The sequence below is a fragment of the Pholcus phalangioides genome, unplaced genomic scaffold (assembly GCF_987345545.1).
Source record: "Pholcus phalangioides strain wild (caught in Gottingen) unplaced genomic scaffold, Ppha-v1.0 ptg000002l_1, whole genome shotgun sequence".
NCBI lineage: Eukaryota > Metazoa > Arthropoda > Arachnida > Araneae > Pholcidae > Pholcus > Pholcus phalangioides.
Window position 1 is genome coordinate 5,142,255 of NW_028301595.1, and position 104,872 is coordinate 5,247,126.

General features: G+C 35.8%; 5 protein-coding genes across 8 annotated transcripts in view; 4 read left to right on the top strand and 1 right to left on the bottom strand.

Annotated features, from left to right (window-relative positions):
• The first annotated feature begins 2,982 nt into the window (after positions 1-2,982).
• On the top strand, positions 2,983-34,095 carry LOC149089122 (ran-specific GTPase-activating protein-like). Of its 2 annotated transcripts, none has more exons than XM_089237277.1 (6): positions 2,983-3,205; positions 8,849-8,952; positions 16,110-16,267; positions 23,645-23,773; positions 26,720-26,815; positions 31,834-34,095. In XM_089237277.1, the coding sequence occupies exons 1-6, from the start codon at positions 3,191-3,193 to the stop codon at positions 32,046-32,048; spliced, it is 717 nt and encodes a 238-aa protein (XP_089093403.1). In that variant the 5' UTR covers positions 2,983-3,190; the 3' UTR covers positions 32,049-34,095. The 2 variants fall into 2 exon arrangements, with proteins under 2 accessions (XP_089093403.1, XP_089093404.1); XM_089237278.1 differs by having other exon boundaries at positions 3,115-3,326.
• A 2,608-nt stretch (positions 34,096-36,703) lies between these two features.
• Positions 36,704-78,175, top strand: Kat60 (katanin p60). Its single transcript, XM_089237275.1, has 11 exons — positions 36,704-36,734; positions 42,103-42,306; positions 48,249-48,426; positions 58,857-59,068; positions 59,211-59,418; positions 63,929-64,132; positions 67,570-67,728; positions 69,104-69,230; positions 70,673-70,798; positions 72,583-72,709; positions 77,635-78,175. Exons 3-11 carry the CDS (start codon positions 48,259-48,261, stop codon positions 77,831-77,833), a joined length of 1,530 nt encoding a protein of 509 aa, XP_089093401.1. The 5' UTR covers positions 36,704-36,734; positions 42,103-42,306; positions 48,249-48,258; the 3' UTR covers positions 77,834-78,175.
• Positions 78,176-82,676: 4,501 nt separating this feature from the next.
• Positions 82,677-104,872, top strand: part of Polr2F (RNA polymerase II subunit RpII18) — a 23,198-nt gene continuing 1,002 nt past the window's right edge. Inside the window, exons 1-6 of one of the 3 annotated variants that reach the window (XM_089237280.1) lie at positions 85,771-85,882; positions 86,955-87,019; positions 95,457-95,512; positions 98,322-98,391; positions 99,602-99,729; positions 101,924-101,995. In XM_089237280.1, the coding sequence (XP_089093406.1) occupies positions 95,484-95,512; positions 98,322-98,391; positions 99,602-99,729; positions 101,924-101,995 (299 nt within the window). In that variant the 5' untranslated portion in view covers positions 85,771-85,882; positions 86,955-87,019; positions 95,457-95,483. Of the gene's footprint in view, positions 82,793-85,770; positions 85,883-86,954; positions 87,020-88,227; positions 88,465-95,456; positions 95,513-98,321; positions 98,392-99,601; positions 99,730-101,923; positions 101,996-104,872 lie in introns of those variants that run through there. The other 2 variants (XM_089237279.1, XM_089237281.1) reach the window with 2 other exon arrangements.
• On the top strand, positions 84,820-85,260 carry LOC149089125 (uncharacterized). The gene has a single exon (XM_089240072.1). It carries the CDS (start codon positions 84,820-84,822, stop codon positions 85,258-85,260), a length of 441 nt encoding a protein of 146 aa, XP_089096198.1.
• LOC149089126 (uncharacterized) lies at positions 89,382-90,862 on the bottom strand. The gene is made up of 2 exons (XM_089240085.1): positions 90,847-90,862; positions 89,382-89,758 (listed from the first exon to the last, which is right to left on the bottom strand). Exons 1-2 carry the CDS (start codon positions 90,860-90,862, stop codon positions 89,382-89,384), a joined length of 393 nt encoding a protein of 130 aa, XP_089096211.1.

A 104,872-nucleotide genomic window follows, 5' to 3' on the forward strand; every position in this document is an offset into this window, starting at 1 on the left:
CACATGAATCTCGTTCATAGTCCTCTGCAAAACTTGTAAGAAATTGGTACATGTTGGAATATATCTGTGCATGTTGTGAACCTAACGGCAGTTTTGTTTCTGTGTAATGCTGCCATCAGTTTCCTCTAACTATGAGTGAAGTGTAATGACTGAATTATTATACCGTTGTAGGCGTGTTGCTCTCTGTGGTGAGACTTTAACAGGGGAGATCGGCTCGCATTTACACTTTGAAGTTGGGAACCACTTATCATAATGAATGGTACTCGAACATACAGCTCACATAATTCAAGGTTATATAGGGTGAACGTGACCTGTTCTGCTGAATGAAATGGGGCGATAATCGAGCCCAAGTGGAGTATGAAACACAGTACCAACCCTGTCCTATTTCTAACCGTTTTTGAGTCATAGTCGATAGTTGATTATGAAAGAAAACTGTCAAGTTTGCAAAAAACAATTTATGGAGTTTCTACACACAAACTAAGCACATATATTTAGAGAGAACAGAAAAAATGCTATAAGAGATGACACTATTTCCATGAAAATATCTAGATTTGATGGCGAGCTACAAATGCTGAAAGATTGGCGAAGTTCAAAATTGAATCATTGCCGAATTCCATAACTGCCAATTTTCCACAAACACTCATCTAGCTAGAAATTGGTCAAATTTAACAAAAACTTGTCTATTTCAACAACTTTTGAAAGCCTACAATGAACCTAGTTCAGGAGAAAGTTAGCTTTTTCGTTTGCAATATGCATCACTGAAATCTGTCCATCAAAGTAGATATTCAACAAAATTCAGAATTGGTGGTTATAGATTTTGGTGACAATGATTTTACAGAAAAAATTTTATAAGTTGACTTAACCTCTATCGGGATAATGATATCTGGATTTAATGGCGAGATACAAGTGCTGAAAGATTGTCTAAGTGCAAAATCAAATTATCGCAGAAATCTACTGAAATGTTTACTTTGACAAAAACAGATTTCAGTGATGTTTTGCGAACAAAAGGCTGAATTTCTCCAGAATACGAATATGGTTTACTCTTTTGAAAGCTGTTGTAATGGACAAGCTTTTGGTAAATTTCAGAAATAGCAATTAAAAATTTTGAACTTCTCCAATCTTTCAATGCTTGTAGCTTGCCAATAAATCCAGGTATTTTGATGAAAATAGTGTCGCTTTGTAGGATTTCCTTCTACTCTTTCCCAATATGTGCTTAGTTTGCATGTAGGTCTTTCAGAAACTTAAAAAAATTTTTTTAGGCTAGACACATTTCTCTACATATATACCCGATTATCCACCATAACTTAAAACGGTTCAAGACAGGGTTGGTACTGTGTCTCATGCTCCATTTGGGTTCATCTATCACCCCCTTTCATTTGGCAGAACATCCTGTATAATATTATCTATAGCATATTTTCTAATACACTTCAATTTGTGGGGTCAGGCAGAGCAAGCACGCATTTTGCCGACCCCCCCCCCCCCCACACTCGTGATGTTGATGGGTGAAATTTGCGCCCCTGCTTAGCACAATCGTAAATTGTCAATTTGACGGAATCTAAGCCCTCTATTTCGTCACTTTCGATTATTAAATATATGAAGATTCATAAAAAAAATTTTTTTTAAAGAAAGTTGGATCAGATTTTAAATATCCACAGGGTAAACGCAAATCACGTCAAGAACTCGACCAACGAGTCAAATCTTGTCAAATGATCGCACTCACGTCGGATATCCGTTCTCGATCATCATTTCCAACTTGTAAGGCCAGAGTTCTTCATTGCCGAAGCTCGAAACTCCTCGTTTTTTATCATTTCGGAAGCACGTGCTTCACGCTTTTCTTTTTCGATGAAAAGGTGAGCTCTGTTCCGATCAAATAAGATCAAAGTATCAAAATTTAAAAAAAAATTAAAAATATACATTCTCGCATCACACACACATCATGCACACTTCTCACAAGCACGCTGCATTCAACTGAAATATATCGCACCATTGGTGCTTGTGCCGGTATCATAAAAGTATCGTAATATTTAAAGTAATTTGTCGTAAGTTAAGACCAGTGACGTGGAGTTTGCATAGGGTGAAATCGTAAAATACATGGCAGTCCTAGATTGATAACATGACCATACATCATGTATTTTTACGTGACTTCCTTGGTTATAGCAACTTTTTTTTTATAAAAATGTGACATTTTTTTCATATATTTTCAAAAAAAACCGATTCATATTATGATTACGACCGTAATATAATTCATCATGTATATTTGTCACGTTAACTGTTTTATTTCGAAGAATTCATTTTAGTCAATTTCAGAATTGCTTCATTTCCCGCTATTGGCGATTTTTCAAGGGTCTGAACGATTGTTGGCAACTTTGTACCACTTTTGGTGTAATTGGCAATCCCTCACATTTTTACTCACGGAAATATGGGAAATCTTACCAGAAATATATTTTGTATTAATTTTTTTATCGTTTTTGTAACTTCACTTGCATACGCTGTTCCGAAGAATTTTGATTCTTTGCTGAATGCACCATCGAGGAGAAATAAAGTATTTCTCCTCTAAGGAATGCACGTCCTACACAGCTCAGTGACTGAATGTCGCAAATTTGAAAAAGTAGTACTTCCTCTTCACTGAGCTATAGGTAGTAACTTAGTTATAGCTCAGTGTTCCTCTTTTACAGACGGTGGTGAATGACCATATTTCTTTGAGAGAATACTGGTATCAAGGATGAATGCCAAAAATGATGCGAACTGTAAATAAAGTTTCCAATTATGGCTAAAAATTACGAGTCGGAAGTACTGCGAATTGTTGAATTCTATGTTAGAAAACATCCAACATGACAAATATCTGGGATGAATATTGATATTTAGAGTTGAAATTATAATAATATAGCTTCTAACTCATGAAAATAATTTTAATTTTCGATTTGAGTGAATAATAAAAATTCAAGTGGAGTCTCTCTGATGAAAATAACGCGTCTGCGCGTTGTACAATCAGGAAGAATGGAGTATGACAATTGGCGAATCATAACAACGGATACATCATTCTCAACGTCGTTTTTGAAAACTAGAAATTTTCGATCAACGGTTGTTTATTTCTAGAAACGGTTACGGTTTCTCAGTCAAAGGCGCGCTTGTTTTGTTTGCGTTTGTTTTGCCATATCGTAGATTGTATCCTAATAAATCGTTTATTATAATGGGTGACGAACAAGTAATTATAAAATATTTTGTGCTTCGTAGATTATTGCATTACAACGTTACATTATTTATTGTATTACACTAGAAAAAGAAACTATTTTTTTCAAATATTTCCCTTCAAAATTATTTTTGAGGTGAATAGGAGTCCGTTGTTGTTTACATGCAGAGATTTGCTTATAATGTTCTTAAATCATTTTTTTATAATGGATACTAACTGCGGACTGCATCGTGAAGTTCATGTTATCATAACTTTGCGAGCATGTTAGGTTGGGCGCACACCGGCAAGACACTAGACAATCTTGGTCTTTGTTCATGGAGGGATGCACACACCCGTTTAGTGGGACAAATTGAAACGTTGCGTCCTACAAATCAATGTGAACAACAGGAGCCGCTTGAGTGAGGGTGCATCCGGTCGGTGGGTTGTAAGGGGGGTTGGTTAGGCATCAAAATTTCCATTGCTAAAAATTTGACAGTGAAAAATTCACATGACCAGAGGCAGATTTATGGTTTAGGGTATAAAAATTTGGCCACCCCCCCCCCCTCATTCTAATCAAATTTTCTTGATAAATTATTTCTTGAATTTGATGGGCTATAGCCCGTGCCTGTTTCTCTGCCTGGGATTAAGATAAAAGATATTTTACAAAACCTCTCGGTTAATTTTTTTTAGTCATTCCTGACCTGGTAATATGTTTTCTAGGTCACACTATTTATTGTATACCAATAAATAGTGTTCTTCAGGTCACTTTTTCATCACTCGCATACTCGTACACTGTCTTGGTCACTCAGATTTGTGTAAACTCTAGACAAATCTGACACCATCCCAAAAACACTTACCATCCCAATCCCTCGCACTCTGGGCAGAGGTTTTAGAGTTTCGTAAATTTTGGTGTCCTTCTCCCATTATATTAATTTTCTTGATCATTCATTTCTCAAATTTCTTAGGACTTGACTGCCACTACTAATACATAACCATTATATGTACTAGATATAGCATGTACTAACGGGACCCGAACAAGAATTTTTATGACATTCCTGTTACAATGATGTAAATGTGATAACCACAAGTGTCCTTCATGCCGCTATTCTAGCTAGGGTGCTAGGTGGGACGACACAAATGGTTTCATAATATAGCCACATGTAGTTATATTTTATATATATTTATTTTTGTTTATAAATATAATCAGCCAGATTGAGTCAACCAAAACACCAAGACCGAAGCTGATTCTTAGCTAAGGCTCTCTCCAGACAATCCCCCATTTAAACCAAGCCCACATTACTCACCAAAATAGGTTTAGGGCGAGACGACTCGACCTGGTAGTTATATACACTGAAGAGCCAAAAAAACTGGTGCACCTGCCTAATATCGTGTAGGGCCCCTTCGAGCCCGCAAAAGTGCTGCAACATGACGTGGCATGGACTCTATTAATGTCTGAAGTAGTGCTGGAGGTAATTGACACCATGAATCCTGCAGGGCTGTCCATAAATCCATAGGAGTAAGAGGGGGTGGAGATCTCTTCTAAACAGCATGTTGCAAGGCATCCCAGATATGTTCAATAATGTTCATGTCTGGGGATTTAGGTGGCCAGTGGAAGTGTCTAAAGTCAGAAGAGTGTGCCTGGAGCCACTTTGTAGCAATTCTGGACGTGTGGGGTGTCGCATTGTCCTGCTGAAATTGTCCAAGTCCGTCTGAATGCACAATGGACATGAATGGGTGCAGGTGATCAGACAGGATCTTATGTACCTGTCACCTGTCAGAGTCCTATCTAGACGTATCAGGGGTCCCATATCACGCCAACTGCATACGCCCCATACCATCACAGAGCCTCCACCAGCTTGAACAGTCCCCTGTTGACATGTAGGGTCCATGGATTCATGAGGTTGTCTCCCTACCTGTACACGTCCATCAGCTTGAAGCAATTGGAACCGAGACTCGTCAGACCAGGCAACGTGTTTCCAGTCCTCAACAGTCCAATGTCGGTGTTGTCGGGCCCAGGCGAGGTGTAAAGCTTTGTGTCGTGCAGTCATCAAGGATACACGAGTGGGCCTTCGGCTCCGAAAGCCCATATCGATGATGTTTTGTTGAATGGTTCGCACGCTGACACTTGTTGATGGCCCAGCATTGAAATCTGCAGCAATTTACGGAAGGGTTGCATGTCTGTCATGTTTAATGATTCTCATCAGTCGTCGTTGGTCCCGTTCTTGCATGATCTTTTTCCGGCCGCAGCGATGTCGTAGATTAAATTTTTTACAGAATTCCCGATACACTCGTGAAATGGTCGTATGTGAAAATCCAAATTTCATCGCTACCTCAGAGATGCTATGTCCCATCTCTCGTGCGCCGACTATAACACCACGTTAAAATGCACTTAAATCTCGATAACCTGCCATTGTTGCACCAGTAACCGATCTAACAAAGACACTTGTGTTATATAGGCGTTGCTGACCGCAGCGCCGTACTCTGATTGATTCCATATCTCTTTATTTGCATACGCATGCCGTTACCAGTTTTTTTGGCTCTTCAGTTTATATGTATATAAATGTGTGTATATGTGTATTTCTCTTTCCTCTATTAAGTTCTTCATGCATTTCATGTCCCCAACACACTTGCGTACTCATATTGTCGTATTCATGTTGCTCACCGAATAAGATGCTAAGCGAGATGCCGCGGGTGATCCCCAATTGTATATATTCCCCCACACAATACTTCTATTTCGTATATTTTCATTAAATCCACCGGAGCGAGTGAACTCAACCCAATAAGACTGATGCTGGCTTCTTGTCCGGAAGTGTATCAAACCCATTTGCTCACAAATAAAATGTTAAGCAAGATGACTCGCTCTGATATATATATATATATATATATTTTTTTTTTATTTCACAATAAGATTCTCATTTCGATTTCTTTTTCTTTTTGTTTCCTGTGTATATAATATGGCAAGTGTAAGATGAGATGGCATGGGCGGAGGCCTCAATTGCTTTTAAAACATACCTCCATCCTAATATGTGTATATTCATCTTAACTAAACCCTGAAACTTCTCCAACTCCTAATCCCATCTCGTCTGTAATCACCATAAAATTTGTTAATCACGACAGTACCCAATTGTCCGGGGAAAATATGTTGTAAAAGTTTGTATGTTTTTTTTTCTTTCTTTTTTTTGACACAAAATAAAGTGTTCCAGACTCTGCCACGAAGCTGGGCTGTAAGAGATCTTGGCAACATGATAAGTCCAGTGGCAAAGTTCTGGCGTTCATTCATTCAGCCTGCTAAGTAATATGTCTCTGCACATGCTTTTGAGACGTACCTTGACAACAAAGATGTTGAGAAAACTTAAAAGTAGAAGACAGAGCTTGGGCCAGTAATACCAGAAATAAGAATATACTTTATCAGAAGGGGCAAGTGTGAGTTTTTATGCCCTCATTTAATAATTTTTCTGGGATGGTCAAATGAAGGCAAATTGACTTCGGTTTGTTATTGGTCTAATACCTGGCACTACCTGAAACGGCTTTAAAAGTAACTTTTTAAATGGAAGTTGGATCATCTGAACAAGAGCTGTAATGTGAATTGAGTATCGTGGCATAATTTGAGAATAGTAAAATGACTAGACCAAAAAGCGGTATAATCTTTCTAAAAGGGGGAACGCATGGTTATGCTTATGCCACTTGGTAAACATAATTGTGTGGGTTTTTTATCAGGATTCCCTATGGTAAAGCCCCTTTAGCCTCCTATAAGAGTCTTGGGGGCGTCGCACGAGGCTTTGCACCCAGGCGTCAGGTAAGCTCGAGCCACCTCTGATGAACAAAAATGAATAAGGAAGAGATCAACGGAACAGCTGTGTGCAGTATGGGCAACTCTTCATATTTAGGCAGGAGACTCAAAATTTTTCATCTCACCTCCTGCTCTCCACAAGCTTTCACGTTGTAGTGGCGTCAATGACTGCCGTTGTTGTTAGGGAAAACACTCACAGAGGACAGCCGTGGTCATTTCCATACAGCAGCTGTTCCAATACACGAAAACATAATGCCTTATTTATTGGTGTCTCCTTAAAAAAAATGACCAAGCTTGTCTAAAGCTGTCCTGTCGTGTCTAACTGGTCCAGAGTTAGTGTTTCGTTTTTGTGTCTTTCAAATTCATCCAGCGTTCATTAATTTCATGCTCAAAATGCACCTATAACAAATATGTTAATCAACAAACAACCACATCACTGGTTTCTGTCCCACTAAAAGCACCTAAACCAGGAACCAACCAGAAGTTTTGAACCTTTATCCAGTCGAGAGCAGCTGCGTGTACACATTATAAAAGAAAGAGTACCCTTACAGCAAGTTAGACATACAAATGCATGAAATCGAGATGACTTCAATCCTGTAATGCTGTTTGTTCAATTTTTTAACTGGAACGTTGATCAACGAGCACAAAGTTGCACATGAGCACTCTAGGCACTTCCGGGAACATTGTAGTGCTTGAGCTTGCTCTAACCCATGCACGCTCAACACATAGCCTGCTGGCAAAATGTGGCCCTTGATGTCAATTCTTTTTTAAATTTACAAAGTGACACATTTTCAGTTCACTCAAGTTCCGCATCTCATGAGTTTGAGAGTTGTCTGGAGTAAGTTAAAGCTTGGTACAAATTTTGATGAAAGATTTGAAGATGAGAAGGGTCACTGTAAAAGTTTGTGCCTTTGTTCCTGACTGATTATCAAAAATAGTCTTGCATTGAAAAGACGTCTCCAAACCGTCCCAAATGGAGCAATTACTGGTGATATGAGATGTGGTGCAATGGCTACGATTTCGAAACCAAGCAAAAATCACGCCTGCATTCTCTCCTCGCCCAATGAAAGCTTGTCAATTGAAGTCAGATTTCAAGACGATGTTAAAATCTTTTTTTTCAATGTGAGAAGAGTGGTGCATATAAAGAATTATTTCCCCCATGGTCAAGCCAGGCTTTTTACTTGAAGGTGCTGAGAAGATTGTGCTGCAAAAAAGACCTGACTTCTTGGAGATGGGCGACCAGATTTTCTTCAGTCTCGCACAGGCACTGTTATGGTGTGCCAGTTGTAATTCTTAATAGGAAACAGTGTAAACTATAAAACTCCTATGCTGATTCTGGCCTATTCGCCTGATTTTGCTCCATATAACTTTTTTTATTCCCACAGATGAAGAGGGACCTGAAAAGAAAGTGTTTTGTCAACTTGGATACATAGGCAGAGATTGACTTGGAAGTCCGGGGGGGGGGGCAAGGTCATTATTGCTGGGAGGGTATAGTGATGTCATTTCATATCTACATTAGATCAGTTGACTCCACCTTTGACGCTGGGCCCCTCCCCGAATCTCCGCCCATGCTTGGATGAGATGAAAAAAAGGGTGATAGGGTTGTGCTGTCCAGCATGCATCACAACAGATGAATTTAAAAAATCTTTCTATTAATGGAAGAAAAGACTGGGCACTATTGGCTCTAATGGAAAGTACTTTGAAGGGAATTTGAGAAGTTATGCAGAAAAAAACAATGAAATTGTAAAAAAAAGAAAAATTTTGGGTACACCTTTTCGTATAATTGTAAATATGTATTTCAATTACATCTCTACATAATGTTGAGAATGTTTTCTGTTTTCAGATTTTACCTGCCTAAATGTGTTTTCAATTTGTTTACTATTTTATAGGAAGAGGTTGTTGGTGGTCCAGATCCAGTTTTTGAACCAATCATGAAGCTCCCTTTGGTTGAAACAAAGACACTAGAAGAGGAAGAAGAAGTTCTGTTTGTGATGTAATACTCTCTTAATTATTTTTGCTTTTTTTAAAGATCTCAATTATATAGTTTTGTAGCATGTTATAGCCATTAATTTTTGTTAAATTCTGAATGTTTACATCATTATATATCAGGGCTCCCACTCGTCCTACTTTTTTGGTGAAATGTCCTACTTTCTCGGTTTTGTCTTACTTTCTAGTTTTTGTCCTATTTTTCCACCAAAACCTATCAACAAAATTCATATAATTGATTTTATTTGAGGAGGAAATCATCTATGTAATGCCAAATAATACAAATGTAGTAGATTGCAATTAATGATTTTGCCGAAGCAGAAATTGTATTGATTTTACATAGCTGCCAAGTCTTCCGAATTTCAACTTCATCTCTCGACCTCCCGAAAAGTTCTTAAATCTTGGGAATTTTTACGAAAATCACAAAAATCCCTAATTGTACCTGAAAATTCCCTACTTCATTTAAAAAGAATCCCAGCTTCTGAAAACAATCCCTAAGGAATTTCTTATGTGGCAAAAAGTCTTTTGCCTCTGTTTTTTCCCCCTTTCAAAATGACATCACACTGAGTTCGCCCTGACTTTTTATCAATCGTAGCAATTTGGCTAATCAGATGGAAAAAGTTGTAGCCAAATGAGAGAGAACCTTAGCCAAATTAACGCATCATATAAAATGCAGATTCCAAAACAACTTATATCAAGTTCAGATGCAAATCAAAATGCAAATCATATATGAATAAAAATTGTTTAATATAAAATGTAAATTATAGTACAAAAAATATTTTAGTTCTCAAGAGAATTTGCAGAGATTTTTTTTACTGTCCACAATTCAAAAGCTTTTCGAAATTCAATTGTTGCCTGCTGGGACCATTAACAGGAACAGAAATACTGTTATTTATATTTTTTACATTAATTCTGTTCCACAACTGTGTTTTAATGAGGTTCATCATATTGAGGCAGAGATAGCACTCCACTCTAATTTACCTGAGTCCCGGGACCTAGGTTGTTGGCAAATTTTGGGTTCTTTTTGAGTGAAAGTGGGTTCCTCTCAAAAAAAAAAAAGTTGCCCCCCCCCCCCCCCCCCACCATCATTTACAGGTACCCCTATGAATCAAGCAAATAATTGATTTCTGAAAACAAGTTTAATCCAAAGATTTAGGAGAAGTACACGAAATCCGTCCCCTGCCGTAAATTCGTCCCCCTCTCTAATTTACATGTACAGAGCTGCTATCTTGCGAAAGTGCCAGGAAACTCTTCAGACCCATTCAGCTGACTACTTGCAGTGATGTAGTTTTGCTTTGTTCTCTTCATTCACGCTTTAATTTTTCAAAAATAGTTTTTGTTATAACTTGCTACAGTGCGAAATCAACTTTGAACAGTTATATTTATGCCTTACTTAAAGTTTTTTCATCAATTAGTGATTGTGATATTTATAGATCGTTAATTGAATATTGCGTTGCATATTCATCATAGTCGTGTAGTCAGGAACAGTCAAAATTTTTTGCTATACCTGAATTCCTAAGTTCGTCCCCTCCGAGTTTATCAGAGGGGAACTCTTTTTTTCCTGACTACTTAGATTCATTTTGATTGATCTATGATCACTTGTTGACATTTTTATACTGTGTTTAACAATTCGGTCTTATTCATGAAGAAAAGCTAATTATATATATACAGCATATATTAACTAATTATTATACATAATATAAATAATAAATATAAGCAACTAAAATAAATGTGTACATAATAACTGGAGGGGGGGGGAAAGGAATTAGGATACCTTTGATGAAAACAAAAAAATTGCGTTGTTTTGATAATTTTTTTGTTAGGAAAAATTAATTCCGTACAATCACACTTGCAACATGATTAGGTATGGAGTTGAGTTACTTAGATCAGTTTTCAAATTATTTTTAACTGTAAATAAATTTTCAGAATTAACAATTTTGCTTGAGGGGACGACATTTGAGCACTTTCCCTTAAGTTTAATTTAGCAGTATAACTAGGTTTAGTTTTTTTTACATTCATTGTGCTAAATATTCTATTGGTACAGAAAATCCATCAACACTGAGGAATTAACATGTGTAATTAATTTAAAACAAATATAATTAAGTTAAGCACATTATATACAGTATTTACTAATAAATCAGTCCATAATTTCTCTGATTGATTTTTCATTTCAGAAAACCTGAGCTTTAATAATAAATTTAAAGCAAATGATTCTGATGATCATCTGATTCATATAAATCCTTTTTGAGCAATGCCCTGCTGGAATGATTTTACCCCAATGGTCCACAACTGTGGTCTACCACCATTTAACTTCAACATGTTTCCCACCTTAATATGGGAGCTATGTCAGATTTTTATTGGCCCTGCAATTCCTAAAAAATAATATTTTTTCACTTTCATCTCTGATTTTGCGACCCTCCTGGAGCGACACCCCGTGTGAGTCACGTATCCCAAGAGCCGCTTTTGCATAGTGGCAACAAAATTTTTTCTCTCCAAAGGATAGTCAACTGGAAGTTGGAAAACGTTGAAAAAAATCAAATTTAGTCTACCACCACTGCGCATTAGCGGGTCCGAAACCCGGATTTTCGTGACGTGAAACTCACGACCACATAGCTGCTTGATGACTGGATATTTATGATAATTTTTTCAGATTTCGTTTTTTTTCCTCCAACGATCTCGGAAAATTGTATTACGATTCCAACGGGCGATTCTTCAAAAAATCGCATTTGCAATCTTTGGAAAACAAAGTTAATTTACGCGGTAAATACGCTGTCTCTGACGTGGGTGGGTGGGTAGCTGCAAACTTACCGTAATTTCTGATATAATAACCCACAGGAGGAAAACCCTCAGAAATTGGAAAATTCAGTATAATAGCCGCTCTCTCATTCCGGGCCGACTTGATATTTCGTCAGCCTCATTCGTTTTTAAGGTCACGATACCTTATCGCGATCATGATAGACAGTGAGGAGGAGGAAAAGTAAAATAAGTTGGTACCACACAGATTTTCCCCCTCCGTCTTTTTTTTCCTTAAAACTCGGAAAGTACTTGTCCCACGGGAAGCGTGAACAAAATTCTTATGCATCCTTTTTCGAAATTCCGGGTATTTGACGCGCAATAGCGCGTCAGCGGCATTTCCGCTGAGGGAAGGATTATCATCAAGTAAAGGGTTAACCAGTCAACTGTCCAATTAATTTCTCCGAGCGTTACACGCAGTGCCCACTTTTTTTTGAAGATGCGCATGCTTTTCCCCTTTTTTTTCTTTTCTTGGAAGTTTGAAACATTAAAATATTTTTTTATAGCTCGAATGTGTCGAGGCATAATATGACACCCCAAAAGTGGGGAGGGGCGGTCATAATGTCCTGTGACTAAAAGAAATGCTGTTGATGGATTTATGTGGAACCATAGTAGTTGAACCTTTACTAAAAGATATATGAGTAATAAAACAGATGCATCTTCGCAAGGGAGTTGGAAATTGAAACAAAAACGATGGGGATGCAGCTTTGCAAAGCATGACAAAGATAATAGCAATAATAATCTCAGACCTTGAAATATAATTGTCAACTCCATCTAGTGATGAGGTAATAAAGTAGAAGGATGGCTGTACAGAGATGGCAGCACATGTATGACAAATTATTTTGTCATATCTGTGAAAAAGACTGAAAAGTCTTCGTGTCTGCAAATGCAGTCGTAGGCACCAACATTACGTATGGCAGTGACGGCAAACGCCGTCGTAACCACTTGACTGGTTAAACAATAGGTTGTTCTTTGCATGTAGGCTCTTGGGTGTGCGCTCAACTAGTAAGGCTTCTAGATGAGGTTGATCGTCCCTATCAACCCCCCACCCTCCTCTGGAACCGTACCGAAAGTAGCTGAACATTGTTCGCTATTGGCCAACAAAAATTTCACTTCCGAATTTTTGCACATGCATCAAATGGCCGATTTGACCATCAAGAGACCGAATGGACTCGATATTTGATTTATTTGCCAAATGAAATATTTTGTCGTGATTTGGCGCAATGGTGATCGGCAGTGCGAACCCTGATGTCACACGTCATAAACGGGGGAATAGTGGGAAATTCCTTTTTAAGGAAGTTTTACAAATCCTCTCATGGTAACAAGAAAAGTTGTTTATCTTATCGTGAAAATTATATCTTATTATGAAATAGCTTAGCAGCCAATAGTCCTGGATAATAATTGAAGATTATACTGACGCGCATGTGGTCAAAACTTCCTCTTTTGTTGTAGCTATGTACATGCGATAATAAAACATGAATACTGATAAGCAAAAAATATTTAATCAATTTTAAAGATACTTATTCCGATGAATTTTCCTTTTATCAAACGTTCTAGAAAAAGACAGACTTTTTCTTTTTGTACAAGTTGTGTTAAGGTGAAATCAAAAACCATCAAGCAAGTGTCACAAAAAAGTCTGTTTTTCAAAAATTGACGCTTTTTCCCTTCATTTTCCGATGATTTTGGGGTTATTAGCTCAGAATGTTTGTTCACATCGTTTCTGAATACAATATTTTTTTTTAAGATCATCATTGAAGTTTTGGCCTCCAATTTCACTTGTTTTTGCGTGGGGATTTTATTCCCCAGTCTTCAACTTTTATGTGTAGAAAATTCCTATTTCATTTGTAAAAATCGCCTTTGTATTTATTAGGGAGTGGTTTTAGTATAAAATACGGGTCCGCACGAAAATCTCCCTTTTTTCATGCAGGAGGGGCGGGACTTTCTGGAATGTTCTCACCAGTAGCATCTTCCTCCGATGAACCGAAACCGGCATCAACCGATTTCGATATTTCTGAGAGCCATTGAACAAATCGCGCCATCTATCGCCTACAGATCGTAACAGTATTTAAAACTTCATGGTCGTGGACAGTAACATTCATCTTTCAAAATTATGGTGCACATTTTGTGCGTAGTTGAAGCAACAGTTTGCATAACACAACAAAGCAGTTGGGTACATATGCCTATTCTAGGTTTTGTGACTCTGATGATACCCAATAACATTCAGTTGTCTTCTGTATTTTTAGGGCATGCAGAGGCTTAAACTTAAATCTGAGTACTATTTATTTGGATAATTTTTCTTAATTGAAAGTATTCCTGTAGGGTGAACGGTTTGCCAGTAGAATACCATACATCTTGTTATCCATGTACCCTGTACATTACATATAGTTGTGTCTGCTATGTGAAATATTTTGTTGTATTTAAGCCAACTCTCACGTTGCTTTGTTTGCCTATAAGAGAGGCCACATTATGAACTAAAAAAGCCACTTGGAGATAGCTTGTCAATCCGAGACATCAGATTTTCACAATGAACATAAATCTCACCATATCGAAATTATAATCAATAAACCAATAATTTTTTTATTTTAAATCAGATTATTTATAATTTCTGATTAGTGTGAAATTCTCATTTATCCAAATTCATATTTACCCAAGAAAAACTAATTTCTAAATTCAAACTTCATCCTGTACAGTAACTTGACATTATGACGTCTTCAAGCGCAAAGGGGTCGTTCAAGTATTACGCCAGCAAATTTTTAGCCATTTTTGACCCCTTTGTCAGCAAAATTTCATCAGCAGCTTAGAATATTTCATATCTTCAAAAAAAGGTGGTTCATGATGTAAGCAACCTTCAAACCCCCTCCCCCGTCATCAAAAGAAGAAACTCCCCCCTCGATGCTGACGTAATACTTGAATGATTCCCAAAGTTTACATTGATTGAAAATAATTTATTATATTTTTTTTTACTGTTGTATTATGGTTATTTTGCTTTTTCATTATTTTCATAAATTAAAAATTAAATTCAAACACATATTTATACTGTTCCGGATAATTTTCCACAAGACTTCGAGATTGCAAAACAAGAAGCGGTTCGACGGACAAACACAGATTTATTTACAGAACAGCAATTTACACGTATTTACAAGCTAATAGAGAGATAACTTTTCTCGCAAAGTTAAATTGCGACTGACTTTTCATCGAGTCCGTCTCTATTCGAGCCTCCTTGAGCCTGCCATCTTGTGAGCGCCGCACTATTTATAGCCCCGTAGAAACTTCGAGAAAAAGAACATTCCACAAAATTCTATTTTACAGTTTTCTAGTCTGCGGTGCCACCGTACGGAGGTGTTGAACCAATGTCTGGAGGGGCGGGACTTTCTGGAATGTTCTCACCAATAGTATCTTCCTCCAATGGACCGAAACCGGCATCAACCGATTTCTATATTTCTGAGAGCCGTCAAAGAAATCGCACCATCTATCGCCTACAGATCGTAACAATACCTCAAATAATATTTGAATGAGTCTTTTAATGGGAAAATGGAGGGTAGGAAATTAATTATGGTCGCAGGGGGGCCACAGGAATGAGAAATGGTTGATAGGGGACCATGGGCAAAGAAAAGGTTGAGAACCACTGACCTACAAGTGCCGAAACAGGCACTTTTCATGTTGACAACATTATAAAGCATTGCTCATTTGACACTTTAACTTCAACAATGTGTGAATTTATTTTATTTATTTATTTTTTTGGCTTTTACAGTATTTACCATTTTTGCCATTCAATTATGCATAGTAAAAATGCTGCATCATATTCACATTAAAAAATATATATACAGGGTGTTCTGTTAATGGACCGACAAACTCTGGGCTCTTAGTAGGCATCAAGAGGAACAAAAATTGCAATGGAACATGGTGTCGCAAACCACGTTGAGAGGGTGAAAATCGCTTAAAACACACGTGCAGGCGCTTAAAACACGTCCAGAGGAGACGAAAGGTGGATGTCCGTTGATTGCTGAATCAGGGTTTAAACTATGGTTGTATTTTGCGAAAAATGTGAAAGAAAATCTTAGGCACTCTGCATACTGAAACTTCTCCTTGTTGCAGAAATTTTAGAAGAAAACTTTCTTAAATGCATTCCATTGCATGCTCTGTTAAATGTTCTCTAAATGTAGGTTTGGCTGCATGTGTTATAATTCACTAAACAAAGAATATGTGAATTGTTTTTTGTTGAATTTCAATACAAGTGGTATTCATAATTTTTCACTTGAAATAAAAAAAATGAAATGTTATCAAAATTTAATAAAATATCAATAAAAGTATATATCCTTATTCACTACTACAGACTTTGTCCAAGAGTTTGATTAATTTTCTTATTTGTAGGAGAGCAAAGTTGTTCAGGTATGACACAAGTTCAGAGGATCCTGAGTGGAAAGAACGAGGCACTGGAGAAGTGAAAATCCTGAAGCACATAAAAGACAAAAGTGTGAGGATTTTGATGCGAAGAGAGAAAACCTTGAAAATATGTGCAAATCATTACAGTGAGTTTTCCCTGTTTATTGCTTGTTCCACGTGTATTTTTGTTTGTTGCAATACTGTTTGAGAATATTAAGTGGGAATTTAGGCACTTATACTCGTTATATGATATACAGGGCATCCATAATTAAAAGACCCTATTTTAAAGTAGCCTACAGGCGAAACCAGTCATCAGAAAATTATAAAATTTTGTGGTGGACTTCTTCAAGCGATGGAAATTTGTTTCTGGGGGAAAAAAATAGTTGCACATGTCGCCACCAAAGGGCATTTCACTTTAAATACCTGTAGTAAACATGTAAATTTATGTGATTCACGCAGTTAGCTGTTATGAAATTAGAAACATTCACAGAGATTTTGTGTCTCAATGTGTTTGCTGCTCACAATGGCGTTAAGTTTATGAGATCGCGCTTTCTTGATCAAATTGTTTTACCAAAAAACAGCAATTCTGCAGTAACTGCATATGAGAGGCGATAAGAGGATTGGAAAAGGTCCAATGAATGTTAAAACCTTCGGAGTATGATAACGAAATTTAAAACCACAGGATCAATGGCTGTTCGTCCTGGAAGAGAAAGAAAACCTGTATCTATAGATGCAGTACAGGAGGTTTCACTTCAGGTGGAAGCTGACAGAGCTTCAAATTATCATGGTAGCACTAGTTTCAGGCGTTGGGTAGATCATGTTCAACTGTCCATAAGATCATGCGGAATATTTTCCAATATTATCCGTACAAACTTTCACTTGTGCATCGGTTGCTTCCACATGATTATGATGCTCGACTGTGGTTCTCACTGCAGTTTCTAACTCGTGGTGAGGCCGATTCAGAATGGCCTTGGGATATCCGCTGGACAGAGGGAGCACATTTTCACTTGTATGGTGCAGTCAATACTCACAACTGCCGAATTTAGGAATAAGAAAATCTGCACGCTATTAGATTTTCTGTTGCATTCACCAGAAGTGACGGTATGGTGTGGATTTACTTCATCCTTTATTCTCTGCCACCTACTTCTTCGAGGAGTTATGTTCTACATGCCCAGTGACATGTTCGATCCCTGGGAAGCGATATTCATTGCTGTTACAGAATGAAATTGTTCTGGCTCTGCAAGCGTGTCACGCTGCCTTGCAGACACAATCTTTATGCAAGACAGAGTTCTTAAAACATATTTTACAGAAGAACATATCATCATCTGGTACTTCCCTAATCTATGGCCTCCCAATCCCCGGACCTTAATCCATGCTGCTGTGGGGGCATTTGAAACATCTGGTAAGTTGTGACAGTCCAAGAACTTCACCTGTCCTTAAAAGCAGCATTTCATGCCATGTGTTGAACATTTGCCCGCACACACTTCTGTCAGTTATGGAACATGCAATCTTGCGATTTCACATGATATCTGAAAATGATGGCCATCATGTGAAACATGTTTTGTTGCAGTAACAATTGTAAAAGTGTTTAACAATTGTTAAAATTAGAAGTGTTTGCCTAAATGTGTTATTTTTTAATAAAACACCCTTTTGTGGTAACGTGCAACTAATTTTTTCTCCCAAAACAAATTCCCATCACTTAATGAAGTCTTCCGCAAAATTTAACAATTTTCTGATGACTGGTTTCACCTGTAGGCTACTTTAAAATAGGGTCTTTTAATTATGGACGCCCTGTATATTCAATAAAAGGGAGGGGGGGGGGCAGAGATTTGCTGTACTCTAATCTTCCCGAGTCCCTCTCGAAAAAATTTAAGTATGATCTTTCCACCCCCCATCATTCACTTGGCATCCCTGTGAATCAGATAATTAATTTCTAAAAACATGTTCAATAAACCAAATGTTAATTGAAAAAAGGATTAATATACCAGCTTAGAAATAGGTTCTTTTATTAAGCAGGAATTTCTACCCTCTGACTTCTGTGGTACAACTCCCAAGCCTTGGCATGTGTTACTTTTACCACTAAAAGTCACTTTTTTAGAAACTGGTCGCTTTTATTACATATTTTCAGGCCCAGGTCACTTTTTACTTGTTTTTTAGCAATGAGAACTGCGACCTCAGTCTCTTGCGCTTTTCTGCTGTCAGTGTTTCTCTTTTCTTTAAGGAGGAACTTTACCTGTTCGAAGTTGCTAATTTACTCCCTCCCTTCATTGAACTACTATCGTTAGCTCTCTTCCTGGGAGCATACTGTGTCACGTCAGCATAACTTGATTTCAAGGCGCTTGGAATGAAAGCTCCTTGGTTAAAGAGATGCCATTTTATGGAAAAGCCTGTCTGAAACATACTAGCATGAAAGTCATACAACTACAAAGAATTTTTTCCCTTCCTGTACTACAATTCTTTCTTATTTCCTCACGTGCTCACACATTCTTTCATTTTAATCTTATTTTAAAATTCATTCTTTATTTTATTTTAAAAAGGTTTAGTCCTACGGGTCAAATTCCTTTCTTTGAGCATCGCTCAAATTACATTTGTTATTTGTTCTATCGTTACTTTTGTTGATTTTTTAAATCTTATTTGAAATGACAATTTAAGAGGGCCCGTGTAGAAACTAACTTGCGTGCAGCAGTAGAATACTCTTGTAGCTGGCCAAGGTTAAAGAAGCACGCAGGTTTTTGAATTTACTTACAATAAAAAATATTATTTTGAAGAAAAAAAAATCATCCGATAAAAATCACTATCTGTCTAGAAATAAAATTTGTGCTATATTTTCTAACTGGATTTAAATCTCAGCAAGATACCATATCCCCAAATATGATCGAAAAGAGAACTATTTATTAAAAGATCAGAGAATCCTGGATTTCAACATTCACAACACACGTGCGTACTCATATTGTCATATTCATGTTGCTCTCCGAATAAGGTGCTAAGCGAAATGGCACGGGTGATCCCTAATTGTATATATTCCCCAGGGCTCGGCACGGGTCACTTTTTTCCCTAAAAGTCACTTTTTTAGAAGCTGGTCACTTTTATTACCTATTTTCGGGCCCAGGCCACTTTTTCCACTTTTTTTAGCAAAAAAACCTCAGTCTCGCGCGCTTTTCGGCTGTCAGTGTTTTTCTTTTCTTCAAGGAGGAACTTTACCGGTTCAAGGTCACTAATTTTCTCCCTCCCTTCATTGAACTACGATCGTACAAGGAACCCCTATATATATATGGCGTCGTCTTTATCTTCCCGGGAGCATATTGTGTGACGTCAGCATAACTTGATTTCAAGGCGCTTGGAAAGAAAGCTCCTTATACTTGTAGTTAAAGAGTCGTCATTTTATGGAAAAGCCGGTCGGAAAAAAATAGCGTAAAAGGCGTATTTACAACAAAGAATTTTTTCCCCTCCTCTACTACCATTCTTTCTTATTTCCCCACTCGTTCTTTCATTTTCATCTTATTTTAAAATTGATCCTTTATTTTGTTTTAAAAAGTTTTAGTCCTAAGGGCCGAATTCCTTTCTTGGAGCATCGAGCAAGTTACATTTGTTTGTTCTATCGTTACTTTTATTAATTTTTTTTAATATTTGAAATGACGATTTAAAGGCTCATTTACATTGAGCGAGTTTATAAAGAGAGCCCGTGTAGAAACTAACTTACGCGCAGCGGGAGAATACCAAAGCGCGCGTATTAAAGATGCGTACTATTAATACGTATTAAGCGTATTATTAGTACGCTTTGGAGAATACTCTTGTAGCTGGTTACAAAGTAGTTGTTAAAATCCGAATGTTTTAACAACTGGCTGTTGCGAAGATATATTTTGGAAAGAGAAAATTCAACTGCCCCTGCTGGGAATCGAACCCACGTCCATTTCCGGTTGAATTTTCTCTTTCCAAAATATATCTTCGCAACAGCCAGTTGTTAAAAACCTTCGTGTGGTAGCGGAAAGTGACGTCATCCTTCCATAAGTCGCCATCTGGTGGCAGCGTCAGCAGTTGTGAGCTTGGCCTGAGTCTGGTCTGGCCGTCCATGTACGGTCCTTTTCAGTGTACACGAGCTCCAAGGAAAGATTGAGAGATTCGTTGCCTCTGTAGTCTAGTGCGTTCACCCGGAAAGTGAAAGGACGTGGGTTCGATTCCCCGCAGGGGCAGTTGAATTTTCTCTCTTTCCAAAATATATCTTCGCAACAGCCAGTTGTTAAAAACCTTCGGATTCAACGTTTATTTAACCAAATCAGATGAAAATTGGTCATCAGGCTGATGAAAACTCAGTTAACGTGCATGCGAGCCGTACATAGAGGTGGATTTAACGGTGGGCACAGCGACCGCGCCTTTGGCCCCTACTTTATACTTTTTTCCTAATTTAAGGGGCGTAATATTAATTTTTTTTTATGCCCGGGGCCGTCAACAACTGACCTTTATCCGCCTGTGGCAGTAACTTAATTTAGAGCATCTTCACGATGCTGATTGTTGACTTAATATCGACATATTGCGCTCCATTCTCGGTGTTGTGTAAAAAAATCCTTTTTAGACCTCGGAAGTTATTACAACGTTTTTGTCTCGAGTCGCTGTTATGACCGCAATAGGAGAGGGCGGGGTCTGGTTCCACGGGTGTTGAACGAGGAAGGGTGCCGAGTTTACTCTTTTTCCGTTAAAAAAATGGATACCGGCCCCGGGCGATAGTAAATTTTCGTTCGTACTTGCGGCGCGGGTTGCTACATACCGTGATCAAATCCAAAACTGGGGGGGGGGGGCAATGCCTCGAATGGAATTTTTGATGGAATGGTATATTTAAGAAAAGGAAATAAATTCCTTTGCAAAATTATCGAATTTCACAGTCAAGGGGCAGTAAAATTACGTTTCCCCTCCAGAAAAAATATCGTATTACGGCCATGGTAAATCGGGTGGGGGCGAATTCACTGTTTTTGTTCGTTGAAAATTACGGGAGGAGTCAGAGCTAACGTGGCGACTTTTTTTCGCGTTAAAATAGGTAGCCCTGACAGCAGCATCCATAAACTCTATCAACCGCATTTATAAACCCCGTATGTCGTTGATTGGAATTTTGTGTTCATTTTATCCTAATTTTCCGTATTTCCCGATATATTTCTATCGATTTTCGCATATTTGGTTGATTCATGTTATAAATTATATATTTTTTTGTAATTTTATGTGGCCTTTGTCAGCCATCTTGAATTGACCGCCGCAAAACGGCGATTGGTTGGCGCGGAAAAAAGTCGCCACGTTGGTGCTTACAAGGTTCATGGGAAATTTACCGGGGAAGACCGCGGAGTCTTTTTCTGTTAAAAATTACGGGGGGGGGGGCAAAATTATATTGTTTCTGGGTAAAGTAGTAAATGTTTTTTTTTGCTGGGGGTGTATGTTGTGTGTAAAAAAAAAAAGAAAAATATGTATTTACAAATTTTTCTCTCAAAAACCAATTTCAAAACTGATTTTATTTTCTCCCTCACCCAAGGGAGGGTATTATTTTGGAGCCCCCTCCGCCTGTAAAAGAGTAGACCCACCCACCCTTCCCAGTCCAGCCATTGGTGCAGATAGACTTGAAGGTCTTACAGGTGCGGCAGATGACAATTGATATACATCAGTAGGCTCTGCCATTGACGTTGGGGGAGGATGGATTGCCCTCCCTCAACGTATAAGGGGCCGTTCAAGTATTATGTAAGCAAATTTTTAGCCATTTTTGACCCTCCCCCCCCCCCCCCCTTGTCAGCAAAATTTCTTCATCAGCTCTGCCCCTATGAATCCTAACTCATATTTTCATAAAGGGTGGTTGATGACGTAACATTATCGAAACCCCCCCCCCCTCCCCCCTTGTCATCAAAAGTCAGCAAGTCAGAAACCCCCCCCCCCCCATCGATGATGAGGTAATACTTGAACGGCCCCTAACAATTAAAATAATTTAGTTAATTTAATAATTTAAATAATTTATTTAATTCAGTAGTTTAAGTAATATTTTAATTTAATAATTTAAAATATTGTTAAAAATGTAATTTCAGTTTTTTTTTAAATCAATCATTATAGTAAATTTCTTAAAATTTGTTGGAAGATATTATACAAACCTAGGTATGTAAATCAATTTGTACTAGTTAAAAACAGTTTGAGTACATTTTGTATACTGTCATTCATAGCATAACATGAATGAAAAATCCACTAGAATGTAGATGGGACAAATTCTCTCTCATCAAATTTTGTGTTATTTCTTTTTTTTTCTTTTCTTCCTTTGAATGTGAAAATTTTTTCCAGTTTTTGAAGTTTTTCCGGCTTAAATTGATTTTAAGATGGGTTGTGGATAGCAATATGGGGCCATTCAATTTAGCCATTTTTGACCCTCCCCCCCCCCCCCCTTGTCAGCAAAATTTCGTCATCAGCTCTGCCCCCCCCCTGAATCCTAACTCATATTTTCATTAAGGGTGGTTGATGACGTAAGCGTTATTCAACCTCCCCCCTTGTCATCAAAAGTCAGCAAATCGGAAACCCCCCCCATCTATGATGACGTAATACTTGAACGGCCCTATGGGGGGGGGGGGAAGGCATTGCTACTGTTACTTAGAAAGGATGTAATGTTACTCTCTCACACATAGTTGTTGACAAATTTGATAAGTTATTCAAAACTTTTCTGGTTAGCAGAATGCATTCGAGTTTGATTTATTTCACACTACTATATGTAAAAAAAGCAATTTCGATGAGCTCCATTGAAATACAAAGTTTAGTGAAAACTAAATTCAATTTCAATTCATTCAATTTGGTAATAATCAAAATTCATTGTCCATTTGGTCTCTTTCTAAAATTATTTTGGTCACTATTGGGTCACTTTTTAAACATTTTGGTCACTATTTGGTCCCCTTTTTAAATATTTTGGTCACTATTTTCACTAGTTTTGAGGCCATGATCCGTGCTGAGCCCTGATTCCCCCACACAATATTTTTTTTTTTCATCAAATCCACTGGAGTGAGTGAACTCAACCCAATAAAACTAATGCTGGCTTCTAGTCTGCAAGTTATATTTGCTCACCAATATTGTTGGTGTTAAGTGAGATGACCCATGATCAATCTGTTGTTAAAAGTTGGTACATCTCAAAAATCTAGTTTTCTTTTAATTGAAGCATCTCCCATGTGAAATGATATGAATCCCATTGATTTTTTTCCCACCTCCAAAATATTTATACTTATGTAAAAATGAATTTTTGGTACTCGTGATATAGTTGCTTTTACTCAGAGGAAGAGATATATTCATAACAGAGAATAAACTTTTATTTCATACAAAATAAAAGTTTCACTTGCACGATTTATTCTATACACTACATCATGCCCTCGCTCTGGATTGCTTAAAGTGCTCCTTATTCAAATTATTGTTTCCAAGTCAGATTATTGTCAGCATAAGAAACTTGGATTAAGGTACTATTGTAAAATTTTGATCTTGCACTACCTTTGTTGTACATGAATGTTTTTATTTTTATATTTCAATAGTTCAACCTTACATGGAATTGAAACCAAGCAATACTAGTGATCGTGCTTGGATCTGGAACACACTAGCTGACTTTGCAGATGAAGAACCAAAGGCTGAACTTCTTGCAATAAAATTTGCAAGTAAAGAAAGTAAGAGCTTTAAATTTTTTCTTGTGTTTTTCCCCCAGTATGTAGTATTAAATAGTTAAACTACATACTGAAAATTATAAAGTAAGTGATTATTAAGACACTTTTTATCATTGAAGTGGCATGTTATAACTTGACAAATTCCTGAAATTTAAAAAAAAAAAGTGTGTAAGTACTTATGATAAAATATTAGTTGAAGTTCTGGTTTCAATGGGCGGTCACATACATTACTAGTTGTATCAGGATATATATACAGTAGAGCATGGATTATCTGAATATATATATATACACTGATCAACCGAAACATCGGTCAACTCTTTTGGGTCTGAGCTATTTCGACTATGTTTGTCCCTGTGGACTGAATATTTTTGGCACTTTTTATGATTCTTTTAAATACTTAGAATATATATATTCTATCCTAAAAGTTTTTTTTATTTAGAAATTTCACTCTTTCTTTCATAATATAGCAATTTAAAAGTATTAATAATTAATATTTAATGAGAAATAATTAAAGTAGGTTTTAGAGTTTTAAAGGAAGTTCCGCATAAGAAAACGTTTTTTAACATAAATTTTCAGACAATTCTGAATAAAAACTTGACCAAATGTTGTACAAATATCTAAAAATAGTTTTTATTTAAAAAAAAAAATCATCTTGTAAAATTTTGTTCAGCATGGTACACTTCAAAACATGCATTTGCACACAGAGCAACACCACAAGGTTCGTAATAAGTTCAAGTTTCTTTCCGCAATCTTTTTCCAGTTTCTGCCTTTGATTTGCTGCTGCAAACCTTACGTTTTTGTTGGATTCTTTTTTTGGTGTCTGTGGTATTAGTTTTGGAAAATATCTTGCAAAAAGTCTGTCAACTGTTGCTGGTATGCTGTCATCACTGTGCCTCCTTTTCCAACAAATTGCATGAGTTTCTCTTATGTATTTGCTTAGCTGTGGTTTTTCTAATTATAGAATTAGTTTTTCTTCATTGAAGAAAATAGAAAAAAAAATAGCTCTGTAAAATCTTTATCCACTACTGCAGCCACTTTGCATTCTTCTTGGAATACAGGGAGTTGTGATGGGGTATCATTGGTACTCCATTCAGAATCATCCCCCCCTGACTTGTCTCCACTTTTTTCTGTGAATTTGGTGTTACTTGATCATCTGTTGCTAGTTATAGTAAACAGTTCATTTCATCATCTAAAATGAATAATTTTGTAAAATATACGTCCTAAACCATTAAAAAAATAATAATAATATACACAAAATTTTGTTCAAAAGAAAAAAATCAAATATATTTACCGGTGCTATCGTTGTCATCTGAGAACTGCGATTTTGAATCCCTCTTACAAGCAGGCTGGTATTCTGGATCATCTGAATCTGGTGACTCTGACAAAGAATAGTGTGCTAATATATTTGGCTAAGTTCAGCCAAATCATCAGCATTTGATAAGTCTAAAAATCATTTATGAGACATCATGAAACACTACAAACATGGCTACCTTACCTAGGAAGACGAATGTGTTTCAACTGTACTTCTACATCGTTTCATAAAACTGCATCCATTGGCTGCTGCCATCTATACATTTTTTGGAACTATAATACTTATAGATCATGTTTAAAAACACTGGAAACATATATATTCAGCCATTTTATAGCTAGGAGAGTGAAAAGTTGAGCCTTAGTCTGACTCGGGCTTAGTTCCCTTAAACACAAACGGCATCCCGAGTCAGGCTCAGGCTTAGACCTGAAAGTGTTAACCGAAAGCATTCCAGTTAGCAAATTCACTGCCTTGACATGGCTATGAAGTGGTTAAAACAACAACAAGAATGTGATGCTGTCCAATTGCTGTTTTTAAAACGTTTGCAATATTTTAGCTGTAAAAAACGAGTCTCTGCTCTGAAGCAAAAGAAAATTTTGGACTTCTTTTCCTAAACTGTAGGCCTATTTTGATGTCCATTTTGAACTTGTCTAACTAGGCTAGTCAGTTCACAGTTATTTGTAAGACGTGATACAGAGTGCATACAGTTTTGTGTTTAATATCACTTTCTTTGTTTCATATTGTTCCTGGTACAATTTTTTTCTGTGAACGATCGGTTATCAAAAAAATCAGTTATCAGAACAATCCCCAATTGTCTTGGGCAATCGATGCTCTACTGTATAGGCGCCTGTATGCTTCTTTTACAAATATTCTTTGAACTATTTTATATTGTTAGTTGTAGTGCAAACTGAAATTCTTCAGTTGATTCACCAAGATGGAGAATCAATATGGTTATTCATCATTTATTTGTTTACTTAATTTTTATAGTTTCTGTACCAAACTGAAAGTTTACTGCCTAAAAATAAGAACATATACTGAGACAAAGTAATAATATATTGTCAACTTATAATGAAAACCTTGTGCATCAGAAAGCTTATACGATACGAAAAAATAAGCTTATAAACAAACTTATTTAGATATTCAACTTATTTAGATATATAAACTTATTTAGATATATAAACTTATTTAGATATATAAACTTATTTAGATATATAAACTTATTTAGATATATAAACTTATTTAGATATATAAACTTATTTAGATATTTAACAATTTTATCTATCCGATTTACCTGGAAGTTTTCAGATTTTCAGCGTTAATGAAATCAGATTCTTCCAATTTTTTGTATCTTCAAGTAAAAATCTCCGAAAGTCATCAAATTGTGCTTCGTTTGATTGGAAAATTCCTAAAGAAAATATTTCTTCAGTCTAGGAAATCAGGATTTTAAGTACAAATAATCGGTAATTGTCGCTAAATATGATGCCAAAAGCAAGCAAAGTTGCCAATTATTACTAAAAAATCAAGAACGCGAAAATGCATCTCACGAAAATGGGATTTATATATGGTCACCCATTGCAATTCTAAAAAAAATCCCAGAGTTTTCCCTTTTATTTGTGTGACATGTTTTATGTATTTTCCAGATGCACACAAGTTCAAGACAGCTTTCGAAGAAGCTGCCAAGTTTGTTGAGTCTAGAATATCCAATGATGAAGATGACGAGAGTCAATCAGATTCAGGTAATCCTTGTTGCTTTATTCAAATTTTGAATTACCAAATTTATCTCTGAAATTTTGTTTATAAATATTCCTAAAAAGCCTTATACTATATTACTTAGAATTCTGGTCTTTAAGCTTTAGAACAGGGCTTCACAAACAAATACAGTATAAGGACAGTCATCTGCATTGCCCTGCATATGGGCATGCAATTAACGGTTTCTGTAAATCTCTGTGAATTAAAATGATTTCACAGAAATATTATTCAACATGATGGATATGTCCAAGAAGTATCGCAAATTCAAAGAAGCATCGTTGGGAAAAAACATTTCTTTTGATTAGTCGGACAGCAAATGGTGACAAAAAATATGGATCATGTTATGAATAATCAAAAACTGAACTTGAAAATTAATTTCTATCAGGTTTCATCCTCTACCCGAGGCCAATTTGTTGCTGCAATTCAGTCACAAAAGTGAAAAGATGAGGTCACATCAAAATATGCGACAGAAACTTTTATTCACACAACCACATTTTCCTACAAGACTGCTACTACTACTCACAAGAAGAAACAAAAGAGAGCTTTTTCTCCCTTCTCTAACCAAAACTAAAACTAAACTCCCCCACACAGTGGGGGCCCGAAATGGGTTCTGCATTCCAGACAACATACATGTACAGACCTGACAACTCTCCCGATTTAGGCGGGAGACTCCGGATTTTTCATCCTTCCTCCCGCTCTCCGGATTTTGGCAGAAAATTAGATTTTACGTGAGCTTTCACGTTGTCGTGGCGTCAATGATTACCGTCGCTGTTAGGGAAAACCGCCATAGAGAACAGCCGTGGTCATTTCCATCGAGCAGCCGTAAAAAAGGTCTCTGTGACCGCATTTAAGCAACTGGCAAAGACGCGACTTTGTTTTCGTAGCGTTTATCGGCAATCATTTATCAGGGGCATGACTTTGGTTGCCGAAATTCCTGTATAATCGTTATTGTATTCCATTAACGCCCGTGCGGTAAACAAGTTTTTTCGTCCGCAGCTTTGTAATTTGAATTTTTTTAAATATTTTCTTCCGATTAAACATCTTCAGAAGAAAATATAAAACTTTAAGCTATATACAGCTAAATATAAAGCTTTTAAGAATTCATATACCCAAGATTATCAATCACTGATAGCATCCACGAAAGGAAACACTTATACTTTATGAACATTATGTAGATGTGATTTCTCTATTCTGCATGGAAAGACTGTCATGCAATTAAATTCTTCTCTTTGGGGGGGGGGGAGGAAAGAGTGTAACTTTTTCTTAATTTATTAAAAAAAAATTTTTTTTAATGAACTTTTTTTTTGATCGAGACTATGAGTGTCGGGGGGGGAAACTCTGGATTTCTGGATTTCAAAAGTTGGCACGTCTGCATGTACATAAATATATAATATTTCCAATACTGCCGCAATGTTTCATATAAGACATATTTACAATGAAAATAAAATATAAATGTATGTACATAGAATCCAGATTAAAAATAATAAATTACACAAATAATACAAGTTAATTAAAAATGAAATAAAATCACACAGCAGAACCCCTGTTGCCATCTAGCGACATCAAACCCGTCACCAATTCATAGATCCCCTAACATCTCCTCCCCACCTTTTTGAGTCACTGACTCAAAAACATATATATCATTATTAAACAAATCAAGATGAGCTGGTACCTTCTGGCCAGAAGATGTATATTGCTTAGTGTGTTCATTTAACTGTACTTCCAAAGGATATATTCGCTGAACAGGTCTTAGAAACGTCCCTGATTGCGTTTTAATCTTTACAGTGCGGACCTTCCCGTCACGCCCCTTAATCAACTCCACAACTCTTGCCAAAGGCCAATGTAACCATTTCTTCGAGTCATCTCCTAACAAAACGATTTCTCCTAATTTCAGTTCACGTAAATTCTTAGATTGAGCATGTTTTTGGAACAATAAACTCAGGTATTCTTTCTTAAATCGTTGTCTCAAATCATTAAATAATTTTACTCGATATCTTATTCGCCTCTGCAAGTGCTTGGAATCAATCAAGTCTATGTCTGTTACATCAGAATTTCTATTTTCGATCAGAAACATAGAGGGCGTGAGGGGAATCAGATCATCGGAAGTCTCAGATACGTATGTGAGGGGCCATGAATTAATGACAGATTCACAATCACAAAGACACGTAGCGAGTTTTTCATATGAAAGTACTGATTTTTCCAATGTACGTCTAAGTAACTCTTTTACGACACGTACTAATCTTTCCCACCATCCTCCCCACCAAGCGGCTGTTGGTGGATTGAATTTCCAAAATATTCTTCTTGTTTCCTTTAGAATCGTATCCCAATCCAATCATAAGAATTCATTATTGGCACCTCTGAAATTAGTGCTGTTATCCGAATATATGGTTTTTGGTTTTCCGCGTCTTGCAATAAAACGCCTCAAAGCTAATAAGAAAGCTTCAGAGGATAATGAGGTAACAAGTTCAAAGTGAATTGCACGATATACAGCACATGTGAATAATGATATCCACACTTTATCACCGCTTTTCAATTACATTGGTCCTGCTAAATCAACCCCTACAATTTCAAATACAGCAGCGTCAGACACTCGATCTGCCGGTAATGGACAAGGCTCAGGAACCATAGGCCCTGCCTTAAAACGTTTACATTTCATATAATTATTAATAACTCTTTTCACAGTTTTACGTGATCTTATTATCCAGAATTTTTCTCGCAATATACATAACATCATCTGAGTTCCAGCATGACAATTTTTCTTATGCACAGATTCTATCAACAATTTAGTGAACATACAATTTCCAGGTAAGAGAATAGGAGCAAGAAAATATGGATTGTCTTTGAGTTTGGTTACTCAAGATGAGATCATCATCATCATAAAATACATCAACAGATTTAATAGAATTAATATCAGGAAAATACAATCTTTGTACACAACGAATCAACAATTTTTCTGAATTTTCAATTTCTGTGAGTGTAAGATCAGGATCTTTACATTCATTGGAATTTCTCTTGCAGTTATTAACAAAACGTAGAACCCAGCCTGAAACACGGATTATTTTGTCATACACAGCTACTCTCTTTGCATACCATGGTGGAGAGCTTTCTGTCAAGTTGGTATTAACTATTTTGACTTTACGAGTCTCTATATTAACTTCATCTGGTTAATCAAATACCTCACTTAAAGGCCAAAATTCCTTTCCACCATTCCGTTTTTATCAATTGTTTGGGAGAACAACCTCTAGATAATAAATCTGCTGGGTTCATATTTCCTGGAATATGCTTCCAGTTTTGATATTGTGTCAACTGTCAAATTTCCTTCACCCTGTTGGACACAAAAACCGACCATTCCCCATGCTCTTTAATCCACCACAGAGCCACTGTAGCATCAGTCCAATACATGACTTTCACATCAGGAATACATAGCTGCCAAGTCTCCCAAATTTTTCGGGAATCTCCCGAATTTTAGCTTCATCGCTCGACCTCCCGAAAAGTTCTTAAATCTCCCGAATTTTTACGAAAATCACAAAAATCCCTAATTGTCCCTAAAAATTACCTACTTCATTAAAAAAAATCCCCGCTTATGAAAACAGTCCCTAAGGAATTTCTTGTGGGGCATGAAGTCCTTTTTTTTCCCTTTCGAAATGACGTCACACGTCGTAAATGGGGAAATTCCCTTTTTAAGGAAGTTTTACAAACCCTCTGATGGTAACAAGAAAGTTGTTTGTCTTATCGTGCAGGGAAATGGCTTAGCAGCCAATAGTCCTGGATAATAATCGAAGATTATAGTGGCGCGCATATGGTCAAAATTTCTTTTGTTGAAGTTACGTACGTACGATATAACAAAGCATGAATACTGATAAGCAAAAACATATTTATGACATGAATGTCGCTCTCCACTTGTTAATACAAGATATACAGAAGACTGGATGTTGTGAAGATATTTGTTATTTGAGATGTTAATTTTTTAAGGAAGGAAAAACTCATCTCTGCCTCTACCGGGAGTTGAACGCGGGTCCCTCGATTGCCGGACGAGTGCTCTGACCACTAAGCTACAGAGGAGATAGAGATTTTTCCCTTCGCTAGAGCGTATATATGCCGAACGGAACCGTGCAATGGACGGTGAAACCGATCAGCTAATAGCTCAGGAACGACGAGCCACCAGAGGGCTATATATATATGACATGAGTGTCGCTCTCCACTTGTTAATACAAGATATACAGAAGACTGGATGTTGTGAAGATATTTATTATTTGAGATGTTAATTTTTTAAGGAAGGAAAAAACTCATCTCTGCCTCTACCGGGAGTCGAACTCAGGTCCCTCGATTGCTGGACGAGTGCTCTGACCACTAAGCTACAGAGGAGATAGAGATATATACGCTCTAGCGAAGGAAAATCTCTCTCTCCTCTGTAGCTTAGTGGTCAGAGCACTCGTCCGGCAATCGGGGGACCCGGGTTTGACTCCCGGTAGGGAATCAACATGAGATTTCCATTTCATGTTAAAATCAACATAGATACCAAGATATTTTGTATAGTATATATATTTACTATACAAGTTGTGATTAATTAGGTGGCACTACCATTTCAAAACTTTGGTTCTCTCGTCACATTTGTACTATAACTATATTCACTATAACTTAGAAGTTATAGTGAATCTCACTTAGAATGTTTTCCTGCTTAATATGACTTATTTTTGGGTTCCAACTCTTACTCATAACCATAAATTTCCTGCTTACAACTGTTTTCCATGACAGTTTTAACATTATAAGCGGGATGCACTGTATTTTAAAAAGTTCCGTCAGATGAAAAGTTTGCTATTTATGCACTAGTATATTAGAGTTGTGGCACCAAAAAATGTAAATCACGTCACAAAAATACTTATTGAATATTTTTTTTAAATCTATGTTTTCTCTCTCTTTAAACGAATCGGTAAGAAATTTTGTACCCGATAAACTTCTACCTTCTGTTCTTATGTCTTGCACTTTTACAAATATTTTATTGTAGATGAAGAAAACAAGGAGTCCGGTTTGAGTCGTGAATCTGCTGAGAATGAAACTGATGCAGAAAAAGCTCTGAATTCTTCCGAAAACAAAGAGAATCAGAATTCTACGGTTGACCAAGAAATCTCGAAAAAACTCTCTGAACTAGCTGTTGAAGATGATGTCAAGACTTCCAGTGAGAGCTCCGAAAATACAGACAGACACAATATCAGTGCTTAATACATGTATATATTTTTTCTTCTTCTTTTGGCTGTTATATGGATAATGTCCAATATGCTATCCATTGTTTAAAAGAAAAACGTATTGGTGGAAAAAAATGATGGGTATATGCATGACCATTTTTCGCTGCTGACTACAACGAGGAATTCTTTTCTAATTGAACTCTAATTGAACATTGATATCATTTTCGATCAAAAATTGTTCTTTAAGAATTAAAACGCAAAAGCAGCAAAAAATTATTTAAAATTATAACGAACAGAGATAATGGGCTGAATAAATTTCCACATGTATAGTGATGTAAAAACTATTTCGTTAGAATGTATCAAATTGAAACACACAAGTTCACTATCACAGTTTCTCTTAACCCAAGAAGTATTGTGTTGAGCACAATCTTTTTTTTTTTTCTTCTCATGTTTTTGGATTTCATTTTCAACTTATTTTGAGGTCTCTAATCATTTGTTCTAGATTGCATTACTCATGATTTTCCAAAACTTGTGCACTAGAGAATTGTGTGGATTTTTTTTGTGGGAGAGAAATGTGAAATGTGCGCATTGGAGTGTGAAAAAAATGTTAGTTATTAAAAAATACTGTTGTGATATATGCATCAAAGTTGGCGAGTTTTCCACTTTCAAGTTTTTGTATTATAATTTTTTTTCATCTAAAATTGTAAATTCAAGTGAGATTTCAAGTTTCCTATTTTTTGAAGTTATTTCCGCATTATATGTATCAGATAACATTGAATCATCCACACTATCTGATCAAGCATATCTAGGTACAACAAATTTTTTCCGGTATGCAATGCATATGGCAGAAATTGTGAACAGGTGGTTCCTTTCTACCCCCCCCCCCCCCCAAATCAAAGCGCACACCATTTCTGCATAAGAGAGTTGATTAGTATAGACATGAATTAGAGCAGTTGCAATTGCTTATCCAGTTCCTTCCAGAGTTACTTGTTGAGGTCAAGACTTATTTTGCAAATTCAGTTCCTGAACGTTAGATTTCACTAATACCAGTTGATTAAAGCACCTTGATTTATTTTCAAGACATTGAACTAATTGTCCCATTTTATGATCATACTAAGTGCCATAGTCACCGACATGGTTTAAACTGCAGTCACAATTTTTAGCAACATAGATTGGTTAAAAACCTGAATTTAACCAATCCGTGTCGATCTCTTATCAAAAAATTGTGACTATAGTTTAAACTATATCGGTGAATACCGCCCTAAGTAGAATAACAGTTTGATGAAGTGCTGCTTCCATGAGTAAGATGTTGGCCTGCATTTCACATGCCATGCAACTCAAATTGAACGACTGTGGTACACACACATCAGATTTTTTCTAAACATCACTTATACCACGCCACAATACTCTATATTGGCAATCTGTACACACACACTTGTTGGATTGTTAGTTTGAGTAGCATGCATAGGTAGGACACACCATTGATCCAAGTCAAATGCATGGTGTTTTTCATGCCACTTTATTTCTTATGTGAGATTTACGTACTATATCAAAGCCATTCACTTTGTATTTAATGTTTTGTTAACTAAATTTCCTTTATACCTACCTCCATGAAACTGCTTTGTGAATCTGCTTGTTCATCTTACCGAGAACTGTTCAGGTACCTCTGATCTGATAGTGCATGCATATCAGTACTGAACTACTGAGCAACACTGATTGCTTAATTAGTCATCACTACAATTTCTTGCCTTAAAATGTTTCTGTATAATAGTTTTGTTGTTTTTTATTCTTTCTAAAGTGAAATTGTTTTGTTGTGTGTAGTAGAAAATTTTGTATCATGAAATAAATCTCCATTCTTTGATACATTTTTTGTCAAATATGTTATTACAAATGTGATTGAGGAAAAAAATTGTATGTTGAATTCATTTGAAACAGCTTCATCCCATATTAAGATGATATATTAACAACTCATTGTCCATTAAGACTGTAATAATGGGACCAAAGGTTTTATTGTAATATTAGTGACTGTTTTTTTTCCCTCTTCCCCTTGTGCATAATAACTGATAAAGATCAGTATTTATTCAGATTTGTCTGTGATCATTTCAAAAAAAAAAAATTAGTTTCTGAAACAATATTTTTTCATCTCAGAAACATTTAGTCATTTCTTTTTTCTAGAACTTTATAGTTGTAATCTTGGATGCAAATATTATTTATGTGTAAAAATAGTAAAGTAAATCCTCGATTTAAAACTATTAGGATGGAAAGGGTGTCCAACTGTGAATTTTTACCCTACAAATATCAAGAACACTATGCTGGAAATTTATTAGCATTGTAAAAAAAAAAAAATGAAATATCTTGTGTTTTATACTATATATGAATCCCTCATATTAGTTTTCTACTTGAAGATATCGAAGTGGTAATTAATTAGGTTATCCCTACCATCCCCCCAATTCACCCTTGTTAGGGGGGGGGGAAGAAATACATTGTTATATAAATCTGAATTTTGCACCCCTTAAAATTATACTAAACTGTATTCATGTTGGAGTAAATTGAGAAGGTATCCATACTTATATAGAATAAGGCAACCATAAATATTTTTATGGGCATTGTATAATATTCTATCATTGTACATATGGTTTTTAGTTTTTATAATTGCATTTTTAGGTGGGAGTTGGTTGCTGAATTTTAGAAATATGTTATCCATATTTTTACGGGTATCTTTTTCTCAGCCACCTTGGGCATTTTGCCTGTTGTGACCTTGTATTTGTGCTGCATACACATTCCTCTTCAGAATTTCTTATGAATTGGCACATTTCCCAACTTACAAATTATATGATAGAATATTCATATCTCGCATGGCCCCCACCCTGGCCTGGTTATCGGCATACCTCTAGTTCACTTAATTGGGCCCGTGGTATATTAGGAGATTATTCCCAGATCACTCGAGTGATTCGCGGAATGCTTCCAGATTACTTAAGCGGCCCACAGTACATTTACCTTCTCACTTAAGCAGCTTGCGGCATTTCTATAGATAATTTTATTGGCTCTTGGGGAGGAATTGAATGCTGCTTATGTCATCAACCACCCTTTATAAAAATGTAAAATATTCTTAATATCATCTTCCTCCTATTTTGTGGGTACCTGAACTAATATACCCCCATTGATAAGAAGTTGGGGGGAGGGTATTATTTCGAAAATCATTGTGCCCCCAGACTTTCTATCTCCTATGCTCGAAGCGTATTACATCATTTAAATTGCTCGCGGCACATTCCCAGATAATAAGTGGCCCCGCACTCTCCAACAGACCCGTAACCAGAAATTTCGTTCTGGGGGACCGAAGTGACAGAACAATAGATTTGGCTATCTTTTCCCCATTTTTCGGTCATAGAAACATCACCGTGTGTAAAATGTACCTCCTGCTGTTACGTTTGGCAACTTATCGCCAAACACCAGCGTCTATTAACAATTTCGCTATTATTTTGTCATTACGTCTCACTTACTCACACGATACTGTTACAATGATATAACGATCATAATTGTATTGACACGCAATAAATGCAGTGGCTGGCCGAAACATAAGTTCTATGTTTGGTTTCCTAATGAATCTATTATGAACCAATAACAAAGGAATGGGTCGGTACTCTATGAATCAATAAATGATAAAAGCTTCGCTCCGCGAACCGTTATTGCCAACTTGATGCAACTGAACCACATTTGGATTAAATCAGAAAAAAACTGAAAACATTTTTTAGTGATTCAATAAACGATAACTTATTATACGGTGTGGTCCCCTATATCGCCAAGTTCCCTGTTTGGGAACAACCCCCCACCCATTCCCGTGCATCTGACAATTTGTGGTGAATTATAATAAATCATATTTACCCTGTTAAAAGAAATTCAATTTTTCAAACGAAGATGTTAGGGGGAAAAAAATTCTATGACGTCACAGTTGCTTGACTCTGATTGGCTGGTAATGTGGAGATCTCAATTTCTAAAGCCAGGTTTTCCTTCCTGTGCAGCGTGAAAACGCTGATTGGTTAAAACCTTGAAATTCGGGTTTTTTGACCAATCACAGTTTTCACGCTGGACGTACAGCAGAAAGCCTGCTCCTAGGAAAACGGCTTAAGCGCTATACCCAGTGATGGTAACTCGTGGGAAATTTCCCATATTCGTGGGGAAAATTGGTCCATATGGGAAATTTTGAAATTTGGTCAAACAAAAGAATTTCTGTTGAAAAAAATATATAAATGCCAAACAATGCTTTTCTAGTGTAAAATAATTGACTACATATTTCCACCGATAGATGGCAGCAAAAATTTCTGAATGTGTGGGAAAAATTTAGTCAAAAGGGAAATTTTGCTTGACGGGGTTACCATCACTGGCTATACCACGCTACTGGCTCTGAAGATCCACTGCGATTAGCTGTTTAGCTGTAGTGCATCTCTCGCCTCGGCGATTTTATTTTTAATTGGCAACTTTGTTTTCCATTGGCATAATTTCTGGTGATGTCTTTTTACCGAGTTTGGGAATCCTGATTTCCTGTTTTTTTCTCGACAAAATATAGTCAGCTTTATCATTCAAAAAAACATGTCCCTTAAAATACCATTTATATGGTCAACTAAGTAAGACTACATGACTTCTTTTTCGTTCAACCATCTGGCAACACGCACCCTGGTTTCCTAGTAAATAAAAGTGGGGACTATAGGAACGTGGTCGACCTGCGGTTGGTTGTGTTTTGTTCTTGTGTCCAATATTTTCAATTTTTTGTCCTTTTGCATCTCTTTCTTTTGCTGACAAGTTCGTCAGGTTTTTTATTTTTTGTTCCGGAATAGTTTTGTCTGTGGTTTTCTCTTTTTTTTTTCCCCTCTTGCAGTGGCGAGAATTAAATAGCACGCCCCAGGGGTGGCGCGCTTAAGCCTAACCTCGGACATGACAAGTCTTTCTGAAACTGACAGTATGAAGATTATTGCATCGACTTCATCGGATAACATTACACAGTCTCTGTCTCACGAGAAAATGGAAGTAAGTGGTTCTGAGAAAAAATCTGACGAACATAATGTATTCACTTCTACCATGTCAGATGGTCAAAAAGCCATTCAAGCGGCCGCTCTGGGCTGTTCATCATTCCAAGTGATGGTGATTTCCCCGCAAATTATCCCAGCTTCGAAGCCTCGTGCCCTGCAGAAGGAGCTAAACACCTACATCAGGAAAAGCAAAGATATCTCAGAGGTGAAATTTACTCGCTCTGGAAAGTGCCTCATTCTAACAATATCAACAGCGAAGTCAACACTGGAGGCACTCATGATCAACCAACTTTTTGGAACTAAAGTATCTACTAAATTCCTACTGGAAAACTGTTCCACAAGATTCCTCGTCAGAAACATAGAATCAGACATCCCTGTGAATGAATTAGCAGAAGAAATCCAAGGGAATAATATAATCCCTCTTGAGCTCCGGCGTTTTATCAAGCAAGGAGTTCCTACCTCCACTGTGTTAGTAACAAAGCTGGGAACACATTTACCTGAGGACATAAAGCTTTGGTTCCTTCGCCAGAAGATTTCTCTTTTCATTGATAGACCGCGACAATGTAAACTATGCTTCAAATTCACACATATTGCAAAATATTGCCCAGCAAGGGCCCAATTTTGTGACAAATGTGGGGAGCAGCACCATGTATCAGTGTGTACAGCTAGTACACTCACCTGTATCAATTGCAAAGGCTCTCACTCAGCGCTGGATAAATCGTGTGTCCAATACAATACAGAATGTAAAGTTTTACAGATCAAAGCAGAGCGCCACGTCTCTATCGCTGTGGCACGACGATCTATTAACACAGAATCATATGCCACGATTACATCCAAAAGTGCTCCTCCTGAAAACACTCAGATTACTTCCACTCTTCAAAGTGAACTTCGTGCTTTTAGGGAAGCATTGATAAATGAAATCAAAGCATTGTTACAACCCTTTTCTTCACCACCAGCAAAAATTACTCAAGAATCTGGCGGCAAAAGAAAGATCATCGATTCGAGTGAAATTGAGCAAGTTGACCTCATCCCATCACAAAATCAAAGGTCCTCTTCCCGTTCTTCACGTCCGGGAAAGAAAAAGTGAAGAAAAAAAAAGTAATTTTAGTGTATCTTAGGGGATAAGTTCTCTCCTGGCTTTTTGTTTGTCCTTTCACAATTTTTTTTTTTTCATTCAACACTTCAATCAATAGACTTAATAGCCCATCTGGTCTTTCTATCACACAATGGAATGCCAGGGGTATAAAAAACAAAATCTCTTCTGTGAAACAATTTTTGCTTGAACAGTCTGACATCATTCTCATTCAAGAATCGCATTTGAATCCAATGAAAAATTTTTTCCTGCCTGGTTGCCATATTTATCGTCAAGACAATTCTTCAAATAAAAGAGGTCTTCTCACTGCTATCAAGAAACACATTCCTTCAAAACTGGAATTCCAATATTGCAACGACGAGTTTGAAGCTCTCGTCATCTCTGTCTATTTTAATGACAAAATTATATATATTACAAACTGTTACAGACCTCCTTCATCTTCCTTCTCCACTTCTTACCTCAATATCATAAAAGGAAAAATGGGAGGTTCTTTTATTCTGGCAGGTGACTTTAATGCTCACCATCCAGCCTGGATGTCTCGAGAAACTTCCTCCTCTGGCAATAAAATTTATGACTGGCTCAATCTGAATAATATTGCCCTCATTATTCCATCCAGCCCCACTTACTTCTCTGCTGAGAGGAATTCTTTTATTGACCTGTGTCTCTGTAGCCCTAATCTATTTAGCAATATAACCTGGTCTACTGGGTCAGACCTTTATGGTAGTGACCACATTCCCATTAAGATTTTTCTGGGCGGGATTTATTGCCCGCATCAACAGTCTCACTACTTCATCAATTGGAACAAATTCAGCACAGGCATAGCAAACACTAGATTTCCTGTGTTTAACTCTTTTAATCACTTATATAATTTTATCAAAGATCAATTTCACAATGCTCGAGTAATCTGTGACGCTACTAAAAGTCAGCGGTTGCCTTTAAACTCAGAGTGCAGACAACTCCTTGTTAAAAAAAAGAAGTCCTTTAAGAGATATAGGCAGTCACCTACTGTCGGGAATTGGATTGAATACAAAAGAGCTCATGCTACTTTTCGACATAAATTTCGTTGTTTCAAATTTATGTTTTTTGACTCCCAACTCAGACAAAACAACAATTCAGTACATATCTACAAGATTTTGAGAAAATTCAAGTATATTGGTTCCCATACCTATGACTCGGCACATGCAGTCATTCTTTTTCAAGGTGAAACGCTCATTGACCCTCTCGAGCAAACAAAAGCATTCATGTCCAGATTCCAATGCCTACAACCCCAATCTACAAGTTCTCAAGTCTCCAGCTGCTCTAGAGAATTTAACAGCCAGTTGGAAAAGAAGTTTACCTTTAAGGAACTGCAATCAGCAATCAAAAGAGGTAAAGACTCTGCTCCAGGTCCAGACGATATCCCCAACAAAGCCATTCGACAACTTCCTCCAGATATCCTTCAATTCCTCCTCCAAAATCTCAACTCTCTTTGGATTACATCTTCTGTTCCCGAATCTTTTAAAGAAGGAAAAGTCATCTTCATCCTAAAAAAAGGAAAGCCTTCTACTGATATTAATTCATATAGACCCATCACTATGATCAATACCTTTACAAAGCTGTTCGAACGAATCATTCTCTCTCGTCTTCAATGGATCTCTCTTCAGCACAACTTTTTTCCTCATAATATCTATGGATTTCGTCCTAAAACAGGCACTGAAAGCTGTCTTAGAGATATAGTTGCCTGTATTTATACAAGTTTCTCGAAAGGCCACCAGGGTTATCTGATTGGTTTGGATATACAGAGCGCATATGATAATGTTCCTCATGATATTCTGATTCGTAAACTTTACAACATTGGTTTTGGTACTGTATTTTGCAAGTGGCTCCATTCATATCTGTCTAATAGAAATCATCACATTCATTGGAGGGGCCATACGTCGCCCAGGTTTCATATTAGTAAAGGTCTGCTACAGGGCTCTAGCCTTTCGCCTTTCCTGTTTTCGGTTTTCACACTAGACCTGATCCCGTTAATTCCAAATTTTGTGAAACTTTTTGTATATGCAGATGACTTGATTTTATATGCCAGCTCTCCGGAAGGATACCAAGCAGAGGTTTTTCTTCAGAAATCTATTAGCATTCTTAATTCTTGGGCACAAACGAATGGTCTTCAACTTTCACCTAGCAAATCTCAATTCTGTATTTTCTCCCGCAAAAAAACTAATCACCATCCTTCGTTTAAAATTCATAATTCCCAGATTCCTTACCACCCTTTCATCAAAATCCTGGGAATCTATTTCGACAAAACCTTGAACTGGAAGAAACAAATTCTTCATCTCAAATCTACAGGAGCTTTCTCAAATAACATCTGCCACTCTGTTGCACGGTCAGCTAGAGCCATTCCCTACATAATGTTAAAACCAATTTTCTTATCCATTATTTCAAATATCTTGGGATACGGTGCAATTGCTTGGGCAAACTGCTCGAAATCCCTTCTATCTTCTCTGGATCCCATATATCATTCAGCCATTCGCTCTATTCTTGGTCTTCCCAGAAGCACCTCGGTCATTAAGATGAGATCCCTCCTTCAAATTCCATCATTGGAGAACATTATTCTAAACAGAACTTATATGGCTCTCATCACCGCAGTTAGCTCACCATCTCAAAAATTTACTCTTCCTACTATGAATCGTTCTTCTGTCTTTGGAAATACTGCTCTTTGGAAAAATAGATGCGCCAACTCATCTATTTTCTTAAATCTGCACTCATTTATCCCATTCATGTACAAGGTTCCTCCATGGTCTGTCAACAATGTCTTTATTCAAACTGATGTTTGGGAATTCCAAAAAACGCCCAAAAGCAACCTCTCTTCAATTCTTTTCAATGAATATTTTGAATCGGTGAACAACAACATCATTATTGCTACTGATGCCTCAAAAGCCAAATATACAACTCTTGGTGCTTTTTTCCCCCAGGCTAATGTCACGAAAACATGTACTGCACATCCAAATGCATCTGTTTTCTCCGCTGAAGCTCTTGCAATTGCATATGGCCTCAACTGTCTCAACATCCAAGACAACCCAAACATCACAATTTTTTCAGACTCAAAAGCAGTTCTCCTTGCCCTGAATAATATTAGCATCCACTCACATTCTGTCATCTTGTTGCTCTATAACGTTATTGCGCATATTTGTTCTCAGATAAATTCGCTAACTCTTGTATGGGTTCCAGGCCATGTCAACATCTCTCTGAATGAAATTATTGATAAAGCAGTCCATAATTTAGCCACCACTTCTGTTCCTCTGACAACTCCAGCAGGTTTCTTCATTGAAGACTACAAAGTCAGAACCCGAGACATTCTCACATCAACTTGGCGGAATCAACTTCAAGTGGCTTGTCCATCTCAATTTTCTATTTTCCTCAATTTTGTTGAAAAAATCTCCAGAAAGATGTCATCTCGAAAAATTGAAAACCTTCTTTACAAACTCATTTGCGAGCGAGCTCCGCTCAACAAGTACTTACACACTATTAAAAGACATAGAGACCCCTACTGTTTCAACTGTCCAATGGAAGAATCTGCTTATCACTTCCTTTTCCAGTGTCCTTTTTATCAAAATATTCGCAAGTTTATCCTCATTGATCCTGTTTCAAAAAACTACATTTTAGAGTGGTCAGATCTGATTTCTCTTCCTCCCAACATTATTTCTTGTTTGGTCCAAAAATATATTTGGGCATCCCATCGTTTTGATTGATTGTTTTTTTTTTTTTTTTTTTTTTTTTTTTTTTTTTTTTTTTTTTTTTTTTTTTTTTTTTTTTTTTTTTCTTTCTTTCTGTTCTATCATGACTAAAATAGAGGGCCTCTAGCTTTAGAAGTGCTGCATCGTTGCCCTGTGCAGCTGAAGATATCCCACTCTTCCTTTCCCTTTATTTTGTTTTCCTTTGCTCTTAATTTCTGGGAGCAGTCGACAATGATTAATATATTTTTTTCTTTAATGTAGAAAATCTCTACCAGCCGCAGGGAGAGGGCCTTGCTGTAGCCAAAAACCCTGCTAAAACTAAACCATTGATTGATTGAAATAAAAGTGCCTAGACAAAACAAGTCTCAGTGGCGTGATTTTGAGGCTCATTTCTTTTACTCCCCAATCTGTGATATCGCCTAAATAATATTTTACTGAATCAAGATATCGGGTCACTCATTTCATGTATGTTTTTCCCTCCTTCATTTTTTAATAATGTTTGCCATGTGTTCATTAGTGTCACCCACTTTATTGTGTGGGTGAGAAAATGTAACACGAATTTTTTAACGATTTAATTGTTCTTATTCACAAATGGCAGTTTCTCGTGCGAGAGACAAATTTTTTCTAGGTTTTTTTTTTTCGTTTATTAGTTACTTGATTTTGGTGTAATTTTATTGTGAATTTCTAACTGGGTCACATTGATTTCAATGTATGTGGTAACACACACTTTGGGTATCACTGATTTGTATTGATCAGGACATAAACTCACTATATCAGCATTATGAAAAGTACTCATTCAAATTCATGATTTTGGGCCAGAGCAAGATGCATAGTATGTCGCAAAGTCACAGCTATTGGCAACGTATTGAGAGAAACGATGTCTTTCCACTCTTTATAAAAAGCAGGGTTTAAGCTACGGCCCCATTTTTCACCAAATGCCAAAGAAAATCTTAGAATGTGAAAGAAGTAGTGACCACCACTTTTGCAAAAATGCATACAGGAAGTATGAAACGAGTAGGCATCCAACCATCAATCATTACATTAGCATTTTGCTAAAGCTTTTCCCCATTTTTGCTTTTTGCTAAGGAATTTTTTATCTAGCTTAAATCCTGATACAAAATATGGGAACAGCTATAGTATAATCAATTTTTGGCATTTTTTTTTTTTTCCCTTGGTGTGAAAAACGTCAGAAAGCATAACAAGAAATTGTCAAGAGTGAAATGGAATCATGCTCTCGGATGCTTTTCTTGCCAAAAAACGTTAACACATCACTTTAAGGCAGTTTCCCAAACTTTTTGTTTCATCGCCCCCTTCAGAAATTTTTTGATATTGCCCACTTTGGGAAACACTGCTTTAAGGGGATAATATCATGGCTTTTTAAAAACCAAAAAAAATCATCAGGAACAGCTGTAGTATAATCCCATTTTGTCATTGTGTTGGTAATTTAATTGGTTATGTTGGAAAGCATAATGTAAAGTCGCCAAGAGTGAGAGGGAACCTGCTTTTGAATGTCTTTTGCCAGAGAAAAAACTGCTGAAAAGGAATAACAATATGGGTCCTAAAACGATAAAAATGAACAACAAACAAAATATTGTTGGACTGGCGTACGTACACCAGTGGGACAAAAAAATTCATCTATAAAACGGGATGTATTTTAATCAAACCCCTGATTAATGGGCACTCCTACAGATGCATACATTTATGATACAAGGTCCCCAAAGCAGAATGTGCCGAAATCTGTGACGTACGTCGCAGAACAATTACCGCTACTGCAGAACAATTTGGAAGAATTTTAAGAAAAATTGCAAAAAACACTATTACATGTATGGGGATTTTTAGCGCAGAACAATTCCAGTCGGCCGAGGGCTCGTCGCAGAACAGTGCTAAACATTCTGCTTTTGGGTACAAGGGTAAATTATTATTTGGCAGTAGAAGAGAGGTGACCACATCTGAGGGGTGTTCGTTAAGTAGGGTTTTACAATATATCATCTTTAGACCAGATAAAGGAGTTGATTGTGAGGACCTGGTGGATGCTCTTAAGACAACCCTGCACATGGGCAGCCTTCTAGCTCAACTAATAGTCCCTAGATGGCGACATATAGAGAGGAAGCAATGTCTCTCTCAACTGTTCATACAACGTGCAGGTACTCTTCTCTTACAACTATGCCACATATTTTTGACACCAAATTGGCAAATTTTAAATTGTTTGTTTCCTCATGCTTTGTTTTAAAAAAATAACTAATTTATGGACATTAAAGTCCAGGGATCAAGACCTCCTCCTAACTAGAATTACTCTCATTGAGGGGAAAAATGACACAAAATAAAATGTTGGAGTTTTTAAAAATTCCAGCACCTCCAGATTATTTGGAACTTGGAAGTTTCAAGACTCAAATTGTTGAGACTCTACTTGCAGTATTTCCCAAAGTGGACAATATCGCCTTCTGGGGGAGATGGAAGGGTCCGGAGGAGGAGTAGAAGCTCTGGGTTTAGTACAATATCCTCTGGGTTGGCTCTTGAGTTGGGGAGCGATGGAACAAAAAGTTTGGGAAACTATGCTCTACTGCATAGTTTCCCAACCTTTTTTGTCCCATCGCCCTCCAACGCAATCTAACCCATAGGATCCAATGTTATACTCGTAGCTTCTATCGCCCCCTGCAACATAAGCCTACTACTGTACTACCCCCAAAGCAGAATGTTTTGCATTGTTCTGCAACGAGCCCTCGGCTGACTGGAAATGTTCTGCATAGTTCCCATAATAGGCCTATATAGTTTTCTACAGTTTTCTTGAAATCTTCCAGATTGTTCTGCACTAGCAATGATTTTTCTGCGACGTACGTCACAGATTTTGGCATATTCTGCTTTGGGGGTGTACTATTACTTAACCGTATATGCACCTTGTACACATTCCTCTGCAGAGTTTCTAACGAATCGATCCATGCTGGAATATGTGTTCTGAGTGTATGTGTAGTCCCTAAGCAGGGACTGGCTTAATTATTTTGCGACCCTCTAAAATGATGTTCTTGATCCTTCAGTGTCCATAAACACCCTAGTGTTTTACCAAGGGCATCCTAGAATGACTGTCAAACTATTATTCATGGTCATATTCGACAATAAATTAGGGTGATTGTGTCCATTGCCCAGCAAAAAAAAATTGCAAGTATGCCCTAGACCAGTGATTCCCAACATTGGTGCTAACGCCCCCTGGGGGGCGATGGAATGTTCCAGGGGGTGGGGCGATAGAAGCTATGGGTATAGCATAGGATTCTATGGGTTAGATTGCGTTGGGGGCGGTGAGAGGAAAAAATTTCTGAAGAAGGGGGCGATGGGACAAAAAAGGTTGGGAAACTATTCCCTAGACACTTGAAGGGTGAGGTATATCAGAGCCAGAGAACCAATTATCTGCCCAGGTCTGCGAATAGATTTTCTTTCAGCCGGACGATCATTCATTATTCCTCACCCCGTCATAGGTGCCAGAAACTGGGGCTATTTGAGTAAGGCCGGTATTACACTATAAAAGTTTGATAAAAGTCCTTTTATATAAAACTTAAAAAATGCAGCAAATAAGATCACCAATTGCATTTTCTAGAATGTAACCAATAACTTTATTGGTTAGATTTTTCAAGTTTTATAAAAGGGATTTTATCAAACTTTTATAGTGTAATCCCGGCCTAATATATAACGCACCCCTTCCCCCTCTCACGTATGAGCTTAAGTACCATATATACAGGACGACTTGTAACTTCTTCACCCCCCTTTTTTTATCTATGTCTTCGCTTCTGTCCCCATGTAATTTTTTATAATTTTAAAAGACTTCAGCTCACCACCTTCTTTTCTAGTCCAGTCCCAGGGGCACCAGATCCACCTTTAATCTTTTCTTGGCTTGGGAGGAAGGGTTTATATCAAAACCCTAGGCCGCCAGAGGGTTTGATGCCTGAATTTTTGAGGTCTTGGACAGAATTTTATGCTATGGCTTTATTAAGTTAAAGTCAAAATGTAATCAAAGTTTTTTTCCCATTTTGTGGCCCCTGAAATTTAGCAGCCCGGTATGATTGTACCCTTTGCACCTGCCCAAGTCCGGCCCTATCCTTAAGTTACTCATATTATCAGAGTTGAGATTGTTTTGGGTGTTCTGCTAGTACTGTCTTTTTTTTATAAACTTACTGTGGAAGATATGGACAAATAGCTGTTGCCAGAATTTTCAAGTCCCTAATGATTGGAATAATCGGTTAGTCCTTTTGTAGTTCTCTTAGCGTTTACCACCTGTGCACTCTTGTTAAGGAGACAGTCATACTATCTATGTGACGTCGTGAAGTGAATTTGACTAATTGGTTTTTCTTGAAGCATTTCATTAATGCCATCGCAGATGGGTATTTACAGTTCTCATTTAAATTTATTATACAAGATTGGTTTTAATTATTGGTTATCGGGATTATCAACACATCACCGATTGAAAAAACTAACCAAGCCTTATATGGAAGTGTTTTGGTGGGTAAAGAAAAGGTCTCTGCTTAAATCACAAGCATGAATAGGAATGTCGGACTACCTACCATCAAAAGCTCTCTAAATGTACCAATTTAAAAAAGCATGCCAATGGTAATTTAAAGCAGGTGTAATGTTACCTTGGGCCCCGCGGAATAGTCCTAGATCTAGTCATTTTGAAATCTTTATTTATTGTCTGACCTGTAATTCACCTCAGAGAACCGGTCCGTTGTAGATTTCCGCCAATCGGCCGGCATTGTTTACATTCTCTGGAGAATATTTTCGTTCTCCGAGAATATCCGGAGTATCCTCACTTCTCTAATTTCATGTCATAGTTGTATTTTTATTCTGAACAGTTATGCAAATAGCACTTTTCTGTCATTATGTTAGTTTTCCAGAGCAGAAGATCGTGCATCCTGATTCGATGGTGAAACAAGTGATGCTGGGAATGGTCCCTTTTAAATAGCGGCGGTATGCTGGAAACAACGTGTAAATATACCGAATCACAAATGCTCTGAACTTCATCTGCACGAACTGCTCTTCTTACTAAGGCATTTCACCCAGTGAGGTGTGCGCAGAACATCGTCTCTTGCATCATCATGAACCATTGATTGAGTAGCAAACTTGCATGCTCCACCTGGTTGCCAATTGTCTCTACCAACATGATGTGCTAATGACCTGGTGGTTGTCCGATTTCTTCACATGACTGCTACATTACTGATCGAATTTGAATACATCGAGTCTACTAACATTGAAGTTTGTCAGAGATGCCGTTGCCTGCCCACTCCTCCGATGCTAGCTGTGATGCATCATTGAGTGAAGATTGGGACGAACCTCTGTTGTTAAAAGAAAACTTTAACTAAAATCTGATATTGATAACCGAGTTTGGGTGAAATATTTTTGTGTGCGATCTGGTCTCGGAATAATCAAATAAATGTTTTAAAAAGAAAAATGTGTTGTTAATTCATTCTTGTCATCTGTGGTGAAATATTGGAATACATAAACATAAAATAATTGATTGAATCCGTGGCAATGGAACATTCAATCGTTGCACAGGCACGAATCCAAGGTTATATGTTGGAGTAGGGTGCATTAGTGGGAGTACAATGAACATTCATCCTTTATTTTGCAGGACAGAACCATTATAGAGCTGTTCATACAAAGTATGAATGCCTGGATAACCAAGCGGAGATGATGAAGTTCGGAAAGAAAATTCACTTTGCTCTTGTGGGGAATGAAACCACCCAACCTCTCACTGTCTGGGTGCATGCTCTACCATCTAAGAATGTGAATTCACATTCCCCACATAAATTCTCTTTCCCAACTTCATCTTTATCTCTGCTTGGTTATCCAGGCTTCTATATTTCATATGAACAGTAGAGAGTGACATTGTGTTTCCTGTATGTTAGCATCTGGGAGCTAACGTTGTAAGAGCTATTTGCTGTCTGTGCACAGTCCCATTCAGTGTTAATACATATGCTCTAAGGAAAAGAAATATCTGTCCTCTGTATCTCAATGGTAGAACACTTGCCCAGACAGTAAGAGGTTTGTGGTTTGATACCAGCACAGTGGAATGTGAAATTCTCTTTCCAAACTTCATCTCTGCTTGGATATCCAGGCTTTCATACTTCGACAGAACCATTATTTTCTGATTGTATTTCTGGCTATTGGGAGGGCAATCATCTCTTCCCCCTGGATTCCCACCTGGTCTGAATAACCCCCTAGTACCAAGATTTTTGTGCAACTTCTTAAGTTATAAATGTTTGAGATGAGACTATATTAAAATGTTTGAGATGAGACTATATTAAAATGTTTGTGTGAATTGTTTTGTGCTAAATGTGTTGCTTTCTTATAAAACCTGAAAATCCCACTAAGATTGCCTATGTATTGTGGAGTGTAAGAGTTTAAATGTTTCATATTCATTTCAGATATTACAAGATGAGTTTTACAATCAGGGAGATCTGCGAGGACACAAAAATGGCCAGAGAGAATGGTCTTCTGGGTAATTATGAGACAGCTGTTGTTTATTATCAGGGTGTTGTCCAGCATATTCACAGACTCTTGCAATCCATCAATGACCCAATTCGAAAAGAAAGGTGGCAACAGGTAAGCAATTTTCATTTAATTTTTTTAGATTTGTTCACGTCCTGAAAATTACTGGCGTGTTGAATAGTTATAAATTTTTTTCTACATGCCCAGAAGTTCAGGCAAAATGCCATAAATGCCTTTTTTTTGCCTATTTTCAAACTTTTTTGGTAAGAATGCTTTTTTGAAATATTTGTGCCATAAATGCCTATTTTAACATAGGGGTCATTCAAGTATTACTTCAGCATCGAGGGGGGGGTTTTCGGATTTGCTGAATTTTGATGATGGGGGGGGGGAAGTGGGGTTTGAAGGTTGCTTACATCATCAACCACCCCTTTTTGAAGATATGAAATATTCTAAACTGCGCTGATGAAATTTTGCTGACAAGGGGGGGGGGGATCAAAAATGGCTGAAAATCTGCCTACATAATACTTGAATGGCCCCATAGTTTTGAATCTAGTAGTGAATTTCAGAGGCTATAACCGATAAAACTTGGATACTTTGAGCAATGAAAACTTCAAAAGAATTGATTTTTTTTAAAATGTTCCAACTCTCAGTATTAATTATCATCAGAAAGTGCCCCTCCCCCCCCCCCCGCCCCGCTCTTTCAGCCCCATTTAATAGCTAATAAGTGAACTGAGAGATTGGTGTTGTCATGCATGAACTTTGCTTTGACCGGATGGCGTTAAGTTTGAATGATTTTGTTTCCAATGAATGCAGTCTGTGCTAGAAAATCACAGGAAAACTAGGCTGTTTAGAGAGTTACTCTAGCTGTTAGCTCTAGAGTTACTTTATAGAGTTGAAAATAGGCTGTTAGAGAGTTAAACTAGGCAATATGGAAAAAATAGAGGCTGTTTCTGTCCACAAGCTTTACGTAATATATCTCGCTCAGTCATTGAACTGCATTGTATGTGTATAGCTGACTTATGCCTGTTCCGAGAGGTCATGAATTGACGTCATGTTTTGATTTTATTTTTTGTACCATAAATGCACTACTAAACAACCCATGCACCTCATCCATATTCCCCTGCGGAACATCTAACAAATTGGTATATGTTGGAATGTGTGTATGCGTTGTGAACCTGACATAAAGTTTGTTTCTGTGTAATGCTTGTTATGTGTAGTGCTGCCACCTGCCACCAATTTTTCTCACTATGACTGAAGTGTAATGACTGAATAACTTTATTGTTGTAGGCCTGTTGCTCTCTGTGGCAATAATTTTTAACGGGAAGATCAGCTCACATTCACACACCATAAATGCACTGCAAACCGCCGTGGCTATTTATTAAACATGTATTGTTTATAATACAGTATTTAATATTTGATTAAATTGACCAGAGTGACCCTCAGGGTCATTTGGCAGATGCGATCACACGGGGCCCCGCGCTTGAAGGAGTCCCTCATAAGTGGTAATATGAAAAAAAAGTTACTTTTTTTCCCTCAAAAATCAAATGAAATGATAATGACTATTCCAAATAATACAGCAAATAAACGATAATTATTCACAACTTTAAGCAGGGGGTGCAAGAGCTGCACCAAACTGTGCCGAAACGGTTCTCATGCTACTTTGTGCACCAAGGAGCCGAATTCTGCACATTTGCACCAATTCTTGTGTGTGGTTCGCAGAGGTACCGCTAATGCACTGTAATGCGTCAAATACCTGGAATTTAGAAAAAAGAAGCATAACAATTTTGTTCATGGATCGCATTCTTTCCGAGACAAGGAAAAAGATGCGGAGGGGGGGAGAAACTTTAATTTTTTCCACTTCCCACCATCTACCACAATCGCTTTATCTCGTTACCTTGGAAAGTAGTTCTACTACCTTGAAGTGCAAAGTGCTGTACTGTTATTGGTATAACCTGCGGGCTATCAAAGTCCCTGAATGAATATGCCTAATTTCCCGATTTCGGGGAGAGTTTTTTCTCCTGCAGGTTATATACTCTGAAAATAACTGTAATTTCGTGGCTACCAACCTGCGTTCAAAGACAGCATATCTATGGCGTTAATTTGATTTATTTCCTACAAGATTGCACACGCACCTCTGCGAAGAATCGAAAAGGGGGATTGGTTTAAATTACCGACATTTGTTGGAGATTGTTGAGAAAAAACTAGATCTGTAAAAACTCTAGCTAAAATATCCATAGTTTTGTCATCTAGCCACTATGAGGTTGAGTGGTTATCGTTGGCGGTTGCCGATCGTGACAATTTCACATTGCGAAAATCCGTATTTGGCAAAGAGGGGCGGCTCAAGGGAAAAAATCTCTACCTACGCAGAACCTATTTTTGGCGCTACTGATCACATTTTTTTGATCGACGATGTTTTTTTCACCTCTTCAACTCTATTTGGCACCCCTTCTAGAGCGGCACCCAATATGGCCGCATGGTTTGCCCCTGCATTGGTAGGGGGCATGCTATTAACTATTATATAGGGGCATTTTATATAACTTCTGTGAGATAAACTATTATATATAAATGTCCTACCTTTCCAAAACATGTCGGAGAGAATGAAAGGTGTGCACCCTCTCTTCTTGTTTTTCACACTCCCTCTCGTGCATTACTGGGATGGTACATTACTCCCTCACATATTGCTAGGAGGTTGCTCAACATTGTATCACCAACAGCACTATCAATTATGTGTGATGAATGTGTTGCACTACAATGTAAAGAATTACAAAAAGTGAAATCAGTTCAGAGAATAGATAGATAGATATTGGGCAGACATATTCAAACTTTGTAAGCTTGAAAGCAGCCCAAAGTTCAAAATTTTGCCAGTTTTTGTGAAGGCTTTTTTATCTTTAGCACCCGATAATGCAGACATTGAAAGAGTTCAGTGGTAACAAAAGTCTGTTTGAACCAGGGTTGGTAAAAAAAACGGTTTTTTGAAAAAAACCAAAAAACCGGGTTTTTTTGGTTTAAACCAGGTTTTTTTGGTTTAAACCGTTTTTTTTGTTTTAAATAGTATTAACATTAAAAACGATGAAATTTCTGAAAAATCATTCAAACTTCCAATAATTAACTAAAATAAAATGTTTATTAATGTAAGTAACACTATTCCCATGCTAATTAATCAATAAATATTTATTACATTTTAACAAAAACCAACTTTTGCAATTTAATTATTTTTTGCTTAACTCAATGGATTACTTTGTGTGTTTGAAAATTCTTTTAATGTTATTATTAATCATATAATATATAAAGGTTTTTCTCCAGTTACTTTCAGTATACTTAATTAGGAAGCTATTTTGCAAAAAGTAATAAAAATTAGGTGAATATAATGTATTTAATGAAGCATAAATAATGCAGATTAATTAACAATAATTTATGATATACGGAGTGATTATAACTAAGGTTCTGATTTCAAAACACTGTAAAAAAAGAACAATTGTCAGAATGACTTGAAAGTTGACATGAATATTCCTGAAAAAATGCAATTTTATTTGGTAAAGGGGAAAAAATACTTAAAAATGTAAAATTAATGACATCATCCAACATGTGGGAAATTCGCTCGCAGAATGGAAACGATAGCCAGTCATGGCAGAATGATACCTTAATTATAGCATTTCACGATTTCATAATTCATGGAAACATCACTAAAAACGAAGTAATTGAGCAAATAACTACAACTTACTTAAGAAATGTTAAATATGTTGTCCACCGCGTGTTCTGGCTATGAGAGGTTGAAAGCACAAAAATTCTTGTTCAACAACAGAATCAGAGTATGCCATGGTCATAATGTGGATGTGCTTGCAATTCAGCTTTATTAAACCAAACGTACGCCCCCCCCCCCCCCGTTAATATTCCTGAGGAACTTCTAACATATAGGGAATGTGCTGGAGATTGCAATTCACCAAAGTTTGCAATCTAGCCACTGTTTATAACATTTTGAGGTACCCCCACAGCCAGAAGTTGCAAGGGTTAAGGTGCATCCTTTCAAAATGGGTCTTCAGCAGCTGCTTTGCTGGTATTGCAATGTGCATCTTGATAGAAGTTCTATCCACACACTGATGCTGTGGAAGTGTCGAAATGATGTGGTTGCACAAAATAGATTATACTGTTGGCCAAGTACAGCATCATTTACTTGCACATTTTGCACTTTTTTCTTTTGTGAAAGAAACGTCCATTGCTTCAGGAGTACCCATGCAAATTTTCAAGTCATTCTGATCAGTACTTATTGTATAGTTTTGGAATCAAAACTTAAATTATAATCACCCTGTATATAGCTGATTATTTTTCTTAAATCTGTTACTACTATACAGTAGAACCTTGATTAACTGGGCTTAACAGTGTGTGTGTGTGAAAGTATAAAAAAAACAACTATTGAATATTAAGACAGAGATATACAGTAAGAGATGTGCTACTTCTTATGGGAAAGAAAATGAAAATGTATGTGAGGTAATGTAACAACGAGTACACTAGTCTTTGTCCTTTAAGGACAGCTGGTGTGTTTATTGGATTATAGGACCACCTGCCCCTAACATGATGGTGTCACTACTGTAGCTGCTTCTTTGTCAAGGGAAAAAGAAACCCTGTGAGATAATACACCACTACATTTAGATGTGTGATGAATTTGCTAAAGATAGAGCATCAGAATGTAGCCAAAGGTTAGAAAATGTTGTAAGAATGAGAAATTTTGGCTTTTATATATAACTTTAAATAACTAAGATACTTTAAATGAAAAATATATATATATTCTGGCCTCTTTTATGAGACTTTTTGAAAAAAACCACTTATAAAATCTTATGTCATTTAAAGATATACCATCAGAATGTACCCCAAGGATATAAAATGTGGTATAAATGAAGCATTTTAGCTAATAATGAACCAATATGATATTTTTCAAGGAAAAAAATGATATTTAGGCAACTTTTATTTGATTTTTTGAAAAAAACCAAAATGGTTTTTTTAAAAAAACCACTTGGTTAAAACCAAGATTTAAACCATGGTTTAAACCAACGTGGTTTAAACCAAACAACCCTGGTTTGAACAGTGAAAAATCTGTCCATCCAATGCTTTAATGGAATAAGACACGAAATCTTGTGTTCAAGGGCATGAAAAATTTGAAAAAAATTTGTCGAGATGCTGAACTTCTGAAAGTAACTGGTGATTCGTATAGAAAATATTGTAACAGGCTGGAAGCTGAGAAAACAGCAGAAAAAAAAAGTATTTTTAATAGATTAACATGCTATTATGTTGAGAAATTGTTTAAGTAAATAAGGTATTTATATTTTTCTCGTTTTTATGCATTTCACTTTTAAATTTAATCATAGCTTCTTACAGAATTTAAAGAAAACTTTTTTTTCACGGAAACCTTTATTATATTCTGCACGCACTTTTTTTGCTATATCAGGATGAATACGATTTTGGTGTTCAAGCAGCAGAAATTCTTACTGCCTAGGTTTTCAGTATGCATGGTGCTTAATTTGAAAAGAGTCTAATAATTTTTATTTGTCATTTCAGTAATGCATGTTTTAGTAGTGACAAAAATAATACTTCAGAAAAAATTTAAATGGACTTTAATTTGTGAAGGAAATTTATTTAGAATTATTCTTTCCAACCATTTTTGGCAAAACTTTTGGCATTTCACAGGCAAATTACTCCTTATGTTGCAGGTATAGTTATTTTTTAGTTCTGCTCCATTTTTAAAATTTCTGCTCCAAAAATGAATGTTTGCTGCTCCAAAATGGATGAGGGGGGCTTGAACCCGGTTTAAGGAGGTCCACATATCATTTTCTCTATCAGCTCTACATCTGGTAATGGTGGTTTTGGAATTGGCCTAATCCTGAGGGTCTAGTAACATTTTATTTTGAGCTTAATTCAATTTAACTTATAGATAATAATGCAGTTATTACAAACTATAATTGAAACAACAGATGGATTAAGTCCAACCAATTTTTCAACTCTAGTTTTTGGACCGTTAATACCTTTGTTTTTAGTTATTTTTCCTTCCTTTCAAAAATTATAGATGCTTTTTAGTGCCTATTTTAGGCATTTTTGGTGCATTTTTGCCTGCCTATTTCGACTATTTTTAGTGCCTAAACTTCTGTGCTCTACTTATTACAGTCTCCATCTGCGATAACTATTACAGTTGATGTTGATTTTTAGGAATTTGAGCAGACTTGAACAATTTATTCGCAAAAACTTTTGTAAATGGAAAGATGTTCGAAAAAAAATTCATATTATAAGCATTACATACTTATAACATATGCATTGGAGCAGTGGATACGGTTTTGCATTCTTTGATTTTTGCACCATTTACCTATATACAATGAATGACGTTCATTAGAATCACAGCTGAATGATAATATCATACCAGAATGATAATTATCATTTGAGTATTGTTATCACTTTCGCTAAGTATGGAATGGAGCGATGTCATAACATAAGGAAAAATTTGTTTATAGTTATCAGGACTTTGGTTTATGTTATCAGTTTTTTGTTTTTTGAAGCTAAGGTTGAACCAGACTTATTTTCTCCCCATAAGTTATCGTTATCAATCTGCAAGACTATTAATATTAAGGAGTCAGAAAGCTCCCATGTTGACAAAAAATTTCCGCAATCAGATCCAATGTCATAATTAGGCCGTAATAGCTACTATGATCTATGTATGTGTTGCGCTGCTTTTGCAATGATTTTGCCATAGTGAAGGCATGTGTGTAAAGTAAAAAAAACTTTTTCGTAGAAGTTCGTAGTCAGTTTCTGTCAACTAACCACATTCACAGCGCCTTGGTTGTAAGATCTTCACAATGGAATCTATGGAATGTACCATAAAAAGTATTGTAAAACGTTATACAAATTAGACCAGGGATGGACAAATCCCAGGTGCCAGGTCTCCATTTCGCCTAAATTTTGGTATTGGCACCTAAAATTTTCTTTTTGTAGTTACTAAATTGCAGGCTGAGAACAGTACAAAATGTTTGGAATTTATAGCATCATATCTGCCAACATGAAAGAGGGTCACTATACCCGGGAAAAGTCAAAAGATTATTTTGGACCTTTTCCTTGGGTAAAAATTTTTTTGCTGCCTAGATTTTTTTTCCGCTTTGTCCAAAAATTTGTTCGTTTTGACAAAAAATTTCCGCAATCAGATCTAATGTCATAATCAGGCCGTAATAGCTGCTATGGCCTGCATTAGATAGTTACGTTTCATCTCTGAATTTCTGAAATCAAAAAAGAAAAAGGATTTTAGCTTAAAGTAGGGGGGGGGAATACTTTTTAGAATGATTGGAAAAAAACAACACAATTTTACATTGTGAAATCTGTTATGGGGGAAGGAAAAACAGAGTTTTGTTTCCTGTTTGACCAAATAGGACATATAGTCATCATACTTTTGACCAAAATCGTTTTCCATACACACTTATCAATTATGCAGTTATTGTGATCAGAAACCCATAGTCCCAGTGTGAATACATTAAGCGGCATGCACTACATTTTTACATCTGTTATAACATATCCTGCTTAAAACACTGGGGATATAACATACCAAAAAATTTGCATTACCTAAAAAATAATTTGGATATAACACTGCAGCAAAAAACCTGGAGAAAATTTAATAAAAAACAGATTTATCTGAACAACATTCATTGTATGTGGGTGATATCTTGACATTCTTGTCACATAAAAACACTGAATATTTTCAATTTCGAGAAATTTCATTGCCAAAATATATATTTTTTAAATTTAATTCACAAGTACATGTGTAACACAAACATGTAATACACAAATAGAGACATGTAATACACAAATTTAGATTTAGACATGTGTTACAATTTCTCAATTTCTCTCTCTTTCATGAATAATTTTTCAACATATAATACACAAAAATTACATACACACATATTACAAACACTTTGTAGCCTCAAGGGACTGATAAGTCCTTCTAACAGGCCTAAAGGAATAAGCTATAGAATTTTTTTTTTCTTTTGCAACAGCATTACTATATTTATTAGATATGTGTTCCAATGTATTTTCGTGTATGCATATATCTGAATAAAGTTCACAATTGAGTTGTTTATCGTGAAGCTCAGATATAATATAATTTTCATACATCATTTCTCTTTTTTTTTATACTCTACTTTTAGTCAGTTCAATATTGTTTTTATATACTCTTTAAATACATTCATCTAAATATTTTTGTAATCTATGTGTCTGGCAAAGTCAAAAATCACATGATTTATATTTTTATTATTACCAAATTGAGTTTCAGTGTGAAAAATGTTTACTATCTTAGGGGCAATGAGAGAGAAGGAAAAGCTCTTTTTATATAATGTTTTATTTGGTTTTGGCACTTGATAAACTCGATTATATCTATTTGTATTTCTATTTTGATTTTTTGTTAAGTAATTTTCATTTAATTGTGAAAATTTGATAACTCTGTACAAAAAGTTTTGTCTCAAAGTTAGAGTATAGCATTGTATTTTGGAACTATTGATTAATATTTGAGATCTTATTTTGTTATATATAATACCTAATTTCCAAATATTCTCATAATATCTCCTCCCCAGGCACTGATTGCATAATTGACAACTGAATATATCCATACATAGAATAAATCTTTTAAAAAATGTTCATCAATCAAGTTTTTCATTTTGTAAATAATCACTGCATATTTTCTAATCTTTTTTATTAAAATATCACAGTGAGTGTTACATTTAAGATCATTCTGTATTGTGATACCCAAATAATTGTACTCCCGAACAATATTTATTTCTTGGAAATGGCATTGATTGTTCTCCAGGCACTGACAATGATTATGTATTCTTATCAATATTCTTATGCATATTTGTGTTATAATTTATGTTTCTTGTAATAATTTTGTTTTGAGTGTTGAGTTTTAATTTATGTTTAATTATCCAGATATTAATATTTGTTTAGATCATCATCTACTTTTCTAATCAAATTTGCTGTATCAGTATCTTCTACATAAAGCACTGTATCATCAGCAAAGGTTATAATTTTTCCATTTAATCTCAAGATACATAAATCATTTATATATATAAAAAATAATATAGGATCCAGAACAGAACCCTGAGGTACCCCTTTTTTCACTTCTTGAAAAGTACTAACTTCTTTTTGAATAACAACTGCTTGTTTCCTGTTGCATTGCAATAGTATGATTTAAACCATTCAAGTATGTTTCCTCTCACTCCTATTTCAAATAGTTTATTTTGTTAAAATGTCCAAATTCACAAAATTGAATGCTCCTTTCAAATCTGAGAACAGTTATGGAACATTTATTATTGTTAAATCCATTGTTTAAATAGTTAGATCTACTATTGCCAGTTCCTTTTATTATTGGCAGATGAGACTTAAAAAAAAAAAATTTCATCTCAAGCGCCATCTGTTAATAAATATAAATATTCTGAAAATAAAATTTTTGTTGTTAAATAAAATCCTGTCTTTTCGTGCAAACCATATCATTCAAATTACTGAATTTTTGCTTTTTCCTGTAAGTTTTTAATCACCCAATAGATGCCAATGAATGAACATACAGTGTATATGTACACATAATGATAGCAGTGACGAAGGAACACCAGTTGTTAATCATCAAATCACTACTTGTTGAAAAGCCATGCAAATTCAAAAGTGTTGATTGACAAAAAAGTGAAATTGGTGAACATCAGTAGTTTTTTTACAGTGCTGATGACTTCAAATGAAAACCATTAGCACAAACTCAAAAAATACCAACGAAATCATTAACATTTCCAAAAATGTATGCTTGTCCTGTGTACCCAATTTTTTATTAAGTTCTCAAAATTTTTCAGATATCAATCAAAAATTATATATTCATGCTATATTACATCCAGTTATGTGTTATAAGCTTTTTTTGCCTGCTGCAATCGCAACAGTGCTCTTCATGCATATAACAGGGCTTGACAAATCGCAAAAAAATCTAGGTACCAGAACAATTTTTTAGTAGGAAAAAATTTTTTACCCGAGAAAAACAGGTCCATAATAATGTTTCTTTTGACTTTTCCAGTACATGGTGACCCTCTTCCCATGTTGGCAGATATATGCTGATATATAAATTCCTAACATTTTGTACTGTTCTCAGATTCCAGTTCAGTTACTACTCAAAAAAATTTTTATTTGCCATTCCCAAGTTTTCAGTTGTCGTGGCGACCTGGCGCTTGTCAAGCCCTGATATATAGTTGCTACATAAGCTAATTTCAAGACCGCTTATTACATAGACGTTGGTTATAACATACACTTCTGGAATCATCAAAGGGGCATGAACTTGACTGTATGTGGGATTAGTGGAGGTTCATAAAATGCAACTGCACATGACAACCATAATAGTCTCGGACCATGAGATGTTACCCTTCATTGAATAAGTTATTTATAATTCAGGAGCTTTTAACTGAGGGGTCATTGAGCTTGCATGAGAAAATGATTAACTAATGATATAATTACTCGAAATTTTCTGATTTATTTTTAATTTTTTTAAAAATCAGATTCAACAAAAAGTTGCTCAAGAGTATGAGGCTGTCAAAGAAATACAAGCTGTACTTGCAGATTTCAACACTGAGCTCAGTATGGATCGTACGGCAGCAAGTGCACTTACCCGTTCAACAAGTCATTCGTACGATGATCCTGTTAACTCTCTAGATTGTTGGCTGCCTCGTGACCCAGATGTCTGGCCACCCCCTACACCTGTTGAACACAAGTGAGAAATTAGATTCCTGTGTATTTCTATTTATCAATTTACATGTTTTATCATTTTATAACATTAGTCTCTGGCAGGTGTTTTTCTTGTTCTGTCTCCACCATTATGTCGTCATGATGAAATATATTTCTTCAATTTACAGACCTGGGCCACCGATCCGTCCTGTGCGCATAACAAAAAGGAATGAAAACATCAAAACATCAAGTAGCGGAACTATTAGGAGTGGGCCAAGTAGTAGTAAGGCTGGTGATAAAAGCAAGAAAGGTGTGGGCAGCTACAACGATGCAAAGTTTAATAAACGCGATGGGAAGAAAGAAAACAAAAAGGAGGATTCAAGTAAAGAAGAAAAGGTACACCATCTTGTAGTAAATTTATAAGGAAGTTATGAAATACTGGGTAAAATCTCAATATAAAGATTCTCTGCAGATCGAGAAAAAAAAAAACTCAGTTCAGAGGGATTATGTCTGGGGGTGAGTCATCATCATGTGCTTACAAATTTGCATTGTTGTTGGCATTTCTTCTAGATTGGTGTCAATGCGACCAGAAAATTCATTTGTAAACATGTATTTTGGCTGCCCAAAATTATAATTAAATTCAGTTATAAGTGTCTCACTCCGAATTTATCACACTGCACTTTTGTATCTTGCACAGAAAATAGCAACAAATAAAACTTCATTGACGCTTCTGGCAGCAAGTGGTGAAAAATACAGGTGTCCTAAAACACACACAAAAGTTGGGGAGGTACTTAAAAAAAACTCACAAAAGATACAGAAAAAAATACTTGCGAAAAATACAGGGTATCCATGATTAAAAGATTCTATTTTAAAGTAGCCTGCAGGTGAAACCAGTCATCAGAAAATTGTGAAATTTTGTGGAGGACTTCATGAAGTGATGGGAATTTGTTTCAGGATAAAAAAATTAGTTGCACGTGTCGCCACCAGAGGGTTTTTATTAAGAAATGACACGTTTAGGCAAACGTGTACAATTGTTACTGCAACAAAAAATGCTTTACATGATGGCCATCATTTTCAGATACCATGTGAAATCGCAAGATGGCATATCCCACAACTGACCAAAGTGTGTGTGGGGAAATGTTCAGCACATGGCATGAAATGCTGCCTTTAAAGTCAGGTGAAGTCTTCGATTGTCACAACTTACCAGACGTTTCAAATGCCCCCAAACCAAAAAATTGCATGGATTAAGGTGCGGGGATCAGGGAGGCCATAAATTAGAGAAGTGCTGGCTGATACATTCTTCTGTAAAATGTGTTTTAAGGACATTTTCTTAACACACAATGCAATGTGTAGAGGAGCTCATCTTGCATAAAGATTGTGTCTGCAAGGCAGTGACATGCTTGCAGAGTCGGAACAATTTCGTTCTGTAATAGCGATGCATATTGCTTACTGCTGATCGAACATGTCACTGGACCTGTTGAATGTAACTCTTCGTGGAAATAGGGGCCAATAATAAATGATGCAGTAAATCCACACCATACCGTCTTTTTTGATGAATGCAACGGAAAATCTAAGAGTGCAGATTTTCTGGTTCCTAAATTCGGCAGTTGTGGATATTTATTGCACCATCCAAGCAAAAATTAACTTCATCTGTACAAAGGATATTCCAAATCTATCTCACCATGAGCTAGAAACTGCACTGAGAACCAGAGTCAAGTGTCATAATCATGTGGAAGCAACCCCTGCACAAGTGAAAGTTTGTCAAGATAATATTGTAGGATATTCCGCATGAACTTGGACAGTTGAACATGGCCTATCCAACGCCTGTTCCACACACCTGATACTAATGCTACCATGAGAATTTGAAGCTCTATCCCCCCTCTTCCACTTGAAGTGAAACCTCCTGTACTGCGTCTACAGAAACGGGTTTCCTTCCTCTTCCAGGACGAACAGCCAACGATTCTATGGTTTTAAATTTTATCATATTCCGTAGGTTTTAACATTCATTGGACTTTTTTGAATCTTCTTTCAAGTCCAATATTTTCATAGAGCAGTTACTGGGGAATTGCTGTTTTGGTAAAACAATTTTACCAAGAAAGCGCAATCTCATAAACTTATCGTCATTGTGAGAAGCAAAGACATTGAAAAACAAGATCTCTGCGAATGTTTCTAAGTTTTATAACAGCTGCTGTGTAACATCACATAAATTTAAATGTTTATTACAGGTGTTCAAAGTGAAATGCCATCTGGTGCCTACATGTACAACTAATTTTTTTTCCACCTGAAACAAATTCCCATCACTTCATGAAGTACTCCACAAAATTTCACACTTTTTGATGAATGGTTTCGCCTGTAAGCTACTTTAAAATAGGTTTTTAAATTATGGATACCCTGTATATACAGTACGATTTTGAGTGAGACATAAAATAATTTTGTTGCGGATAATTTCTGCACAAGACCTTGTGATGAGTAAAAGCACGGAAAAATTTAATATAGACGTCTCAGATTTATTTACAGAACAACTATTTATAGTTAATTATACTTCTTCTTGTGACATGACGGCATCGAAACATCTGCATTGTCGCAAACTTGCTGCGATTTAAAGGGAAATACATATTCCAGACCTAATTATCGATTTATATAGATTTAAGGGTACTTAAATTTTTACAAATAAAAATGACATAATTAATGCTTATTTACATAAATTTCATAGCAATATCAGTGTTTTGAAATTAGTGTCTGAAATCGCTCAAGAACATTTTGTAGTGTGGATCCAGCTGTACATCAAGGTTGTGTGTATTGAGCATATGCTTGATGGTTGAAGCATTTTAGCAAATATCAACTTCATACAGTCAAACCTCAGTATAACATCACCCCCAGGGGGCAGAATTCAAATTATTTCTTGAGTAGGGTGGCTTAATAATGAGTGCTCAAATCTGCTAACTATACTGGCAGAGACTTGTAAAAACTGATGTTATAGGTGTGGGGGGATTTAAAAGTGATCAGTTTTGTAACCTGGTCAGGACTTGTTTCTCACATTGGCAATGTAGGCATGTGCCCACAAAATTTTGAAGTGCACCAAAAGTCTAAAATTTTTGTTCTGAATATTTGCTTTCTCATCTTAATTAATGTAAAACTGAATACCGTGATGAAGAAACAAAGCAAGAAAATGCCACAGCATACTTTCGAATTTATTTTTATCATATATATGCATAATTATTACGTGATAATACCCTATAACTATGACTAGATAAGCACTATTTATAGGGGGGGGGGGGAGATAAAAAAATTCATGTTTTCCCAGGGCCCAAACTTTTGAGCCAAGTTTTCCAAAGGCCTGGAGAAGGCTTTACTCTGCACAAATTTCTTTTTTTATGAAGGTTGTCATTCTTGTAACCTGATTACTCCCAAGTCAAGGAAGTCAAGGCACTCGAAACTCTGAGTACCACTGTACTATTAGTTTTATAAAAATTGATACATGAGATTTGATATAAGTAGCGTCCTGGCTGTTTATTTCATAATTGCACTGCTATTCCATGCTTGTACAATTTTTTTTGATACAGCCAGTCACTTTGCTTTAGTCTCTATGATAATTTGTGTAACTGTACAATCTTTTCTGGTTTCTCAAAACTGATTATCGAAGAGCGGTACAAACGAGGAAGGTATTTTTATCTCTGTTCTGTGCGAGACATTTTCAATGTTTAATCACACTATTTCCAATGCAATATCAACAATTATGTTTTCTTAACAAACAAGTAAATACACTGTGAGAACAAACTGAAATATTCAAACTGCTAAAGGTGGATTACTATTCAAAATTTCTGAAATTTCAATAGAAAATTATTGCAAATTTTGGTAGAAGATTTCTATGATAAATTTATACATGTATTTTTCAAAACTGAATTGACTAAAAAATAAACTGCAAAAATTAATGTGTTTAAAAATATCCTGTTACCATGTTAATAATCATAAATAGTTGTAAAATATTTGAATAGCAATTTAAATACTCAAAATTATGCAGATTTCAAGAGCTAAGCTGTATTTTAAAAATATAATGATAAATTTCATTAAAAATAATTTTGTTAGCAAACAGATTATTTGATGCAGAGATGCACAACCTTATCGGTCAGTGGGCCAGATATGCTGTATTTCTGACACTCACAGGCTAGAATTTTGAATAAACCATATGACCCATATTTTATGAGAGAGAGATTCACGTAATTTTGACCTTTCCAATTTTTTTATGAAATGTCCGGTTTCTCACAATATTTACAATGAGGTTTGCTTGAATTTTTATTCTTTACTGAAATCAAGAATTAGGCCCGTGATTATTTTTATGACTTATTAATTATATTATGGTAATTATGACTAACTTATCATATAAATACATTCATGTCACATATTTTTCAAACATATGTATTTTTGGTGAATTACATTTTAATATAAATTTCAGAAGCCAGTTTTCCCGTTATTAGTGGTTTTTCTGCAGTTTTTAGCAATAGTTGGCAACTTGAAAAAGTTTTGGCAATTTTTTTTAGCTATAATTGACAAGTTTTATTTGCCTTTGACAATGTTTTTAGTGATAATTTGTGATACCTCCTATGGATTCGATTTTCCCATATTTTTATGAAGGAAATATGGTCAGCCCAGGTATTTGTCGATTGGTAGATTTATAGATTCGTTGGAATTTATTGGTTACTTTTCTACAGAACACCTTTCACAGGCTAAATGGAACTTCTTGACCGGCCAAAGGTTGTGCACTTCTGATTTCAAGGATAGCAATGAATTAAAATCACTACAAAATGTCAAAAATTGAAGTTACATAGGCTCAACTGCATATATTAATGTGCTGTGGTTACATTATGTATCTATGTACACATTGGATGCATTCATTGTTTTTTGATAGGAGCTGGAAGAGAAAAGATTTGATGCATCTGGTTATGATCGTGACTTGATCATGATGTTGGAGAGAGACATTCTACAAAAAGAGCCCAATGTCCGATGGAATGATATTGCTGATCTTGAGGATGCTAAGAAGCTTCTCGAAGAAGCTGTAGTCCTTCCCATGTGGATGCCTGAATATTTTAAAGGAATTAGACGTCCATGGAAAGTAAGTAAAAGGTTTTTTTTTTTTCAATTTCCTGGTTAAAGTTGTTTGGTTTGCCTTACTATAGTCCTCAGATCACGAGAAGAGTGACGCGACCCCCCCCCCTTCCCCGCTGGAGAGGGTCCATTTCAGCGCGGGGAAAGGATAAAAATTATCCCGGGTTGCCAGTAAAGGCCATCTTGGCGCAAATCTCTGTTATGCAGGTATTCTTCACGCTTCAGTGAACTCCCTCAGTCTTCACGCTTGAGTGAGCTGTGCTTTTTGTGTTGGCGTGTGTTAAAAGATGTACTTGAAAATTGTTGTTATAAATTTTGGACGTAAGTTAAATTTTTTAATTTAAAAAATTTGAATTTTTATTAAATTTAATATTTTGAACTAAAATATTTGATACAGAAAAAAATTCGAAGAGAGTAGTGATCATTTAGTAATAAAGGGAGTAAAATTACTTTAAATTAATAATTAAATTCCTAAAATAATAAAATAAATTAATTGTTAAATTACTTTGAATTAATAATTTAATACAAAGGGAGAGAGTATTATTTTAATATAATAATAATAATTTATTACTACTGTAAATTATATGGCATTTTCTTCGGTTTAATTTCTATACCGCAGCAAGAGAATGCCACCTGCTAGCAATTAGCCATTCTTCTTCTGTTTACCATCTCTTATAGCCATATCATCGTCTTTTTTCCTTTTTTACTTTCTCGACAGAAGCTACTCATATGTGCTTTTTAAATAGGTGACAAATGCAGTAGTGACAAATAAAAAGATTGAGCATGCCTGCTTGTCAAGTTTGCAGTTACGTTTATAGCCACCTTAAGGGCATGTCCCCCAAGGGCAGGGCTGGACGATTCTAATAATTTTTTACAATTATAAATTCATTTTAGAGTGACCCGTCGAAGATTCCAATCTGAGAGCCCAGCTGCAAGATGTGGGGGCCATGCTTAAGGGTATCGGAAGAATGGTCCTCTCATGCTGCAGCAGGGATCCTGGCTCGGATCTCTCACCGGACGTCCATACTGAATTTACAGTGTGGGAAAAAAAAAGAAAAAGAAAATTATAAGAATTCTCCTATAGGCTGGATTTTGTCAGCCCATCCTTCGCCTTCAGCTCGTCTGCCACTACGAAGGTTACCATCAAGGTCCATGGGTTTGAATCAGGGCATAGAACATTCGAAGTAAGTTCTTTACCTACCGAGCCTAAGGCAACCACTGATGGATGGAGCCTTCATTTCCCACCCAACTCCAGTGGTTGGAAATTACCTTATGGCGATATATGACCGGAGTTGGTGTGCGGTGTAGTAGCCCATCCTTCTGGGGGGCCCATGGTTGAAAATGTTTTATACAAGCAGTGTTCGGCTTCAGCTTGATGTATGGAACTAATCATTAAAAAAAAAAAAAAAGAGTTTCTATCCCTTCTGCGGAATAAAAAATATATTTTTTGTATTAAAAGAATGTGGCGTAACTGCTCGAGCAGCCGGGCTGTCTTAAGAGCATCACGGCTTTCCCGGGCCAAGTGATTTTTCTGAGATCCTACCATGTAAATTCTGGAAAATTTCAACCAGGTCTTATTTTTGTGAATCTAATGCGACAATGCCTTAAGACCACACTGTCGAACAGCCGGTGTTTACGCAACAAAAACACTGCGATGGCGACGTTATCGAGGGCGTTTTTAGTGAAATTTCTAGGAGGCCAAAATAGCACTAAAGACGCCAAATGGGAAAGCGCCGTTGCTAATGCGCTATTCTCGATGGGCAGTTGCTTTACCTAAAAGGAAATAATAGAATCGTCTGATGTGACGTAGCCAGTGTTCTTCTCATGATCGGATTTAGTCACCTGACCAAAATAACTGGGATATGTGTTATGCTTATCATTATTTGCACATTTTTTTTGCTAGTCCTATGACAAATAGCCAATTTCAGGGTTCACAGCAACCTGGAAAGCGAGAAATATGCAAATATTTCATAAAGTTAAAAAATCCAGAAAAAATTCTGTGAAGGAAAAATGGAAATTTAGGGAAATAATCAAGTAGATTTTGCTAGGAATCCTGCAACTTCTTAAAAATGTGCTTATGAATTTTTAATAAATTAATGGGGGGGGAAAAATGGTTTTGCAAATGCATATTGTGAGTTTATTTATTGATGGCGATAAAAAGCCATATGATCAAACCAGGCTGGGTCAACTGTATCCTCTGGGCAGTCCCTAGGCAAAGAGATGCTTTATGGGGCCTCGCAACAAATTGAGACAGCAGCCACCCCATTTAAAATCCAGTATGATGTACAGTATTAGTATTTTTTGACATTTGTAAACACGAGGTCTCTTTCCTGTGTGTGTGTGTGAGAGAGAGAGATGGCCATGAATGCAACTGTTTAAACTAAAAGTAGCTCATAACCTTTCAGTTAACAATAACTGTCTCAGTTAAAGAAAGGGGAAAAATTCTTAGGACAATTGTTTGGCTCTAACCTTTAACAATCAAAGGTGAGATATCTTTTCCCTTGTAAATGTAAATTAACAAATACATTCAACATTTAAGCTCCAGGCTATCTCTTTTTTCTTCAGGACTCCTCATTGGTATCCCTTTGAAAGAAAATTTTGTTTGCTTTTCTCGTACATCTGTGTTATTTTATCTTTTCTTTACTGTAGTTTGATGGTTAAAATAAATATACAGATTAACCATCACACATTTATGTTACTGTCAGAGCCTGAAATTGGCCAATTTGCGACGGGGCTGGCCACTTCTCGAATTGACAGATTTAGTTAAATATTGACTCGGCCAGTTTGCAAAGTGGCCAGTGATCCCTGGCTGAAGTCCAATAACAAAAGACATGATTCGGTATCATCGTCAAGTTGGCAAATTTTTTTGTAATAATTATGTCAGCGTTAGTTATGGCCACATGCATTAGTTATGGATGGATTTACGTTTGATTGTGATTTATACCATCACAATATGGTAATTTTTTTTCCAAAATTTGGCAGAAAAACTATGTTTATATAATTTTTATTTTTATAGTTTTTCTCAAATTTCACTTTTTTCTCTTGTAACATAGTCAATCCAATACAGCAGCTATATATAGACATGTATATGTCATAATTCATGTTGGCAGTTAAATGAATGACATTTGGATCCTACTAGGTCGTCTTACATCAGCACATCAAGCTTTGGCCAAGATTCTCCAGCTGCTTTGCAAAATGGCCTGCCAAAGTCAGAATCATTTCTACAATTCAGACTGGCCACTTCATGAATTGGCAGCATTTTGGGCTTTGGCAGTAACATATGCACACACACATGTAGAAGAAAGGGTAGCTGGGGGAAGGTAGCCTTGAGCTGATTGTGTCATTATTTCTGCTTCGGATGTCTATGGCTTATGCATACCATTGGCATTTATTTATTTTGGTAACTATCATATAATGTTCTCCTTGTTTCTCTTCTATGCATAGGGAGTGCTCATGGTTGGTCCTCCTGGTACTGGAAAGACAATGCTCGCTAAAGCAGTAGCAACAGAATGCAAAACAACATTTTTCAATGTTTCCTCCAGTACACTGACCTCAAAGTATAGAGGAGAATCTGAAAAGATGGTGCGACTGCTTTTTGAAATGGTGAGTTACTATTTATAATAATGTCAATGATGGTATTATAACTTTTCCATGTCATGTGATTTACATTTAGCATTGCAGCTAATGATTCAATGTCAAACTATTTATATAGTAGAGTAAAACCTTAAATGACCTTTGAGTAACGTGTCTGGAGTCATCTCAAATAGCGAGATCTTCCATCAACTGAGACAATTTTTGGAGTGCTGAAAATGTAAAAAAAAGGGGGAAAAAACGAGTGCTGATCACAGGTAAATTTATGCAGAGACAAAATCAAACTTTGATTACACAATTGTGAATGTAAGAATTAATGTTTACCAGTTTGACAGGTTTTCTTTCCCATAATGCACTAGTGAAAGGTATCTATGACCAGTTGACCTTTATTGATAGTTACTCAATTGTCAATTGATTTTCTGCTGTAATTCAAAGACTGTTTTCTTCAATATCATTTTTTTTTTGTCACTAGTAGCTCGTGTCAATTTTTTTCTCAAACCTAGTGAGGCGAATTCCTATTGGTTTTATTTAATGTACAATGTTGCATATCTCTGAAAAACAAAAAGCAATTATTCACATTTCATTCTTAAAATGTGTTTCCAGAGGCTATTTTCTTGTATCGTACACTTCGCCTGTGTCCTAGTAAATGTTTGTCTGAGTAAGTCTTGGCAGATTTTGAGAAGCTGGTAGTGGAAGTATCATAGATCATATGATGTTACATGTTTATTTTCACCATCATAAATTAAGTGTATGAGAATCTTATGGTAAATGGAAATCTCATGGATTTTTCTTTCTAGAAACTCATCATTGAAACTCCCAGCTTTGATTTGATTGACATAATTCATTTCAACTTGAATTTCAACTCTACTTCCTATTATTAATCTCCCACATTTTTTATGTAAACATGAAAAATGTCACAGACGAAATCCACTGTATGTACATTATATTGTCCATGGAAAAAATAGAACTGCAATGAAAAAAATAAAAGTTTAAATTTCAACCACCAATTGAGAAAGGGCCATATGGAAAACAAAAAACACTAATTGGAAACAAAACTTCATTCAATCACAGCATTTATTTAATGTGCATTCTATTCACATCGATCACATGTTTTAAATGTGTTACACCATCTTGCATAAAAACATTCTCATTCTTGTAAGGCAGGAATATGTATGGAAAAATCCTTATTTTTAGTTTTTTTAAAAAAAAAACTTTTATGTTTGTTTGGGTAGGTTTTCTTGTCCGTATAAAAATATCATTAAATTTTCATTTTCCAAGGTTGGCAGCCATGTAACTGTTAAGGAGATATATATATATATATTTTTGTTGATATATAACTTGCTTCCAGTTGATTATTAATGTTTTTCTTCATTCATGTATTATCAAGGCACGGTTCTATGCACCAAGTACCATATTCATTGATGAAATTGACTCACTTTGCTCAAGGAGGGGTTCAGAGTCTGAACATGAAGCAAGCAGGCGAGTCAAGTCAGAACTGTTGATACAAATGGAAGGTGAGGAAGTTGATAGGAAACAAACTCCTGCGTTCTTTGTGTTTGTATTTTTAAAACTTTACAGCACTGATACCTGACCATTATGTGCATAAAGGTGCATGTGTAATGCAAGGTGGTGGATAGAAATATCCAAGTTTTATTGTTGAAAATAACTGCTTCAATTTACGTGCCAGTCATCCTCATTCGCTAAGGTACCCACAGGGTTAGAGAACACTACTATAAAGTGTGCAGGTTTATGTGCATGCAACATTTTAATTTTAATCTCTATAAAAAGTGGGTTGCTTCTAATGATAGTAGTGAAGATATTAATACAATACACTCTCCCTAATCCGGCACTTATCAGACCAAATTAATGAAATTGCTGGAAATTGGTTTAAAAAAACCCATTCAAATAATATAAATTTCTGCACATAGACAAATGAACAGACAAGCTGCTTTTGCTGTTCCTTTCCAATTTTTCTCTGATTTCTGAACTCTTTAATTTCGGTGAATATGGCACTTTTGGAAGTGTGGAACTTTTTTGTTGGCCTCACACACGCACAGGAGAAACAAGGAAAAAACTTTCTAATTGGGTTTTTAGAACAGAATGACCAAATAAAAAGGCAAGTTTCTTATTTTAATGACTAAACAGCCTTTACAATATCTGACATATCTGAAATCTACACTTTATTTGGGTACTTTTTGTAATTTGAAGTATACCTTTAGGATCAGCGATTCACCAGTAATTTTTGTGGAAAAGGGACTTTCCTATGTATCCTGTATATCTAGCCAACAAGTTCAGTCGCTCTTCTGCTCCCCCCATCGAAAAATATTTCCATGATTATTAACATACCTTAAAACATTTATGATTCATTTCAAATTGGAAGATAGGTAGGCAGCACCTGAATACTTGCAGCTCACTATTCTCACATGAAATGGGAACTTCTTCTACACAATAATTAATTTCGTCCTCGCCGACTTTTCTAGAATTAAAACAGTAGTAAACTGTATCTATGCCGATAGACTACTACTACACCAAACACAAACTCTTGCGATATCGCTATAATGCAATTTACTGCTATTAATGAGATGGGTTGGAAATGAAGACGCTGTCTATCGGTGGTCACCTCAAGCTCATTAGGGAAAATATCTTATCTATACTCTCCCTCTGGTTTGAACCTGGGACCATGACAATAACCGTAGGTATTGATGGCATAGATGGTAGATGAGCATCTTACCACTATGCTGATAGATTGGAGTTGTGTATGCTATTGAAGTCGTCTCATTCCTCCTCTGGAATATGGATAACTGAAGTAAACTACGTTATATTTATAGTCAAGTTTTAGATTTATAGACCAAAAAGGAACTTGAAGCTGATCCGCATTGTTAGAGTTTTAAGCTTGTTGAATGGCCTTTATATCATAGTATTTTTGTTATTCACAGTTTTTACATTCATATTTCAGGTATCACAAGCTCAGAGGATCCTAGCAAAGTAGTCATGGTGCTTGCTGCCACAAATTTCCCTTGGGATATTGATGAAGCTTTAAGACGTCGGCTAGAGAAAAGGATATACATTCCACTTCCAAACAGTAAGTTTGAACTGAGCTCAAAGAAAATTTTGAGTCATTGATTTATTGAGATGCCCAGCTGTATATGCTTCTCCTTGGGTCAGTAATTTGTTCCAGAGGGATCATGAATATAAAATTTTACTACTTTTTTTTCTTTTAGGAAAAAAAGTTATTTTTAAATCACAAACGTATTTTTAGTTTTTAATCACCAGAAACAATAAGATGTACATTGCCACAAATGCCACATATCATTAGTCCTGAAAGTAATCACACATTGGCATTTTGTCAGCATGCCTCTAGCTGTGCAATACCGTGGTGATGAAAATAGGTGATTTCTTATACAGGTCCACCCTTACCAGACGTGTGCCCTGGTGTGAAAATAATAGTGGGGCCCAGGTGCATTTCGACAATTTTGTGGCACCAAAAATATTTAGGATTCCTCCCTTTGCCCCAATTTAAACTAACTAGTTTTAAACTAATGAGAAAAATAATTCCAGCACCAATAAAAGTTCAAAATTAATGGGAAAAATAATTCTTACGTGTGTGTGTGTGTGTCTCGATGAAAATTCATAGCTAATGGATGAAAAATTCTTGAATTGATGAAAATGAAAAATTAACTGAAGAAATAACTCCAAAATTGATGACAGAAATAATGCCATAACTAATAAAAGGTATAATTCCAGAATTGATGAAAACTCAGAATTAATGAAAGAAATTATTTAAGAATTGGTGGAAGCCTCCGATAATTTACTGTGAGTGTGGGGTGTTACAAAGAGCGGAGCCCGGTGCTATCGCACCATTCCCATACCGCTAAAGATGGCTCTGATCTTGTATGCGAAAAAAATGTCTATCGATGCCTACCTCATTCGTGTAGGATTTGCTCCCAAGGCCATAGGCTTGATGGTCCACTTCACCCTGGTGACTAATCAATGCCGGCATCTTTTGCTTGTTGGCTCTTGATAATGTATGTGGGAGGTACCCACTTGCTCAACTTGAAATCCTTAACTATGCTGTGCAGGTAAAATCTGTTTCATCAGAAACCACGAAGCACTCTGCAAAGCTCTAAAAAATTTTGGCTGCTGTCCTCCTATATGGCCGCTTTCAGAACCCAGGACTTTGGTGGGAGGTTCACACAGATCTGCTAACACAAACTTCTGCAACCAATGTCTGGCAGTATATTCATTCTGTGTTATCCCCAAAAGCTTCATGCATTCAGTGTTAGTCTGCAGACAAGCCCATGTTAAGCCCATAGATTAAATAACAGCAAATGAGCTACTTTTTTTTTCAACACTTCCATTTCTCTTTGCGATTGCTATTACTAATGTAAGCTGTAAATTTTCTTTATCAGGCAATTCAAATCATCCCCACTTCCACATTGACTACTTTTTCAACACATGCCATACCTACTTCTATATAAGTGATCATATCCTCTTTCTGCGGTCTGCCAAAAAAGGCAAATACTCTTTTGGTTACCTTGTACTTTATAAATATATTAAAATTTGAAATATAGAAAATGTTATTAAAAAAAAATATTTGTCGTTCAATAACCTTTTACTGGTGACAAACACCTTTGCGACTAGTTCATTAACCTCCAGTTTTTAACAAGACTGGATTTGAATTCTGTTCTTGGGCAGAGAAAAGTTTGAGCAGCTGTTCAAAATCAGTTCTAAACATTGTAGCATTATTTTATGGATCTTTCTACCATATGCTTCGGGAAAGTATTTCTAATTTTTCTTTCTATTGATCATTATAATATATTTGTTTGCATTTTGATTGTTTTTTCTCTTCTATTCTTCAAATCATAGAGACCGGAAGGGAGGCTTTGTTGAAAATCAATCTGCGAGAGCTTGAAGTCTCACCTGAAGTTGATGTTCAAGAACTCTCATACAATTTAGATGGGTATTCAGGAGCTGATATCACTAACGTCTGCAGGTAAATTTTTATTTGAACTTTATATTAATTGAAATTCATACCCTTAAACACAATCGCGTTACCAACTATTACATTGCTGAATCTCATTACAGTAGAATTTCTCAATAACGGGCACCCATGGGATTAAAAAATTTTGTCCATTATGGGAGGTTCTATTGTACAAACTATTACATAGTCGAACCACCTTAATTGTGACCATTTGCATGTAGCTAATAAAATAAGGTAAGAATTGTGAGTTGGCGCAGGCACAAAACTCTGCGATTTAAAAAAAAAAAGGCAAAAATAGGTGAAGGTTTTCATGATTAACAAAAATTTGTTTATTGCAACTTGAACAGAATACTTAATTTTTTTATTTTAGCTTAAAACAAAGAAAATCAATTCAACAACCAGCTGCTGGAAAGTCTACTTGTCACTTCGTAGAGTCACAGTGAATATTGGGGAGTGCACTTTTGCAAACACATTCCAGTGACATCAGAGAATCTGGGCAGCCTTAGAGGATAACGACCAGACAGAAACTATCAACTAACAAATAAACTATCAAACAAAAAACTATCAACTAACAAATAAACTATCAAACAAAAAACTATCAAACAAAAAACTATCGAACAAAAAACTATCAACTAACAAATAAACTATCAAAAAAAAACTATCTACTAACAAAATAAACTATCAAACAAAAAACTATCAACTAACAAATAAACTATCGAACTAACATTCCCATTGATTGTGTGTATGGCCAAGTCTTCCAATCAAGAAAAAGAAATCAACCGTGGCCGCGGGATTCAGAAAGTTGAGAACCACTGGTCTAGTGGCCCCACATCCTACAGTAGGGCCCCTAAGCTAAGATCTTTGGTGGGCTCTTGGGTGGAATTGATTTTTTTCATGAATTCCCCCCCCCCCCCCCGTATAGTGAATTTATAGTGTGAAAAAAAATTTAATTTTTTTTACACTATAAATTCTATATAAATATCTAATATTTCTAACTATTTTTGAAAAAAAATTTAATTTTAGAATTATCTCGGATATCCCGGGGGCTGGAACCCTGTCAGCCTCTACTGTGCTTCCCTGCACGGGTAAATGGGGTATTTACTGTCAGAATTGGAAAATCGGCCGGACTATGTTTGTACCCCTAAAGGTGTGAACATAGTGTGTCTGTATTTCCTATTCTAGAAACCCGCGTCGACTCTGATTGGTTAAAAACCCGAATTTAAACTTTTTTTAGCTTGCAACTCAGGTTTTGTCTCATATATAAGAAACGCTTCTATTTTTTTTTCTTCTTTAGTTTACCTGTGGCAATATGTTTTGTCTGCTCGCAATAATGCGATCAGTTAAAAAAATAGGCTCATTCTATTTAGATGGTGTTTTTTCTGATGCACATCCCTGTCTGTCGATGCACGTCGATTCTGATGACAAACTGCTGATTCTGGCAGTTGCGCCGATTGCTGAACTGATGGAACAAACTGCTTGATCACTTACACCTCACTCCGTTCAACATTGTTCGGCTCTTTTGCTCTGCTTTGAGCCTACTATGGGTATGCCTCCCAGCACTTCGCAGCTGTTATGCACACGGCTTAATATTGATCAATAGTATGTTCAATAGTTTTGCATTCGCAGGACACGTTTTCAACATACGCAGGCACACCCATAGAGCTTGTTTTGGAAAGTTTCATTACAGGTGTCGAAGGAACTCCAATATGGCAAAAACATTGATTGGGGGTCTAGGGTTGCCAATTGTCCGTTTATATGACCCGCAAGGGCGTATGCAAGGACGGATTGCATTGAATATTCATGATCTACTAAGGGCTTGGGTGACCTTGCAAAGTTGGTTGAATTCATGGGTAGGGATACAGGGGTGGGGGTTATAGGGACGATCCCCCCATGATTAAAAAAATTTCGAGAAATTACCTGCACCCACTTATGCTTTTGCGGGATGGGGGGGGGGCTTAAGCCCTTAGAGTCCAGTTCCTATGGAGCGTTGTATTTAAATAAACTTTAAATTTAAAAGTTTAAAAAAAAATTTGGGTTTTTTTGTAAATTCACTTTCATTCCCTATTAAGACCCCTATTTTATTAAGCCAAACCTTCTAGGTGGTTGCTACTCACAGTTTGGGAACCACTGATATCAGAAAAAGTCACCAAAATGTCCCAGAAAAGTCACTGAATTTTGTTTTTGGTATTTGTTAGACATCCTGCCTAGTTTGCTTGAAGAAAGTCTTAGAAGAAAGATGAGAAAGGTTGTTTTTTTATTCTCCATAACCTCCAAAATGCCTTTGTTACATTTGCCGGCAGTGGCGTCAAAGCCAAGGTGCTATGGGTGCTCCCCACAATATTTTTTATCACGCGTCAAAGCAGCCCCGAAATTGATTCAGAAATCGAAGTTTCCTTCGAGCACCCACGGGTCTAAAACACTTCTGACGCCCCTTGTTTGTCACTTTTCTTTAGCTAGATTCGGACGGTGGTTGTGGTAGTGTAATATCATGTGCAAGTAAATTTTGAGAAGGTCTAAGCACACAGCGCTATCTATTGCTTTCAAAATTGAAGCTATAGAGTTGATTTAAAGCCAAGAACGAACAAAAAGTGAGGTATAAAAGAAATTCTGGATTATAACTAAGTTCATTATTCATGATTTTGAAGAGCAAAGGGGAATTAGAGAGATTCCAATTGAAAGAGGAGAAGAATCCATTCGTGGTCTGAACATCTTTAAGAAGAGATTCAGAGAAAAAGCTCACACTGATACAGAGGCAGCTCTTACATTGTTCGAAAAAAGTGAGAATGAAATACTACACGTATGTTTCCACTGATCAGGACCCTACTAAATGAGAAGACATTTGGAAGATACATTTGGCATGCTTATGAGGCAAATATGTTTTCAACTCAAAACATTCAATTTCCAAAATCATATCATGGAAAAATAAAATAGTGACGATTAACATATTTTTGTTCACGTATTCAATTATGTAAAATTTCAACCAAATTTCATTTTTATTTAAACACAGAATTAATTTTTGTGACAATATATTTTTAAAGTACTTTTATCATTAAAAAATGGGCATGGTCTTGCAAATTATGTTTAATTCTGCATAATCGTACCATTTTCCAAGCCAGTGCCGATATAATGAAATTTGCATATAACTAACAAATTTGCTTTTTTTTTTTTCGACTTCGTTACAAGTAGGCCTGACTGTAATTATCTAATCACCCAGACTAGATTATGTTGGACATCGCAGATTTTAAAAACCCGACATCATGAACTTCTTCAAGGTGCATTTGTGGTTTAGTAGTAGTAACCGCTGTGGTGGTTGAGTGATCAAAGTGATGGACTCACATCGCGAGGTCCCAGGTTAGAACCCCACTGTCACCACAGTGGTGGTTAGTTGAAGTTGGTTTTCTGTCTGTGGTTCTTTCCCAACTTCAAGGCGCGAATACGAGTCGATCTCCCCATTAGAATGTTTCGCCATAGAGAGTAACAGGCCTACAAACAGTACAAATATTCAATCATTACACTTCACTTCTGAAATATAGATAGACGCAAGCACCAAAAATCCAGACACAACACTAGATGCGCACTCAGACTGTCAGATACACACAATTACACTTCCGGCACAACTCACTAGGTAGTAAATTATCCATGGCGATAGACCTGAGTTTTTGTGCCGAGTTTGAAAGAAAGGTGTAATAGTATGTCTGAAATGTTCATGTGCAAGGGAGAAAAGAAAAAACAGATAATTCTGAGGTAAAGGAAAAGAAAACATTTTTCATTTTCGGGGCTATTAGTAAAGATTCTACTAGTGAAAAAATGGACAAAAAGCGCTTGTATGCTTTTTCTACTACAAATATCTCGTCCCTGTTTGCTAAGAGATTAAGTATGGCTCTGGACAGTCAGTGAAGTCTAGTCATTTTGTACTGTACTCTGTTCATTCTAACTTGGGTCCTGATGTAAATAAACCACTGTACCAATTTTTGATATCACTTCGCATTCTTTATTTCTATTGGTTGTAATTTTATCTTTAATGCGCCCCAGGTCAGGCTTTCTCACGGGATCTATAGTCTGTCATAATGAAGCTAACTGAATCAAAAATGAGCAGTACCCTTTCGAACCAGATTTTCAAAACTTTACTTTCATGTCTTCGTAATAATCCTCAGTCTTTTTCGGCTCGCCACCTTCGACGAAACCAATATTACTTCCTCCCAATAAGCTGCTCAAGCAGAAGTGTGAATTCTTTGGAAATGCATATGTTCACCATTATAAGTGGACCCCACCCCCGTGTCCAGTGTAGGTCAAAGTGTGATAGTTGAGAAAAAAAAATCTTGTTGACAGAAATTTTGTTTATAGGAGTCCAGAGCAGCTGCAAAGAAATGAATTTTCAGATGGCTCTGCCAAACAAGATAGACACGCATATTTCATTTATGTCATCAAACGATAAAGAAGGAAGCTCCTTTTTCTTGCAAGAACTCTTGAAAAAGCGTACACAAGTGTATACCAAATATATTTGCGAATAGGAATAATAATGATTTGAAAAAAAGGAAACTTCCGTTAAAAAAGGGGCAGTAATATTTCAGTGAGAATGGCCTATCCTGTCAGCACCCACCCTGAAGACATAGCAGCAAAAATGCTTTGACAGATCTTTAAAAAATAGTTTTTTCCCACCTTCCAGATAACTTTGAAATAATACGGAATAAATATTAAAAAAAATAAAAATTATGAGGTATTTTATGATACAAGGGGCAAATGACTGTATTTTTAGCGGTGTTGTACTCTAAGAAAGGTGAAATGTTCTTCAACCAATCATTTTGGGCATTGCACACATGCTTTTATGTACATTCGGACCCAAATTAAAATGAAAAGACTTTAGTGATGCTTCCAAAGGGTTGTCTTTTTTTTTCTCCCTCTTGTTTCCAATACATCTAATTGTTTTCTCCTCATAGAGATGCGTCAATGATGGCAATGAGACGGAAAATAGCCGGCTTGACTCCAGATGAGATCCGAAACTTGCCTAAAGAAGAACTCGAACTTCCGGTCACACTGGAAGACTTCAAGGAAGCCATTAAGAAGATAAATAAATCTGTCAGCAAGGAAGACCTCAAGAAATATGAGGAGTGGATGGCAGAATTCGGCTCCACATAATTTTCAAAACATCGAAATATACTGCAGCTGAAGATGCTGTTTTTCTAGTGCAAATTATTTTACAATGTTGCTTATTAGGAGCAGACCTTGCACCGATCTCTATGGTTATTTTTTATATATATATAAGTATATTTTTAATATGTACAATATAGGTTGACGATGTCAGTTGGAGTTTTCTTTGTTGTACGTTTCATATTCGCCTTCATCTGTGATGTTATATCGTTTTCTTAACACTATTTAGCAATTTTTATTCGAGCCAGCTTGTTTTACAGCCTGTTGACATCGCTGAACATAGCTGTTGGGTAATAATGATGACATTAAATGGATGTCTTGTTATTTTTATTTTGTGTTTGACAATTTATTTGAATCTCACTCAATAATTCAATACAGTAAAACCTTTAAGTCGTCACTGTGGTTAAGTCACCATTTTTTCTTCGGCGTCATCCAGCTTCCATAGAAAACAATGTCATTAAACCCTTGTCATCACTAATTTCAGTTAACTTATCACTAGGGTAAAGTTTGAGAGAGAGAAGGAAAGGAAACTTTTTCTTCTCTCTGGAGGGAAAAGCTTGATAGCAACACTGCTATATGTTCAAAAGCAATCATAAAAGCCTTATATACCAAAACGGAACAGCTCAAATAAAGCAAGTGACACCGAGGAAGCTCATTTTCTGACCAAAAAGACAGAAGTTCTTGAAGCATTAGGGACTGTTCAGGCTGGACCTAATTCTTGTATGCCCCCCCCCTTTTAATTTTTGGTTTCAAATCCAAACAAGGTATCTTTGTTGATAAATAATTTTCCCCCAGTTGAGAAGGCTTCCTAGTGTCTCTTTTATCCTGCTCAGGGACCCTTCAAATCAAAATGTGGCCCGGTGTTCGAGATTACTTCATATTTGTGTGTACCATGATCTACTTATAAAAAATTCTAATCACTAAAATTGAATGTGTCATGTACATATAATAATAATGCAAAAATAATGAGCATTAAATTGTGTTGCAAAGAAATGCTAACTATTATAACAATTGCTCTGATTAGTGTAAACGGAAAAAAATACTGGTATAAATCGTTTTAAAATGAAACACAAACATATTAGGATAAATCAAGAAACTATCCATACTTAGATGAAACAGCCATAATTTTTTATGGGCAGTATATCTTATCATAATTTTATTGGTTTTTTATTGCTCTTATGGGGTTGCTGAATTTTTGATATAGTTTAGATATATGTTCGACATCCATATTTTTCATGGGCATATTTTTTCAGCCACCTCATTGGGCATTTCGTCTATTCTGGTATTTGTAAGTTTACCAGTGTATTTAACCATAATACAGTAAATAGAATACTAAACTCAAAAAGTTCAAAAATTTATTTTTTCTTTTATTATTTATAAATTTTATTAATATTGTAGAAATATATGAATTGAAATTTTGATAAATGATGTACCATATTGAATTAATACGATATCCAAAATATTGAACATTGAAACTGATGGCACTTCGGTTAAGTTGTCACTCTCCTTAAGCTGTCATCATTTCTTGATAACTTGGGTGATGATCTTTAGAGGTTGTACTGTATTTGTTTTTGCTCCATAATTCATAGATCTCTAGAACATAAATGAATTTTGTGAAAAAATGTTCAATATAACAAATATTTGATTCATAATTAGTTCATAAGTTCGAAAAGTCTTAATAACTTTAGTGAAAGAGCCGGGAAAAAAAAGATGGTTAAGACGGGAAAAAAATTACTGTGATGTCCCAGAAAGTATGAGTCGTGATCTAGTGAGGATCTATAATTTCAGTTCACACAAGCACATGCCTAAACTACAACAGGCGGTCAAATACCTTTGATGAAAATTTTTAATTTCAAGAAAATTTCTATTTAAATGTGGTTTAAATTCTAAATATAATGCCTGGGTGGACTTGGAGAGAAGAGTATACTTGTCTGTTGGGAATCAAACCCCCAGTCTTCTTGAAGTCTGGGCAAGCCAAACCCCATTGATGCACAGTAGTGGTCACTGAAGTTGGTTTTTTGCTGTTTCCCAACTTCAAGGTATAAATGTGAGCCAGTTTAATTTTTAAAATGTCTCTCCGCAGAGAGCAGGTAGACCTAAAACATGATACTGTCGTAACATAAAAATTCAAGCATTTACCCTATCTTTATTTTAAAATATAGAAGACAGATGGCAACATCTGCTAGAACGAACACAAAACAAGGCTGATTCTGACAACATAATATGTTGGGACCCCACAATCACACACTTATAGTACACATTCCAGTATGTACCAATTTATTAGAAATTGTGTAGAGAAATGTGGATGAGGTAAACATACACAGTTATGTAAGCTAGTTTTAGCAAGCCTGCTATTCATAGATAGCATGAGAGAGTTGATTTTTCCTTCCTTACATAACATGCACTATACAGGACCAGGTTTGATTCCCCGAGGAGACCAGTAGACTTGTCTGAGTTCACCTCGCCATAATATCCAGAAAGTTTTTTTATTTCTTGATGTATTGGGCTGAGAAAAACCCTCTCATTCTCTAACTAACAATAGGGTTACCATTTGTCCTCTTTTCTGTCATTTCAAACATTTAAAATATATTTTTACCTCATACATTTTTGAAATTTCATGTTTGTCCTCATTTTTAGGATTCCAGAATTTTTCTTTCTGGAGAATGCACTGCGAAACACATATCTCTTTGTCATTGTGTTTATATGTTTTATTAAAAGTTTTGATCAATCGCTGTTTAAATTCGCCAAAAATGAGAACACAAGTTGCCTCTGAGTATGGCAGCAATGTTATTCTTGCCATGGCTTCGTCCGAAAATAGCCCAGGAAGAAGAAAACTACAACATCGGTCTTAAGAATACCATTGATTGCTCAACTGCACAATACATTGATTTTGGGATGCTGTGAAATATTATAATTCATTAACAATATGAATGGTTAGTTCTTATTTTATTGTAAATAATACATAGGTATTTACTTAAACTCAATATTGATTAGGTTGAAAACAGATCAAAATCCACTCGAAATTTAAGAATTTGGCATAAGTGATACTACAATTAGAATGTGGTAGATCTCGTGGCTGATTCTTAAAATCTTAAAATTTGTATGAGGGCTGCCATACATAAAAAATAAAAACATTAACTTTTTATGCAGTACCGGTGTGCTAAAAACTTCCAATTATTGAAATGTAGATCCTGCTCTGAAAAGTCATTTGAAAAAAAAATTCATATTTTTAAATACAATATTCATTAAGACTAAATTATACAACATGTTTTGGCAACTTATCAATGTGTTGGTAAATTTTCATTCGCTCAAAAGTTGGCATTTCTAGGGACTATGCACTAGTAGAATTGTTTATGTGTATGAGAACTCAACCATTTTTTTTTTCATTCGCAGTAAATTACAATTAAATTTTTTGACAAGTATTTTGTCAATTATACAGAATTTTTACAACCTTGAATTTACGTTTCCCAATTTATTGTGAACCACACCTTTAATCATTGGTGAGAAATGTTGAAATCTTGTCAAATATCTCCGTTAATATTGCTTCAAAAAATGTGTTTTTTTTGTAAATGACTCCTCAGAGCCACACTTAAATTTCAGTAATTGCAAGTTTTAGCTCACAGGGACTGTAACTAAGAAATAGTGTCCGACCTATAAAAAAATGCGAGCGGGGCCGCAACTAGGGGTAGGGGGAAGCAGGCGGGTCTCGTGCCCCGGGCGCTGGATCAGAGGGGACGCAAATTTAATTCTTAAACCTTACCTTCAACATCACAAGGGGGTGCCAAAATCTAGTTGAATGCGAGCCACTTTAAATGATCTGAAACAGCGCAGCAGTAAATGTGCTGCGGGCGTCGTGTCCAGGGCCACAGCTAGATTCTTTTTTCAGCCATTTTGGCACCCCTTGTAATGCAGAAGGACCAATAAAAAAATGTATTCGGTGCCCCCCCCCCCCTCACTGATGCAGCACCCAAAGCATAGTCTGGGGGGGGGGGCACGATAATGATGTCAATTCATATATACATTAGATCAGTCGACTCCACCTTTGACGCTGGGGGGCAATGGCCCAAAGCACCAGACCCGCCTGCTCCCTCGATTAGACCATTCTCGTGTTACTAAAATTATCTGTCAATGTGCCGCGGGCAGCTAAACAGTGCTTGCTTTGGGGTCACTTAAATAATCTGGGAATGTGCCGCGGGTCATTTAAGGGATGTGGAAATATGCCATGGCCCACTCAAATGATATGAAGCAGCCAGTGCCGTCTTAAGGCATTGGCCCTAGGGCCTCAAGCGAAGAGGGGCCACACAAAAATGAGATCTGGTTGAAATTTTCGAGAATTTGTTTGGTAGGGCCTCTGAAAAATCAATTGGCCCGGGGGCCCATGATACTCTTAAGACGGCCCTGGGAGACAGCACTATGGCGAGTTGGTTACTCAAGTGATCTATAGAATCGTGCCGCTCAGTCAACACCTGCTTCAGAAGGTGATGGCTCAATTCAGTTTAGCAGTGCGGTTCTAAATCTTCCAAAGTTTTTTAGAAAATAATTTATATTGTGGAGCCCCGTAGGCTAATTTTTTTCTTAAATCAAACGATCAAATATTTAATCAATCAAATATTTTATTTAATTTTCCCCGAGCGGCCGCGGAGCACCAGTTACGTATAGTGTAGCAAAAAAAAAATTTGTTACACTAAAATCTCTTCTGTCATCTAAGAAATCAGTGTTCCTATAAAGTTAACTACATATCGTAATATGCAGTTGATTTTATATCTCTTAGATGGCAGCAAAAATTCCAGAGTAAACATCACTTTTAGAAAAGCCTCAGCAGTCGATAGTTCTGGATAATAAATATTCAAGAAAACGTGTTTGATATTTCAAGTCTGGTCAAAGACGTCTCGAGTGCAGTGTATGCGTTGTGAAATCTTACGCAGCTTTTGGAAATTATTTCGATTGGTAAGTGCATTGTCAAAGTATAACACAAATTCCTGTCAAAAACAAAATTTTTACACTGTTCGTAGATTTTAAGTGAGACATGTTTAATCTAAAAAAAAGCGGTTTATTTTCGTTAAGCCGGGTTTTCGTAAGAATAGGTTTCTTGCGCCGCGTGAACCGAATTAGACCATTTCGCGCCGGCAGGAAACGTGTTATATAATATTTGTGTTTTCTTAGCGTGGCGCATCAGATCAGGACGTCTATGTTATAGTATATGGCCTTGGCATCAGCTACTCGGTCGTCTGCATGCTCCGGTTTGAAGGGAAGGGAAAAGAAAACACAAGAGTGAAGAGAACATCGGCAAAACGCACGACTCATTGTGTTGAATTACGATATCTCGCCGACTTTGGCGGTGACTTGGCGGCCGAAGTATGTAGTACCGCCAAATCGGTTCGTTCGTCATTAGTCGAGATCTGTACTCGCGGAGACGGTTGTGTTTTGTGTATGTTCTGAGTGTCCTGTTACATTTGTTTTTTGTTTCACTTTACTATTAATTAAAATAGTAATTAGCTATGAACCACTTCGTATTACTTTGCAAACTCTGTTATCAACTTTGCTACACCTTGCGCTTGTAGAAAATGCTAGAAGTTATTGGCGACCAGGTCATATTGTCACTGCGCTGTAACCAAAAGAGAAACTGAAATGGCTCCGATGGACTTGAGGCTCCAGATGGACAGATTGCAGTGTCAAAAGGACTGGACACGATGAAAAATGTCGTTGACTGGGACCAGCTGTCGTATGGTCCGCCACTTGGCGATTTTTTGGCGCCACACATGTGTGATGGCCCGACGAAGAGTCGCCAAGGCCGTCAGGCACTACGGACGCCGAAAAAAAAAATCAGCGTGCAAAACATAATAGAAACCCCTAAGCATAAAAATAGAAAAAAAATATCAGTTAAAAAAAAATTACACCTGGCCCATTTCTTTAATAATAAAAAGATCGGGGCATAAGGAATATTCTATGCATTAAAACCTGGACCCTTTTTTTTAATAAACGGATCCGGGCATGTTGAATAAATAAATATTCTATGCATTAAACTAAAACCCGGACCCTTTTTTTAATAAACGGATCTGGGCATGTTGAATAAATAAATATTCTATGCATTAAAACTAAAACCCAGACCCTTTTTTTAATAAACGGATCCGGGCATGAAAAATTCTGTAGGTTCATTTTAAATAATAAACCGATAAAACACAAGGCATGGCAATGAATGAATAACTAATAAATACAACAAAATAATAAAACGGTATGATACAACCTGAGCAGTAGATAATAATCCAAATGACTTGAGCTACAGAAGGGAGGAATAATAATCAAAGAGAGGGAGACGCGCTGGAAATGGAACAACGGCTGCTTAGAATTTTTGAAAAAACGCGGTGAACAAAAGAAAAATCCTGTTTGGCGAAGCCAGCGCCATCTAGTATCACCCAGCGAAAACTGAAAAAAATGTTAAAAAATACGGCAACCCAGAGCCCCTTTATGACGGTCTTGGCGACTTATCGCGAGGAAAAAGTCACCAAAGTCGTGGCGGACCATACTGCATCTGTTCCGTTGACTGTACTGCTGAAGACCCATGAACTTTTGGATTTTGTAACAGGAGAGAAAGTTCCTCCGAGAGAAAAGGAAAACCCTTCGCTCGCAGAGGCAGCAGAGTTTTGTCAATCCAAAAAGGACTTCGACGAAGGTGGCGCTAAAGCACTGTTGCTTATAACTCATAGCCTAGATGAAATGAACTTTGACTTTGTTAAAATGTGTACAACAGCCAGAGAAGTGTGGGAGAAGCTGCTAGCGATCTACGACAAGTCATTGTCGCATCGACTAGACCGGCTGTGGGCGGAGTTTTTCACCTAGAGTGGAGCGAGAAAGAAACTGTAGCGTCTTTCATCAGTTGCTGCCAGAATATACGTCAGAATATATCATCAAAGCAAACGACAAGCTTCACTGCATTTATGTGAGGTTCCCAGTGCGATGTTGCTGTTTTGGAGGAAATGGATTCCTTTTCTGGCAAAAAGAAACTTGTATTGAAAAGGAAGGATGAGAAATGGAAACAAGGACAGAAAAATCACTGGAAAACTGGATCTACTGTGAAAATAACGTGTTTCCTGTGTGGAAAAATCGGTTACAAGAAAATTGTCTGCCCTCAACGAAAAATCGGCGAAAGTTCATCGCCGAATTCGGGCTCCGCGATGTCGTGTATGTTACTACAAGCTGCTGATAGCTGGATTGCGGACTCGGGTGCATCACACCACATGACACTGAGTAGCGATGTGTTCGTGAATTTCGAGAAATTCAAACTTCTGGAAGTTGTCAATGCTGCTGGTGGGGAGAAGCTTCTTGCCTACGGATGCAGTCGGGTGAACGTAAAAACGAAAGTCAACGGTAAATGGAATTGCAACTTGTCACTGATGTCTGGTACGTTCCCGATTTAAAATATCAGCTCTTCTCCGTAATGCATGCTCTTGAAAAAAATCTGTGTGATTTTTTGTGAATAGGTATTGCTACGTAAAAAGAAACCGTGTGACTGTTCAACACCCACTAGAAAACAAGGCCTCTACACGGTAACCCAAAAGTAGTTGTGACGTAGCATAGTTAGGCCGAAGAATTAAATGGAATGGTTGCCATCAGCCTACGATAAGCCATTAGTTATTCGGGAAAACGCGCCAAGTGATAAAAAGCAATTTTTCTTTAACGCATGTAGGCCAACACCCGCCCCATAGATAAGAGGCTTATCTATAGGGGGTGATGTGTAAGCACGTTGTTTTCTCGCCAACAAAGCACGTTGCTTCTACTTTGTATCTTCCACGTTGTTATTGTCAGACATGTGCGAAAACGAAGCTCTTAAAATCGTTCTTTTTTATTCGTTTCTGTGGATTTCAACATCTAAAAAACTTTACAATCATGCCATATAAAAGCTGTGCACCACATTGTCGGGGAAACTATGTTAAAGGTCCCAAAGTATCAGTATTTTCATTCCCGGAGAATGCCATGTTGAGGAAGCGTTGGCTTTCAGCCATTTCAAGAAAAGACTTCATTCCGATAGAGAATCACAAGGTAAGTGCATAACTAAAATTATTTTTTAATATTGGAATTACATAATTGCCAGATTTTAGAAACAAATAATATATAATATTGCATACTGTAGAATTTTCTTTTTTATTCCCGAAATTTAATACACGTAACTGAAGCTAAAAATATTGATTTGAATAATCAATTGGCTAATGAACATTTGCTAACGAAAAATTTCTGATTTAAATCAGACTAATATTTGAAGCAATTTTGAATATGATTTTTTTTTAAACATGTGTGATGTAATACGAGTAAAGGGAAGATTGGTTCATATTATTTGCACATTAATTAATATTTAAACAAATGTAATGCAGTTTTTTTTGGGGAGGGAGGGCGAGATAAACAGTTGGTAGAATTTGATGTCACTGGTATGCTGAATGAGATTTTTAGTAGTTTTTTTTTAAGCACGATCTTCAGAGCTTAATATTGCCTATAAGTTAAAAACTGGGAACTATAACTGTTATGAAAAATATTTAATACACCCTAATGCAAATACCACAACAGACAAAATGTCCAACGAGGTGGCTGACAAAAGCTGCCCTTATAAAAAATATGGATGTTTAATATATATTCCACAAATACAGCAACCCAATAAGAGCAATCAAAAACCAATAATTATGATAAAATATAAATATACTGCCCATAAAAAAATTATGGTTGTCTCATTTTTTATTATGCATAGGCGCATAGCTTCTTGATTAATCCCCATATGTTTATCATATTTCTTTTTAAATATGACAATTGTATTAAAATTCACGACCACGAAGGCAAGCTATTCAATTTATTCACAACCTTATTAGAGAAAAATGCCCTGCAAAGTTAGCATTTTCGATTCGACTCGAAATTTAGGAAAAGAAAATATTGAATTTTTTTTTTCAAAAAATTTTGATTTTTTGAAGCAAACAATTTTTGTCAACGCTGTCTATAGTGCTTGATTATCTCCTTAATTATCCTGATGATCCTCATCAGGCATATTTAGCTTATTATTTAATTGATATTTTAATGAATCCTTGTAAATCAGTAGATTGCTAAGTAAAATTCTCTTTTTCTTACACAGGTGTGTGAATTACATTTCAGTACAGAAAATTACAAATTTTTACAAAGATATAAAGGAATTTGATGGTTTGTGCGATACAACTGTTTATAAAATATATAATTTTTTAATAAAGTATATATAATTCTATAAATAAAGTTTAATGAAAGTTATCTTGTTCTCATTTACTGTTATAAGAATCATTTTATTAGCTTTTGAATATTAAAATTCTTGCTTGTATGTAATGGAAAAAATTTGAAGGAAATTTTCAAATTATTGCTTAAATTGTTTGAGAATGAAGACAGTGTTTAAAGTAGATAATGTTCCCAATTCGTAAAATATATTTGAAAATATTAATTTAAAAAAAACTTCCACTTTCTGTTGATTTTTTTTTTCTCTGTAGGTGTGTGATATGAAACTTGATTGTGAGAAAAATTTCATTTCAGTTATAAATTTATTTTCCTAAAACCATTTCAAAGGAGGAAAAGGATAATTTTTTCTGTGGCTTCATTTTATTTTCAATCGTTCTATGAACCTAGACAAGTACAGGGAATTTTTTCATTTTTGTCTGAACTGAATAATGGGGGGGGGGGGGGGGTGAGTAAAACAAAAATATATATATAATCTAAATTCAGCTAGCAAAAAGTTAAGGCAGAAATCGGAAATATTTCATAGCACCAATTTTACTCGCGGAATAATAGAGTACGCTACATATATCAAGTCGATTCCACAGTGCGTAGCGCAAGCAGTCGCCTAAGTTTAGTGACGTCACGAGCTCGTGTTGCGGCCTTGAAAATTCTCTAGTAGGTGTTGGACTGTTGCAGTCGGACAAAAATCAAATAATGGTTTGTTCATCATGAACATGGTTATTTACACTAAAAAGACTGAAACTTAGTATATAGGCTACCTATATTGCCCAAAAGCAGTCAAAATGACTGCATTGTGAAAGAATAACTAATGTGTAAAGAAATTTGTTTAAAATTAATTTTTAATATTTTTTATATTATTTACAGTTATATAACAAGTTATTAGTAAATATTAACAATAAAAAAAATTTACTTCACTTGGAAAAAAAAAAATTTATGCATTATTATTTGTACATTTTATGCAAATGAAAGTGGAAATCTTTTTGTGTGTACATCTTCCGCAAACATACTTTTGGCATTTTTCACATATGTTATTTGTTTTGTGGTTGTGGCAAAGTCGTACTTGACAAATTTTGTGTTTGTTAGAATGGGTTGCATTTGATGATGTTGCAGTTGATCTTCATGTTCTGATGAATTTTTCTGTCTTGTAGCTCTGTATTCGGTGGAAAGCTGTTCTGCTAATTGAAACAAGAACTCTTTTCGTTGTATTTGTATTCCTGTCGTTTCTTTGTAAAGGATCCAAGCATTTATAGCAGCCAAATCTAAAATATTGAAAAATATTTGGAGGGGCCATCTAAGAGAACTAGCTTTTACTGTATATTTTCTGGCCATTTAATCCGCCATATCAACTCCAAATTTTGTGCTGTTATAAAATTGAATAGATTCTGGTAACATTTTTTTTATTACTTTTATCAATTTTCACAAATTTATGCTTAGAACTTAGAACAGCTACTCTTTTATTTGGTTTGCTTTTATATATTGTGAGAACACAATTCTCTGATTTATATAGCAGAGTGGAAAAATGAGGCATGTTATCCTTCGTTTGTTTGGCTGCTTTGGGTAGTTCTCTTTTGTTTCCTCTAATAGTTCCAACTAGAGTTGTTTGTTTGGCCAATAATTTTGTCGCGAGTGACATGCTAGTGAAAAAGTTATCGGTCGTGATATTTCTTCCACAGCCTGTATATGGCTCGACAAGTTTCAGAACAACGTGTTCACTGAGAATCATTGACGATGGTCGTTGTTCTTCTTTCCCCCAATAAGGAAAACCATTCAAAACATATTTGCTACCAACATCTGATGCAAGCCAGAATTTGATGCCAAATTTGTTGGGTTTATTAGGCATATACTGTGTAAACCTGCACCTGGCTTTTGACGGAAATAATTGCTAGTCAACTGCTATATTTTGCCCTGGTTGATAGCAAGCTTGACTATTTTCAATGAACTTGTCCCATATTTCCGAAACCAAGGCAAACTTATTTGTTTGTAGGCACCTACTTTCGGTTCTTTTGTCAAAACGAATAAATCGGAGGATTTACTTGAACTTTTCTCTGAACATAGTTATTCTAAAAAATTTGGGGCCCCACTTTGCTGACCATAAATAACTCTGTTTTAAATTTTTTGCCTTGTAGGCTCCACGAGCATATAAAATATTATTATACGTATTTCCGGTAATGTTGTTGTCCAATCGTTCCTCAAAATTTGGCGACCTTCTTCTTCTGTGAACTTTTTTATGTTTGATAATATAGTTATCTATTATCAACGAGAATACACTGATAAGATTATCTGCCATAATATTCCTTTTTGCCTAGTCTGTTGGCCCTTTCACACCCTTGAAAATAAAAGTAGATGGTAACCTTCCAGGAATACCACCTTCGTCAAATTTTGACCACACTTTACCATCGGCAGCTGTTTCGGTCTCCTGAAAGGTGTTTTCAGTTTCTTCATCAGAGTCTGAACTACTTAGCACCCTACACCTTTTCCTGGGCATATTGATGACACTTTCATTTTCATCATTGGTGATCGACTCTTCATCGCTATCTTCAGTGTCAGATGTTTCACTTTGAATATAATCCGCTTCATCTTCAGATGATAGTTCAGAATTTGTTGCATCTGATTCTGTATCGGAGCACTCTTCACTTATGTTCGTTAGCTTTTCCAATAACTCACTTCTGTCGACATTTCCTTCATGAATTTATGGCGCAAAAGAAATAAAATAAACAACTTATTAGAACAAGTATCACTGCATAAAGATTCGAATAACAAGTACTAGTTTAGCTTATTGGGCAACTGCAACTTATCAAGTATCGACAATTTATCATGTACTTGTATGTTATCTGCCGAACTGGTCATATAATAAATTTACTCAATTCAATAATAAGAGTCATTTGATTACTTAAAATTTCCCAATTTGCCTTTTGGGCAATAAAGGTATAACACCCTCCACACATATATATATATATATATATATATATATATATATATATATATATATACCGGAAATGAAGGAGGGGGGAGGTAACTACAAAATTATTAATAAATGCATTTACATGTTGTACAAAAAGTCATAAAATTGTAAGAAATTGTGTCATTATATACATAATTGTTTTTCTAATTGAAATTAAAAAGCAGTCAAAATGACTTCCTTGGGCAATCGAGTGTTAAGAATCCAAAATTGTGTGTACCAGTACTCGTTTCAAGTTGGAGTGACACTCTCCAGTTAATGCACGAGAGGTTGGTACATCAAAATAAAAAACACTAAATTAAAACAACAGGTCATGTTGTGAAGCAATTTCTGTGTGATTCCGGAACTGAATTTGTAAATAATGCAGTGAAGAAAATTCTTAATGATCGTGGTATTGAGATGCGTGTGTCTGTGGTTGAAACACCTTAACAAAATGGGGCGGTTGAACGTGAAAATCGCATAGTTGCAGGGTTGGTATGGTGTTTAAAAACTCCTTAAAAAGTCATTAATTTTCATTTCCTTTTTAAGGGCCCTTAAAAATTCCTTAAAATCTTTCCAGCTGTTTCTAAAAAAAGGTCGACTTTCCCCCACTCTCGATTTTGTCCCCGAAAATCAGATTGTGGTAACTGCAGCTCCTTATTCAAATTATCGGCCCCTCATTGGGCTTTTCATTGTGAAACTCTGATCATATCCTTGATCGTACAGCTGAAGATGGTTTACTCTAGTCCAGTTTTTCTCAATAACCGACTGCGGTTTCCGTTTTCAAAAAAAGAAGAAAAAAGTTGGCACTGCAAGCAGCAGAAACTACTATGGTAGATCGTCATTGCGTCAAATCCTGATGTTTCATGGGAAAAAAATTCATTTCATGAATAAGAGCTAGTCTGTCGAATTATGAGAGAAAAATTTTGCAAAATAACGTGTTAAATGGCCAATGTCGCCCAATAACAAGTGCTAAATCGCCAATGTCGCCAAACAACGAGTGCTAAATTGCTAAACATGGTGTTGAATGTCCTGAAATTTGCTCTCATTTTGCAACAATTTCTTTCTGAGTATAACTGAAAAACAAGAAGGAAAATTGAAAAACTTAATTTTAAAGAATTTGTGTATGTGTTGATCCACTTTGAGTGAGAGATGAATAAAGAGTTGCTGCAAATATAATTTTGTAAGAAAAATGTTTGTCAGCTGTGGATTTTTATTTCGAATAATTGGGGAAACAGGAATGAATATCACTTTTAGACTTTTTATAATTTATGTGATGCTGTTATGAGTTATATTTTTGACTGAAACTTCAAAGTTTTAGAATACTTTGGTGGCAACAGGAAAGTATGCATGTAGATTGATTATTTTATGAATTCTTATGATGCTGGGTAACAAATCAAAAGTTGTAATTTCTGAACCACTTCTATGTCTATATTTTTGAGAAGGGGGAAAATTTGGCAAATAAAAAATAAATTTGCGTATGTGCCCTGTCCCTTTTTATTGCTTTAAGAGTTATGAAGTTTGCCATGACTCCTTAAAAACTGCTTGAAACTCCTTAAAAAGTCCTTAATTTTTATTTAGGAAATTTTGTATGAACCCTGAGTGGTTTTTCTGAGGCCCTACCTAGTAAATTCTAGAAAATCTTAACAAGATCTCATTTTCGTGAAGCCCCTCTACTCTTGAGGCACCCGGGATTGGCCCATGTGTTAAGATGGCACTGGGAAGGGGTTGTTTTTTCTCTCTGTAGATTTTTTTTTTTTAACTTCAGACCTCAGGGAATTTGGCTTTAATTTCAATTTTTAAGTTTGGGCTGAACATCCCTGATGTTAAAAAAATACCTAAAGGGAAAAGAAGCAACCTGCACGTTTGTGCATACAGGGTCTAAAATGATTATGCATAATCACAGGTAAAAGTGATGAATGTTGCAAAATTTATCAAACTTACCAAGACGATTGATGTTTGTGAGACCTGTACAGAGAGAACTGTTCTGAAAAAGGAGTTCACAATCGATGGTTCTATTATTTCGAATTTGTCAGCTAATCGTAACTTCCAACTGTTCTTCCTGCATCTTTTAAGGGCAACAAAAGACCACTCAATCTGCTCCTGGAAAATCTCGCATTTCTCTTTCAGATGTTATCTTTCCATTTCCTAAGAACTTTTAGTTCTAGAATTTTTTTTCTTGTTTCGCGGCGCCAATCCAAATGTTTTCCAATATGTTTTGTATCCAATACGTTTCCCAAATATTTACCACTGTGCCTCAAATCGTAATTAATATATAAGCTTACCTTACAGTTACAGGCATCTAGATTAAGTTCTCACTATGATTCGTTTTTCCAAATAATGTATAACATAGTAGAAAAATTGCATGTTTTAATAAACTGGCACACTATTCAATTAATAAATCTGTTTGGTGAGACATATCATGGCTCTTACACCTAGTACCTTACCAAGGTGCAAAACAATGCTGTGAAGTATATCTTAGGGACAACGATACCAATGGAATAAAGCAATACATATTTTGCACCTCAAAACTTTTTTCTTAGTTTCAAAAACAGAATTGTGGGGTGAGGGTCATGATTGTGAATATGATTTGCAAAGCTGTTTAAAAAAATCAAATTTAATTTCTAACATACGTTCTTCATTAGTTTCTTCAAAGGGAAAAGATGTCTTTTTAGACCCCCTTTGTGGCCACACCTTACGAAGGCCTCATAGACACAGATACTGTCTAGGAGCCAAGCCTCCTATGAGGCTTTACCGTTACTCACCAGGTATCTGGAACAAGATCCATGAAACTCGGAAAAGATGTTCACTTGTGTATAAACGGTTTGTTACAATTTTCAACACACACACATATGTTGTACTCAGTGGCGGCTCGAGACAAAATCTCTACCCGAGCAGACTTATTTTTGGGACCCCTGACCTCCCTAATTTAAAAAAAAACTTTTGTTTCAATCACTTCATTTTGATGCGTTCAAAGGAACAGCTATAGTTATGTCATAACACACACATCATGTCAATTTTTTTTTTTTTGCCCTTTTACCTTGGCGCTCCTTCTAGAGCGGGCAGAAATATTTTTCCCATTTTTTTGCCCTTTTACTTCAGACTTAACGCCTCTCGTAGAGAGGGCAGAAATCACTTCTCCTAACTTTTTTTTGCCCTGTCTACTTCAGACTTGGCACCTCTCTTACAGCGGGCACAAATAATTTTTCCTAATTTTTTTTGCCCTTTCACTTCACATTATACACCCTTCTAGAGCACACCTGGTCCACAAGCTGCCCCTGGTTGAACTAATAAAAAAGTTTGGCGAGTCGGAAAACTGGCCAGTGATCGGTGGCGCTAAAGTGCATGAGTTTTCTTGTGTGAGCTTATTTTTCTTTTTCCTCGTGTGACAGGTAAGAACGATGAACACGTGCAGGATTCCTATTTAAATGGTCAGCAAATCATCGGTTTCAATTCATTCCTTGGTTTTTTTTAAATATTTATTCAATATTTGTTTTCAAAATACTGTACTGTATCGGTGATTTGATTCTGCGTTTTAAATAAAAGTAATACAGTACAAGTCTGGGAAAAAGACGCATGAAAGGCCTCTGGATAAAAATCTTTCTCACATCAGAAGACACCTTTAATTCCTGTAATACTCCTCACAACACAGGAAACACTTTGGCTCTCGTTAGTAGAAAAATTGGGTGACCAAGGGTGATTCCTCCATTATTTTTATTTTTTACTGCACAACAAATATCTCCCCCAATATCTCCTGCAGGGGTAAATGAAAAGAGCTCGAGAGAGAGAGCATGTATTTTTATCTGACCAAAATCGCTATGTACTGTACGTATATAGGTGCACTGCCCATCGATTTTTTTCCTTATTCACATTTCTTTTCGAAAAATAACCGTAATATTATATACACACAAACCTCAAATTTTTTTCACATCTCAGCCATTTTTCATGCATATTTATAGTTATTTTTTTTAATAAGTATCTTAAACATATTTTTCTAGTAGTGTATATTTAACGCGTTTCTGCGCCCCTTCTCATTTCGCGCCCGGTGCAACTGCACCGGTCGCACTGCCCTGAGACCGTCCCTGAATCCCTCTCCTGCAATAGTTTTTTTCAAGTCTTGTTTAAAAATGTGTATAGTCTGTTAAACTGCTACCTTTCGAGATGGTGATAATCCCTCTACAACAAAATTTTTTTTTTGGTCCGTGGAGTGTTGATATATCAAGATTTCACTGTATATTGCTTGATGATATAGTTATATTAGCCTAAAATTATATTGGGTGCATAGCAAACAGGGTATGGCATTTTAGTGGAGAAACATTGATTTTAGAGGTGCAATTGCAATTAGAAGAAGTTTCAAAATAACATGTAGTATTCAGATATGCCATTCCTGTTTCAAGGGGTTGTATAGTTATTAAAATAAAATAAAAATTGAAACAGCCCTGTGTGCCCCAAAACCAAATTAGAAAGTTTTTCCATGCCTCTCCTGATGCCAACAAAAAAATTCCATGTTTCTAAGTGCAATATTCACTGCGATATTCGAATTCGAAAATCAGGAAATAGTTGGGGGAAAAATAGCATTAAATGTGGAAAAATCGTTTTACTCACATTTTTAACATTATTTTTTCCTAACTTTCCTCCGTTTTTAGAATATGAATATCTAAGTGAATATTGCACTTAAAAAACGTGGAATTTTTTTGTTTGCATCAGGAGAGGCAGGGAAAAACTTTCTAATTGGGTTTTGGGGCATAATGGGCTGTATAAATTTTTATTTTATTTTAATGACTATTCAACCCCTTGAAACAGGAATGGCGTATTTAAATACTACATGCTATTTGGAAACTTTTTCTAATTGGAAGTGTACCTCTAGGATCAATGGTTCGCCAGTAAAATGCTATACTCCCCCTCCCCTTATAAAAAATAAATGAAGCAAAATAATAATCACCCAAAAGTTCGTGGAAACTACTCTGAGTCAATGGGGAAAACAATACGTTTACTATTCCAATGAGAATTCAGCAGTTTCTTACGAACTGAAGTATGGCTTAAAGAACTTATTTCTACTTATACAATATTGTTGGCCTATACAAGAGAATGCAGTTGAATGTGACATGTATATTGTTTGATATTGTACAAAAACTAGTGATAGTGAGGAAGTAGACAATAGTGCTTTGAAGTTTGCTCCATTCACCAATGGTATGAGGAAAGAAGCTGTATTTAAAGCAATCAGTAGAAGCCAAAATAGGTTTTATTTTAAGGGAATGGTCGAGTCTTCTGGAGATGTAGAATGGTTTGGCTAGAATACCAAAAGCATCAAAGTTGAGATAACTATGGAAAAGCTAAAAAAGTAGCCACTCGATTGAATCTGGTTGATTGTTGTTCTTGTGCATAGTTTATTATTATTATACATCAAGGTAAAAAAAATTTGTTCTTTTACTTCTCCAGGTCCTAATTCTTTGATATATTCAGAAAATGGCTGATGAAGAGTATGAACCAGATGAGTATGTTCATAAAACTTTTGCTTTATTTGCTTTAAAAACTCTGGATCAGCACTGTTTGAAAGTTGCATCGCATGCATGATTACAGAAATTGCCAAAAACGTTACCAGAAACTTAACCTATCATTCTATTTTCATAATTTGCATGTTTAAATCTACATAGGGACTTTTTTATGGTCAAACAGTATATATGGTAAATGTGATAAATCTTTTATCATGCATTTCTGTAAGTTTTTGGTAGCGTAACAAAGAATCGCTTCGAAGAACCTTTGTCAGCACCACCACTCCATGACCACCCCTGATAAAGGTTGATGGGTGCACAATTTGAAAACCCCTGATCTATAGTTAGAGTGATGGATTTGATCAGTGGTTATGTTTGAAAAAAATGATAAATGTGAAGAAAGCTAACATTCCAATGCTGATAACAGGGTTTGCTGGAAAAATTGAATTTTTGCCGGGATGTGGCATAAAGTGGAGAAACCAGACAAAAAAAAAACTAGAGTTTAACTCTATAATGCCCAGATCGCCCGAAGTTGGCCGATTTGGTTAATGCCCATAACCGCCTCAAGTCGGCCCAGCTAAGGGGGTATGGGTATGTTTTGGTGGGCTTTTGTCACCAACGGTGAAGAAGATGAAAGCTCTTGTCAGAGGCGGGAACGGGAAAGACAACTGCAACGCCCTATCAATGGGATTTTAAAAGCTGATGTACTAGAATGTTCCTTGAGAATGAACTAAGGGTACTCAATGCATTTTACAAAGAGATAAGGGGAACATGTGAGGAAAGGGGTGTTTTCAGTACATATAGACAAATTATCTCCCGAAAATCCATTGAAATGAAGGGGCGAACGTCAATGCAAAGGGTGGGGGAGAGGGAAAGTGACCGAAATTTGGACGAGTCCACTTCGAACACAAAAAACTTGGTATTTTCACGACCCTCCCAGGTTTTCTACCTGGGCGTTAAACAGTTAAAGCATAAACACATAGTGAATGTTATGTTATTATCAATCATTAGAGTTAAAACAGTATCTTTTGCTAAAATTTTGATAGATAACGGTTTTCCACTATTTATTTTCTTCCATATTCCCAATGAATAATATTAATAGTATCAATTGCAGGAGCTTTTTGTGTAAGTGGTGTGTATTTCGAGCAAGACTGTTTGAACATGGGTTTTAACCACTTTACGATCAAGGACATAAAATTGCATCCAAACACCAGTGGAATAAATTCAAACAAGTCAGTTTTCTTTTCTCTCTCCTCATCCATGAAACTTTTTTGCAACCTTATGAAAAAAAAAATTATTTGTTTTCATCTCCGTGATGAGGCGGTAAAAAGCTTCTGTTCTAAGGTTAAATAGGTTCTACTATATACATGTACATAAGGGGGGAAAGAAACAGGTAGGTGAGGGTGAAAAGAGAAATATCCTTCATACCTACTCTCATCTTAAATATTGTAATTTTGTTGGGGGGGGGGGCAGTTAGTAGTAAGATTCAACAAACTCTGGGACCCTGGAGATATGGGTTCCCCCCAGAAAATATTTTATTTTTCACTTGCAAAAGGGGGTGGGGTCCATCCCTTTTCCCCCCATCATCAGTGCATTTACAAAAAATTTTTGTATTTTCTAAATCCAATATTAACAGAGATATTTTACTTTGAAGTTTTCAGTGTTTGAGAGTTTATGGTTCACAAATTAAATTTAATGTTGTAAAATTCTGTAATTATCAAAAAATGTAATTGCTATTTATTGTGAATAAAAAAATAAAATGACTGAGTTCATTCTATTTGTGTGAAGTCACTACAAATGGCAACTTTTGATCCAATGAAAACTTGCCAACACAGTGATAGGTTGCCAAAAATGGTGATTTTATATATTTAATATCTCTCGATAAATATGTATTTAAGAAAATGAAATGTTTTGCAAATGACTTTTCAAAGTGAGATCCACATTTAAATAGTTGGAATTTTTAGCAAACTAGGACTGTATAAAAACTTAATTTTTCTCCTTTTTTTTATGTATGCGAACTTGGGAGATTTAAGACATTTTCTGTAACTTCTTTTATTTTTGTAATTGAAAGTGTGTTTCTAAAGTCAACAGTTACAGATATCTGCCGTGCAAACGGTTTAGGACAGTCCATACTAGAGAAATAGTCTAGGCTTGACTGTGAGGGGAAATCCGAGATACCTCTCCCACTCATCACACAATTATCAAAATGCTTATCTTGATTATCTTTATTGGAATCTGCAGAAATCTCACGCTGCACGCATACCTATTGAGACACCCTGTGCACATTGAAGTATTTCATTAAATGTAACTTTTTTAATTGATAATCCACGGCAGACTGTGGTATGTTTATCTGTTTATTGCATCGTACTGTAATTAATAACTTTAGTGCAAATACGATTTTAACTACAGTCAAACTCGTGTATAACTATTTTTTTTTACATTCTATATTTATTTTTTATTTAAACAGTATTGTAGGCCGAGACCTACATAAGGTTATATCATTGTTTTTGCAGTGCATGCATCATTGTGGGTTTTATTTTCTTGACATAGACCAAACAGGTTTTATCATATTTTAGTTGGTCATTTGTTTTGGTATAGTTTTACCTAATTGATCTTTGATCTGAAAAAAAAATCAAAATCCAATCCAGATATAACTAAATCTTTGATTCCGTGGAATTTTGACTTTATAACCAAGGTTAATTTTTGAAATTAATCCACTTTTTGATTGTCTCAAATGTTTTCCTGTGATTTATTTACAAATCCTTTGTGTAAGAAACGCCTAATCAGTTATATTCCATCTTTCACCTCACAGGGTAGCAGCTGATGATTATGAAGAAGGTGATGGTGAAGAAGATAATTTAGATGAGATTGAACAAAATGAGGTTCCTGTTTCTTTTTTTTTCTCCCTCATAATATTGTTACTTGAAAAAAGCTGATTAATTTTCTTAGTTTATCGAGAGTTGACTTCCAAATATAAACTTCTATTGGAAATTTTAAACCTAAAAGAACAAATGGTCCTAAAGAACAAAACTGGGGTGCTGCCCGGAGCCCTGAATTGAATGGGGCCCTCTCAGAAAATGTACTTTCATTTCACATTATAGTTTTTCATAACCTTTTCAGGGAGAACCCCAAGAAAAAGAGGTTTGCCCTGAGGCTACGAGAAGGCACACTACGGCCCTGGGTCCAGGGTTGTCTGAAGACTGAAAATACGACCCAAAAGGGCGTATGCAGTGATGGATTGCATTGAATGTTCATGAATTATTTGAGAGCCCTGGCTTTCTCTTAAAGTTGCTTGGGGTGGTGGGGATCTTATGTGGCCTAAGTTCCTAGGTTCCAGTGCCTATGGGGTTTTGTATTTAAATGTAAGGTACAGAAGTTCTTGCTTTGGCCTCCAGCATGCATGTGTGTGTTTTGAAAAAGTCAAATAATTAGTTTTTATTTCAGTATTTCATGCTTTAACAGTGACAGATACTTTGAAAAAAATTTAAATGGACTTTAATTTTTGTGAAGTAAATTTATTTATATTATCTATTCTAACCATTTTTGGCAAAACTTTCAGCATTTTAGGGAAAAATTACCCCTTATATTGCAGATATAGTTTGTTTTTACTCCTGCTCCAAAATGGACGAGTGACACTTGCATCCCCTGGAATAGTAATGCCAAGCTACTATCAATTTAAAAAAGCATGTAATAGTCATTCGATGACCAACTTTGTGCTAAACATTTCAACTGCTTTTCTTTTATTTTACTCAATGTGAGATACTATGCTTTGTTTGGAGTGAGATTATCAGTATCTGAAAGAATTGAACCCAAAACCATGTTTAGCATCTGTCAACTTTCTATTTGGACATAAGCAGCAGTTTTTTTTTTGTTCTTTCACACATCTTTTCTCTGCACGTTGAAATTTTGTGAAAAACTGGAACTTTCTGTGCTGTTTGGTGGCAATCTTTTTTCTTTTCTTTTCAATGTTTTCCTTTGCAGCTTTGTCTGCTAATCTCATTCAAGATTGGTGATTTATTAGACAAATGTGTGATTTTTAATGTCTTTTTTTAAAATTATGATCATTTTTCTGTTTTTCCATTCTGTTTACAGGAAGAAAACATTGAGCTGCTAAATGCTGGGGAACATCAGCCGCAGCAAAATCAAAAACGCATAACAACAAAGTTCATGACAAAGTATGAGAGAGCAAGAGTACTTGGCACTCGGGCCTTGCAGATTGCGTGAGTTGAATGTTTCTTGCATTTAGTTTGTTTCTATAAAATGTATGTTATGTTAATCAGCATTATTTTTTATCTAATACTCTGTTTACCGAAAATAAGACCTAGTCATATAAATTTTTGCTCCAAGAGATGCATTAGGGCTTATTTTCAGTGTATGTCCTATATGCAAAAATTGACATTAATTATCTACAAATACTTGTGAATTTCAGCCTGAATTTCTCATGATTCAGAACCATTAGCCTTAATCTCTTATTGTCCAGCAATAGAGCACTTCTAAAATGAGCTTTTCTTCTCTATAGGTCCTACTTCTAGTGCACTGACAATACAGCTGTCACTGCTTTATACATTAAAACTGCCCTGCCTTCAATAGCTTGTTTTTTATGCCTAAAATATCACACAGGAGAAAATAGCCCTAACTTTTCCTGTCTATCATGATTATATGACCTTGAAAAAGTATTTTTACTACTGTGAAGTACAAATGAAGCATTTTACTATACTATATTGTATTGCATTGGTATAACCCATGGCTTGTTGAGGAATAAGATGACAAGATATCTAAGCCTGTTTACATGTGCAATAATGCGGTAGCATTGGGAGTGCTGGCACTCGCTTGACAACTTTTTTTCCTCATAGGGAAAGAAATGGGGAGCAGAAATTGTCCTTTTGTTGATGATACTTGGGGAATATAATCTTCTTTCCTGTAACCCTTTGTGCAGTGAATTGAACCGGCTGGCCCAGGTGACCTCCGATGGCATTTGTAAAGTGGTGGTCCATGCAAACGGGTTTTGGTGGAAATCCTTGAAGTGTGTTTCAAAACCGCTTTTTCCATTTCCCATATAAACTGGGTTCTAGTTGCATCCCTGAATGAGGGACCAAAAACCACATATTCCACATAACCACAAATTTCTGAATTTTTTTCTCCTATAGGTTACATACAAGAAATTACAGCACTTTTGCGGCTATCTACAGACATTCAAAGACAGCTTCTATACACCGTAAATTTGCTTCTTTTAACTATAGAAAGTGAATTTACAGGCGAATTTTCCTGAACAGCAAGTAACTTCCGATAGAGTTTTTGCTCTCTTTCCATTTTCTTGGCTACTGCAGAAGAAACCTTGTATAGTTCCGTAATGTGTCTAGCTGTTGTTCTCTCTATATTTTGCTTTTATTTACATTGTATTTCTCAAGTGTCCATGTTTCAAGTCCATGAGTCAGTGCTTAAAATGATTAAAACATTGAAAGAAAATACATTTGTCTGCTATTTTAATCAATTTCTGTTAATTCTCAAAATGTTTTTCAATGGTTGGTAATCAAAAATTCTTGGGGAAAAATTCATTGTGCCCTTCCCAGATTGTGTGTCCCCTTCAAAGTACAATCCTGCATATGTCTCTGCTGCATACTTAAGACAACCATATCTCATCAAGGAAAATGTGGTTAAAAAAAGCATTTAAATGTTAGTGTTTTATCAGAACAAAAATTTCTATGATTTACACGATTCATCAGCATTTCCCACAAAAACTTTTTTCTTCTCTCAGTCCATTTTTCTGCGTGCGGCTATTCACAGGAAACTACAGTAATTTATCTTTTATGTACCGTTGTAAATTAATTTTTTATGTGTACAAAAGTATGCATAATACTATTACCATCATACACAATCTATAACTTATTAAAACTAAGTTTAGTTCAAAATGAATTATTTTAAAGGCTTCAATATAGGAACTTCTATTTTTTAAATTCGCTTCTCTTTACATTTGAATTTTCGGCCTGCCAATGTCAACAAAAGGTGGGGTTTTACTGTAATTGAAATTTTCATAGTGGGAATAGATTTAATTTCACTGATAAGTTATTCTCGATGCAAAATGGTTTTACCTAAAATAATTTAATGAAACCATCCGAACTGATGTGACATGGACATAGGTGGGGTTTTACTGTAATTGAAATTTTCACAGTGGGAATAGATTTAATTTCACTGATAAGTTATTCTTGATGCAAAATGGTTTTACCTAAAATAATTTAATGAAACCATCCGAACTGATGCGACATGACGTAGCCAAGTCTCATTTTGTGGCTGAAGGATTATACTTTGAAAATATGTAATCACATTCATCATATACTTTACTTGCATAAATTTAATATTATTGGGAATTATGATACCCTAGTAATATTCTGTCTTTATTATTGTTCTTTCTCGAAGCATGCACGCTCCAGTCATGGTTGAGTTGGAGAATGAGACAGATCCTCTACAACTTGCAATGAAAGAACTGAAGTAAGTTAAAAAATTTATTTTGTCTATCTTTTCCAAAGACATTTCTTTTTTTATTTCAATGGAGAACTTTTTTTTTTCATTATTCATCAGGGTTGTCGTGATTTTTTTTTAAAAAAAATCAATTTTTTTTTTAAAAAAAATCACTGATTTAAATCCATTTTTTTTAGATATGAAAAATTATCTGTTGTAATTGAATAAAATTATTTATGCAGCTCTAAACTGATTTAAATTTTTATTAAATTATTTTAAATATCAATTAATTTAAATATATTTTCAAATATTATATATTAATATAATATATTAATTATATATTAATATAATATATTAATTATATATTAATATAATATATTAATTATATATTAATATAATATATTAATTAATATTAATATGTATATCGAATATCAGACATACCATAGTAGTACCAATTTAGCTGATAAATGGTCACCCAAGATTTACAATGATGAAGTTAGTGGATGTAAAGTTGACTTAGGAAATCAAATTACATGACAATGGATGGATGTACATAATGAATAAATTCTGTGTATTATCAAACGGTTTTTGTAAAGCCATCCATGTTGACACTATTGACACATCCGGCTTATCACATGCTGGAAATTATCTAACAAATGTGGTTTTTAGTTCAGTGAAGTCAACAGAAGAGAAAACTTCTAATGTAACATATCAAGTTTTGTTACTGCAAGTATGGTTTCTTCCAGAAAGACTCTGGATAAAAAGCCTGGCTTTTCGGGACTTACATATTCGGGCAGTGCCCACATTTTAAACTTGTTAGTCGACGATTTGGTTAAAACTGATGTAACAAAGTATGTCAAGTATATTTAGATACTTCCACAATCATTTCTCAAAAGCATGGTATCATGTGTAAGGTGGAAATGCATTGGTCTTCCAGCAGAGGTATGATGGAATACTTATTTTGATTCTCTTGAATCTTATGTTAAAAATTTGTCAGTTGTTACCAGAGTTTGTGAAGACTACAGATCTCAGATAGTAACATCTCTAATGAAATCCTAAATATTGATTCAAAAAGAAATGTCAAGGACATAATTGCAATTCTGAAACCAATAGCCAATTAATTAATGATTTTGTACAAAGGAACACACACATAACTTCTCCATTGCTGAATGTGTATTGGCATAGGAAAAGCTGCAATTGAAGATAAAAGCATCAACATCAAACAATAAAAAGGTTTTGTCATCAGAGTATAAAAATAGATATGAACAATCATTAACAGATGCACACTTTACTGCATTTGTTCTGAGCTTATCAGTGTTAACTTCTAATGGGGAATTAATGTCACAAGAGAGAAATAAGGGTCTTGAATTAATCAAACAAAAATGTGGCTCTGGTTTTCGGAAACGTTGGAACCATTTACATGCTAAAAAAAATTTTTTTTCACCCTAAGGTTGATACAATGTCTGATTTTAAGTGTGGAATAGTTTTATAATGTTTTGGGTAAAGATACAATTACAGAGAGCGATATGTAATTTGTAAACACGCTAACTACAGCCAAATCATTGATGCCTGTGTTGAAAGGATTTTTTCAAGGTGCAGTTCATTCCAAATAGCGAAACAGATTAAGAGTAGACAAAGCATTCAAACTAGTGTTTCTAATGAAACAAATGGACAATTATTCACACAGGGTAAAATTCTTTAATACTTGATGTAAGATATCTATTCAAGAAGTGTTTTCCTAATAAAATGTTCTGAAATATTTCACAAGTATGATTCTTTATCTTTAGTTTGAAAATATTTTTTAAATAGTCTTTTTTTTTTGTAATTTTTGTCTTTAATTTTATATTCTTTAAAGAAAGCATAGATAATATTTAAGATAAATATTTTTTCTGGCAAGTTCCCATGCTTGATTTTATCGCCAAAAATCATGGATCCTTATCATGCTCCCTGTCGCGAAAGAGCCCGATAGATATCTACTTGTACAATGGTGATCTGCTGAATATGATTTTCTCTGGTTTTCCGACTTTAAAGTGTAAGTGTGAGTTTGTGAGTTGGTTTACTTATACATTAAAAAAAAAAAAAGTTACAACAGCTTGAAGCACAAACAACCGGGGTTTTTATTGTTAATCTCCATTGTATCAAATCTCGCCAAAATGCTTCGTTTTGCAGGCAACAGTATTATTCTGCCAAATAACAGGTGTTAAATTGCCAATGATGTCACAAAATAATGAGTGTTAGTTTTCAAATGTGTCAAGGAAAATTCTGTGACCATTGATGCTCCCAAAGACCTATATTTTTTTTTTTTACTAAAAAAAAAGAAACTTTTGCCTAATACAGTAAAACCTCTTACAGAATACCCCTCAGATATAGTCACCAAATAATTCCCCCTTGTATAATGAAAGTATTTATTTCAAACCCCTGATTATCTGCCACCTCTCTTTTACAGACAAATTTTTTTGTTTCGCCCGTGTTTACAAAAGAGAGGTTTTACTGTATTTGGTTTTCATACTTTTTTTAATCTCAAAAATGAAACTTTCAGTAGAACATTTTTGAGCTATGATATATAATTTTATTTCTGGTGTGTAAAAATTTCAGTATCTTGAACATTTGCTATGTGCATGCACCAAAAAAAGTGGGAGTGACTTGGGTATTGCATTGGTAATGGGGAATAATATTTTCAACTCCAACATTTTTCTCTGTGAATTTGTGATGGGTGCCACATTTATTAATAAATCGCGAAAATACAGGCAGGGGTGTTGGATTGGTCAAATTTATCATAAAATTTGACAGTGGTGCTTTAAATGGTATGCCTTAAATAGTTTAAAACACTTAGAACTTTCAGAATGATCTAATATTGTTGTGGGTATGCTTTCTTTTTTTAAAATATATATATAAGTAACAAGATTG

Coding starts and splice junctions, on each gene's coding strand:
- LOC149089122 (XM_089237277.1), top strand. Junction 8,953..16,109: donor GAAGAAGTTCTGTTTGTGAT/GTAATACTCTCT, acceptor TCTTATTTGTAG/GAGAGCAAAGTTGTTCAGGT. Junction 23,774..26,719: donor AAAATTTGCAAGTAAAGAAA/GTAAGAGCTTTA, acceptor TGTATTTTCCAG/ATGCACACAAGTTCAAGACA.
- LOC149089125 (XM_089240072.1), top strand. CDS start 84,820: ATGGATTCCTTTTCTGGCAAAAAGAAACTTGTATTGAAAAGGAAGGAT.
- Kat60 (XM_089237275.1), top strand. CDS start 48,259: ATGAGTTTTACAATCAGGGAGATCTGCGAGGACACAAAAATGGCCAGA. Junction 64,133..67,569: donor GAATTAGACGTCCATGGAAA/GTAAGTAAAAGG, acceptor TTCTATGCATAG/GGAGTGCTCATGGTTGGTCC. Junction 69,231..70,672: donor ACTGTTGATACAAATGGAAG/GTGAGGAAGTTG, acceptor TTCATATTTCAG/GTATCACAAGCTCAGAGGAT.